This window comes from Eschrichtius robustus, chromosome 7 (genome assembly GCF_028021215.1).
Source record: "Eschrichtius robustus isolate mEscRob2 chromosome 7, mEscRob2.pri, whole genome shotgun sequence".
NCBI lineage: Eukaryota > Metazoa > Chordata > Mammalia > Artiodactyla > Eschrichtiidae > Eschrichtius > Eschrichtius robustus.
In genome coordinates this window covers 114,166,242-114,277,260 of record NC_090830.1, presented here as the reverse complement: position 1 = coordinate 114,277,260, position 111,019 = coordinate 114,166,242, and the positions used below count along the sequence as shown (strand labels likewise).

Genomic DNA, 111,019 nt, shown 5'->3' with positions numbered 1-111,019 from the left:
CAGGACTATAGTTTTTAAACACAAAGTAAGCAAGTACGCCAGAAGGTGACACACACAACTCTTTGGATATAAAGAATCCCATTTCTTTAGCTAGACCTTTGGGTTTCTTAGAGCCATACACATAAATCTAGGGAATGGAGAAAGAACTGAACCTGCAGGTCCCAAAAAATGGGGACTGCAGAATGATTCCAAATAAATGGGGAACTAGAGCTGCCACCAACAGTTCCCAACATGGAATCTGGGGATCTGGGGACAAACCCCACAGGGGTTTCTTTTGGTTTTCCAGGTACCCACTTAGCAATAGCCTTTAGCTGCACAAAACAAGACAAACGCGTTAATGTATTAGCAGTAAGTAAGAGATGTTACTGTGTTCTGGCCAGAAGATGGCCCTGTGCACACCCCACCAGTTCCCATGGAACCTTGGATTGGGGAAAGGATTGGACCAGCAAACCCCAAAGAGTGGGGACTGTAGTCTAATTCCACACCTATGGAGAGCTCCAGCTGCCCGCAACAGCTCCCAACATGAAACCTGGGGAAGGATTCCAAACGAACAGAGAACTGCAGACCAAACTATCAGCAGTGTCCAGTGTGGAATCCAGGGACAGAGCTAAGGGCTGGGTTTTCCCAATTCTGGGAATTGTGGTCTGAAAAGTTAGGGGCTGGGCTGTACGCAGAAGCATCCGCCAGCTCAGTTGGGCTCTGGGTAGAATCATCTACAAGCTCAAGCTGACCTGTCCTGTAGAGGAAAGTCAATTAGATTGGGAGCTTGAATGCAAAAAAAGCAGAGCTAACCACAGAGGAACTCGCCAACCTCCCTCAGAAACAGTGAGAAAGGCAGTGAACTCAAAATTGTTCACGGGGTACCATGCCTGAATGTTCTGAAAGCCATCGGAAGTTCACTTTGGATCCCACTACTGCCACCAATCTGTTAAAAAACAAAATTTGACCAAGTAAATTTGAAGGTCTAATTGGCTTTGTTCAGGGATTCATGAATCAGTCAGTATCCTGTCCAGTAAATAGAAGGGCTCTCCAAGGGGTTGTACAAAATGGCAGGTTTTTAGGCAGAAGGAGGGTTGGGCAAGGATGTTATTAGCAAAAGACAAGAAAGAATTGTTTCAGGCCAGGTCATCATTTTGTGGGGGAAGGGAACAGCAGGGGTCTTATTATGCAGATTACCTCACTAAGTGCTGACCAGGAAATTTCGGATTGTCTACTTAAAGGTTCCATTCCTGGGAGAGGTTGGAATTGCAATTAAGTCTTGCTTTGCTCTTGTGGGGGCAAATGACTCCATTTGGACTTGTTATTTCTGGCTTTTAACAAAACCAGTAGTATTTTGTTACAGCAGCCCTAGCAGACTAATACATTTAAGGCCTATCTTCCTCCACTAGACTCTGAACTCCATAAGGACTGAGAATATGTCTATATTTCACCACCAAATTCTCAGTTCAATGTCTGGCTCCAAGCAGGAGGCAATAAGCCAATATATCTTTGTTTAATTCATGAGTTAATGAATAATTGAATAAATGAGGCAGGGTTATGTTCATTTCATGCTGAAAGCTCTCCCTCTTCCAGATTCTTCAATGCTCTTCTGTGAGATTAACAGCAGACATGTTGAGTAAATATTTATTTAGGGAAGGCAGGAACATCCCAGAAAACAAGAACCCAATAAGTGTCACATTCTAGACCATTGAAAGAGTCTGAAATGAGTGACTTCAATGCAGAAATATTGGGAGCTGAGGAGTGAGAATCCCACAAGGGGTGCTTAGTGGTCTGCTACCCTCCCATGCAGTGTGAGTACCCACAATAGCACAGTGTAGACATGCATGGGCACTATGCTACAGGAATCCCTCAGCTCCCCTCCAGGATCTTGGACTAAGGCCTCAGAACAGGAAATCCAAACCTGGCATTGGGTCCCAAGAAGATGCTATGGTTCCAAAGAACCACCTGCGTGAGTTCTAGGGTCAGACTTCCCATATTCCCAACACCAGGAGTCTCAGATTAGTCTTTTTTGGGGGGAGCTGTGGAGGGATGTGGACCATATTTAAAGTCTTTATTGAATTTGTTACAATATTGCTTCTGTTTTATGTTTTGTTCTTTTGGCCCAGAGGCATGTGGAATCTTAGCTCCCCAACCAGGGATCGAACCTGCACCCCCTGCATTGGAAGGTGAAGTCTTAACCACTGCACTGCCAGGGAAGTCCCTCAAGTTAGTGTTCAGGGGTCCCAGAAAGCCAGATGCTATCCAGGTGCTCATGAGAACTTTCTAGATTGGTGCAAATTGGCCCTCTTAGAAAAGTCTAATGGCCCCATGCAACGTACCTGGAGTTACAGGGCCTCTGGGAGTCCACACATGTCTTTGCCTGCGTAGAGACTATGTGGGTGCTGAATTGAGGGGCGAGAACTTCCTTAACCCTCCCCAACAGTATCTCTCTCCATTACTAGGTGGCTAAATGCCTAAAATCCTGTCACTCACCTCACTCCTTAGACGCAGCATTACTATACCTGGTTACTTTAAAAATATGAACCCTATGCCACCAATTGCTCTATATTTTCAGTCATTAACGTCTTACTCTGAATTAGTTCACCCACTGCTTCCTCCAGGTGAGATTGACCTGCGTTGGGTCAGAATGGGGGAAAGAGGGAAAAGGTATATATAGGGGAAACAGGTCTTGAATATAAATCCTGTCAACTTCACGGTTTTTCTAGGGCTCAGGCTCAGACCTTGACCACAGGCCCCTACATGCCTGGCTACTGCATGAGTCATGCACATGGTGATTTTGACTATTCCCATGGCAGCGAGCGAGGGGAATACCGGGTTGTGGCAGCTCTCTGGCTGTAGAAGGTAAGGAGGAGCAATAAAATGTCGATGTCGTTTCCTTTATTCTGAACAGTTGCTCCCTTTTCCCCATGGCCCATAAATGATTGATCCACCTAAACTGGAGAAGGTTTCTGCCTCCTGTAAAGTTTGATCCTGGAGGCGGATATTTTTTAATCTGGTAAGTGTCAGATAATTGGAAGGGTGGAGTCACACTGTAAACCCTTACACACCTTTGTCAGGACTTGTTTGGAAGCAAAGAACTGAAAGAAACAAGGGCAAGAGAAGAAGTGAACATTTTTGAAAGATCACTCAGCTCTAACACACCTTGGCTGGGTCTGGATAAAAAAAAGTGGGAACAGCAAACGTCTAGAAGAAAACGTCAGGGGAAGAAGGAGAGAGGGGGCATTTACTCAAAGTTGTTTCTGATTCCTTCAACACCTCAAGCTAGGTAAGTAATAGGAATTTGACTGTTTTCTCTTCCTGTGAGATTTTAATTTGAGGTTTGCCACTGAGAACTTCAATGTTTGTCAGAGAATCTGAGATGACATTATTTAGTTTCCAGTGTTATGGTTGAAGTGATTAATTGATCATAAATGATTACTTTGGCTTATGTGTTCTATTTTTAGGGTAGGTCTTTTAAAGGAACAACAAGAAAGTTTTGTCAGTGAAGAAAAAGGCCAGTTAAGATAAAGTGAGCTCCAGTGGCCAGATTTCTTTGGTATTGTTTTCAGTATTGTAAAAAGACTTGTGTTAAATTGTTTTATTTAGAATATGATGAGTTTATAACTCCTTCTCTCTCAATCAGTTTCTCTCTCCCCACCCTCCTCTACTTCCCCTCTCTCCCCTTGACAGCAGAGAGCAGCTCAGAGGTGAAGTTAAAGTGTAGTTGAGTTGGGGCTTCTAGAAGCAGCCCCTGAGAACTAAGAACCAAAGTGCTGCCCGGGTGTCTGTGCTGGCAGGTTCTGATAAAGCTCAAGGGGCTGGGTGGACACTGCTGTATATCACGCTTGACAATTACTGCCCCAATCTAAAGTAAAGTGGATTATCTGAAATGATATAATTAATCCAGGAACTTCCTGGAGGCAAACTTGGAACAAGAAAAAAAAAAATCTGTCTTACTTTTACTGGCCAATTTGGGCCAAAAGAAATTCTTTTTGGGGTGAGAATTACCAGTTTAGGTATCTCACTGGACCACATTAACTGGTAACTGACAAATTACCACTTTACTTTTTGAAGTGTAGGCAAAGCCTCTGGCACCTCACTTCTTTTGAGAAGCAGTCAATTAGTAGCCTTAAGAGTTGGATTTGTTCTGTTCATAAAATGTAGTGAGTGAGATTTTTTAAAGAAATTTATTTGGAAAGGAGAATTGTTTCTTCTTACACCCACATGCTTTCTCTTAGAGCTAAGGCACAGATCAAAGTCGGAACTAAACTAAAGCACATGTCCAGCCCCCCATGGAGCCCTTCCGAGAATCAGAGGGGGCTTGCTTTACTCTCAGCCCCTTCAAAACACTCACACAAATCTGATCAGAGTTTACATGGGGGCAGTTAAAGCAAGGAGTCCTGCTTCAGGCTTGGATAGAAACCCAGATTGGTGAAACCCATTTGACCTAAGGACTAACCACATTCTTAAATTATGCCTGACCAAAAGAAGTTTGCATCTGTCTGGTTTGGCTTATTTGCCATTGTTAGCGGAGGCAGGATTTAACCAAACATGGCTCGAAACAAGCGGCATGATCACAAAGCCAGGGCCCAAGCCCGCTCACCCCTGGGTTATGAAAACGGAGGATGCCAAATGCAGCAAGCTGGAGACCCGTTGCTGGGGAGGCATGGGGGTGGGGTGGCGTGGAGACAGAAGCCTCTGAAACAGTTAACTCTAGGGCATGGGTATTCATACCCCCTGCAAACTGCTTGCCCCTCCTCTGTTAACAGAGCAATAGCTAGTGGGTGGTTTTCCCACACTTTGGTTATTTCGTTGTTGTTTTGCTTTACAATGTAAAGTATGCAGAGATTGGAAAGTAGAAAAACACTTAGCTTCTCTATTCCCTTCTTTGTGTCAAAGACCAAGTGTTTCATGAGTTGTTACAATAAGAAGGTCAGTGAGATGGTTTTCTGTTGGTATCAGCGGTTTGTGCCTAGGTTACACCCCATCCTCAATGGAATAGTTTTAGGTGGATGTGACACCATTTAAATGAAGGGGAAAGGAAAAAACCTCATAAAAGTAGAAAAATGATTTTGAATTGTGTTTTCTTACATAAGAAAATGACACAGGATCACTTTTACATCTTCAAAAGAACATTAAGTATGAAATAGCCACAAAGCAGCCCCTTAGAACTATGGTTGGAAATTAACATAATTTTGGAATTAAGAACTTGAATGACCTGCTTATCCTCGGTTCTAGTTAAGTGGCTCAAACATCCAAGAAGTTTAAAATTATGCTACTTGACTGTGCTTCCATTAAGTAGTGCTTTTGGAGGAAGGTGTACGGATGAGCACCGCTGGAAGAGGCAGGCTCAGACACGTGCCTGGGCATGTAACTTTCCTTTCCCTTAAATTACACTTTTTAAAACTATTGGCACTTAAAATATTTGAAAAGGAAGTCCTGTGGGAAAACTAGAGGCCCCATGGGATGATCCCTGTCCAGATTTGTGCCTCAACCCATCGTTTTCCTTTGATAACTCACAGAAAGCTTCCTCCTACCTTTGGTTTAAAGGAATCCACCTCCCAAAACATCTCTGCCATTTCAGACTATCAATCTGGGAAAGAGCTTTGGCCAAGTCAGCAGAGCTCCGTCCTGTGTATTTCAGGCCCAAGAAATCATTGTGTTAAGGCCATGGGATGCAGCCATTTAGGGGCTGCAGGCTGAGAGAGAGGCAAGAACCAATCTACCTGCACCCACCTAGGGGGCCTTCTATCCCAGAGCACCAGTCAATGAAGAGCCCCCAGGCCCTGGAGGGGGGCATCTGATTTCTTAGCAGGCTGTCTCCTCACACCCTCTGGAAGTTAGGTAACTCTTGGCTTCTTGCTGCAAATCCTAAGGCTTCATCATTGGGACCTAAGAAAAAGATGGGGGATACCTAGAAATGTCTGTTATATCTCTGGGTACAGAAAGAGCAAGAAAACACTTGCCACTTTTGCTGCCTAGACGCTGAGACTCTTAAATGGAGTGGAGCTGTCTGCCTTGATGGCTACAAGTGGAAACAACCCAGCCAAACCCAAATTTATAGCTGCCGGCAGCAACTTTCATTAAAGGATCATAGTAAGCAATAACTTGTGGGAAGTTAAAGTTTCCACGGATTGTTATAAACAGTTCCTTTCAGGATAAGATTGCATATCAATTCAGGTGCCATCCTAGGTGGCTCCCCACCAGCAGCCAGGGGCGTTTGAACGTTTGATCTCCAAAATACCTCCTGCTTCACAGCTAATGACCAATTGGGGGGGGGGGGGAAAGGAGAGGGATTTCAGAGGTACCAAAGGCAATTAATGCTTAAACAAAGGATTTCAGAGAGCATGTCAGGTTGTAGGTAGGTTGGTGTGACATAAGTCATACAGGTAATAGCTGGAATGCAGACAGTCACAGGCTAAGTTTGGCCCTCTAATGAGGCTGGACTCCATTGTTAAATTGCTTATGGAGCCCCTGCTCTTTGGCTCTGGGAAACATACCTGCAAAGAACTGTGTCTTCTCAGATGCAGCCAGGAGTTTTTCCACGATGCCTCATTCCTTGCTGCATTTAAAAAACTCTGATGAGCAAAAAGTTGGCACATTCAATCAGGCCCTGATGCTAAGTGTGTGGATCTTGGTGAATTTCCCTGGGTAGTTGACCAGTTGGTCTTGTGCGGTCTTGATTTTCAGTGGGAAAGTCACCCAGGGCTGCACTTGGACTTCTGTCGGCCCTAGATAATTTTGCCTTTGTGGATGTCCTGCCTCCAGGAAAAAAACAAGCAATGACAACAACAACAACAAAAAAACAAAAAAACCTGCATTGAAAGAATATAATCCAGGTTGGATTGTGTTCATTTTTCCTTTCAATTATAAAAAGAAGTTCAAACATTTTTGTGGGTCCCTGAAAGTGTGACGGGGCTAGGCATTGTGCCCATTGCACCTAATTGATAAGTAGACCCTAAGGTCACCAGGCAGGAGAAAAAGACTAAAAGCGTTCAAGAAAGGGTTGTCCTGGGCAGAAGTAGCTTGCTCCAGAATTCTAGAATCCAATTTGAACTGCATCCAAAAAATAAACTAGGAGGAAGGGAAGGTTGGGGGGCTGGGAGGAAACCACAGGGAAAGCCAGATTTCAAGTCCCTGCAGAGCCTGAGACTGGGAACTACAGCCAAACGCACCCAGTTGGTCAGGGATCCTTGCCATGGTCTCCTGTGTGTTCAAGCCTGAATCACGCTCCTCCCCCACCCCCCAGCCCGGCCCCACCCCTTAAGTCAGCCTTGCCTCATCTCATCCAGGCTTCAGGACACAGCAGACAAGATCTCAATGATTCTTCTACCCAGAACACAGAGTAAGAGTGAAGGGAGAACATAGATGACATGTACAAATATTTTCCTATGTATTTCAATAGATTTTACACTGATTTTCTTCATGTTTTCACTACTTGTGTCTGTAAATAAGCATAGTAGGGCTGGTGTGTTACAAAGAGAAAGTTTCATGTTGTAAGAAGTGTAAAGTTCCACACAAGTATGACCATTATGATTTTTATCCTGATTTGAATCCATCAAACATCATTCTCACATCCGAACTCTAAATAATGAAGCATGAATGTCTTGTATTCGTAAAGCTCCATATAGAGCACTGAACATTATGGGATACATCAAAATGAATTAGTTGAAAGTACCATGTGCTTTGACAGATTTCCTTCAGCTATGTGTTACTTGGGCAAAAAGCGGAAGTTTTATAGTCAGGGCACCAGATCTTCTATGTAAGACCTTTAACATTCAGCAGGGGGCAGCCTGCTCAATTAGACCTTTAAAAAAAAACAGATCCCAATACAAAGGAATAGAATCCAAGGTGGAACTATTAAATTACTCTCTCACTGATACAAGAAGTGGGAATTACTCGTTAAAAAATATACACATGAAAGAATTATGCTTCGAATTCTAGGAATCAAGTTTTGAATTCAAGTTTGAATTCTAGGAATCAAATCACTATTATTCAACATAGTTTTGGAAGTCCTAGCCATGGCAATCAGAGAAGAAAAAGAAATAAAAGGAATCCAAATCGGAAAAGAAGAAGTAAAGCTGTCACTGTTTGCAGATGACATGATACTATACATAGAGAATCCTAAAGATGCCACCAGAAAACTCCTAGAGCTAATCAATGAATTTGGTGAAGTAGCAGGATACAAAATTAATGCACAGAAATCTCTTGCATTCCTATGCACTAATGATGAAAAATCTGAAAGAAATTAAGGAAACACTGCCATTTACCACTGCAACAAAAAAAATAAAATACCTAGGAATAAACCTACCTAAGGAGACAAAAGACCTGTATGCAGAAAACTATAAGACACTGATGAAAGAAATTAAAGATGATACAAACAGATGGAGAGATATACCATGTTCTTGGATTGGAAGAATCAATATTGTGAAAATGACTCTACTACCCAAAGCAATCTACAGATTCAATGCAATCCTTATCAAATTACCAATGGCATTTTCTACGGAACTAGAACAAAAAAATCTTAAAATTTGTATGGAGACACAGAAGACCCCGAATAGCCAAAGCAGTCTTGAGGGAAAAAAACGGAGTTGGAGGAATCAGACTCCCTGACTTCAGACTATACTACAAAGCTACAATAATCAAGACAATATGGTACTGGCACAAAAACAGAACTATAGATCAATGGAACAGGATAGAAAGCCCAGAGGAAAACCCACGCACCTATGGTCAACTAACCTATGACAAAGGAGGCAAGGATATACAATGGAGAAAAGACAGTCTCTTCAATAAGTGGTGCTGGGAAAACTGGACAGCTACATGTAAAAGAATGAAATTAGAACACTCCCTAACACCATACACAAAAATAAACTCAAAATGGATTAGAGACCTAAATGTAAGACTGGGCACTATAGAACTCTTAGAGGAAAACATAGGAAGAACACTCTTTGACATAAATCACAGCGAGATATTTTTTGATCCATCTCCTACAGTAATGGAAATAAAAACAAAAATAAATGGGACCTAATGAAACTTAAAAGCTTTTGCACAGCAAAGGAAACTACAAAGAAGACGAAAAGACAGCCCTCAGAATGGGAGAAAATATTTGCAAACGAATCAACGGGCAAAGGATTAATCTCCAAAATATATAAACAGCTCATGCAGCTCAATATTAAAAAAACAAATAACCCAATCCAAAAATGGGCAGAAGACCTAAATAGACATTTCTCCAAAGAAGATATACAGATGGCCGAGAAGCACATGAAAAGCTGCTCAACATCACTAATTATTAGAGAAATGCAAATCAAAACTACAATGAGGTATCACCTCACACCAGTTAGAATGGGCATCATCAGAAAATCTACAAACAACAAATGCTGGAGAGGGTGTGGAGAAAAGGGAACCCTCTTGCACTGTTGGTGGGAATGTAAATTGAGACAGCCACTATGGAGAACAGTATGGAGGTTCCTTAAAAAACTAAAAATAGAAGTACCATATGACCCAGCAATCCCACTACTGGGCATATACCCAGAGAAAACCATAATTCAAAAAGACACATGCACCCCAATGTTCATTGCAGCACTATTTACAATAGCCAGGTCATGGAAGCAACCTAAATGCCCATCGACAGACGAATGGATAAAGAAGGTGTGGTACATATATACAATGGAATATTACTCAGCCATAAAAAGGAATGAAATTGGGTCATTTGTAGAGAGGTGGATGGATCTAGAGACTGTCATAAAGAGTGAAGTAAGACAGAAAGAGAAAAACAAATATCGTATATTAATGCGTATATGTGGAACCTAGAAAGTGGTACAGATGAACCAGTTTGCAGAGCAGAAATTGAGACACAGAAGTAGAGAAAAAACGTACGGACACCAAGGGGGGAAAGCGGCAGGGGTGGGGGGTGGTGGTGGGATGAATTGGGCGATTGGGATTGACATGTATACACTGATGTGTATAAAATGGATGACTAATAAGAACCTGCTGTATAAATAAATTATTTAAATTTTAAAAAACAGAGGTTATGAATTTTTTATTGTTGTGGCTGGATTATGGGAACAGGGATATTCATTGTCCTATTCTCCCTGTTTGTATATATTTTCCATTATAAAAAGTTAAATAAAGTTGAAAGCAACTTAAATCTTTATCAGTGGGGAATGAGATAAATTATGGTGTCTCCATTCAATTAAAAAAAAAAAAAATCCCAATACAAAGGAGTAGAATCCAAGGTGGAACTATTAAATTACTCTCTCACTGATACAGGAAGTGGGAATGACTCTTGTTAAAAAAATATACACACGAAGGAATTATGCTTTGAATTCTAGGAATCAAGTTTTGGTTCTCAGCTTGAATAGTAGGGACCTACACTTATGAAAAGTGATGGTCATAGACATGGTTATTCATGGTTTCTGGCTTTTTCCGTAGGTGGCGATGGTATGGATGTAACCAAGAAGAACAAACGAGATGGCACTGAAGTCACTGAAAGAAGTAAGAGCATGATATGTGTCATTATAAAAGTAAAAAAATTTTTGGAAAGAGTAAATAATTTATTCCTAATTCTACCACAACTACTGTATCTTTTTTTCTATTTCTTATGTTTTTGTTTTTAGTTTTTTTCTTAGCTTTTTCTTTTTGCTTTTTTTTCCCACTGTATCATTTTAAATGTTTTCCTAAATAGACTATTTCTTCCTATAAGAAGTCTTTTGTTGATTTTTTTAACACACTTGTAATCAAAATGTGTTCTGCTTTTTCTTCAAAGATGAAAACCACCATTTCTATGTTACCGTTTTTATGACCAGCATTTTTAATGGTTTCATAATATCCTGTTGAATGAATTTGCAACAGCTTATTTAACCGTGTTCTTTTTTAGGGATACAGGGCAACAGAAATCCAAAAGAATAATATCCCCATTATTGCAGGGACAAAGTTGGAATCACACTGGTGTCACAGTTGCAGTCTACACTGAAAACTGAAAACAGACACATTTCTTTTGTGAAACTGCCCAACTAATAAACTCAGAGACATTTAAAATATCCCCTGAGCAGCTCTAACTCTTTCATTTATCCTGTGACTTTCATATATTGCCAATAAAAAATTCTGGCTCCACAGACTTGGAACTTTAGCTTAAGAAAGAATTTATTTTTATGTGTGATAGAATCCCAAAGGTCCACACAATGAGAGGTTTAGTGAAAGCTCAAGGACTATTATTCAAATCAAGCTGCCATTTTAGTCTGAAAACCATTTCCTTTTATGCATGGAATGCTGCTTCCGCTCCATTCATAACCCCATGTTGCTGCTAAGACAACCAAACTAATAGGAACACGCAGGGTGAAGAAGGAAAGGGTGAGGGGTGGGTGCAGTAAGACCGGTGTGGGATGCAGCAGTTGCCAGCAGCACAAAGTCATGCCCCACCATCTTCCTCATCCTTTTCTCCTTTCACCAACCATTCGTGCATACACAACACGCGTATGAATATGCTTGGGCGTGTGCATGAGAAGGGTGCTTTTAGAAACCAGCGACCTTAGCTAGATAGGTGCTCCTTGATGTCCAACCCAGAGGGAGGTAGTGGTTGGTGATGGTCACAGTTAGAGCACAGAATTGGCCCAGTTATGGTTTCGGGAATCTACTCACCTCCCCATGCTGCTGTAGAGGAGAGAGTGATTCAGGAAGGCAAGAGGTCTTTCTTCTAATTGGTGTTTTTAAAAAACACCAGAAGCTTTTGTGACCTCTGTAGACTCACCATCACTTGGAGTCTTCTCAATTTCGGGAGGCAAAGGGACTGGTTCTTCAGGTCTGTCTTGGATGTTCATTTGTCCAAGCACCAAATGTGACTTACCGACCCCCTTCCTTCCTATACCTCCTCACACTCAGGGGTGGCCCTGAAGATTTTAGAATGAATTATGATGTCCTAGAGACACCCCCAAATTCATAAAGAGGTTCAAGGTAATTATTCGCATCACAGTGTTATCAGCCAGGATGACATGCTGGCCTCAGCTGGACTGGGTGACCATTTAGAAGGGACAGTGCAGAGAAAGAGAGTGACTTGAGGGCCTGACCCTCCTTCAAAGGCAAATCCAGGCCTGGACTAGATATAATTGTTATATGAGAGACATTAATGCAAGACAACTCATTGTTCAAATCAGTGGGTAACTACTTTTGGTACCAAAGGGATATAAACCTATTTTCCAGGTACATTAAGCCCTATTGTTATTGCACCTATTTGCTTTTACAGTGGGTCAGATCAAATACCTTACAGCACAAGTGTGTAAAAGTCTATATTGAACCTAATTTAATGTGCCGAACCTATGAATGATGTGAGACCTTGCCAAAGTACAGAGATTTCAGTACATTACTTAAGATCTCATCTTTTCTTTGTCTTTTTCTAGTTATCACGGAAATGATAACTACAAGACTTACGTCCTTACCACCAAGTAAGTGACCATCTTGAGAGCTTTCTTCTCAGTAAGGCCTGTGTGAAGGGCTCCACATGTAACCTTTTCCACGGGTACTCACTCTCCCGTTGAGCAAGTCCAAAATATCTGAAATCTTTGTTTTTAAACAGCTGTATTGAAATTACCTTATATCCCACAAAATCCACCAGTTCAAAGTGTATAATTCAATGGTTGTTAGTGTATGTACAGAGTCATGCAGCCCCTTTGCAACAATCTAATTTTAGAACATTTCCATCACTCAGAAAAAACCTCCACGGCCATTAGCAGTCACTCCCATTCCCATTCCCTTCTCCCCAGCCCCTGAAAACCACAAATCTACTTTCTGTCTCTATACGTTTGCCTGATCTAGACACTAAAATTTCAGAAATCTTATCCAGCCTGGACCTGGGGTGGGAGGAGGGAACCACAGCCAGGCTTCTGTGTGAATCCACTTTTTTCTCGGAAGGTTGTTAGGGTTAGTGGATTCTATAATGGAGATCTGAGCCCTCAAACTAGCCCTGTACCTCTCGGGAAGCCTGGCTCAGTGTGGGGAGTGGGGAGATCCTTCCATCCACACACGAGGTTGGAGCATGATGGGATGCCAGGAGAAACACCAGCAACCCAGAGCTCTCACTCATCCCTCCAACACTTCCAGTGGCTGCCATGTCCAGGGTACCGACCAGGCATTCCAAAAAAGCAAGCCCAACCCAGGCCTTGGCCTCAAGGCGTCTTCATCACTTGCTGACTTTTCAAATATTTAAATTTTCCTAATCAGCAACCTGCTATGCTCCACCCAGGGAACTTTCTTTGTAAATTGGGTAGAATATTTGCTCTTGACATTTTTATCAAAAACAAACAAACCGAGAGCATGGCAGCATGTATCGTGCAGTGCAGGTGGGAAAGGGGCCCCAAACCAAGAGCCTCGTGGGTGAGAAGCCAGGGAAGGCTTCCGAGGGGCAGGGAACGAGGAAACCCTCTGTCCTGACTCCACTTGTAAATTGTCACCTGCTCCTCCTTTCCGCAGAAGGGGGCACCAGCAACGGCTATGCTAAAACAGGCTCTCTTGGTGGAGGGAGCCGGCAGGAGAAACAGAGCCTGATGCATGGCAGCAGCGGCTACATAAACTCAAGTAAGTGCCTGCTGGTGTGAGGGCTGGGGGAAGGGCAGATGGACAGGGAGAGAGAGAGTCCTGCATGGAGGGAGACCATTACCACTGTTTGTCACCCGTTCCAAATACCCCAAAGAGCTGTGTAAAGGACACACATCCCCCCAAAGGTGAGACTTTTGAATTATCCACATTTGAAGCCTGCTTAAAATGAAATCAGTTATCATTCTGTCCCCCAGTATAAATAACAATAATTAATTAAGAAGGCTTCCTGGGGAGTTGACTCCTTTCCCACTGAATTACTCTCTTTAAGCCATCTCTTTTAGAAAAGGGTGTGCATGTCTGAGGGTTTACAATTTGAATTAACAACAACAAAAGAAACTTAATGATTGAGTTACTGTGCTAAGGAAATCTGCTGACGTATGAACCCATACTTTGTGCGTTTCCACTGGGCAAGCATCCAACACAGGCCCAGTTGTTCCCAAAGAAACATTCTTTCATGGTAGCTTTCAAACTGAAACAAAACAAAGCAGGGAAACACACACACACACACACACACACACACACACACACACACACACACACACACACACACACACACACACACACACACACACACACACACACACACACACACACACACACACACACACACACACACACACACACACACACACACACACACACACACACACACACACTACCTCTGAAGCCATTTTTAAAATCTTGGAATGACACTAAAGAAAAGACCCAAGACAGGCAAACAGCTGGGCTGACCAAGTGCAGCGCCTGCCCTTACCTCTCGAGGAATACTTCCACGTGGGGTTGTATTCTGGTCTACCCAGCAGTGCGCTACGATTGCAGGCCAGGTCCCCAAGAAACATCCCGCTTCTCCATTTCCGTGCACTTTGGCCACAGACATAAAGGACCTCCCTACCTTCCAGTAGCAATAATTCCATCTCCCATTTCTGAGCAGCCGCGGGAATGCTGAGGTGGATCCTTTCGACGTGCTCTCCTGAAGTCCTCTAGCCCCTCCATAGGGCCCTCCTTTATTAGGAGCAGTCTGCGTGCACTTAGTGTAACCGTATGTCAATCTGTGTAGTGCTCTGAGGGTCTGTGCTTTTTCCCCTCTTGTAGGTGGGAGCACACGAGGCAATGCCTCTACCTCCAGTTACAGGAGGGCCCCTGGTGAGTTGGCCTCCACTCTGCCCAACTCACCAGGCTCGACCTTTGAGAGAAAAACTCACGTCACCCGCCATGGAACATACGAAGGTACCGGTCCCACAGACTTTGAGAGAGAACTACTCTCTTCCCTCAGTAACTTCTCTCATCCTTTGAAGACTGAAGCCTCGGCCACCTGTCTTCACCTGGGCCTTCCCACCTTTCTTTCCACTCTTGTTTCAGTTCTTTTATGGACTCGGGTTAGCTGGGGATTTTGTTGATTTATCCACCCCTCATTTATTCATTTATCCATTTAGTCACTTTTTCAACTGGTATTTTATCAGTTATCTACCAGGCGTTTAATGCCGTGCAGAATGCCTTGATGGATGCTTAAATGAATCAGACCTGGATCTTGTCTTCAAAGGGCCTAGAATCTAATAGACAAGTTAAGATGACAGATAAAGAAAACTATAATGTAAAGTAGAAGGGGATTATCATTTCCAGATGGGTCTTCAGGGGAGATGCTATGTGGGAGGTGGCATGTGAGCTGGGCCTTCATGATGTGTAAGACTTTTACCCGATGGAGAGCTTTTACCCGAGCAGCAGCACAGCGAAGACAGGAGCCCAGGGCTCAGGTAGCAAGCAGCAGTGGTACTTGTGTGAAGAGAGAGGGAAAGACTCGGATTCGGTGCTAGGCCAAGATGTTTGGGCTTTATTCTGCACACAATGAGGAGCCACAGAGATTTCTGAGCAAAAGCGTCCATCATATCTGTGGTCCCGGACTGGAACTCTGGTTGCCATGCTCAGGACGAATAGGGCGGGAAGAGGCTGAACACGGTGACAAGTTAGGAGGCGATCAGTAATCCGGGGAGGGGAACTTTGCCCGGGACTGCGGTGGTAGCAATGGGAGCGGACAGGAGGACCTGGAGTGAAAGGTGTTGCAGAGCTGGAATTGACAGGTTTGTCAATTATTCAATTTTGGAGGGAAGGGAGAAAAAGGAGTCAGTGATTCTACTGAGATTTCAGACACAGGTGGTTGGGTTCATTGTGGTGCCAACGACTGAAGCAGGGAAGCCAGGTGGAGGCCTCCCAGTGGATGAGTTCAGTTATTTTGTCCTAAAGTAGAGCTGCTGGCACAGCTTTCTGGTGGGGGTACCAAGCAGGCAGTGGGACACATAGGACTTGAACTAAGGGAAGAAGTCAAGGCAAGACACCCGGTTTGGGGTTATTCACAAAGAGTTGTTAGTAGAGGTTGGAAAACTGAAGGAGTTGGCCAAGGAAAGAGTTTAAAAGCAGAAGGGAGCATAGAAAGATAAAGTTGGGGGAAGATGGAGAAAGAAGAGCCCGATCACAGAAAGGAGGAGGAGTCAATGGCGATGCCATTGAAGTCACAGAGAGAGAGAGAGAGAGAGAGAGAGGAAGCTCATGATCAAGAAGGAGAAGGCGAGAGGAAGACATCTGGGTCCTGCTCCTAAGGTTACTGGAGTTCCTGGTGATCTGCAGAAGCAGTTTTAGTGGGAAATAGACAAGCCAGGCGGCAAATGGGTCTAAGAGTGAATGGATATGGGTACCAATGATGGAGAAGCAAGATTAAGGATGGGTAACCCAGTAAATGATTTTGACCCACGGCTGCCAGGGGTAGGGAGAGCCCCAAATCTAGGCCAGGTGGATGGGGTCACCACAGTGCTTCCTGCTGCTCTGCCGGCACGTGGGCTTGTCTCTTCATTTAACAAAGCCCACATCTGGAACGAGCTGCATGGAGTCAGAGAACCCCTGGTGCTGACAGCACGTTCATTTGATCAGAGCCGGGTCGCTGGCGTCAGCACCGCATAGGGCAAATGCAGTCGAGGACGTGAAAACAAAAAGGAAACGAAAACTTCCTGCTCTCCTTTGCTCAAACCTTGCCCCACCAAAGTAGATCAGTGACCAGAAGGAAGTGCCACAAGCACATCCACGGGGCGAATCATGTTTAAATCTGGCGCTGAACATCCAGGCTGCAGAGGTTCAGAAAGGACCCACTCTCTCGGAAGCTGTTTGGGCTTAAGGGGCCATTTGTACTAAGTGTTTCATCCTCTCTCCAGGGAGCTCCAGCGGCAACTCTTCCCCTGAGTACCCGCGGAAGGAATTCGGTATGTCCTGTCCTTCTTTTCTGAAGAAATGGTCAAACATGCCTGGCGGGGATGGAGGGGGAACATCATGAGTTAACATGATGAGTTAAGTGGATTCTTCTAGAGGAGTTTGACCTCTGCTGACCTCTTTTCCCTGCTCTTTATCCTGAAGCATCTCAAGGGGACTGTCAGCCACACTAGTTTGCTGTCATAAGTCTTTGCTCGTGAAATGGCAAGTTATTCATACAAGGCTCAGGCTTGGACAGATAAGCCCTCAGGCCAGGCAACAGTCATAGGATTTTTCCTTCCACAGGACCCACAGAGACCTCCCTGCACAGGGGAAGCAGGGCTTAGAATGCGCAAATGTCAAAATCCCAGCACCTCCTCCAAAGCAGTCTCAAAGGGACGCATTTTTAACCAAGTGAAACCCTAGGCTGTATCTTCACATGACCTTAAATCTTTAGTCCACATTCTTGGGTTCTCACTGTGCATATGAATTTATGATATGATCGTTGATTTTACAGTGATTATAATTTCATTTATTCATTTGCATACAGTGGGAAAACGAAGGCAGCCTCTAACAAAAGACCTGGAAAGGGAAAGACCTGGCAGTCTTTTGATACGTTTGATCAGTGTGGTCAGCCAGTCCCAATGGATCATGCGCCAAACAATTTCCTTAGTTAACACTAAGTGTGAGCCAACTTCACATTCATTTGCCAACTTAACACCCTAAATGCACTGAGGCTTACAAAACTTTCTCTGCCCTTTGGCCATGTGGGCGTCGTTTATTAAGCACCCACCATACATTAAGGCTTCTATCTGGATATAAATGCACTATGAAAACAACCTCCTCCTCCCACCCAGATAGGTCTTCCTCCACGTCACAGATATTCAGCATGCCACCTCTTATATATGCCTAACATTACTTTCTTTTGTTTCTCAGCCTCTTCTTCAACCAGAGGACGGAGCCAAACGCGAGGTGAGCTCTGTTGCTGGATTCAGTTCAGTTCATTCAACCAGTATTTTCTGAGCTGCTAACGTGTGTCCAGCTGTGAGCCAGGAAATGTGAGGTGTAAAGAATGAATAAGCCATGGCTTCTGCCCTCAAGGAGCCTGCAGCATCTGGGCACCTTCCGCTGGCTCCAAGAGGGTGGGAAGGGTAGATTTTGACAGCGACCTAGCAAGTACATGGAGTGGTTTGCGTTGCTGTGGATTGTCTGAAGGTGCTGGCGTCACATCTGGTTTCGCACCTAGTCTCCTGGGTGACTTTAACAAGATGTGCTGTAATTGCCTTCATGCAGCAAAAAAATGAGCACAAGCCCTTCTTTTTCATTGTTCCAGGGGACAAAGGGCTCCATGAGAGTTTTGCACTCTCCACAACTGCCTGTAGATAAGGCCCTAGGAGGGAATGTGTCCTGGAGAAAGCTGCCCTTGATATATCCGGTGAGGGTGGCAAGGAACGTGTGAGGGCTGTATTGAAGGCAGAATTCTTCACAGGCCCTGGGAGTTCTCAATGACCAGTCTAAACTTCCCAGGGGCCTGGTTGTATCGGTAACTGGAAAGTTAGGCACATACCGACCACCTACAACTTTAGGCTGATAGTCCGATAGATGCCCATACTCCACCTGAAGCTAATAATGTTAAATCGCCCACTTTCTGCCCTAAAGAGTCCAGAATGGCTAAGGAAACACTACAGGCTTTAGAATTGTCTTGCTATTGCTTGAGAAACCCTGGAGGCAGGAGAGCGGCTTGGTTCTGGCAATGCGGAGTGGGCCCTGTGAAAGGGGCTGGTTATTGCCGATTGTGATGGAGTCTCGGGGCTCAGCCTGGCGTTTCTGCTCCAGGCGCCTGGGTGGGCAGGCTGGGGGGTGGGGAGAAGACACCTCTTTCTAAGCACTCTTTCTGGACACACCTAGCTTTTCTGTTCCCAGGACACAGATTGCAGAGCAGCCCAAAGATAATCTGCCGCTCAGAGCTCAGTGTCAGGCACTGTGAGCCAAGCTCCTTCATTCACAGCTTCTCCATCTCTCCCCTGTACAGAGAGCGAGATCCGAGTTCGACTGCAGAGTGCATCCCCGTCTACCCGATGTAAGTGCTCAGGTCTTGGGAAGGATCCAGGAATCCAGGGCTACTGCTGTGTGTGTGCGCACGTGCACGTGTGTGTGTGCAGTCACTCCATCATAAGTGACAGGTCTAAGGCCTTCTGTGACGGGGACTCCAGGCTGGGTGCAGGGGGTGAGGAGCTGAGTCAGTCATGGTCCCTGATGCTTCACAGTTCACAGCCTAACGGGAGACAGTAAACCTACCAACCGTGACAGCTCAGGGAGCTGAGGGAGTGGGGGCCAGAGGAGTCTTCCCGGGTTAGTCAGTCACTTGAAGGGAGACTGAAGGGTGGGTCAGGTAGACTCAGCAAGATGGAAGGGCAGAGACATGGAGGAAGGTTCGGTGCGACTGAAGGAAAAGGAGCAGGAGGGGATGCAGTGGGGCTGGTGAAGCTTAGAGAAGGCTCAGAAGTAGAGTGTGAGAGTTTGAACTTGATCTCGAATGTCAAGGATTTCCCAGTCTCTGTCTGTTGACTGTGTTGGACTCCTGTTGTTTGCCATTTTGAAATGAGCCCAAGTGGGCAAGAGCCAAGTACGAAGACTAGGAGGAGAAAGATCTGGGTCGAGTGGCTCAGCAATCAGAGACTGGGACTTGCCCAAAGAGCTCAGGGCCTGGGCTTGACTCCAGGCCTGACGCTGTCTCACCTGAGTCCTTCCAGGCTCGGGGTGCTGAGCACAAAGGATGGAGCTCTCGGGAGAGGGGCTGCCTGGGCAGTCCTCCAGCCATGTTGTCTGAAGATGTCCTGTGCGTTGCCCTGGCACAACGCCTCCCTCCTCTCTGTTTGCCACCTCAGGAGGCACGGGGTACTCACTCCACTGAATCACCTCGCTACAGATTATATCAGCCGGAGGGTCTTGAAATTAACCCACAGGAAAGCAGTGTAATATCTAAGAGTTATGGGCCACAAATTCCTTTTGACACGACAGAGCATACAAGGTCAGGGGCCCAACGCCTGAGGCATCCTGTACCTGGGATGAGACCGCTGTTGAAGCATTTATTTCAAGGGGTCTGGTGCTCCAGCTGTCCTGGGCGTAAATGTTCCAGGATGACAGTGTCTTCCAGCCACGGAATCTTCCCTGTGGTGTCTGATGAGGTCTAATTAGGAAATATGTACTGAGAACTTTGACCTCCTTGTAGAGGCACTGTATTTATGTGGCCACTAATATTACAAAATGCCAGGTTAATCAGTGCTATGAATTGACAAAAGGCAAAAATTATAAGGCTAACCAAAAATGTCCCGGCGGGTGAAGTGGATGCTTCGTCCTCCCTAGTATTCAGAGTGCCGCGAATGTTCCTCCCACTGCAGTTGGACTCAGGAAGGAATCCTGGGCCTGATGAAAAAGTGGAGGATTCCTTTACAGGGACGGAATTGGATGACGTCAAGCGTTTGCTCAAGGGAAGCCGATCAGCAAGCGTGAGCCCCACCCGGAATTCCTCTAACACACTCCCCATCCCCAAGAAAGGCACCGTGGAGACCAAAGTGGTGACAGCGAGCTCCCAGTCAGGTAAGCCCCACAGCCCCGAGCTGCTGTGGAAGGAAGGGAACAAGGTGGCAGATGTGTCCAGGCAGGCCTTTCAGGCTGTAGCAGAGACTTCACAAAACCCTGAGCATTGCTCTTCCTGCAGCGTGAAAATGTGGGCTGCACCCTTCTCACCCCGGTCTGGTCAACCATTCTATGTGCTGGCTGTAGTCTGGCTCTAGATCCTAGAGACTCTCTCCCAAGAGATTCTTGACATGTCCTGGGAATGTGGTGGCCAGATTCCCTGAATGAAGACTATCGGGGAAAGTTGTAGTGTTTTCTATCATTCACTCATTCATCCAATGAACATTTATTATGTGCCAAGCACCGGGCACTGAGGAAAGGAAATGAGCAAGATAGACACGGCCACTGCCCTCATGGATGTGAGGGCCTCTGGGGGAAGTCAAGCAGGATGAGTGTAGTTCAGCATTCATATATCACGTGCCTACCAAGGGCAAGGTCTCTGGGGGGAGATGAGGAAAGAAGCCAGTTCTGCTATGAGGTGAAGCTTTCCTCTCATTCACTACTGAAGAAAAACCGTCTTGAGATAGTGATCTTGTGTTTTGCAACGTAGAACCAAAACCTCAGGGTACTTTGTGACCTGAGTGGCTGACTCCCTCTCAGATAAGAAATAGGCAGAATTGACTTCAGACTTGAAGAAGCACCCATAGCCCCTCTTGGGGGCACAGTGCCCCTTGGGTCTGGTTGGCACAAGGGAATGTTTAAGGAGGGTTCAACCAGAGAAGGCTGCCACCCGTGCAGCGTGGCCTTGGGACCGAGGGCTTCCCTACCTGTGCTGCTGTCTGCCTGGAATTCTACTGTAAGGGAGTCACGGGTCCACGGCATCTTTGAAGGTGGAGTCAGCAACAGAGGGAGGGAGAGACTGTTGGTGGGAACAGTACAGCAGGAGGTGGTGAAGGGGGCTTAGCAGGAGAAATGGGTGGACCGCAGAGCAAAATTTACCTACCTCAGATTTCACCAAGAGCCAACAAGAATTTCTAACCCAAGAGATCAGGTTTTCACCAGCTCTGAGATTTCAAACAGAAGTGAGATGACCAACTGCCCCAGTTCACCCCAGACTGAGGGGGTTGCCAGGGCATGGGATCTTCAGGGCTAAAACCAGGAAAGTCCTGGCAAACCAAGCCCACTGGTTCCCCCCAGTACACAGGGGGTTTGTCTCTCATTGGGGTGTGATCGGGCATGTCTGTTTCCAGTGTCCGGCACCTATGACACAACCAACCTGGACGCCAACCTTCCCTCCCACATGTGGTCCTCCACACTGCCGGCAGGGTCCTCTATGGGCACCTATCACAACAACGTCACAGCCCAGAGCTCATCCCTCCTCAACACCAACGCCTATTCTGCAGGATCAGGTACGTGGCTCGCAGTGCACATGCCCTCCCAGTCCTAAACCCTCCACACCTTACGATGGAGCTGATTGACCCCTCCAGCATTTGCTATCCCCAAGGCTTCTTAGAGGGGCTTTCTGTGGCCAAGCATCCCAAGATTTTTCCACTGGAACTTCAATTCAATTCAACTTCTGTGGCATTTCCTCCAGTGGGTCCCCTATGGAAAGGACTACATGGTACAGTGTATCCAAAAAAAAAACTGTAATGGGAAAGAACATGAAAACAAATGTAAGGAACCTAGTTTCACTCCATGTGGATTAACTGTGTGACCTTAAGAGGTCATTTAACTTCTCTGGGCTTAAAGTGCCTTCTCTGTAAAATGGTCACTAACAAGAGGGGCTTGGCTGGAATTGATGTCCACTCAAACCCCACCAACCTGTGACCGCCCATTGGCTGTTATGACCCAAGGCACACCACAGACTACTGGTTGGTTCCGTGCTGCAAAGCAAGAGCCCAGGTTTTTCCTAAAAACAGAAATGTAACACAATGCAATGTTGGCATTTCTTCCGGTGCTTCTTTGCCCCTGTTCTGTGTGGACATCCTCTCACCAGCCTTCCTCTTCCCCCGCAGTCTTTGGAGTTCCAAATAACATGGCCTCCTGCTCCCCAACTCTGCAGACTGGAACCAGCACCAGCTCCTCAGGTCAGTGCTTGCCAGCTTGAAAAAAATAGGGATGCTCTTGCCTAGTGAGGAAAATGGAGTGGTCTGTAGGGAGGATGTTCTTCCTGACCAAGAGCTCGAGGAATTCCTCCACGCCCATGGCAACATGGAATCAGCAGCCAAGGAGCTGCGTCAGAAGGCACAGAGCCTGCCCTCCATAGGAGACACGGCTCAGTCCCCAAGAGGGAAAAGGCTAAGGGGGAGGGTGCCGGAGACCACACTTACGTGCTTATTCTGCTCTGGTCCCCTTACTTAATGGGAGAGGTGGAGAGATGGAAATAAAGGGGCCAAGTGAGGCAGAGCTCAGGACATTTTCAGGTGGAAAGCATTGTTAATTCAGAAAGAGCTTAACTTCACATCTTTTTATAAATATCGCAGTTCCTTGGGGGCTCAATAATGTTACTGCTTAACGTCCAAGGCAAACATATGATCATTTTAAGGAAGTATGTATTCACTCTACTTCCACATACATCGTAATAGCCTATATGTAAATAAGTTATCCGCCCACATCTTTTGTTAAAGCAATCTGCCTCCTCTCTGTGATATCATGACTAATGAATACGGTGATGTGGGCCTTCCTTATTTCCTTGGCTGGTATTCTTGGCTTCTGATTTTAACACCTCCAATTGACTAGAGTCCCACAAGCCCAGAAGACACCAGGTTCATGCTTTGTTCCTCCTGCCTTTGCTATTCAATCAATACTTTGCAAAGTCCTGACTGAGGAGGGCAGGCTGATGTTGGATCCATGATCTTGTGCCCCAAACTCTAGACAGGATGGAATAAGAGAAGCTGTTACCTGGGGAGGAATGAGCTTCTGCACGTTGTTAAAAACAAATAACCAGCCTTTGAAATCATAATGGGGACGAGGGGAGTTTTGTGTGTTTGAGCCAAGAAAAGAAAGGAGGAAAACTAGGGTCCTGCTTAGTCAGTGCTTCTTAGCCTCCATCGTTTCTGTATCCACAGTTCCCACACTGTGCACCAAGGCACCCAAGGGTCCTGCAGGGAAGGGAACCCCTGGGATATTTTAAAATTTTGAGGCATACAACAACAGACCCTATGCAAACTACCGCTATTAAGTTTTGTGGCCCTAACTACTCAATAAATGGAGCTTAGTAACTTTTGCCTGGGGTAGGGAGGTGGGGTATTAAAAAATTGCCGTGTCAGTGAGAGTGTGGGAACTGAGAATGTCTGGGATCTCTGTCATATGCAAAGGCATTACTTGTGAAAGTGGTTTGGGGGGCTCCTGGGGCTGGCTGCCTTAACCTGGGGGGCCTCATCTATGTACCTGCACTCACCTGTCCTCAATTCCTCTCACAGTGTTTGGCATGCAGAACAATCTGGCCCCCAGTTCACCCGCCCTGTCCCATGGCATGGCCACCACCTCCACAGGTCCGTAACTGGGGTTTGGAGCCTAGGGACTGGGAAATAACGCCTCTTTGCAGCTATAACTCACAATAGCCCTTTTCAACAACGGAATTAGAGGGGCCAAAATGTCCCTAAAAATCAATTGACCTTTCCCACCAAAGAAACAACCCTCCACACCTCGACCCAGAGATGCCAACCTCAATCATGTGCTGGCTCAGACATGAGTGGGAGCCTGTGCTGGGGGTGTCTCCTATATATCCCCATGTCTCACTGCTGTCCTTGACAGCCCACTGTCACTGCAAATCAATCATCTGGCTGACTTTATAGTGCACCTGGGTGGGGGGGTGGTGGACAGAAAAGGTGCGAGCCTCAGCCTTTGCACTCAACTTGCTTACTGTTAAGTTGGAGTAGAAAGTCTAATACACATGAAACATCTGGGGGATCCTGTTAGCATGAATCAAGCTGCGCAGAGCAGGTGTTAGCTGAAGGAATTCAGAAGGGAAGGAGATGTGGGAGGGTCTGGGAGGACTTCACGGGGGAGGTGGACTTTGGAATGGTCCTCCAAGGATGGGGATTATATCACAGAAGTTTTCACCTAAACTCACTGCTGCTCCCAAGGCGAGAGAGAGTTGATTCCGTTATTCATTATTATTCTGTTCATTATTATCAGGTTGGCCAAAAGTTCGTCTGGGATGCTACCGAATACCCGAACGAACTTTTTGGCCAACCCAATATCTTCCTCTCACCTGGGGAGGATGCCTGTCTGCCAGGGTGGGTCAGGCTGCTTCCACCCAGCGTGGAGCTGCCCTTCTATGCTGGCTCTGCTCATTCATAGGTTCCTCTCTTGCAGCGTATGGTGTGAAGAAAAACATGCCCCAGAGCCCTGCCGTTGTGAGCACTGGGGTGTCCACCTCCACGGGTGAGTGCTGTCCCCAGCTGCTGGGGGCAGGCTGGCACACAGGAAGAGTTGTTCCTGAGTGACACATGGCAGGAGGGGACATAACCCATTGGTGGTCTGAGGTCTGCAAATGGGACTCACCCCAAGGGCCTCTTGGTTGTTTCCAGGAGTGGGCAGGTGGGTATGCCCCTTACCTTACCTTGGCCTTCCTGTCCCAGGGGGCCAGGAAGCTCCACACCTGCCCAGGGTCAGGCACTCACACCCCAGCCCCCACCCTTGTTGGAAGCCCCTGGCCTGGTTACTGGTTACCCATCACAAGGGCCAGGGCGCCCCCCAGAAGCTGCTGCACCCTCCCTAGTTCCCGTGGAATCTATCAACTTAGGCTGCCACGAGTCATGTGTCCATCTCTTCCGTTGCTCTGATCCTGGTGCGTTTCCCTCCATTCAACAATTCATTCATTCAAAAACTGTTTACTGAGCACCTGCTTTGTGTGAGACTGTGTTCTGAGTTCCCGGATTACACACATAGAAAAGGAGGCTAGATTCCTGCCCTCACCAGGCTGACAGTTCCAGTGGAGGACGCAGATAACAAGCAAGTGGAAAAAGTATACAAGATAATTACAGGAAATGACACATAACTGAAGGGCCGACATAATGAGGTGGTAGAGACAGGCGTGTATGTACGCTGGACGGAGTGGTCAGGAAAAGTGCCCCCAGGCTGCAAACACTTGAGACCTGCAGTTAGAAATGAACTCACCCAGTTAATTAAAGAAAGGCCTGCCTGACACAGCAACTTTTTGACCATTCACTGAAGACCCTGTAATGTTCAGGTGGGGGGCAGCCCCTCAGGCCAGCCCCCAGCACTTCTGACATTGACCCGACCTCCTGATGGCCAGGCCCAGCTAGGCAGGGGAGGGTGTCTCTGGTCCCCAAGACGCTTCTTAGTAACCACGGCGAGCAAGAGCAGGAGACCCTCCGACACACCCACTAACCCTTTCTTTTCCTCCACCCTCCTTCTCTTCCTCTTCTCCTTCTTCTGGTCATTTCTTCCCTCTTCCTCTCCCTCCACATTTACCGTCCCCCTCACCCACTTCTTTCCTCTCCAGCCAGCACCACAAGTGTCCAGAACGATGACCTCTTGCACAAGGACTGTAAATTCCTGATCCTGGAGAAAGACAACACACCTGCCAAGAAGGAGATGGAGCTGCTGATCATGACCAAGGACAGCGGGAAGGTCTTCACCGCCTCCCCCGCCAGTGTCACTGCAAGTACGTGGGAGCCCACGAGACTTGGGTTTTGGAAGAAAGACAAACAGCGTAGACAAATGTCCTAGCAAGATGGTTTGAGACATTTGGATGATGAAACCACAGTCATCCCATTCAAATGGAAAATGTCTGCCAAATAGGGTGTCCCAGGGTCTGCCTTGAATGCAGACAAGTCAGGGAAGTTCCAGCAAAGAGCTCCCAGAGGGTCTTTGGGCAATAATAAGTCTCCTAACCACAGGCCCAGACTGGGGGGATTAACCCCGGGAAAGCAGGCCCTCTTCCTACCAGGCTAACTTCTACCTCCACAAGCGGGAAAGGATGTGGGGTGGCGGGAGCAGGGAGAGAATATCCGGGATCATCATGGGTTGTGTGCACAGCTTCTTTTTCAGAGGACACCCTAAAAAAGGAAAAGCAAGCTGCATACACCACTGACACCTACCTAATGTCAGAAGCTAATGGTAAGAGCAAATCTGATTGCTGTCCATGTTGACTTCGGCCAGTCCATCTGCCATTGATTTGTCTCCCAAGACCTCAGTACTCTGAGTGTGGTCCTGGACCAGCAGCATCTGTGAGACCTGGGAGCGCGTTAGAAATGCAGAGTCCTGGGCCCTAGCCCAGACCTGCTGTGTTGGAGGCTGCATTTTAACAAGCTCCCCTGTTGATTCACGTGTGCTGATTATAGAAGCAAAGTCTTCTCATGGTACATCTAAAGTCCACAGTGGTATTGTTTTGTCACCTTACTTGTCCTCCATAATTTTCAGAACTAATAGAAAAAGGCTTTTCAAAGCACTTGCTGGCTTTATTTTTTTTCTTCCCAAATACCTGGATTCTGTCTTGGATAACCACATTTCTTCACTGCTCTGGTTCCTATGAATCTCTCCAAATCACTGATTTTAAGGAGGTCAGTAAAGGAAGAGAAAAGTTAAGTCACAGAACATCTTTTTAAAAATGCAAATGACATCAGTTACAATCCTCTCAAGGTCAGAAGCCAGGTCTTCTAAGTTAGCAGTTCCTTACATTTTAGGGGTGGAGGTGGGGTTTGGAGCCAAAAGATCCTTTTCAGAATCTGGTGAAAGCTATAAACAGTTTTCCCAGAAAATTCCACACATGCCCACAAACTCAATGGTCAAATAGCCTCCAGGACTCATGATCAGCCCTCCTCCAAGCCCATCTTTGCCTTTCTGTTCCCTCCACCCCAGGTTAGGAACCTGTGTGCAGTCTTGTAACCAGGAAATCAAGAGTCATTTCTCACAGGCACATTTATTATTTGAATGCCATGGTCATTCCTAACACGGTCCTCCAAAAAATGTCTCGGGCTTTAGAGGTTGAAGGTCACAAGAAGGTTATGACGCTGTGCTTTTTCCCACTGTGACTTGTTTGCCAAGCCATGTCTTCAACAAGGTGATTATTGCAAATATGAGATCTGTGAGGACTTAGGTAATGGATGTTCCTGCACCTGCCTGTGGCTGTTCCACAAGGTCCCTGGGGGCACATCTACGTCAAGCCCTGTCCCAAGTCCACGCACAGGCTGGACTGGACTGTGGGCTCCTGCAGTTGAAAGGCTCAGTCAAAACATGTGTTCTCGGTGTTTGTATTTCAGGAGACGTGAAGACCGTGTCCGCAAAGGGCAAGGCCGCCTCTGCAGGTGAGTAAGACCTGGGTCCTGCAGTGACTGGAGCGGAAAGGGCTGGTTATGGTGAATGGAATAGATAACGGCCCCCTAGCCTGGAGCCAGGGCATGCATGAGCCACCCAACTCTACAGATCTTCCCCAAAAGCCTTCAATGGGAGCGGGGTGGAGGGCGGGAGAGGGGCTGGCTGGGGGCTGGAGCAGGGCTGCAGAAGGAGCTTAGCTCAGGAGATGTGCTCATGGGCCACACTGCCCCTGCTGGGTGCCCATGGTCTGCCCTTAGCTGCAGAGTCTGCCAACATGGCAGGAGCAGCACAGCAGGGCTACTGTTGTGTCTTACAAACCACTCCCCTCCCCCCCCCCGCCCACACGGGCTGCAAGGTGACCCTAAGACCACACACTTCTGCAGTCCTTTACACTTTCCTCACTTGCTCCCATAATCTTGTGAGAGAAGCCGATCAAGGGGTATCAGCCCATTTTAGATACTAAAAACTAAAAACACTGTCACTGAAAATAAAAAATAAATTAATAAAAATAAAAAGCTTCCTGACCACCCCTTACGAGCTGAGTGTAGTTCTAGGCACTGTGGGGACTACAAAGAAAGAGCTGCATGAACTGAGACATGAAGATGGGAATTATTCAGCTTTGGGCATAATAAAATGCAGGAGGTTGTAGCAGATCCACATTCATAACCAAGAATTTTAAGCCTGGTCGTATCTGCTACATCCTCTGCTAATTACTCTACATGCCTTATCTCATTTCATTCAACATCCATCTCATGAAGAAAGGTCAGCTTTGAACTCTATTTTATAAAAAGTGAAACAGAGAGGTTAAGTGACTTTCTCTGGGTCACACAGCTCAAGGCCAGGATCGTCAGACCTCCGCTCTTCGCCAGCCACAGCCCTGTGTTTTTTCCAGGAGCCACACAGGAACCTGAAAGCCCCACTCACATTCACTCAGGCCCACAGGAAGGCACCAAAAGTTTGAGAATTTGGAGGGAAGAGGGCAAGAGCTGCCTGCATTCACCTTACCCTTGCCCTCTCTTCCACAGACTTCTACGGCTACAACCGCCACCGTGGGGGCGGCAGTAGCAGCGGCAGGGGCACTGGCAGCGGGGTCTCCCGTGGAGGCGGCAAGGGCTCGTGGGGGGTGGCGCCAGCCTGGTGCCCCTGCGGCTCCTGCTGCAGCTGGTGGAAGTGGCTGCTGGGGCTGCTCCTCACCTGGTTGCTGCTCCTCGGGCTGCTCTTTGGCCTCATCGCTCTGGGTATGTGGTGACGGCAGCCCCGCTGCCTCTTCCGAAGGGCAAGAATCGGCGAGTGTCCCGAGTGTCAGGGGCCAAGGGTCCCGAGATCATGGGTGCAGACCCCATGTTACTGCAGATGAGAAAACTGGGCCTCCAGGAGGCATCTGGCCAAGGTCCCAGGGCTGCTCCGTGGCTGAGCTGGGACTCTAAGGCAGCTCCTCGGTCCTGGCCCCAGGCCCCAACCCCGTGGCATCCTGCTCTAAGCATCTGGCTGCCCTTAATAATCAGGCCAGACCTTTCATAGCCTCTTTACTTTCCACGTTCTGTTGGCTCTCACACCAGCTCCCTGGGAGAGAGAGGGCCAGCTCTGTGACCGTCTCAGATGATGGCCAGGCGTCTTCAAGGCTCGGTTCCGAATTTGAGTAGCTCATCCTGCTGGTAGCCACGACAGACTGTCTCCCCCAAAATATTCCAGCAAAATGTCCCCATGGCATGAAGAAGCTGCCACGGACTCCAGAGCCCCCTTTTCAGGCTCCCCTGGAAGCTTGGAAGGCACTGGCTCGGGGGCCCCTGTGCTGACACTGCCTGCATGTGTCCATTTCAGCCGAGGAGGTGAGGAACCTGAAAGCACGTGTGGACGAGCTGGAGAAGGTCAGGAGCAGCGTGCTGCTTTACAACGAGAAGATGGAGAGGAGCAGCCAGGACTCTGTGCCGGGTGTTGCATCGAGGCTGGGGGAAGGTGTCGGGAAATCTGGGCTTGATGGCTACAGTCAAGAAGACCTCTGGCAATTCATGAGGGGCAAGCTGATGGCAGAACAGGAAAACGGTGAGCACATCGCAAGGCAAAGGGCCAGTGGCTCCCAGTCCCGGCTCCTGTGTGTGGAGTGGTACCCATTTAGGGCACTCTCAAGCTCCCCTCATTCAGCCCTCTTGACAGCCCTGGGAGGAGGGGAGGACCCGTATTGCTATCCTGTTTTACAGCTAGTAAAACTCAGACCTGGGGAGAATTGCCCATGATCAAGATCACACAACCTGCATACTTTAGAATCAGATTGCTAGTCCTAGCCTCTGTTTCTTCCTACTGTACCACGGTGATCCCCTTCAAATGTGTGTGCGCGTGTGTGTATGTGTGTGTGACACAGAAGATGTGCAGCTAACTCAGGCTTTGCTGTCTCTTGTAGGAAATCTCCGAGGAAGCCCTGGCCCTAAAGGTATCACAGTGGATGGAGCCCTTTCCCTGCTCTCATTTCCTGCACTTGGAGCTGGGTTTTCTGGGAGGACTGGAAAACTTCTCTTTTTTCCAAATTGAAGGATGAGCAGTGGAAAGATCTAACAGAATCTGTTGGGAGGGTTGAGAATTGGTTCTATAGTCAGAATATCTTAGAACGAGAAGGGAACTAAGGCATCATCTAAGAGAGGCCGAGTGAAGTGCCCAAGAGACGCAGACGGAGACCGCGAGGAAGCTACCCCACACGCCAGCTCACCTTGGAATGCCATTTACATGCTGTCAACGGGCCTTAAGATACTAGGAGAGAATGGCCCTTGGGTTCTCACCCCAGCTCACAGTTTTCATGTCTTTCTGATTTTAGGTGACATGGGAAGTCAAGGCCCTAAAGGTAAACAAAACCTGGAAAACTTTACCTTCAATATTAGTGAGGGTTGACAGTTTGAAGCAATCAGCAAGTGTCAGAAAATGCACCTCCCACTCCCCTGGCCATCTCCCCTTGTGGTCGGACCGTGAATTGCAGAGCAGCCTTCACACCCTCGGGCTTTTGGGACCCGGGGGCTTGATGACGGAGCAAGGCCACATCTCTGGGGCAGCACTGTCGCTGGCCCCTTCTCAGGGATTCCCACGCCAGGGACCCTGAGGAGGCCTGCGCCCAGGGCCTGCATCTCCCCCAGCTGCAAAGGGCAGCCTGAGGGCCTGCTACTGCACAACCCCCCGGGGAGATTTCGAGAAATACAGATTCCTGGGCCCTGCCAGGAATCAGATGCTCTGGGGACGGACCCCCTCCCCCCAGGTTAATTTTGATGAACCAGGTCAGGAATCACCGATCCAGGTGAGCAGCCTGCTCTCAGGGGTTTTAGCCCAGGGAGGCTGGGAATAAAAGCCACCAGTCAGGAATGGAGCTCCTGGGTGGGGGGGGAGTTCAGTAGGAGCACCACCACTTGCCTTCAGGGGAAGAGGGGCGTCTGGCAGGGAGACAGGACATAGTCAAAGGAAAAGGCGCCCCTCAGTGTTGGTTAGCTGGGGGACAGTCACCTGCTAACTTGGGTGGCACAGTGTCGCTGTAGGAAACTGATATATGTCCTCAGAAAAGTGGTCTGACAATCACTGGGACAGGCCTAGGGGTGGGAGGAAGAGCTTTCCAATCCCAGTGACCACAGAAGTGCCCCTCGATCTAGCTGAGTGGGATTCTCAAGATTCGGGGTATGTGGGAATTGCTGGAAGATTCTGGGCCCTACTGCCAGGGCCTCTGATGAGCAGGTGTGAGTGGGGCCGTGAGCCTGTGGCCTGGATCAGCCCGGGTGGTTCTGAGGCCAGGGGTGCACAGACCATTCTGAGAATCACTATTGGGGATGACAGGGTCGCCCCTCTCTCCTTCCCAGGAGATCCCGGTGCAGGAATTGGGGTTCCTCCACTTGGTGGCCCTCAACTTCAGGATTCCCTGCCCCGACACGTACACCCTGGGTCACCGCCTCAGCCCCCCTTCCTCAAGGCTCTAGCTTGCAGGTCCCACACCCCTCCTGACCGTAATATAGGATGCCCAGTCAAATGTGAATTACATATAAACACTAAATCTCTTGTCACTGTAACTAAAAGTTTATTCAATGTTTATCTGCAATTCAAACTTAACTGAGAGTACCATATTTTTACTTGCTAAATTTGGCGATCCTACCTGAATTCCACTGGTGGCTCCTTTAGGTGATGGGCCTGAGTTCTCTGGCTGACTTTTTTCTCTCTGTTCCCACAGGAGATCGAGGGTTCCCTGGGACTCCAGGTGCGTAGCCTCTGATGATTCTGCTGGGGTCGCAGGCTGCCCGGTCCTTGCTCCTGGGGTTTGGGGGGAAGGCAGGGCTGAACTATTCTTGTGTGTCCACAGGTATCCCTGGGCCCTTGGGCCACCAAGGTCCAGAGGGACCAAAGGGACAAAAAGGCAGCGTGGGTAAGAACCGCTTTTCTGTTCACTTATTCCCTCATTCATTCATTCATTCATTCATTCAGTAAATGTTCGTTAAGTGCCTGCTGTGTGCCAGACCCTGTTTTAGGTGCTGGGGAGATGTGGTGAACAAAACAAAACCCCTGCCTACTTTTGGGTGGAGATAAACAACAGACATGATAAATAAGTGAAGTACATAGAGGGAGGAAGTGGCTCGTGAAATGGGAACACAGAGCCCAGTGGAGCCTTGGGAGGGCTGAGGGGTAATTGAAAATAGGGCCGGCAGGGAAGGCCTTGCTGAGAAGGTGCCATTTGAGCAAAGATGTGAAGGCGGGAGGGAGCCAGGCCTGAGGAGATGTGGGGGAACCTTCTAGGCAGAGGGGGCAGCTACACGCCCCGGGGCAAGCGTGTGCCCACGGGTCCAGGAGCTTGCGGAGGAGCAGGAGGAATGGGGGCGGGTGCTGGAGCCCACTAAGAGGCAGAGAGTCGAGAGGGAGGGGCCCTGGAGGCCTTGTGAGGGTTCAGCTTTTACTCCCAGTGAGTAGAGAAGCCACTTGCAGGTTGGGGCAGAAATGGGACATGATGCACTTGCATTTTCAAACTCTCTGGCTTCTGCTTTGAGTCTGGGCTACAGGGGAGAGAGAGAGGTAGGCAGTTGGGTGTGGACACTCCAGGCAGGTGTCCCGCCGGCGAGGTGCTGCCTGTGGCGTCCTTCGCGGCCCTGAGATGGACATTCCTGTCTTTAGGAGAGCCTGGCATGGAGGGACCCATGGGCCAGAGAGGGCGAGAAGGCCCCATGGGACCTCGCGGTGAACCAGGGCCTCCTGGGTTTGGAGAGAAAGGAGACAGAGGTAAGAGGTGATTCCTTCACCAGGAGGGTTAGCTGCGTCCACACTTCCTTCTTACATCGTTCTCCCTCCCTCTGTCTTTTACTAGCATTAGCTGAGCACCTGCCTTGAGCCAGCGGCTGTGCTGGGCCCTGCGGAGACTGTGGTCTAATGAGGGGGCGTGGGCTGGGCTGTGCGTTCAAGCCTGGGGCTAAGACCCCTGCAGTCTGTGTCCACAGAACGTGGCCACAGGGAGAAATGATCTTCCCGAGAGGGGGTGGGGACGAGTCAGGGCTGAGGTGGAGAGCTCAGGGCAGGGCCTGACGGAAGGCAGAGTGGGGTGCCTGCCCTGAAGCCTCTCTTGGCTGGAAGGAGGCAGGGAAAGTTTCAGACACAAGCCCAGCCCTGGAGGGAGCTGGGAAGATGTTGCATTAGATACTTAACCATGAGCCTGCTTTCATCAGGGGAAATGAAGCACAGACACCAGAAATCCTCTCAGGGCCAAAAGATGGTGAGCAAGAAGCTTTATTTTTAGCTTCACTCTCTCTTAAAAATATTGCTCAACCAGGCAACAAATATTTATTGAGCACCTACTGAGTGCCAGACTTCATGGAATATAAAGACTCTGGAGGTAGAAACTGAACTGTTTTGCTGATTCTTGGCCTCATGGAGGCCCCAGTGGATCAGAGACCACCGGCAGGGTGGGAAGTGTTCCCTCCACCCTGCAAATGACACCACCGGGCTGGGTGGGCAACCAAACTGGGGGTACCCTCTCAAAGTGCTTATTTCTCCCCAGGGGATGCTGGTCAACCAGGCATTCAAGGCCCACCTGGTGTCCCAGGTTCTGTGGGTCCCAAAGGTAAGTCAGGTACCCAGACGGTACCCAAGTTTGCCACATCCAGGATGGATCTCAGAGGTCCAGACGCTGGGATCCCAGATGGTCCTAACCCACGGTCCCAGGCCTGTGCGGGGTCGACGGGCCCACAGAGGGTCCCCCCCACAAAGAAGTCCCTGGGTATCAGGATTGGGGCTGTATTTTTGGCTCTGTGGTGGATTTGGGAGTCACGTTTCCATCTCTCTTTGATGGCCCTGTTATGTGGCCCCTAAGTGGGGGGATGGATCTGGAAATCAGAAGTCAGACAATTTCTTTGCTGGCTAGGGCCCAGATGCAAACATTTGAGAGCAATATGTCTGGACAAGCCAGGCGAATGGGGCCTTCTCACAGTGCGATGCCCATCTGGTCCACTCTCCTCCCTGCCCCTGCCCCTACCCCAGCTCCAATGTTTGACTGGGAAGGAGCAAAGGGTCACTTGATCCCAGCAGCTACAGCTTCCTCCCTAAGGAGGACTTTGCACTGGGATCACTCCTGAACCCACTGGCTCTGGGGTCCTGGTGCGCACACGCAGCCCTCACCTGGGGGTGCGTGCCCCACCCCTTCCACCTGCCACTCACCATGGGGTCAGTGTCCCTGGCCTGTACCCGACCCATCTGATCATCGTTGTCGTGTTGTCCTCCTCAGGTTCTAGCGGTTTTCCTGGCCCACAGGGTCCCCCAGGTCAGTAGCCTTCTTCTCATAAATAGACGCTATTTCTGGGGCAAAGAGAGGGATGTTAAATGGAGAAACAAACATTTTTAAAGCAAAAGAAGCAATTATAAAGAGAGCCTCTAAGAGACACAAAACTCACATCTGCACGTGTGTCCCCTGCGGCTGAGGCTGGTACCGATGGGTCCCATGAGATCTGTTCTGACCTGACTTGGGGCACGAGGCCCTCCAGCAGCTTCAGCAGCAGGCAGCTCCCAGCCTGCCTTGATCTGAGCAAAGCGCCCGCCTCACCTGATCCCCTGTGGGCCAGAGCTTGTCCTGCTGTCCTGGGAGTCTTGAGCTGCAGCCCACTCTGTGATGCAGGCCAGCGTCTCTGCCAGGGTCCCGTGAGGGGTCCTCATCCCCGGGCCTGGTAATCGCAGGGACAAGGAACCTGGACCAGGACGATGTAGCAGGGACATGGGGAGGAGTCTGTGAACAGCGGCCCTTGACTTTTACTCCAGGGAGTGTGTGTGCCTATGTGTGTGTGTACATTTGTGTGCCAAGTAGGTGTGTGTACGTGTTGTGTGTGTGTGTGCCGTGTGCATGTCCCTCCCTTTCAAAGTTGGGGACCCTCATCCACCCATGTGGTTTCCTCTGTGTGCAGGCTCTGTAGGTCGCCAAGGGCTCCGAGGTGAAGTGGGACTCCCTGGCATCAAAGGTAAGCTGGGGGAAGGGGTTAGAGGGAGGGGGCATCACCTTGTAGATGCCACTCACTTAAGAAGGAGGTCTGGGGGACTTCCCTGGTGGTCCAGTGGTTAAGACTCCATGCTTCCAACGCAGGGGGCACGGGTCAAACCCTGGTCAGGGAACTAAGGTCCCACATGCTGCATGGTATGGCCAAAAAAAAGGAGGAGGTCTGGGGGGACAGGGTCTGGTGGACATGCCAACAGCCTGTGCAGGCCGACAGGGGCATGAGGGGAAGGGGCAGTCAGGACCGCGGGGGAGCCTGTCTTCAGACACAGACTCTGCCCCTTGTTGGTCGTCCCTACCAAGGCTCTTTATGCTAAGGTGTCCATTTCCTTTTCAGGTGACAAAGGACCTATGGGACCACCAGGACCCAAAGGTATGCTTCTCCTGCTGCTGCTCGGACAACACCACAGCCTGCCGACTCCTGGGAACCCAGATGTGACCCCTGCCCCAGTGTCCAAAAACCCATATGACTTGGCTCCTGGACCCTGGGGCTGGGAGGGATCTGAGATTCCTCGAACCTCTCAGGGAAACTGAGGCACAAAGAGGAGAAACAGCACCAGTGTCACAATGCTGTGGTTGGGTGGTCCTCGGGGTGGCATGGATGCAGCACTGAGGCTTCTTCTCTATAGTCTGGTGCCCCTCTTGCCCACAGCACCCACTGGTGTGACAGCAGGGCCTGGGTCAGTTTGTGGGTGGGCCCTGACCCGGAAAAGATCTATCTAGTGTGCCTTTTGGGCTTTGTTAATGCTGAGTTCTTGCCAACATTCAGCTGACAGAAGCTTACAGGTACAGTGGGAACCGTTCTGCAGCCCAGGGTCCCTCTTACTGGGTGAGATTCTTTTCCTTGCTCCTGACTGATGCTTGCTTCCTCCACCCCCAACCCCTGCCCCATTTTTATTTTAGGTGACCAGGGTGAGAAAGGACCCCGAGGCCTCACAGGTCAGTCCCACACAGGAATCTACTGTGATCCACTAAAGACTTTTTGTAAATCCATTGGGTACTGGAGATGGGGGGAAAAATACAGAAGTAGGAGACAGAATCTCTGTCTAAAACCTTCAGGGGACTTGCAATCTAGAAAAAAGCAGGACAACATAAAATAAAGCACTGAATGGAGTATAAGCCAGCATCAACATGTATGGTCCAGACAGTAAGTGTTTGGGGCAGAAAAGGGAGTTTATGATTATCTCTGATTCTTTTGAAGAATTGAGTTGGGAAAATTAAGCTCTTCCCTAAGTGGCAGAAAGTTTGCACTACTTGTATCCACTTACCTCCTGCCAACTTGCATGATTAAAAAGGAAATTAACAGTACAAGTGCTTTGGCTACAAGGGGCAGCTTTTTGTTGCCAAGGAAATAAGACTCATACACAGGCCCCTTCAGACCAGGCATGGCCTCTGGGCCAGTCCGTGCCTGCTGCCGGGGGTGGGAGGCCTGACTTTAGAATCAAAGCTGACGCTGTGTCCCCAACCTCTGGTTGGCACACCAAGCTCCTCTGGTTGGGGAGGGTGGCAGCCTTGGAGGTGGCCGGGAGGGTAGAGTGTTCTACCACTGTCAAGCTCCTCCAAACACCTACTCCATTTCCTTTGCAGGCGAGCCTGGCTTGAAAGGTTTACCTGGTGCTGTGGGTGAGCCCGGGCCTAAAGGAGCAATGGGTGAGTGTCTCACAGCAGCAAACACCACGGGTCTGCCCTGCCGCAGTCATCATCATGGCCCTAGAGTTGAGATCCTCCTAGAGCTGCATCTCCCATTCTCTAATCTACCCACCCCTCGTAGAGGCTCCATTTACAGGCTGTTCCTGGATCTGGGCATCCCTCTTGGGGCTCAGAGAGCTGCCGCTGTCTCTAACAGTTTCTTACTGCTCTGGAGGGGCTTGGCAGGACGCGGTCCATCTGCCCCGGTTCCTGCCTCTAAGATCCTCAGGCCCCTGGGGAGGACAAACAAGGGCTGAGGTTCTTTGGAACCCGCAGAATTCCAGGCATAACCCTGATACTCCAGGGTTCAGCCCTTTGGCTGACCCTTACTGAGGGACCGGTCAGCCAGGACAAGGAAGCTGGCTAAAGACCCCCCACGGGGCCAGGCATTTGACACCACATCCCAGAAGGGTCTAAGCCCCACCAATGGAGATGTGGTGCATTCATGATCTCATTCATTAACAAAGTGTTAGGAAGCGCTGATGGTGTGCAGGATGCTGTGCTGGGCGAGTAAGATGCTTTGCCTCCCTCGAGGGGAGATAAAGCTTGTGTGAGAGGACAAGGGCCACGAAGGGTACAGGGTGCTATGCGGAAACAGTAGAGAGAGAAGTTTCTCCCAACCAGAAGGATGAAGGAGGTGGCTTTTCAGATGGTTCTAAAAAGTAAAGATTTTAATCACATCAATTTAGAAAATGCCACGCAGAGACATGAGTGAGGAAAGACAAAGAGGTGGGAAAAAGCAGGTGGGAAGAGCTGGTCCCAGAAGGACATCACTTTGGACGGAGGTTAGGATAATGCCTACAGCAGAGGAGACAAGATCTTGGAGAATCTTGACCTCCAGGACCTGGACCCAAATGAGGCCGACGTGTATTGAGCATCTGGTGTGTGCGAGTCCTGTGCCCTCAATGCGGGAGATGCAGTGGGGGCCATGGAACAGTTCTCAGCAGGAGAAGAGGCATTACTGGCTTAGGAGGAGAGGGCAGGGGCAAAGCTGCACCCTGCAGGTGTGACAACGACAGGGCTTCTTCCACGTCTGATGGCTGCAGGAGGGGATGCACGGGTGCCCCACCTAGGAGACAGCTTGTGAGGCTGTAAGGCAGTGGAGGGAGAGAGTCCCAGAGTAGCTCCCAGAGTCACTGATGAGCTTGCATCTGCTTTCCTAGGACAAGCTGGCCCCGACGGACACCAAGGCCCAAGAGGTTGGTCACTGAGCTGCTCTCCTCACTCCCCTGGCCCGCCACTCCCCCCCACCCCGCCTACGTCCCAGCGCGCAGCCCCCAGCCCCCCGATCACAAGGCCAGAGGGCGTACATCACAGGGAGATGTGCAAGGTCCCAGTCTCATCCCCCTCTTCCCTTCCACCTGCCAGCAAGTTACTCAGTAAAACCCCAAGGGACCATTGGCTCCGATACGTTGGCTGGTCAGCTTGCCTAAAAGGAAAACGTTCCCACGTTGGTCACGCTTTCTCTAGGGGAACAAGGTCTTCCAGGGATGCCCGGAACCCGGGGCTTACCAGGACCTTCTGGAGACCCAGGAGAGCCAGGTAACAGAGTAGGAAGCGGGAGCTGGCCATGCTGTGTGTGTGTATGTATGTACCTTCCTTAATCCATTTTCCTCTAGCAGCTCATTAGGAAAATGCCACAACTGCTGGCTTGAGCCGGGCACAGCGGCTGTGAGTCCTGACACCTGAGTCACCAAGTCTGGCAACTTGCAAAAGAGAGATCAACACTGAAAGCAAGGGGTTCTAGAAAGGGGCAAGGAGTCTCTTAAAAATGGCAGTTTATCACCACCTCAGTGTCTGGGTCCTCTGAGCCCTTCCCCTGTGGACCCCCTTGGGCCGTACCTGGACCCTCGCCAATAGCCACCAGTCTGGGGAGATAAGCCATTGTTAGGGTCTCCACCAAAGGCCCAGCAGGAGCGAGATCCTCAGGGCTGCAGGAGAAACAAATCAAAACAAGCCAAGAAAGCCGGGAGGACAAGGTGGCAATCCTCAGGCGCCGATGAGGAACAGGGGGCCTCCGGGCTCCTTTGGTGGGTGCACAGATGGGGAGAGCACCCAGGAGGGAGCCTGGGGGCAGCCTTAGGGGTCAGTGAGTGTATGAACTTTCTGGGTTTGTAGCTCTCAGACCCCAAAGTGTCTGTGACCCCAAATGGGCTAAGAACCATCCCCTGATGGAGCAGTGAGTCAGAAAACTGCTCTCATCCAGGGCTGCGAGGACCCTGGAGTCCGGCTGCCCCAGACATGGGGTTCGTCCTCCTGCGCCCACCAACCCCTTCCGCCCTCTCCTGCTGCTGAGGGGTCGGCTCCTCCGCCCTTCAACTCTCCTCTCATGTCTTCTACTCTCCATAGGTCTCACAGGACCCCAAGGACCTCAGGGTGAGTCATTGGGTCACCCACTTCAAATGCCACGGCCAAGCCTCCCACTCCCAGCATTCGGCAGATGCTTCTCCAGTCACCTTAGTGTCTCTTCTCCTTCCCTCACTCCCCCAGCAAAAATGGGTTCAGGTCATTTTAATGTGGGTCTTGAGAAACACCTTAGGAAGGAAAAATATGCACAGAACCATCTAGAAAGCCATTCTAGGAGAGATGAGGTTAGATCACGTGTGAATTCTGTCTGCCTGAGCCTGGTCCCCTTTGGTGCAGGGACCCTCAAGAGGAGGCTCCAGGCCCAGGAGTCCCATTAGCCCCACAGAGGCCCACATCCCCTGTGGTACGGTAGGGAGTGGGCGCTCATCTCATGCAGAAGGGCCCAGCCTCCCTGGGACAGTCCCAGTGTCAAAGCCTGTCCGATAGTTGGACAGTGTGCACCCACTTGGATTTGAGAAGCTGTCACCACACCAGCCCCAAGTCCTAAAGGAAATTAGGCAAAGATGTAAAATAAAATCAAACAGCATCTCCCCCCAGCAGTTGAGCGCCCAGGGATATCTTTCAAATGCTCCCTGGTGGAGTTGTGGACAAAAGCAAGCGGGGGTGTTGCATCAGATCCAGGAAGCCCAGCCCCCCCTACTCCCCCAGGCTGCAGGGCCGGTGGGTTACAATGGCCGCTTTGCGGGCTGCAGGGGGCTCATCACCCAGAGGGGCTGGGATCCCCCAAAGCTGGGCCTGTGAGCCTCTGCCTCCAGCCCAGCTGTTGCTCCATTTCCTAGAGAGGGAGAGGGCTCAGAGCAAGAGGCTCCCTCGAGGGGGCTGGGCTAAGGCAGAAGGCTGAGCCAGGTGGGTCTGCAGGTTTCAGTCAGCAATTGTGGCCTTGCCAGTGACAGAGCGCTAGGTACTACCACAGGGGGTCTGGAATTGCTGGCCCTTAATCATCCTGACTGACTTGTTTTCAATCACACCAGGACTTCCTGGTACCCCCGGCCGACCAGGGGCTAAAGGTAAGTGATTTTCCAAATTAGACAGTCACTGGTCATTTTTGCAGGAGGGGAGGCATTGGCAGGAGGGAGGTCCCTCTGTGGCCAGAGCCTGGATCATTAGTGGCATCTAGTGGCTTCAGTGGAAGGCTGTGAGGCTGGGGAGCCAGGGATTCTTCTGATCAATTAAGCCCTGAATCCTCAAGCCCCACCCTTCCCCCCACAATCCAGAGCCTCGCTTTGGTGCCTGGATGTCTCCAAGCCCTCGATGGAGGAGGATCTGCAAGGGTGCTGTCCCCACCGCTGACTCTGTAATGCCCCCCACGAGTGCTCCGTCCCCTCACCTAGGCGTGGTCCCCCCATGATGTGCCTCTTCCCTGGGACAGGTTTTATGGTCCACACAGGCCTCAGTGTAACGGGGACACTGCCACCCCCTTTCTGAGAGGGGGCTTTGACGCCGGCAGTGAGGAGCCTCTCAGATGTTACTAAGAGGGCAGTGTCAGAGTTCTCAGAGGGGCATCCTCAGGACTTTGACCCTTACATGTAGGGCGACACTCGCATCCGGTCTGGGCCATCAGACCCCAACCCTGAGCCAGTCCAGGAAAGGGGCTGCTCAGGGACGGTCCTTCTCCTTCTGCCCCTGTGACCCCACGTTCCTGAACCCTGACGTTCGGTGGAGCTGCCCTCTGTCACTGTCACCTTGGGAGGGACCTGCTTTCCAGAAACTATGGCTAACCACGGGTTGGGCCAAGGAGTTCTTTCAAGTACAGCCCAAGCAGACACGTCTCTGGGTCCACAGATCTGCTCATGGATTGATGGCATCTTTAGTAAGAGATCAGAGGCTTGGGGATTCTCGAGGAGAGACACCCTGCCCTTCTCCAGGGCCTGTGACTTTCTGTCCAGTGTGCACAAGAGGTGGACGTTTTACCTGATACTGGATTGTGTTCCAACAAAAATAAACTCAAGTGCTTTCTCTTGGCCTTGACCCTGAGGGGCTGGCAGATTGCAAGCAGAGCCCATCCCTCTACTTCCCCAAAGGGGGAAATCGATATCACCCCTCAGTGTGTGGATGACTGAATTGCCCACCGGCCTTGGGAAATGACAAAAAAGTCCCAGAAGAATCTCCAGTCAAGGGTTTTTCCATCCTCTACTTCACTCACTTGGTTCTTCAGAATGTGGATTTCCAATCAGTGGAGATTCCTCATCGCGACAGCCTTGGGAAAGTGTGAATCTGACATTCCCTTCTTGGAAGTACTCCATGCACATTTGCATTTTCAACCCTCTAAGACACAAGGCACAGAAGAGATCTGTCAACCTTTACGTAACTCGGAGTTTCCCAGACCACAGAACCCCCTGTGGACTCTGTGCAGACCCTACCACTGTCCCAGGGAATTAGCCCCTGAGGAGCCCTGGGAACCGGGCTCTGCCCCGCAGGCTCACTGCCTCTGCTCTTTGACCTCTCAGTGCTTTTCCCACCTAAAGCGATTCCTAGTAAGAGCCTGCAATGCCCAGTGTGGGAGGGGGAATGACTCCCGAGTCGGCTCATTCTGGCCTCACCAAAAGGCAAACTCTGCAACATCCGCAAATGAAGCCCCTTCGCAGAGTCCCAGCTTCTTCCAAAAGCTAATGTGGGCCAAGAAGATTGATGCTCGAGCCTCCAGGGTCTCCAGTGCAGAGATTGGTGCTTAATGCATCCTGTATGCTCCCCTTCAGTTCATTAAAATGCCTTTAGCCTGAGGGTTAGAAGCCCAGGAGTGGGTCTCAAATGCAATCAGAAGCCTTGAAAATGATTTATTGAGCCACTAATTGATCCTGGGAATAACCACTCTCCTTTTCCTCCCCTCCCAGGTGAACCGGGAGCTCCAGGCAGGATCGTGACTTCAGGTAGGCAGGACCTGCACTGTGTACTGGGCATCTGCCCTGGCTCTGCCTCCACACCCTCCAGGTCCGTGGGCGCGGTGCTTTGGGCAAGGTGCAGTGCTGAGCTCTCCCAGTCAGAAATGAGGAGGGTGGGGGGATTTCAGACGTAATACTGGCCCGACCTGGCCCACAGCCTGGCCTGGGTCCCCTCTGAGCGAGGAGAGTGGGGCTCAGCGTTCAACGTGCCTTCCGTTTTCAGAGGGATCATCGACTCTCACTGTCCCAGGTCCCCCGGGACCTCCTGGAGCCATGGGACCTCCAGGACCTCCAGGTGCCTCAGGTCAGTCTGTTTTCTTGCTTTGCCCCAGATCAGCATCAGGCCTTGGTTGCATTTGACTGTAGCAGTATTCGCTCAAATCCTGAAACCCGGGCCAGAAGCCGGGGGAGAGTAGGAAGGGGCTGAGAGAGCCCCTCCCGGACAGCCTGGTGAGCCCTGATCACTCCCCAGCAAGTATCCCAAGCCCTGCACGGCATTGCTTCACTAGGTCCCCGCAGCACCATTGGAGGCTCGGGCAGGTAAATGACACGCCTAAGGTCACACAGATAAGAAATAGCAGAGTCAGGGTTTGGCCCAGGTCCTTCTGCCTCCAGAACCAGTATTTGACTTGTCAGAGTCAGTCCTCAAATTGTTTCCTCTTGGAGAACAACTTGATAATATGCATCAAGAGCAACAAAAGTGCTAGGAATCTATTTGAAGCAAATATCCCCAAATTGTCCAACAATAGCGAGATGGCTACAAAAATATGAAGACTTAAAGTTGTTAGCAGATAACTGTGTTATTTAAAAGGGCAGATAACACAACGTTGTAAATCAGCTATACTCCAATAAAAATATTTTTTAAAAATAAAAGAGCAGAATACTAGATAATGTGTGCTCTGTAGTTGCAACTATATTTTTATAAGATAAAAAAATGCTGAAAGGAAATACAACAAAATGCCTGTAAGTTAAAGAATTGTGGGTGATACTTTTTTCTATTTATCCAAAATGCCTGTTTTTTTATATCTATTTTTTAATTATTTAAAATGTTTGTGTGTAAATGAAATACATTATTTAACATGACCAATGCAAGTATGGATCGGCCTTCCCTCCTGATAAACTCCAGTGAGAGTGGGGACACTGGGGGTGTTTAGAAGTCCCTAACCATCGGAGGACAGTGTCAGAGAGGGCAGTCCTGTCCATCCCAGGGGCCCCAGTGCCTGGCAGAGGAATTCTCACTGGAATGGACCACAGGGCTGGTCTCAAACTGCTTATTGCTTTCAAATAAGCAAGGTGACCTCTTTGGGCCACTGTTCCATGCCTTGTGAGGAAGCTACTTATGTACGCAGGCACCTGTCTTTTCTTCAGTTCTTTCTAGAACTTTGCCCCTAGAGGTGTGATAAAACCTTTTCTTCCCCAACCCCATTTCCAGGCCCTGTTGGCCCAGCTGGTCTCCCAGGACAGCAAGGTATGTCGCACCCTGAAAGAACGCATGACTGTAGGCTGTGGAGAGCTTCCTTCCTGGGGTGGCCCTGCGCCCCACCTTTAAGTGAGAGATGTGCGTGTTGGGAAGGGAGGTGAGGGGCCACCGGGCTCTTCTCCAAGGCCCCGGCAAGGCCTCAGCAGCCAGAGGAGACACCTCCTCCCACCTTCTTTCATGTTTCTGAGAAGGTAGGGGTCCTCCCGAAAGGGAGATTGAGGCTCTTGGGTCAGGATCAAGCTCAGCTATTTTCACAGGCCTCAGGCCTCTGGTGACCAGATCCTGAGAATCGTGTCACTGTCCAGCAACTTATCCAAATACCAAAAAACGGCTCCAGTTCCTCCTGGGGTGTGTCTCGCTCCCAGCCAACACTCTGGCCCCGCCCACAGTCAGCTCAGCTCAGCCCCGCCCACAGTCAGCTCAGCCTGCCCACAGTCAGCTCAGCCCCCCAACGGTCAGCTCAGCCCCCCATCAGTCAGCTCAGCCCCACCCACAGTCAGCTCAGCCCCGCCCACAGTCAGCTTCGCTTGGCCCTGCCCCACCCCGAGCACTTGGGCAGCTCCAGAGGGAAAGCACTGACAGCTGCGGGCGGTGTCCCCAACTCTGTGTCCTCCCCACAGGCCCGCGAGGGGAGCCAGGACTTCCTGGTGAATCGTTCATGGGCAGCAGCAGCAGCTCCATCTCTGAGGTCCTCTCTGCCCGTGAGTGCCACCATGTTCTCCGGGACAGGTGACACAGGGGTGGGAGTGGGAGAGGTGGCCATGCACTGGGGCCTGCGGCAGCTGCACCAGCGAGTCATCGTGAGCCCCAGTGTAAGGATGGCCAGTTCCTCTGAAACGCAGTGCGCACTGAGAACAGCAGGGGTTTTATCGGCTGTGGAGGATGAGTCACAGGGGATGGCACAGCTGTCGGAGAGGCTCTCCGGATTCCAGGAGGACCAGGGTCACATGGGGCCTCTGAACCCAGCCCTGTGAGTGTGACTGGAGGAGTCCTGAATCCCCCACACCATGAATAACGACAAGGGTCCCTGGGTTCTCAGCCACAGGCCCGGCCTAGGAGCGCTGACTCCTGGGTCCTCCGGTTCCCAGAGTCCTTTAAAGAGCCCAGGCAGAGAAGCCGCTGGGCCTCCCACCTGGGCACCTGGACACCTGAACACCTGAACAGCAAAGACAACGCCAGCCCTGGTCTAACAGTCATCATGTGCCAGGCGCTGTGCCTTGATGTCCCACTGAGTCTGCACAAGGCCCTTGTGATGTAGATCTTGGGCCTCTGGTTTACAGCGGAGGAAGCTGAGGCTGAAAGGTCAAGAACTTGCCCACAAGTTGGCAGTGATGAGGCAGGGTTTGAACTCAGGCCGTCTGACACCAAAGCCATGCTCTTAATCATCACTGCACACCCCCATCAGCCACCAGGGAGCTCGACTCAGCCCCGCCCTGCCTCTGAGCAAAAGGCACCTCTAGCAGAGGGGGTCTTGGAGGGTCCTGTGCCACGACCCATGACACATGGCCTGGTGTGTGGGTGTGAGCACAGGCACCGAGGATCCTGGTGAGGGGTGAGGCTGGCGGAGAGCAGCCTCATGACAGCTTTTGCTCATTTCTGGTTTCTTCTTTCCACAGAGGGTCTTGATTTACGAGGTCCCCCAGGCCCACCTGGACCACCCGGGCCACCAGGTGAGCACCTCAGGGATCTTTGGAAGGTGGGGAATCTTGGGGGCAGGGAGCTCAAGGCACTTAGTGAGGAAGCCAAGATCCTGGGTTCAGCATTGCCTCTTCCTCACCCTCTTCTACAGGACCATCCATTCCAGGACCCCCAGGACCCCGAGGCCCAGCAGGTGAGAGCTGAGCAGTGGGAGGTGAGAGACAATGGGACCCAGAGCCCAGGCTTCTTCCGGGCCGGCTCTTAGGAAAGAGCTTCTCTGTCACTTCTGCTCCTGGGCAGAGTGTTCCTGGCCCACCTTTTGGCATTAATAGGTCTTGGGTGCTCTCTTATCTAGGGGAAGGCTTGCCAGGCCCACCAGGCCCACCAGGATCTCTCCTGACCAGCTCAGGTAATGCTGGGGAGTCAAGTCGCTCCTGTTCTCTACCCCAGCCCCAGCACATGCCATGGTCATGGGCATGCAGCCCTTCTGACCTACTCACCATGCTTCCTTCTTCTGACTTTCCACCGTGAGTGTGTTTGCATAAACTCCATGCTACCTGCTGCGTGGAGAGAAGGTACTGACGCCAACCCAGCCACCCTGAGAATCCCTGGTTGCCTAGCCTGGGGGAGATCTGCCTTTGGGGAGCTTCTGGGCCAACTGGGGAGACCTAGTTCCTGTCCTCAGGGAGCCCAGGTCTGATGAAGTAGGTAGGACACATGCTCATGAAATGAGATAAATGCTGACAGTATAACATAGAAACATATGGAAATAACTTTAGAACGTACTTTAGCCCAGAACTTGTCCCTAGTGGAAAATTCATCCATCCATCCATCGTTCACACTCAGAACTATTTCTTTCCTCTACAGAGACCTTCTTCTCCGGCCCTCCAGGCCCACCTGGCCCCCCAGGCCCCAAGGGAGAGCAAGGTGAGTACGGTGTCTTAGGGAGCGCAGGAGCCTGTATGTACCCCTGCTTACCCAGCTGGTGGCCGGGAGAGTTCGGATGAGGCTGGATGAGCGGGTCTTCATCCTCCTGCCCTATCCCATTAGGAGCTCAGCAGCCTGCAGCAGGGGGTGGGGGGTGGTCAGAAGCTCTGCAAAGAATATCCACCTCTGCCTTGTCCTGATGGGAGGAGAGGCACGAGGAGCCCTAAGCCCCGAGTCTGCCCTGGCCCTGGAGCCCCGACCCCTTCCCCATGGGCCCCTTGAAGTCACAGCATCTGGGTGGGACATGTCTCATGACTGACTGTCTTCTCCAGGTGCCCCAGGCCCCCGAGGACACCAAGGTACAGTAGAACTGGCATCAAACAAACCTGGGGTAGGGGTGGGAGTGGCAAAGGCTGACCTTCCAAGATCCCTGAGCTTCTTGAGTTTGGTCCAGATGAGTGAGGGTAGATCAGAGTGTGTCTCTGATGGTTGAGAACTTACGTGCGTGCGTGAGTGCGTGCGTGCGTGTGTGTGTGTGCATGTGTCTGTGCGGCAGCTCTAGATACTACCCGAGGGCCGGTGCTGCCCCAGCCATCATGAATCTTGGGGATGCCTCGGGAGGGAGGTGGTGTCTTGGGCTGGGGCACGGGGAGAGGGAGGCCGGCACAGCTGACTGTCCCCTCTCTACTGTGTCCCTCAGGAGAGCGAGGCCTCCCAGGGTTCTCAGCCTCAGGTAAGTGCTGAGCCCCCTGCTGCCGGCTCTGCCAGAGCCTCCCCACCTGGCTGACTGCACTGTGTTGTTGGCCTCCAGGCTCCAGTTCTCTTGGACTCAACCTACAAGGACCGCCAGGCCCACCCGGCCCTCAGGGACCCAAGGGTGACAGAGGTCAGTGAAGGCGGGGAGGAGTGGGAGCAAGGCTGGCTCCCAGAGCCCGAATAGAGGGCTGCGAGTACTTGCTGATGCTACAGCCTTGGGAGGAAGAAGAGGCTGAAGAGAGGAGAGCCTGGAGGGAGAAAGGGACCGGGGTGTGGGGAGGCAGTCTCTGCCCAAGGAAGCTGAGACACCATTGCAGAAATGAGGCTGAGAAACATGGGACAGTTTTTGAGCCACAGCTGACAGTGTGGTTGAACTTGAGGAACCAGGGGAGGCTTCCTGGAGGAGGTGATGCAAACAGAGCTGCTTGTTTTGGATTCCAGGTGATCCCGGAGTCCCAGGGGCTCCCGGCATTCCCAGTGGGCCCTCTCGAGGTAAGAACCAAAGGTGCCCAAAGTTCTTCCCTCCTTCTTCAAGCAAGGCTGATCATGCCAATGAGGATGTTAATTAACTAATTCATTCACTTATCCATGATTCAGTGTTGATGAGATACTTTCTCCACGTGCTGGGATCTCTGAACTGCCTTTAAGGAGGTTACAAGTCAGCGGGGGTGGGAGGGAAGGTTGCCTGCACGATAAAGATGACTAGCAACACCGATGATGAATGATGGCGAGAACAGAGCCTGGGAGCTAGGGGTTCAGGGGCGAGGGAGGCCATGTGGGCGGTGAGCAGGTTGCCGAAGGAAAGGGAGGGCTCGGCCTGGGAGAGCTCCTAGGAGCTCTTTGCCACTGTCTTAGTTCTCCTACTGAGAAAGACTCTCCCTCCTCAGACTGTAAAAGCATTGCCTGGGCTCCCTTGTTGGACCCCAGGGTGGAGAGACCAACTCAGAGGCTTTCTCTCCTGCAGGGGGATCATCATCGAGCACCATGTTCATGCAGGGCCCGCCAGGCCCACCAGGGCCCCCCGGGCCTCCAGGCTCCATCAGCAGCTCCGGCCTAGAGATTCAGCAGTACGTCTCTGACTACATGCAGAGTGAGTGCCCGGCGTCTGAGTGGGGCAGCGTGTGTGCGTGCGTGTGTGTGTGTGCGTGAGCGCACACCAGCACTGCAGGTCTGTGAGCTCCCGGACACCCGCCTTCTCACAGCTGCCCACATATTGATACATAGACTAGTCCTCACCCCAGCAGAGGCTCGTACACCCACATGCTCATCCACATGCACGTGCACACACACACACACACACTTTCACACTGGAGTGCACTCCCCCGACCTCATCCGTGTGCTCTCTGTGGAGGTGAGGGCGTGATTTCCGCACATGTGGGCACCAGAGCTTCGTCAAGTGGGTGGCTGACTGGAGTCTTGTTGGTCCACAGCCATGGAGAGCCACCTGGCCCGGCACAGAGTCTGCCTCAGTTTCTCCATCTATAGCAAGGGGAGTCTAGGCTCCCTGCTGGCCCTGCCTTGGCCCCTGTGCGGGATGGGATGGGTGGGTGCATTTCATCAAGTACTTCAGGTCACCTCTGTGGGGAGGACACGCCCTCTTGGGGACAAGCCTGACTTTGCTTTCTTTCTTTGTTGGCAGGTGACAGTATCAGGTCTTATCTATCTGGAGTTCAGGGTCCCCCAGGCCCACCTGGTCCCCCCGGGCCTGTCACCACCATCACGGGTGAGACTTTCAACTACTCAGAGCTGGCCAGCCTCGTCGTGAGCTACTTACAGAGTAAGCCTCTCCCCACCCCTGTAATGACACCTTCCTCCCAGGGTCCACGGTTATTCCTGGAGCCTCGTCTCTTAATTTGCTGTTTGCTTTGCCCTTTTTCTGAATGTGATGTTCAGTGCTGAATTCACGGTAATCAGGCTGCTGAATCTAGCTTCAAAAAAGGTTTGTTCAGATTAAGAAATATAGAAATTATAGCCTGCTAACACCCCCATGCATTCATTTCCCCCAAACGGAAACAGCTGGTTGACCGGGTCTTTGTGATTCTGGAGTAATGAGTGCGTTGCTTCAGTACCAGCTAAGCGGGTAACCGGTTTCTTCCCCACAGCTTCGGGGTACAGCATCAGCACGTCCTCCACCTCCATCTCTTCTGAAGACATCCTGGCTGTGCTCCAGCGTGAGTCGCCTGTGGTGGGCTAGGGGGTGGGGTGCCTTCCCTCTCTCCTGCCCGCACTTGTCAGGCACACTTGGTGGTCCCTTGGGACAAGGAGCCACTCCCTCCTCGCTCCCAGCAGCCAGCTGGAAAGGGGGCATCAGCTCTCCCCTCTAAGGCCAGGCAACCGGGCAGGAGCCCCTTCAGCTACCGGAAGCTTGTTGATGTCCCGCTGGGGGTCTGAGAACCCCCAGCTCACACATCACTCGGGCCAGTCTGTGGGGAGGTTAGGCTGGACGTGTGGTCCATACTGGCGCCGCCTCTCCTTTCAGGGGATGACGTGCGTCAGTATCTCCGGCAGTACCTGATGGGCCCTCGGGGTCCCCCAGGGCCACCAGGAGCCAGTGGAGGTTGGTCCCTCCAGTCTTTGGACTACGCAGAGCTGAGCAGCCGCATCCTCAGCTACATGTCCAGTGAGTGTCCGCCTCTGTGGCAGGGCGGGCAGGAGGGCGGGTGCTGGACATCCTGGAAGTGGCCCCCTGGCCCTGTCCCGCCAGGCTGCACCCAACCCAGAGGGAGGGGGGGCACTTCAGAGCTGTTGAAACCTGTGGCTCCAGAGCAGGTCACGGAGCTTGGCGGGGGAAGCCAGAATGAGTGTCCCGGGCACCGTCCTACACACGACTCACACGCACACTTCTCTATACACACATGCACACACGCACACTCCCACACACCCAGCAGGAGGACGGCTGTGGGCACTTCTGACCTGCACTCTTCCCCGGCCCTGGGGCCTCTCCTCCGTGGTGCCGTTACCCAGGGTCTCGTGTCTGCGTTACTCTCTGCCGGTCTCTTCCCGCTGCCCCTCTCGCCCCTATCCCAGCCTCCACTTCTGTTCAGGTTGCTTCTGTCTGGCTTCCTCTCTGACACGGTGTCTCCATCTGCCCTTCCCTGTCTGATCTGCATCCATCGCAACTTGGGATTTGTTCCTCAGGCTCCGGAGTCCGCATTGGGCTTCCTGGCCCCCCAGGGCCCCCAGGCTTGCCGGGACCATCCTATGAGGAGCTCCTCTCCTTGCTCCAAGGTAGGGCCGAGCAGGGCCATCTGATCGAGTGCTTCGGGGTGGAGGGCAGAGCTCCTTAGCCCAGGCTGTGACCGATCCTTGCTCTTCCTTGGTGTCTCAGGGTCTGAATTCAGAGGCATTGTTGGGCCCCCAGGTCCCCCTGGGCCACCAGGGCTCCCAGGCAGCGCGTGGTCCAGCATCAGCATGGAGGACCTCTCGTCCTACCTGCAGAGTAAGGAGTGAGGCCGGCGAGGGCTGCAGCCTGACCTCCAGGGCTCCCGCGGGTCTGAGCCAGGGCAGCCATGGAGGGCTCAGCCCAGGCACCAGTCCTCCTAGAGCGGGTACAGGGCCGGGCTCTGGGATCCTGGAGGGGGACACACTTGACGTTGAGGTGCTTTCAGCCCTGGCAGGGGGAGAAGTGGGGGGGACACCATGCGTCCAAGTCACGAGAGAACTCAGGGGCCAGCGGGTGACCAGGTGCCCAGCCGGGAGCTCCAACTCCCAGCGGCAGAAGGGCTGAGGGGAAGGGATATGATTTGGGTTGAATGAGGCCTGGGACTGGGGGTGGAGGGCAGTGGGGAGCAGTCACTCCAGGGGAGGACGGGACACGCGTGTGGAGGCCTCCCTCACCGCCTCCTTCCAGACGGGCCCAGGCTGGGAATTCCGCGGTCCTGGCAGGGGATCCCTGATCTTTCTCTTTCTCTTGCCCCCTGCTCAGCTGCTGGCTTGTCATCCATCCCAGGCCCTCCTGGTCCCCCTGGCCCCCCAGGCCCTCGAGGGCCCCCGGGTGTCTCAGGAGCTCTGGCGACATACGCAGCTGAAAACAGCGACAACTTCCGGAGTGAGCTGATCAGCTACCTCACAAGTGGGTGTCCCTGACGTCACTCTCCCTCCTCCATCCCCTCCCAGACCACGCTTCTCCCTGTGAGAGGGGCAGCCAGCCGGGGCTTGAAGGGAACTGGAGGCGGAACACATAAGCCGCCCCGGTCGGTCGAGGAAGCCCGGCTTCCTCCCAGCCCACATGCTCCCGCTCGGTGCGAGTTCACATCCTGCTCAGGGGTGTTGAGGCCCTGGGAGAGACACCCCCAAGTCCCACTTCTCTCTCTCCCCCAGACCTGGCTCCCACTAATGCCGCTTCTTCCCCACAGGTCCTGACGTGCGCAGCTTCATCGTCGGCCCACCGGGTCCTCCCGGGCCCCAGGGTCCCCCCGGGGACAGCCGCCTGGTGTCCACGGACAGCTCCTACAGCCGGGGCGGCAGCTCCTCTTCTCTCAGTCGGGCCTCTTCCTACAGCTCCTCCACCGGCGAAGGGGGAGCCTTTGGCCTGGACATGGGCCTGGGCCAAGGCTACGGGGCAGCGGCAGAAGGCGGCATGTATGGCGGTGACGGTGGATTCGGGGCCAGCTTTGCTGGAGGTCCGGATTACAACGAGCTGGCCGTTCGGGTGTCTGAGAGCTTGCAGCGTAAGTGGGGACACGTAGGCTTCAGCGCTGTGGGGTTACGGGAGCATGTGAGCATCTCCACACCCAGGAGGACAGCAGTTCTGGAATCAGACGGGCAGGGACTGAAGACAAGCTTAGTTCAAGGGGCCCAGTCAGGACTGGAACCTATGCTGCAGGGAACAGAGATGCTGGGGTCTTTGTCCTTTGTTTTCCCAGAAGAGTCTATGACTATGAAGGTTTTCTGGTGGGGCTGAGGAAAGGTTGCTAAGAAGCCCTTTCCCGGGCGGCTCACCAGCACAGCTATGCAGTAAAAGGCCTGTGAAACAAGCCCACGGAGGCGGAGACGTTGTCTGTCAACAGGGGAGACTGAGGAGGCTCTTCCCTTGCTGCCGCATAGAAGAGTTTGGCTGGGATGGGAGTCAGACAGTCAGAGGGCGCCGTGCTCCCGCCGTGAAGAGGGTGCCGGGTGACCCCTGCTCCCTGTGCCCACCACACTCTGGTATTTACAGGTCAGGGCCTGCTCCAAGGGATGGCCTACACTGTGCAGGGCCCACCAGGCCGGCCTGGGCCCCAGGGGCCCCCTGGCATCAGCAAGGTCTTCTCTGCCTACAGCAACGTGACCGAGGACCTCATGGACTTTTTCAGAAGTAAGGGCATCCCCCGATTACTTTCCCAACACTTCACTTGCCGTGTAGTCTGCTCCACAGAAACTAGTCTCCCCAAAAACCTTGTTAACACTTGAGATACTGCAAATCAGATAAATTCTAAACTGTTCTCTTCTTGCAAGTCCAAACTCTACCACTACCTGCCTGTGTTAGTCTGAACAAATCACTTTACTTCCCAAGCTCCAGGATGAGCTCTAGTCTAAGGCCAGTTTTTCCCCCTTGCAGCTTATGGAGCCATCCCAGGACCCCCTGGGCAGAAGGGAGAGATGGGCATCCCTGGACCCAAAGGTAAGTGGTGGCAGGAAACAGCCACCAGGATCCCGTGTTAACGACTGCCTCTTGTGGGAAGCAGCTCCCTTGCCAGCGCTGTGCTGGGAACGTGTGCGGCTCCTTCAGGCCCTGCACTGTGCCTCGCTTAGCCGTGCCCCCTTCTGTCCTCCTAGGTGAGAGGGGCCCTGCTGGGCCACCAGGTCAGCCTGGGCCACCCAGCCCTCGAGGACACAAGGGAGAAAAAGGAGACAAAGGTAAGCCTCACTTGCCACAGTTTCTGGAGTGCTGGGAAGCAGGCCACATGTTCCACAGCAAGCCTGAAAATTTTAGGCAGATGCCAGTTACGAAAGGCAGGTACTGGCAACAGCATACTTTGTGTAACGATCAAATGAACAGCCAGGGAGAAAGGAAGAAAAGTGTCAATGCAGGGAGGAAAAGGAGAGCCAAGCTGGTAATGAAATAGGGTAATCAATTTAAATCAATTGACAGTCTTACAAAAGAGTTCATCTTTCAAGCCGGTTTTGTAGTAGTCACAGTTACTGTAATTACCCAAGCGAAAGTCCCCACAGACCACAGGATATTTTCTAACTTACCATTCATCTTCCAACTTCTAGGTGACCAAGTCTATGCTGGCCGGAGAAGGAGAAGCATCGCCGTCAAGCCATGAGCGACCCTTGTCGAAACAGCCGCCTGGACCAGTTCTTGCAGTGGTTTATGGCGCTTATGTCAAGACCTCTCCAGAGGGTAAAAGCTGGAATCTCACTGTCCTACTGAGGCAGCACAGCAAATAGTCAACTAGAACCCTTATCTTAGTCTGGAGCAAAATATATGTACGTAGAATTCAGTCCAAGGTACACAGTCTGAAACAGCTTCACGGGGTAGACTCAACAGTGGCCGCATGCAGTGTGGTAGGATGAAGCTGGCCTCCCTGCTGTCCAGGGCTGAGCTCCTTGGCTTCTTTAGCACTGAGTTCAAGCCCCAGCCTAGGAAAGTCAGGTACATAAAAGTTGTTTCAGGAGCCCTTGAGCTTCATCTTAAAAATGAGCCCAGAAAATGGAAGATGGGATGGGGGTGCCTTCCTGGGAGCCACTCGATGGGACTGTTCTGGTCAACGCTGCAAGGCTGTGCCCTCAGCTCCTTTCTCCCCTCTTCACTCTGCATTCTTCTTTCTAGTCACAGAAAAAAACTCTCGCAACTGAAAAAATTAAGAAATCCACTTCCCCTGAAGGTGGAGACAGGGTTTCTACTAGTTATTTCTCACTATGTATCACATTCCCACTTAGGAAGGTTGCTTGATTGCAGCTATGATCTGTCTCCATAGGTCCAAGCTAGAGTTGATAGTATGTTACACTGAACTAGGTTGCAGCCGATAGGAAGAGAAAGGCAGGGGGCAAGGAGGAAAGAAGGGGAGGGGAGGGAGAGCAGACTGCCTGACACCGGAAGCCGGCACCCCTGCTCTGCACTTAGGAAACGCATGGGGGAGTGGGCGCAGTTGGTTTTATTGCACTTTTCAATGTCTACAAACATTCATGTGGTCTATCAGATGAGTCATTTCAATTGCAAAATTTCCAATTAAAGGGTTTTTTCTTTTTTAATATGTTTAATGTGATCCATCTAACCAAAAAAAAAAAACAAGAAGAAGGGAGGGAAGGAGGGAAGAAGGAAGGAAGAAAGGAGAGGAGGAAAAGAAAGAGGGAAAGAAAGAAAATATTTTCGGTTAATTAAGTTTGACATTTTACTGTCTAATGAAAACTTACTATGTATAATGAATGACTGCATCGTGCCTTTTTCATATTTTAGTTTTACCCAAAGGCTGACTCAATTTGTTTTTGTAATAGTAGCTTTAGAAGCTCAAGTATTATATCCCCTTTAATGATTCTTATCTTGATTAACCAGACTTTTGAGTTTTGTCCTAGTTATGAGATTTGCCTATCCAAGCTATCCAAGTCTTCATAGAATCCTATGCCCAAGAGAAATAGGGTAAAAGCCCAAACTTGCTAGCTTCTCTGGACAGAACCCAGATGTATGTCCTCAGCTGGATGGCAGTGGATCTTAGCCTCTTTTGTTTCATTAAAAAAAAAAGTCAAGCATGAGCTCCACAGTATGCAATGCTCCTGGATTAGAAAATGACATGCTGTGCCTCCCTCCGGCCAAGCTGACCACTTGCCAAATGGTCAGCCTAGTATGTCTACTGAATCCTGCATGAACGTATGAATGATGAAAAGAGGTTATTTTTAGCAGAAGTGACGTCACAGTTTGTGAAATGTTTGGTGAGAAAAATAATCCATTCCAAGGGGAAAAAAGGACATTAAAAAAAGGTATATATACATATGTCGATGGAAATATTTTAAGCACCACCCAAAGGCGGGGTTTGGGCGATGAAAGACACTCCCAAGTTACCAGTAAAAAGGACCCTCTTGTGTGTGATAACTACAGATGGTCTTGGAATACTAGTAAATAAGTCTGAAGGGTCAGAAGATCTGGAGGACTGCGAGTTTTAAAATATAATTAGGATTTTTTTTAAATGCTACAAAATGTTCTCATGCAGGACAATCTAGTTTCAAATATTCTCAATAAAAGACTGCTTCCCAAAGTAGATTAAGAAATAACTTTATTTTTCATTTGCCAACCCCATGATTGAAAAGACATGTTGCTCCCAAATAGACGAGAGGCATTTTCTGAAACAAAATTCTTTCTGAAAATTTAGCTTGTGAAGTTTATTACACTGCAAATCAGAGAAGGATTACAAAAAGCTACAGCCAACATTGAAAACTGGTATCACATCCTACCCCAAGCTTAGTAACAGAAGTTTTAAAGCTGTATCAAAACCATGTCAGCCACAGGATAGCAACAATAGTGGCATTAATTGTTGTGCCTTCAACTTAAGAAAAGCATTTAAAATATCCCATTTCCTATAAAAGATCATTTCCCAGAAAGGAACTGATTTATTCAATCAGAAGCCTATTAGAACTGGAACTAAAGAGCTCGCCTCCTCCACCTCACAGTTCTACATTTTCCTGTAATCAACAATATCTCTAGCTAATCATTTGACAGAATTTGGCTTCTCAGAAGAGTCTTTGTCATTTAAGCACAGTGTGGAATGGGGAAAAAAGTGTGTAGTTACAAGGGAACTAGGAGACTACAAAAGACAATCGCTTCTGAAACTCACAGATGCTCAAGAAATCAGAGACCCTCCATTACAGTGGGTCTCATATGCCTGAGAGCTTTGTGCTTGAGGAAACACTACTTAGAGGTAGCTCTGGTTCTGGTTTATATTTAATTACAATTTGCTGTATCCTGTCACAGGAAAGTTTCAACATTTTCAGCAAGGTACAAGCACTCCAAATTTCCTCCTTACCCACCCTATAGCTTCCCCATAGAAAACGGTAAGAAAAAGCTTAACTGTGAGTCCATATAGTATAGCGGCTAATTCAGCAATTCACACCCAACCATGGATTGACAGGACTAGGAAAGGCAACCTGGTGCAACGAGCTCCATGAGCTAGACCTGCAGAAGCGTGGTGGCCTGGTGTGTCCACAGCACGCAGGGAGAGGAGGGGAGGCTGAGTAATTAGGGGGCACACATGGAGAATTTCTTCTATGCATTTTGTAGCACATTCTGCCACAGCAACAAAACCACCAACTCAGGAATGCATTTGACTGTACTCTTTGATTTCAAAGATGTCTGTGTCCCTCCCCAACCCCCCACCTACACATCATGCAAGAGAGAAGGATCGCTCTTCTGTACGTGAATACAGGGCCTAGCAAGAAGTGGGCAGGTGTGGGTACAAACAGCATGGTCTATACAACAAAATACCTTTTGAAAAGATTTATGTAACTTTAAGTATTAAAATGAAGGCTTTACCTCTACATACATATTCTGTAGTCCTGCTCCTACATGCATATGGTCTGGTCATTTTTGAAAGAGAACTCGAGCGTGAACAAGGAATCCAAAGGGCAGTTTTACGGGAGATGCAAGAGGTGCTAACAAACTTACCAGCGTTGTCAATCGTTCTACTCTGAGCCTCTTTATTCAATACTCTGAATGTCAACTTGAAAGGAAGAAAAAGAACCAAATATTCAGACCAAATTAATTATGTGCCATAAACTATTCAGCACACAGGATACCCTTTAAACAATACTGAAAAAATGTCCACTGCCTGAAGTATTAATTTTTTAAAAGCCAATAAACTGAAAATTTCAAAGGAGAAAGTGGTATGAGAACCTTCTTCCTCTCTCCCTCTTCAAATAAATCATTAAATACACTGGGTAACATTATACTGTCATTTCTATCATAACAATATAAACAATTTCCATCATCATCCTGAACATTACTTTATAAAGATATATATTTTAAAAGGCTCTCAAAACATTTTTCAACCCAGCATTTGAGAATAAAGCATTAAAAGAGTTTTGTATACAGTAACACATTCATGTGATAAGTGTATGAATTTACAACCATACATAATATATATATATGTATATATATTTATATAAAAAACAAACTTGGCCAGAAGTTAAGGCTACCTACAAAGTTGTCCCAGTAAATTATGCTTGTCAAAACAATTACAAAATTAAAATCACATGCATTTTTAAATCATCTAAACCACTGACAAAATAAGGTTCAGCATTCAGTTTTCAAATTAACTGCAAGAAAGTGCTACAGATATTTACATTTTCTTAACGTGAATCAGTGTTCCCACAAAGTTTCATTTGCATTTTTCACGAGCCTCAAATGTAACATAACTAAAAACTGAAATTTCTACAATTGGTACCTGGCACTCATGACAGAACAGGCGCACATGGCAGGCAGCAAGCTTCGTCTACAAATGTACTGTCTCACACCCCGAAATATGGTTTATAATACTGTTTCGACCTGACACGTGCTTGAAATTCTAACCCTCAAAAGGGACTAGAGTGAACATTTCATTAATAATTACACGTATCAGCAACCTCATGATAAAGGTTTCAGGCTTTTCCCACTCAAATCAAAGTAAATAATTTAAACATGGAACAAAACAAGACCAAAATATAAATGACTCGATCTCAAAACAATGAAAAGTCATTTCTGATATTTGCCTAAATATTTTAAATTCTTTCTTAAAAACTATTCTGAACAAATGCCTCTTTTAAGATTAATTTCATAAAAAATATATTCATAAATATAACTCAGAGCCTGCCAGCCTCCAACAGTTTTAAACAGAATTTGCTAAGATGGGAGAAGTCATTTAACCAGCTCATGTATTATTTTAGGACGTAAGCTGAGATAGCTAAATCTGTATTTTTTTTAATTTGGTGAGTTTTACATTTCCAATTTGGACATCTAAAAGCTACCGTTTATTTTTTTCATCTTTCCAACTTTGTACAACATATACTTTAGGATGAAAATTTCTATCAACTGGTAATAGGAGCAAGATTTAAAAAACAATAATGCTTAATGCTAAGGGTGTTTTGTCCCTGTTGAATCAAAAAAGGAAATGTTATTTTAGACTCAATTGAAATTTAGTGTTTTAGGCACTATTTTAATAAAACTAGCACCCTCAATTATTAGCTCATGTCTAAACAGGTAATTATTTTAGACAAATTATTGAAATAATTTTTCTCTTTTAAAAGAGTTTGATGCTAACACTTAAAGATAATAGATTTATTTACTGAATCAATATCATATTTTGAGCAACTCATAATTTTTTCATGAGAGCTGATTCACCAAAAAATTATTCCAACTCTCTACAGCAGTTTCAACTATAGATTTTAGGCATCATTGAGAAGTTAAGTCAGGAAAAAAGATATTTAGTAATACTTAAGTGACATAACAGGGTTTTTTAAAATAACTTTAAACATTATATGTCTACCAGTTTTTCAGGTAACAGTATCTAAACAACACAATTTTTAAGATTATATACAAAAATCACCTTAGGGAATTACTGCAAGATGCTACTTTGCCAGCATGGCCCAGCATCTGTCTTAGTGCCTTTCCCTTTATCTTTGCTAAACAAATAAAACAAACAAATAAACACCCAGAAGGTGAGGCAGGTGATTGTCTTCGTGAGCTCTCTGATACAGACTATGGCAGAAGATGAAGAGAACAGAATGACATACTTAAAAAGACAAACCCAACCACAGACTGCTTCCCATTGTTACGATCCAGTGGAATGCAAGCTAGGAATAGGATAGAATTTGGAAATCCGGCTCTGTGTTGATGGGTTAAGGCATTCAGACTCCCCGGTCATTTTAAAGAACACTTCCTGTTCCTGTAGTTTCCTAGCAAACTCCTCTTCCAGTGTCTTAAAAAGAAAGGGAAAAAGAAATTATGCACTGCTATTAAAAACAGAATTTACTCTGACAGCCCAGATAAAATTATTTGCCCCGAAGACTTTGTCTGTTATCCTAAGGAAGAAGAGACTGCTCAACAGCTAGGACCATAGGCTGTGCAGCCCTGGGTTCAAGTCCTGGCTCAGCCACATGAATGGATAACTTGGGGGCAATTACTTAACTTCTCTATATTACAGAATCATTTCCTTCTTCTGCTATGAAACAGCGATAATACCATCTACTTCACTGGGTTGCTATGAGAGGATTAAATGTGATAATAATGTACTTAACACACACTAGGTACTCAACAGATGGCACCTATTATTAACTACTGATATTAACTGTCTCTTCCACATGCAACTAACCATTTCCTATTTTTTTATTTTGATTACTGATGTGCATGTCTTTTCTTTCACATAGAACTATAAACTGTTTGAAGGTAAGACCTAAACCAGATTCATCTTTACAACCCCACAATATGGAGCAAATATAATAAGTGCTTGATAAATATCTGACGTATCAATTACTTTGTGGACAAGTGACTCAGGAGAAGTACTGCTGTAAAAATACAAAGTACAGGAAAAGATGGAAGGATAGGAAGGTTTCTCAGAAGAGGAAAACCATGAGCTTAGTTTCAAAGGAAAGATAAGAATTTGACAGACAGGATGGGGAAGACACGCCAGACAAAGTGAGCTGAAACAATACACAGAGGCAGGAAACTGTGGAGTTGCTGTGAGTAACGGTGATTATACCCAGTACTGGAACATGAGCTGGGAACAAAGTGGCTAGTGGGAGACGAAGCTAAAAGGGCTGATATGGGCAAAGTATGGCACTATGAAGGCTTCAAAGTCAAAGTGAGGCATTTATATTCAACTCTGTTGGAACTGAAGATTTATCAACACCACTATGACAGTAACAGAGATGCTCTTGAGGATAAACACTCTGGTGACGGCAGGCAAGCAGGAGGAAAGGAAAGTGAACAAGAGACCAGAAGGACCATTAGGACATTACTGAACAATTTTAAGCAAATAGTAGGAAGACAGTAAAGGGAAAGAGAAATATTATGAAATAAGAGTCAAAATTATTTGTCATCTGATTGAATGTGGGGTGTGATGGAAATGAAAGGTAATTCAGGTTTCTAGCCTAGATGTCAGTTAAGAGAACAGGAATGTTAGGAAGAACACCTGATGGTGGGTAGGACTGGAGAGAGGGGGGAAGATGAGATGGAGATGAAGGAAAAAAGATGTTGAGTTTAGTTTTATCTCCACTGAGTTTACAATCTTTAGTCAACGTTCAACAACATTCAAGAGGTATGTACTGATCATTTACAATGTGCAGGAATTGTTCCAGAAGCTGGGTATCTATCAGTGAATAATGAGATAATGTCCCCGCTTTCAAGGAGCTTCTTACATTCTGGTGGGAGAAGACACACAACAAAGAAATGTGTCTGGTGGTGATGAATATTATGAAGAAAAACAAAGAAAGGTTGAGGGGATAGAGAGGGTTCGAGGTAGGCATTGAAGCTATATTTTATATACAGTCATCAAAAAAAGAAACCTTTGATGAGATGATAATGGGACAGAATGAATGAAATGAGGAGGAATGGAACATCCATATGGAAAATGAGAGCTGAGATCATGAACCAATAATAAAAACAATAAAATAATAACAATGACAACCATTCATTGGATCCTGACCACATCTCAAGTACTGTACACACATCACTTCCGTTAACTGTCTTAACAACCCCAATTAGGGAGGTAGTAACATCCTCATTTTACAAATGAGGAAAACTGGGCTCAGAAGTGTTAAGAGACAAAATTAATCAGTGTCAGCACTGAGATTTGAACCCAGACCTGTATGACTTTGTAATTCATGTTCTATACAAGTTTTGGAATTGTCCTTAAATATGCAACAGCTGAAGCCATGACAATCTACAAGATCATCAAGATAAAGAGCAGGGGTAAGAGTGTAAAACTGGAAAATGTCTACATTTCCGGTGACTAGATAACAAAGAAAGGTGATAAAGAGCACAGAGAAAGAAGAGAGTATGTCACAAAAGTCAGGTGAGAAGAAAATTTTAAGAAGATTTTTAAGAAGAACAGGTAGATAATGCCACTGGTGACCACTGTCAACCAATTCAACTGGGGAGGAATTTGAGGCGAAAGCTAGACTACAAAGGGTGAAAGGAGGAACTAGAGAAGGGACTTCTCACTTTCACCCCTCTGTGTATGTACCCTTTGAATTCAGAAACACATGAATGAACTACCTATTCAAAAATGTAACAAAAAACAAAATTCAAGTTAAAAAGCCACACTATTAGCACACGGTAGGTGCTAAATACATATTTCCTTGATTAACTCATTGGATGAATGGAAGAAAGGAATGGTTGAAATGTATAGCAGGCAGGAAGCCCAAGAGAAAATAAAGGTTTAAGTTTGACAGTTGGCAAAGAGAGAGAATCATATAGTAATAGCAAAGACAGAGTTGAAACGGTTGACCAGTTGGACCAGGCTAGCAGGGAGTCAAGCGCAAACAAAGAAGATAGCTGGCTGGCTGGCGCGGGGTAGGAAGCCATCCCTATTTTACTAAACTGTCAATTAACACAGCACATAAGGGCCATGTAATCTGGCTCCAGTTGACCCATCCAGACAAAGCTGTCATCCCTTCCCTCTCTCCCTCCCTAATGCCTACACACAGGCACACACTCCCTCTAATGCTACAATGATAGGGAGCTACTTATGATTCCTGTACACATTATTTTCACTCATTCTCTTTTCTGTACTTAAATTGCCCCATTCCACTCCAATCTGTCTGTCCTCCTAGCAAGCTCTTACTCATCTATCAAGCCGCACTTGGCTTACAAGGCATCTCCTCTCTAACCCTTCCTGACTTCCCTGAGCAGACTTAAGCACTCCTCCTCCTTTGCTGGTACACTGTGCTCCTCTGCTCTGTATCTTGTGCTTACCTCCTTCAGACAAATGCTGCTACTGATCTGCAACGGCTTGTCAACTAGATTCTGAACCTTTCGGGGACAGGGACTTTGACTCTTCATCTCTGTGTCTCCCGTCCCTGACACTGCTCCTGACACATATTAGGTAAAGAGCCAAGAGCTGGGAGGATGGAGGGATGGATGAATGCAAGCATATTTTAATTAAAGCTTTTAAAATTACCTTTTTCCTAGGTCTCAATTTCTCTCTCCATTCCTTTAATTCTTGGCTGTGTTCCTCATCTAACTCCTTTAGTTTCTGAGTCTCATGCTCAACCAAGAGGTGGCATTTTTCATTCTGAAAATAAAGTTTGGATTTAAAAAATTTCAGATCAAGTTAGCAATTTTTCACAAATACAATTATCTTCCAAAATAATAAAGTATTCATTAAACATAAAGCCATTACTGAGGTTGAAATTCTCCTCTAACAACCAAAGGCCAAGAATTATGAAAAGAGTCATAACTTCATTTTTGCAAGTGTAGAGGCTAGATCTGTTAACCATATGAAAAGAACTTGAATAGAAAGAACTAGTTTGATCCTGATTTTCCTTCTAAGAAGGTTTACTTACAAAACTGACACTTCAGAGGGCAACTTGCAAGCATTTTATCCAATGGTACCAGAACATGGGGTTAGAAACTATTCCACTCTAGTAAATTAAGCAAATATGTAGCATATCCACAACGTATACACTACTCTGAAATTGTAAACATTTTAGAAATTATATTACATTACATTACATTATATTATATTATATATATTAGAGAGCTGCATACCCCAGGTAAGGTTCAAAGACAGTCCTCTCTAAAGTAATGTTTAAATTCCTTAGGAAAAGAATTCTCATATTTATCACCTTTTTCAAAAACCTTGAAGAAAATGAACTATTTCTCCCTAAATAAAAAGAAATTTTAAATTCAGAATGATAACAAAAATGCCTACATCATTTTTAAAACTTTGTTCATCTTCTTTGCAAAATACACTAAAAATTCTCAATAGTACTTTTGAAAGATGCAACTTCTTATATCATAAATTAGCTTCATGTTTATACTAATCACAGCTGTGTAAGTTCTAAACAAGTGCCTGCGATACTAAACTGATCTTCCTTTGGGTCTACAGAGGAAAGAAAACCTTTAAATCCCAGCATCTTCACAAGCAATGTGCAGCTTACTCTGAGTAGCTATTATTTCCTCAAAACCAGCCACCCGTACTGTGCATCTACTACCAGCTTTGCGTTCATGCTTCTGGAGCTAACCTGCAGTTGATGCAGTTCTCGGACATTGGCTTCACACTGCAACTGAAGATCCCGCATTTGATTTTCATGTTTTTGATGCTGAGCCATTCTCTCATTTTTCTGCCTCTTTTCTTCTTGAGAAGCAAACTATAAATAAGAAAAACAAAAGATAAATATGGTTAACAAGTAATGTAATTTCTGCATCTTCCAAAGGTGTAATTAAGGAATGTAACAAAGCTTAAAGTACAATAAACTAAAGCTGCAAGTAATAATACGCTGGGACTCAAAGCTGGAGTCTACATCATGGCTTTGGTGGGGTGTAGGGAGGTGGAGAGAGACTTCTGATTAAAACCTTGTTCCTCCTATCTGCTTAGTGACCTCAGTTAATTTGTGTGTGGGATCTGTGACTGTAGAAGTATAGTGAGGCCACACGTTTGACTGAAAAGCTGGCCAAGTCATCTTATTCCCAGGGCTGGTCTTAGGACCAGCCTAGCCCTGGATCTGGTGTGGGGCATAGAAGAGAGCAGAGCTCTCCATGGCCAGCACCTGAGGGAGACTGAGTTGGTACATGCCATATGTGTACAGAGCCATGGTGAACATCAGTGAGCCCAAGGTGGCTCCAAATGTTTACAACACAATTATGTGGTACTTCTAAAGGCCATTCAAAAATTTTAAACTTAAAGAGAGTAATTTGCTTATTTACTTGTTTAATTTTGTCACGATCCTGATCTGGTGTTGCTGTTGGGTTAATTCTCAAACTCTTCTTAAACATGGCCATGCGAGTCTTGGCTTCGCTGCGCTGAATCTTAGGCAGTCTTGCTCTTTCTTGAGTCTGTCTGTTTTTCAACTCCTCAATAAGTCGTTGATTGTAACGCTGCATTTGTTCTGTTTCCTAAGAAAGTTTCAGAGTCCAGTGATGTAGATATAATTTAATACTCAGTACCCACATGTATGCTCAAACATGTCATTTTGCTGTTGCTTCCCCAAATTACTCTCTCCCTTGTTGCATACCAACCAGCAAAATATTAGGCAAAAAAATAATTTATAAGAAAAATAAGCTATTAGTAATAAGAGATTTATATTGACTCTCGTATACTAAGTATAGGGAGTCCACATTTTTAAGATACCTGAACCATAAATGGAGCCAAAATAGCTACCTCTGAGAGACAAGATGAAGATTATAATGTATAAGAGGTCTTTAAGCATTGTAATTAGTTACCTTCCTTGGAATTTGTAGAAAAGAGTTTGCAATCATGACCAACATACAATTAATTACTCCAAATTTCAAAGAAATTTTAGGATAAAAGAAAGGAAACCTAAACTTTATTCTGTAAAAAATATAAGTTTCAAAAATAAATAGCTCTGGGCTTCCCTGGTGGTGCAGTGGTTAAGAATCTGCCTGCTAATGCAGGGGACGTGGGTTCAACCCCTGGTCCGGGGAGATCCCACATGCCATGGAGCAACTAAGCCTGTGTGCCACAACTACTGAGCCTGCGCTCTAGAGCCCACAAGCCACAACTACTGAGCCCACGTGCTGCATCTACTGAAGGCTGTGTGCTCTAGAGCCCGTGCTCCACAACAAGAGAAGCCATCGCAATGAGAAGCCTGCGCACCGCAACGCAGAGTAGCCCCCACCACCGCCACAACTAGAGAAAGCCCGCGCGCAGCAACAAAGACCCAACGCAGCCAAAAATAATAAGTTTAAATAAATAAATTTAAAATAAATAAATAAATAGCTCTGCAAACTTTAAAATGAACAAAAAAGTGAACAAATTTTCCTTTCATTAACCTTCTCATGGCGCTTAAGCAGCTGATGTCTTTGCATAAAATACTGATCTTTAAGTTGCTGTTTGAGCAGCTGGTGTTTTTCTTGTAAATGTCGTTCTTCAAGCTCCCAAATCGCAGCTTCTCTAGCTAGAAGAAGAAAGCAATTTCAAAATGTAACTTTGCTCTTTTTACTAATGTACTTTGGTCTTTATTTTAATATTTACATACAAGTGTTCTAATACACTAATTAATACACACGGACATTCTGAGCTATAAATGAAATATTACCAACATAAAGATAATATCCATTTACCACTTTCCGTTCTGTTTTGATGTCCTGTAAACAGAGAACGCCCTACCCACAACACCAAAATTCCATTTAACCATCTTAATGAGAAAGAAAAAAAATATAAGGTATTTGTTAGGGGAAATAAGTGCTTAAAATTCCATTCTATCACGTAGCCAATTTAAGTATACCAACATTGTAAGGCATAATGAGTACATAAAATTATTCAGGTATATTTCTACCATCATCTGGACAAAAAAGATGTTTTAAGGATTATATGTATATGTTCACTTCTATTGCCTTAAAGGAGTTCTGTATCTTGCAGTACTTCTTAATTTTATGAAGCATTTTCCTCTTATTTACTTTAAGTTGCTTCATCTTTCCCTCTACCACTCTAGCAAAAGAAAACATTCAAATAATTTCCAAGGTATATCTCTGCAATGTTTTGAGATATATATATACACATATGCTGCATAATTTCATATACCTCTCATGAGCTGTTGTTTGTTATTCAGGCACTCTCTTTCAATATTGGCTAACTCTGCCTTCTGCTGTTGGATGATCTTTTTCAGAGAGCCATCTAATTCTTGTTGTTGCTTCTGAACAAACTCTTGTTCCTATTAGACATAGTTAACCATCAGTTAATAAGTATCTACTGAGCAAAACATCCATTTATCTCTACCTCTGTATATATTAGCGATTAACAAGATTTCTGAACCAAGTTTCTAAAGTTAACTAGATTTAAAAATCACCAAAATTATATAGTATAGATACAACATAAATGTATTAGTCACCCAATTCAAGCCCAGAAAGAAAGTACTAGAATACATAATATTCTAAACTCACTATTAAGAATAACACATACAAGAGAAGTCCATAACCCACTCATAATTAAAATGCCCTACATCTATGGGAAAAAAATAAATTTACAGTTTCTAAAACTCACTGTTCATTTCACTAGAGTGTGGACAAAACAAGAATAAACAAGAAATGTCTTTCAGGAAGAGAGGCAATAAAGAGCAAACAAGTAAAACAGATACCGGGATTTTAAACTCTCTATTTTTCTATTAATAAAGAGTTAGGAAGCCATACCATGGCTACACTAACAGAGAAAGACAGTTTCTGGATCTTTAGTCTGTGCCTAAAAAGAACAATACTTTAAGGATTTAATGAGAAATAATGCATTGCTAGAGAAATGTGAACTAGAAATAGGAAAATGAGTTACATTTTATGACTCTACAAACAAAATTCCTTATAATCAGAGAATTCTACCAACATGTATGGGATTCACTCATTCATTCAACAGTATTTACTGAGTACATACTATTTTTGCCCAAATGCCAAATTTATACTTTCAAAAAAAATCCTTCAATTACTGTGTAAGGAAAGGAAAGGTTAAAGTGACTTATGGTCATTATGCTAGATTATACATTTGCAGAAGGAAAGGAACAATACTCAAACTGAAGAAATGCAAATTTTGCCAGTAAACGTTTGGCTCTCCATCCCTCTCTTGGCTGTTATAGCAGTTTGTGGTTAGCTCAAGGGTATTCTGATCAATTTGAGTATAGATTTAGAAATTTAGGGTTGAGCAGCACTTCACCTATAATCCCTCCTCTTGCACATCTAAGAGATGTAAAACCTCAAGATCCATTTTGGAACTATTTTTTAGGCCTTGGACAGAGTCTGACAGGATCTGGATCACTACCAGCCTGGTCTTCAGTGCACAAAGAGTGAGTCAGCAGTGTTCCTCAAGATGCTTGTCCTGCTACTGTTTCTCTGGAGGTGAGAATCAGGTCTTACCATCCATGACATCCTGTTAATTTGTTGTCACAAATGCTGCTGCCTCATCTACATCATGATTTGTATTTTAGCATAAATACAAATATACAGTAGCAGAAAAACTAATAAACTGTCTCTATAAAATACAATTGCCAGTTGCAAGTGGAATAACATGTACTTTTGTATTTATTGAGCTATGGTCTTATGTACTGGGGACAGGAAATGTACTTACGTGTTGTTAAAAAAAAATATCATGCACATTGTCAGTTCCGTAGATATAATAAATGCTGAGCAAATTTATACAAAAAAAAATTACAATTGCCAACTTGACTACAGTCACCTACATCACTTTATCACAGCAAAGAAAAATATAAAAGAAAAAGTCAATGAATATTGAAATTCAACTGTCTAGAATAAGGCTTTTGAGTTTTATTTAAAGAGATGCAAAAATCTCCATCCTACCTTATAAGCAGTTATAACAAAATAAGTTGTCAAGCTTCTCTTTTCCTACAGTAAATATCATTTGTAATAAAAATTAAATTGATTCTCTAATTTCATTGTAAAATGTCTATCTGCAAACTTGTTTAATAAACAATATAACCTGCAGATATATCAAAAGTTTTCTTTTGTTCAACATTTTTACCACTAGTTTGCATAAAGAACTTTAAAAAAATATCTGTGTGGACAGAAATAATGGGTCCAAATTATCATAAATATAAATATTACATTTACATTTATCAAAAAAATCAAGTGTTAAAGATGGGGCAAATAAATATTTATATGAAACTAAAAAAGGTAAATACAGTGGACCCTTGAACAACACAGGTTTGAACTGTGTGGGTCCACTTAAACGTGGAGTTTTCACTAAGTATGTACTGCAGTACTACACATTCTATGGTTGGCTGAATGTCCAGATGTGGAACCACAGATGCGGAGGGCCAACTGTAAAGTTATATGTGAATTTTCAATTGCGCGGAAGGTCAGCACCCCAATACCTGAGTTGTTCAAGGGTCAACTGTATAAGCCAGTGCCACTAAAAAAGTGAACGTGATTTCTCGTCAATGCAGTTTTTGGTCGTATTATTATATTTATGTCTAAATTAAGCAAGATAAGAGTTCAGGTCAAAGAAAACCTTTTTTAAGCACTTAGTAAATGCTGGGGACTGTACTACTTACAGGGTTACTAAAATTAACAAAAGACAGTACTGCCTTCAAGGAGTTTCCACTCTATTGGTCCCATATTGGTTTTATCTGTCAGCCCATATAAAGAGTAGTGGGTCCCTTCCCTTAGTAACATACTTTGAAAAGTTCAAAAGTAAACCACAGAGAACTCAAAGCAAGGAATAAGGGTCCAGAAATCAAGACTCAAAATGAATGACACGGAACTACAAAAGCATGCCCTGAAGTGGCCAGTATATGAGAGGAAAAAGGAGCTAAGACTGTTATATAGAAGCGGGCAGAACTAGCACTGTGCTGCTCCAGAAGATAAAGAAAGATCAACAGGTCAAGGCAGGCAACGTATGGAAGTGTTTCCTAACCATCAGAGTTTGCAAAGACACCAGCTGCCTTATGCACTTGAATAATCAAGCAGAGTGTGGATGATTACATAGTCAAGAATACTGCACATTTGATTTGTTTTTATATTAAAGCCAAAAACTACCGAAAAGGTCCCTTACATATTAATTAATATATTTTATTACCACAAAAGAAATGAAAATTTAATATCACTGAGCTTTCATTAAATTTCCTAACTTCAAAAGCCAAGTATAATACATTCACAGTGGAATCTGTAATTAGAAATTACTCTTAGGATCTAAAAGAAAAGTGATTTTACATTCCAAAAAGACTGCACAAATTACACTCATTTAAAAAAATAATAACAGATCAATTTGATCACTAGGAGTAACAATTTCAAAATGGACACAGAAATTGTAAAATGAGTGCCCTTTAAATGTACAAGTTTTAATTCTGATAAGGAATTTTATCCTATTAGTCAGATAACTGTGAACGTTAAAAATACAGCTTTGGGTTCTAGAAAACTATAAGAAAGGGTTATGATATGTGGCGCTATTTGTACAGCATTTGGTCATTTTAACTTAAAAGCTAAAAATGGTAATGATCAGAAAAGTGTTCATAATTCATAATTTCTCCCTCTTGTCAAAAAATAATTAACATTTTGACTACTCTTTTAGAAAACTATATAGCCCAATGGCTGACAATAATATAAATAAATAAATAAATAATTTCAGGAGGGGGGGAAGGAGGGGTTGAAATCAAGCTGTATTCTATCTACTCCAGTTGTGTATATCAAACATCACAAACAAAAATTACAGTGTTAAATAAGCTAGTCATTTCCCTATAGAAACTGTGAGAAAGAATACAGCCTGGAATTCCAGACTTAATTTAAAACTGCAACATGAAGAATAGCAACCCACCATTCATTATGGACAATTTGAACAGTGAAAACTAAATGGAACTAAAATCACCACTTTTAACATGGCTTTTCTGACCATATCCATAATTAAAACATCTACATAAACATATATGCAATCAAAATGTCACTTCACACGAAGATAAAAATCTAACCACAGCATTCAATTTCTCACATGTGCAAAGTTCGTAAAATACTCTTGAGAAGATATTTCTTGAAAAAGATGAAAATCTCAGATTAAAATTTGTGGTGGTGTAGACAGAAAAAAGAACACTGTAGTAGAAGCGTTCTAGTTCCAGCTCTACCACTAATCTCTTTTGTGACTTTAGGCAAATCACTTAGTCTTCTGTGCCTCGATTTCCTCATCTGTAAAACAGACACACTCCATCCATATATTAGGGGTTGGCAACGAGAATCAAATGTGAAAACTCTTCAAAGAATACTGTACTATAAAGTTCATGTCAGGTTACTACTACCGTCATCACTGACATTATCATCTATCAATCTTCTAGATTTACAACAAATGAAGCTAACAATGAAAAGGCACATGTGAGCCAAAGAAAAAGCAGGTAAAACAGAAGAAGGCACCCTCCTACAAGGCACGCGGGACTTACGTCCTGCATTTGGGCGTTGAAGACTGCACAAGATGACAACTGAAAAGACTGAATCATGACCTGAGCAACGCCCTGTGGATCAGAATACAACGCACTTCCCAGGTAAGAATAGAGCTGAATGACTTTTTGTAAATGGAAAGAATAATTATACAAACGCAGAGTTTCCTGAGGCCTGGAACAAGTCACTTAACAAAGGGGTCTCTTTCTCATCTGTAAAATGAAGGATTTGAACTAGATCAGTGGTTTCCAAACTCTAGTTTGCTGCCATTGTTTTTTAAACCAGTTGAACTCTCTTTTTAAAAAACTCACCAAAACAGTCTCAGTTTATACAACAGATGAAAAGTGGTCCTGCTCTGGAAGCAGGGGCCCAGAGCCCTACTGTCCTCACTTTTTGAAGGATTCTTGAGATGCTTCTTCCAAACTCAAGAGCTCCTGAGAGTACAGTTTGAAAACCACTGGACTAGATGATCAAATACATTCTAGTTCCATGACCATATGGCTATTATTCATAAAGTCTTTAAAAAGTTTAAAATATTAGACTCAAGTTATCATGTGTTAACACCTTCATCAAAAGTGGTAGCTAAATAGAAATACTTTTGAAATTTGTTAGATTACTAAATTCTTCATTAAATTTACAGATAGTAATTTACTATTTCTTTCAGCTTTAGTTGGAAAATACAGGCTAGCCCCTCAAATTATATGAAAAATCACCAACAAAGTTTTATTAAAGCATTGGATCACTTACCATTCAACACTAAATTCTCAATTTCAACTCTAGAGTCTGACATTTTACCTTTTGGAATTAAAAATTTTACATTCCTTTACAAGGCAAAAATCAAATTGTTATCTTCTGGTTTGAAATCCAAATTACCCAAAAATCGATGTGTGGCAAGGACTTCCTCTTCACCTATTAATAAGACATGGCCAACAACCACTGGGCCAAGCCAATAAGAGTTTAGATTAGGCACAGAAAGGGTAGCTTGAATACAAGAAGCAGCATGATGCAGTGGTTCAGTGTATGAAACATGGAGCCAAACTTGCCTAGATGAGAATTCTGGCTCTACCACTAACCAAATGTGTGAACGTGGGAGAGTCATTCAACCTCCTGTGCTTTAGTTCCCTCACCTGTAGAATGGGGGTAATATGAGTAACTACCTCCTGTGTTGTGAGGTTAAATGAGTTCATATAGGTAAAGCATTTAGAACAGTATGTGCCATATAGTAAATGCTGTGTTTGCTATTATCACCTTAACTACAGGTATACCTTGGAGATACTGTAGGTTCGGCTCTAGACCACCGCAATAAAGCAAGTCACACGAATTTTTTGGTTTCCCAAATATATAAGCTATGTTTATGCTATAGTCTGTTAAAGTGTGCAATAGCATTATGTCTAAAAAAACAACATACATACCTTAATTAAAAAGTAGTTTATTGCTAAAAAATGCTAACCATCACCTGAGCCTTCAGCAAGTCGTAGTAGTAACATCAAAGATCACAGATCATCATAACAAATATAATAATGAAAAAGTTTGAAATATTGTGAGTATTACCAAAATGTGACACAGAGGCACGAAGTGAGCACAGCTGCTGGAAAAATGGTGCTGACAGATTTGCCCAATGCAGGGCTGCATGAACCTTCAATTTGTAAAAAACACAGTACTGCAAAAGCGCAATAAAGTGAAGAGCAATAAAACGAGGTGTGCTTGTAGTAATTCCCATACCAGGCCAAGACAAAATTTTTCATTGGCTCACAGGAAGAAAAAAAAACAACTAAATTTATTCAAATAGGCTAGTTTTATTAAAATTTTAAATTCTGAGATAGTTTCCTTATTTTTCATGGTGTTAAAATAATCTCTCTTTTGAAATGATGGTGACAAATAAATGGCAGTTTCAAATAACCTTCCTTGACAAAAACAAAAAAATTTTTAATGGCAACCCATTTGTCATGCCCCCCAAAGGTTTTTGTTGCTTCTATGTTTCTTTTCATGAATCTATAAAATTCAAAAGTCTGGGAACCACTTTTTAAATTACATAAAACCCACATTAAAAAGATAATTTAAAGCAACAAATAAATAATCCATGTCTCTTCTTCCTTTCATTAACATCTGTAACTACAAACTGAGCTCACTTCTCTCTTTGCCTCCCAACTGAGTGCAAGCTTAATTAAAAGAAAGGTGATCCCAAGTATAAAAGACCTCATACTCATGTGATACTTCTAGAAAAATCTGTTGAAAATACCAATTTATCCATTTTGTAGAGAATTCACCCATCAATTGGCTCAGCCTTATCATAACCTAGAATCAGGTTTATATAGGTAAAAATTGTCTATTTTTGTAACTGCTGGATTCTGAATCAAAAAGAAAAACAACATACTTAATATTTAAAATCTGGTTTTAAGTTGCTTATATTGTTGAGTTTAACAGTAATAAGTGTTTGATCTACCATTTAACATTACCATTTACCAGGCTTGCAGGATCTCAGTTCTCCTGACCAGGGAAGGAACCCAAGCCACAGCAGTGAAAGCCCGGAATCCTAACCACCAGGCCATAAGGGGACTCCCGAATTAATGGCCTTTTAAATATGCATTCCTTTTGTATGCACAAAGCTTATATACTCACCCTCTATATTTTTCTGCCCTAAAAATCTTCTATCAACCATTGACATTACCACTTAAATATAAGTTTCCATCATGATTAAAATAAGAATAGACTGGATTATACATTAACATACATGTTTATTTCATCTGGAGTCAGCTTTCCAAACATTTCACTTAATGTCATGTTAGCAACTTAAATGTCACCATTAGTGTGAATTTAGTACTACATAAAGAATGCCCTGGGAACCTTTGTATGAGGAGACGTCAACATCATATAATAAGTACAGAATTTACCCTTTCAACCATGGTTTACTGAGCTGTGAGAATATTGCCACTTTCTGTTTTTAGTAGCATTAAGCTGCTGCTGTTACCTGAGCATGCTGGCTTTGTGCAAGCTCCTCTTTCCTGCGTTTCATGAGCTCTTTTCTCAGCTCTTTGGGTGCTTTCTCCACTTCATTTATAACCTACAGTGTATAAGCATGCAGGAGGTGGGGAAAAACACTTTCTCCACAGCAAGCATTTACGTGAGCAGACAAGCTACAAGTCAAATAAAGCTGTTAAAGAGCTCCTTTCAACATGCATTAGCATAGTTGTTAGTTTGGTGAAAAAGAATGAAAGGATAGAACATGCTTAATCTCAGTGCAGAAAGAGACATTACACCATATAAGGAAAATTAGTTGCTTAATTATCCCTACATGTCATTCTCTCTTTAGATCCAAAGACAATCAGAAAGAATTACTTGCAACGCTAACGCTGAACTAAAGGTGATAAACTCAACTGACCTTGAAAGATCATAAAATTATAAACATATCTACTGACATTGTTTGAAATATTGGATATAAGGAAAACAAATGCCTCTCATTTATAAAACTGCAAAATTTCATAATTGGCTTGATAAAACCAATGAAATAATTCTAAATGAAATCCACTTAATGAGATCAAAAGAAAAACAAAAGGGAAAGTAAGCATTAGAATACACAAAGGAGAGACAAATGGACACTAAATTTTCTCTTTTCATAATAAACTATTTTATATATGGTGCGATAAAAATGAACACATCTGATGATTTTGGGATTCGATTAGAAAAACATTCTCCTTTGCTGATAATTTAAGCCAAAATCAATTGTCAGCTTTAAAATCAGTAATATAACCCCTCATAAAATAAGTTTATATGCTATGATTTATTATACCAAATAAAGTATATTATAAAATGAAGTGTATTTTAGAGCTCCTTCTTTCAATCATTTCAAAACCCTAGATAGGTATTCCACCTAACAATAGATCTGTAATCCAACTATGAAAAACGATCACGTGTTTATAAGTAGAAGCACCAAAAGCAACCAGATTCCAAATCACCACACGCCATTGATGGTCTGTGAAAGAGACTGATTTTGATTTAACATAGTGTATTTAAAATTTCCCATCAGTAATCTCTCATGAAACCAAATCACCATGAAAAAGAAGAGACTCCCCAAATGCAAGAAGTTTAGCGATAAGGAAAAAAATATAGAATAGAATTATTTAAAATATGCATATCACTATCTCAAACATGTTCTCTGGCTAAACCTCTCCTAGCCCAAAACAGTAACAATAACTAGAAACTTTTAGATATCTATAATTAAATCATATACTTACCTACAAAATTTTAAAAATTTAACCTGATATTAAAAAATAACCTCTTAAAACTACTCACGGTTTCAAGAAAATTAACATTTAGTTAATACAGTAAAGTCATACATCATGGTATATAGAGCAATTCTATATAAAATATAATAAACAGTAATAAAACAGTAATTTTTAGAAATGGTAGCCACATCAAAAGGCTATATACCATTTCATTCATCTTTACCTAAAGAAATCATAGAATGCACTGTATTTATTAACATTTGATTCTATCCTTTTTAAAGCAGATCCTCAAGTTCAGCAAAATGATGTTCCATTATCTGCATAATTTCATTGTTAAAATCAATGAATCTGAGTACCTGGGACATGCAACAAAAGTGAAAATGTATTCACTAGTTTGGTTGATATTAGTGTGTTCCAAAACTAATAAAACTGATCATAATATTGTCCCGGGGTCTTTCATATCATGAAAAGATAAATTCTCCTCTTATACTAAAGGAACAGAATAAATTATAAAATTATCTCTCAAAACTGATAATATGTAAAAGCTCTCTTAGTGTTATTTTAATTGGGGAAGAAAAACACACACTAATACAATATGTTAATCCTCTTTCTGAAACAATGACAATTTTTCATAGTAGATAATACCACAAATAGATTCTATGACAGTATGGAACAATTTCAGGAAAAATGAAAAAATTCATTATAATCAAATGACTTTACAGATATTTTCCACCTGTGATTGTTCAAAGTATCTCACAATTTGATAAACTTAAAGATATTATTTCAAATTTCAGGTTACTCAGCTTTTGTTTTGACACAAAGTCCAAGAAAGGTAATCAAGCTAATCAAGAGAAAAAAAAATTTCTAAGCATGAATTAAATATTGCAAATAAATATTAAGATGAATTATTATTGCCACCTGCAAACAGAACATAGTATGTTTTCTTGAAAAAGAACATTACTATGTCAGGCCTTAAATGTTGCATTAAAAAAGGAGGAGTGATAGGTTGAAAGGAAAATGGATTAGACTCAATTTGAAGACTTGGTTCAAGGGTTACCTGGACATTTAATAATAGTTTGTGAACTTGAACAGGCCATTAAAACCTCTTCTACTCCAGTTTCTTGGCAGTAAAATGAGATAACATCTGACCTTACTACTACCCTACCTAACTGCTGGGAAGACCGAAAAAAAAAATGAATGAGTGCCATTTAACTACAAAGTATTATATTAATTCCTTAGACAGTCTTAAGTGTACATTAAAAACAGTAGTTACACTTACCTCCTTCTTTCGGTTCTTTAGCATATTCTGAAATTTGGACAACTCTTTCTCTTGTTCACCTTTAATGCGTTTGGCTTCATCTCGTAAGCGATTTGTGTGTTCTTGTTCTAGACGTTCAATAGTCTGTTTCTGCTGTTTTTCTAGATTCTCAATCTCTTGGTCATATTGTCGTTTCTTGCTCTGTAAAATGATGTAGCTCAAGATCATTTAACTTTAACATTAACGCTCATATTAATTCATTATACTGAAGATGTTTACTAAGAGCACATAACTGGCATTTAAATTGAGTGACATAATACGTACCCTTCGCAATACTGAACAAGATCAAATGCACTAAAATATGTTTTAAAAATTTTTCAAAAAGATGTGCATTTCGTTTTTTTCTAATATGGAAAACACTTTTTTCTATTGTACAAGTGTAGAATGTTCAAAAATTTTAGACAATCTAGAAGAATATCCAGTTGCTACAAAATACTAAAGTAAGAAAATTTTCAGTATTTATCCTATAAAATTTTTGATAAATCAAAGGTCTCATTTGAAGTCTATTTTAAAAACGTACCATTACTTGTCATTTACAAATTTACTCTTCCTCATTAAGATTCTTAAACATCATATTTCACTGAAACAAACCTTTTAGAATTATAAATCTACTCTCTCAACAAAAGATTTCTGCTTATATAATACTTGAGTAACATTGCAATTTTAGACACAGGTAGAGTTAAGTATTTGTAAAGGGTGTTTTCTTTTAAAAAAAATTAAAAAGCAAAATATTTTGGAAAATATGGGGGGGAGAAACAGTTTTTATAAGGTCCTGAAAAAACAGAATATAAGTACTGTAAAAATACTCAAAGAGAACAAAAGTTCATTATTTTCTTCGGAATTCTCAGTTATGATACAACATATGTAATCAGCGATGCCAAGCACAAAACAATCCTTACTACTTAAAATTATAAAAACGTAAGTACTATAATCAACCATGAATCCTATAACATTTCAAACGATCTTTTTTCTAACCTACATTAAGCTATATGTTCAACATAAGTTACTGAAATTTTATATCACATTAATAATTCCTTTTCCAACTATGGACACAAAGTAAAAATTTAAAGACTCGGTGACAATTACCCTTTACAAGTCAGCACTAACTTCTCTAGCAGCTGTGAAAAGGGATGTGGAAGCTTAACTGTAGTAGCCAGAGAAGTAAGTGTATTTTGAAAAATTCCCCAGGAAGTTCTAATACTCAGCCAAGTTTGAAGACAACTGCTCTAGACTGGTTTAAATCTTGGATTCTAATTCTGAGGGGTCAAATTGTAACAATAAAAAGTTATACAGCAATAGGCACACCTAAGAACTTTGCAAACCATCTACTAGCTTCATGATTCCAGGTTTTCATGACAGATTTAATCAGAGAAAAATGAAAACACCCACCACACTGTAAGTCAGGCAAAAGGAGAAGAGAAGAGAAGAGAAGAGAAGAGAAGAGAAGAGAAGAGAAGAGAAGAGAAAAGAGAAGAGGAGAAGAAAAAAGAAAGCATCTAAAACACCAAAGAGATAAAGGTGAGAAATACATCACAAAGCCAGAGAAATCTAGTAATCAGAGAACAAGTTCTAAAACCTGCCAGTGGTGGGGTTTTTTCTAAGCCTTAAATTTCTTTATTAACAAAAAGGTATAAAATTCCAAGACTTTACCATCATCTCCTGCTCAAAACGCCGGAAAATTTGCTCTCGCTGTTGTTGCAGTTTGCCATTGAGCTGTTGTTGGGCTCTTTGCTCTTCTTTTTGAAGAAATCTTAATTCCCGAAGTTCCTGACGTCTGATAAAATTTAATGGCAATGATAGAGGAAGACAGCAAAAGTTACACCTTTGAAGTAATGCTTTAAAAGAAAAAAACTTTAAAAGTAACATTTATTTTCAAATGGAAAAGTAATACAAGAATCCAAAATTAGCCAAGACTTTACTCTTGTTTCTCTATTCTTCAGACTCTGCAGAGACTTGAGAAGTCACAAAACCAGTTTAAATCATGTTGTTATCTCTACTCACCTAAGAAACCTCAATTCTTCAGTTTTGGAATCACTATCTGTAACTATCTTTGATGTTGTTACACTCACTTCCACACCATCAACAACAAATTTGCGTGTTTTCTTCAATGTTTTCTTTTGTCTTCTTGTTTCCTGAGTGAGATTTTATTTTAGTTAGGCTTTATATGGGGAATACTAGAGAGAGAAAACATTTTCTTCTTAAAAAAACAAAAACAAGAAACTGAACAGCTATGAAGACTATGAAGACTACACACATAAAGTATGAATAGAAAGCAGTAAGACTCAACTTTGAAACCAATTATATCATCTCACACCTCATCTGACTTTCACATGATTTTACAGATAAAATCAAATTTTTTTCAAGTGAAATTATGCATTTTGATGATGTGCATGTAGAATTTTTATGATACCACATCATAATTAGGCACCAGTGGTAACAAGCAATTCACAAAAAAGAGTAATTAGTACAACTTTCACATGTTAACCATTCTTTCCTCTTTTTATCTTGTAGGTTCTCAGATACCTCTGCTTTTCTGTTTTAGAAGCACTTACAAAGCAATTAAAAATGAATTCCTGGGGCTCATCCCTTAGAGAATCTAAATCAACAGGTCTGAGGGTGGCTGAGAATTTCATTTTGAAAGGCTCCCAGATAACTTTTAAACACTGCCAGGACTGGGATTCAAAATCCATTTCATCAACAACAATAGTATCACCAGCCCTCTTCCATCTCAGGGCCAGAGATGGATGAGTGATTTTAGAGTTACTAGAAAGACAGCACCTCTACTGCACTCCCAAAATACCAGATCTCCCTGTTAGCTATTCCCCAAAATTCTTTATCAAGACCAAACTCTTCATTCCTCAGTTGGTTATCCAAATGCTTTTTAAAAGCAAAGAGAAATAACAGAAGTATAACACTGCTACAAATACATCTTGGTAAACATGTAAGTATTCAGAACAGATAATTACTTAGTTTTGATAGGTGGAAAAGGTTAGAAAGCAGAGGGAGCAAAAGGGGAATGTGAAAATACTACATTCAAAATGCATTAGAATTTTTAAGTTGATCTTTGGCACTTTCCAATCACCTTTCTTCAGCCTCTTACTGTTGTACTCTCTAGGCTTCCAGTATTCTCACACTGCTCTCCCTAAGCCCTGGACTACGGCCACCCTAACCAGACTTCCTCTAAAACCTAAAGTGGGCATGCTCCAAAAATAAATCTACCCCCCTGTAACCTCCAAATTTTCCATTTCTTCAGTTCCTACTAAAGTATCCACAACTAATATCACCTTAATTCTCACAGAAGTATCTGCATTTTTTGGAAAGGCTAACTATTAAGTCAGTGAATGGACTTCAGATTAATGGAATTTCAGCAGGGAAACAACCTGAAAACTGAAGACCATCTAGGCAATACATGTAATAGTTTGGGGCAGATACGCAGGCTGATCAGTCATGCCCTGGCGTCCTATCCCTAAGGTCAATTTTCTTCAGTTCTTTCTGCTTTTCTGCATCCTGTCAATCCAGAGTCTCACCTGTATCAGAAATCCATGGGATCTTTTGCTATAAATACTGATTCTCTGGCCCCACTCCATACTTCTACACAGCTCCCCCTAGTAACTCAGATTGGAGAATTATGCTTAACAGCTCCAAGTGTTCAAGGTTTAGTGTTTGGCTTTGTTCCCACAATGATTCTCACGGCAGTAGTGACTGCTATGACTGAGGAGGTAAGAGTGGTCACCTCACGCGCCAGTGGTAACAAGGGCTGTTTATACCCTAAACATTCTTAAAAAGAGATCATTCTTTCAAGTCCTCAATTCTTTCATATACTGCTGATTCTTGCTACAATTATACCTAGGTATGTACAAAAGGAAAACCCAAATTCCAGTAAGCAACTGTATTATACTATTGATATCAAGTTGGCAAAAATAGGTAGGTACTACCAAAAAATTTAAAGATTACATCCAGAATCTCTTTAGTGTTTTTTTTTAATTGATTGCCCTCATAGGCCTTAAGAATTTTATAGGGTTAATACTACACTGATTTAGTGTTGTTCTGTTTTCAAGACATCAGTTTCACACAAACTCTCAACTGCCAAAATAACAAAGAAAAACCCAAACAAGGACCCGTGTACACTTACTTGTAAAGATATTGATCCATTGTCTTTAGTTTTGCTTAGGAAGCTAGAGATGGATAAATTCAAGTCAATGCTGCTATTATCAGCAGTGGAACCAGTGCCTGAATCAGTATCATTTTCCTTTTGATTCTCAGATTCTGGTAACATGGTTTCAGTTTTTGATAAAGCACCTATTTCTCCTTTATTTTCTGCATCTTCGGGGTTGATATTAATACTGGGTATTAGAACAGGCTGAGGTTCACCAGGCTGTGAAGTGGCAGGAACTTGAGGTTCTGTTTTAATTGGCACTTCGCATGGAATATCTTTCTGTTCTGTGTCCATCTGAGCAGTGGCTTCATGAGCATCCCGAGTTTCACTTTCTAAAGCCTTTTGGTCACTATCAGTCACCGCACTTCTGACCTCCATTCCTTCAGTGCTGCTTGATTCAGTAATCTCAACTTCATTTGTCCCGAGCGCCTCATTGGCCTCCACTATGTTCTCTGAACTGCTGATTAATTGTTCCTCACCTTCACCTTCTACAGATTTTTGATCTATCTCATTAGTTTCAACTATTTCTTTAATAGAAGCTTCCTCAGCACCACCAGCCTCAGGACCCTCTGTGGACTTGATCACTAATTTCTGGCCTACTTCACCCACTTCTTTCCCATCATTACTCTGAGCATCCTCAGCACTGTTTTCAGTTGCCTTCTGAGCAACGTCTTCTGCCTCATTTGTTCCTATCACTTTGCTTGTATCACTGATCATATCTTTTTCAGTTTTGTCATCTCTTCCCAATTTCTCGAGGGCGTCTTCCTTTGTAAACTCAACTTCACTTTCAATTGCCTGAATATCTGACTCTTTTTCTCCAGTCTCTTGAGAAACTAAATCCATTGTCTGAATAGTAGTGTCTTCAATTTCTTCAGATTTTATAAACTTATTTTCAAATATCTGTTGCTTTTCTCGATCCCCTTCTTCCTCAGGTTTCAGATTCTGTTCAATATTTGTTTCTGAAGTTATCATTATGTCATTTTCTTTTCCTTCATTGACTGAATTAATGTCCACTGTTTCATGGTCTTCTGTGTCAGGTAGATTTTCAAGCTTGGGTCTCTTCTCCTCTCTCCCATTTTCCTCGATTATTGTTGCTCTATTATGAAGTTCAGCCATAGCTTCTAAATGAGTATCATTAACATGTTCATTAATGCCTACCACAGTATTTTCAGGTTCATCAGTGGCGGGTTTTTCAGTAAGAATTTTACCATTAAATTTATCTTCAGAAGTATTACGTTCTGTTTTTTCTGAGACAGATTCCAAAATACAAGCATTTTGTGAAAGCTTATCTTCTTCAGAGCTGGCAATACTAAGGTCAGAGGAGGCACGCTTACTTGCAGGTATTGGCTAAAAAAGATTTTATACAGTTTTAGTGTTAAAACATAATTTCAAGATGGTAACCGAAACAACGTTTCATATATAAAAATGATTTAATTCATATATATAATGATTTAATATCTTTATTCAGTAAAATTTGATGAAATTATAAAAATAACGTAAAGAATTGACAAATCTTCACATAATAAATATGACAAAAATGGGTAGCAAGGAGCAAACTTGAAAACAAGGAGCAAACTTAATAAATCTTCACCTCTAAAATTAAAGGTTTTTGTAATGCTACCCGTCAATTAATTCTTAGACACAGCTGCAATCATACCTCAAAACTCAACTCTAAAAATTACCTAAATGAAATTTTCTTTCTAAATACTGACCAGAGAATTTTCTGTTTCTTCATCATCATCCTCCTCTTTGCCATCTTCAACTTCTTCTGTTACTTCAGCCTTTGCCTCTGCAATCAATTCTCGAATTGGTTTGTTGGAATCAACAGTCACAAAGGGATGCTGTTTGATCATTAAAAAGAGCATACTCAGTAACAACTGAAATGCTTGTGAAGTAAATTTCAAATATATAAAACACATTGTTATGTGGCAAAAATATAAACATATAAGTAGGAAAAATACAAACAACTTCAGATGATATTACATCTGGGAAAAGAAGGAGGGGGAGGGAATTGAGCAGGAGTAGGGGCTGCCTGCAACTGTATCTGTACCTTTTTTTAAGAATCTGAAAGAAATACGTCAAAAATGATAACATATTACATCTGGGTAGTAGGTATATGTACTTTTCTGCATGTCTGAAAATTTCATAACCTAAAATCTAAATTAAAATTTAAAGCAAGTTTCAAGTACATTACTAGTTTTAGAAAGTAACAATATGTTTACAATATGTTTAATTGTTAGAAAGTAACAATATGTATAAAGCCTCAGTAAAAGAATTACAAAAAGCTTTAAAGTTCTGTTAAAAGTATCTACCTCCTACACTGTTGGTGGGACTGTAAATTGGTACAGCCACTAGGGAGAACAGTATGCAGGTTCCTTAAAAAACAAAAATAGAGCTACCATATGACCCAGCAATCCCACTCCTAGGCACGTATCTGGAGAAAACCGTAATTTGAAAGGATGCATTCTCCCCGATGTTCACTGCAGCACTATTTACAATAGCCAGCACATGGAAGCAACCTAAGTGTCCATTGACAGAGGAATGGATAAAGAAGATGTGGTACATATATACAATGGAATATTACTCAGCCATAAAAAGGAATGAAATAGTGCCATTTGCAGAGACACGGATGGACCTAGAGATTGTCATACAGAGTGAAGTAAGTCAGAAAAACAAATATCGTATAATATCACTTATATGTGGAATCTAGAAAAATGGTACAGATGAACAAAGTCACAGATGTGGAGAACAAACTTATGGTTACCGACGGGGGGGGAAGGCGGGGTAGGACGAACTGGGAGACTGGGATTGACATATATACACTACTATGCATAAAATAGATAACTAATGAGAACCTACTGTTTAGCACGGAAACTCTACTCAATGATCTGTGGTGACCTAAATGGGAAGGAAATCTAAAAAAGAGGGGATATGTGTATACGTATACCTGATTCACTTGTACAGCAGAAACTAATACAACATTGTAAAGACTATACTCCAATAAAAATTAATAAAAAGTGTCTATAAACATCTGTTTTTTGACATAGTTCTAACATTCTTAAGAGTAGGAAGATATTTTATTCACCTCTGTACACTCAGCACTTGGTGTTTGTCACAGATTAAGGCCTTCAAATGGGGGGGTAGTGAAATAATAAGAGAAAGTGTGTTCCAAGGATATACTTGTTGTACAGAGAAAGGCAATTTTTCCCGCTTCTCCCCCCAGATAAATAGATCAATCTAAAAAACTATAATGGAGGAGTTGTACTCAACCTAACAGTAACTGCCTCAAGACTTGTCATTCTATTTCTCTACCTATACTATTATTTGACAAAATTTTATTTCAAATATTACAAACAAGTCCTGCTATAAAACAAAATTATCCAATCACTTTAACACCATTTTTTAAAAGTTAGCAATATTTACTGAACATTTACCCTCACTGTAAGGGACATTAAAAAAAAATTAATTAGCTCATGGCCCCTGCCACCAAGGTGCTTGTTTTCTACTAACTGGAGAGACAAAAATGTAAGTAACTGACAAAGTGGAAATAACTAAACAAAATGAAAAAAACACAATTAAACTGAATCAAAAAAGCATACGAGAAATTTAAAAGCTAAATAAATGCCCTTTAGTAAAAGCAGCAAATGTTTGTAAAGCAAATGTTAACTACTACAATGAATCTTGAGTGAGTTTGCACAGGGAAACTCAAGTGGGAAGAGGGCACACTGAAGGAATCTGAAACTGTATTCCTCTTAAAGAGATGTTACAACAATTATATGGTTTGCCATTGTCATACTACTCTTATCTTACCTGCAGTAGCTGAGATGTAGTCCACCTGGAATCCACATTCTTTTCCAAGCATTTCTTTAGAAAGTCCTTAAAATTTGAAGACCTTCAAAATAAAATTTTAATAATGACATTCTATTTTTCTTATTAAAATCAAAACTGAGAAATTATGGTTAAGTTCCATTATGTATGTAATAGTATTAATTCAACATAAGAAAACTAGTTATGAGAATATTAGTATTTCATAAGTCATTTATCTACAAATACAAGTTACATATATGTAAATAGGTTCATAGTTTAAGTCATTGAGATACAGCCATATATCCATAAGTATGCTAAAAATCACAAAAATTCTTCCATTATATTAAACTCCACAAATACAGATCAATCACATATATGCCTCACTTTCTCAAAGTACAGAAAATATCTCTTTCATGTAGAACTCAAATCACTGGTATTTTTTAATTTATGGGGAAAGTTAGTTACAGGAGTTTATATGGTCCTTAAGTCTTGAAAATACACCAAAAATCAGTTTTCTACTTCATACAATCTTTGCACCATGTACCTAAATTTAAATACCTTTGGAAAGTTGGAAGAATAAAGCATCAAGTTTTGCTTCTTAAAAAATATTGTTTAGGAATACTTTACCATTTTGATGGCTGTGCTAATGTAGGGGGCTCAGATTTTGCTATTTTTAGCAGCACTCGCATTGGATTTAATTCATGATGAGGTGGTTCTATCTCAGCCATTTCTATTAAAGTGATACCCAGGGACCAAACATCAGCTTTGTAGTCATAGGGTCTGTCCTTAGATGTTTCACACATGACTACCTCAGGAGCCATCCTATGAAGACAGAGAACTGAAAATTAAGATGTTTAACTTAAGAGCAGTGATCACAAACCACATGAAAGATAGACAGTATAATTGATTATGTGGACAAAATTAATGAGTAATAATAACTGTTGACATAACTAACGCTGCAAATCCATAAAACTGAATACATACCAATAGGGTGTGCCGATAAAGGAATCTCTCCTTTGAATTGTCCTTGTATTTTTAGCTGATACTCCAAAATCCGCTTGAAATAATCATACAAAAGTATTAATGATAGTTTTTAAACAAAGAACGCTATATTATTCAACATAAGGGAAAAGCATATCAAGTCTTTAATAAGGCCACTGTTATTAAAGGGTAAGCAAAATAGAAAGAGAAATAACTCTCTATCATCCTAATTTTGACCACCCTCTTTCTACCATACCCCCACCCCCCAAAAAGAAACTGCCAAAGAAAAGATTCCATCATTAATACACTTGATACCACCATCCTTACACATCTTCAGATCACAAATTCTCCAGAATTGAAAAAAAAAAAAATAGTAACTTTAAAATAGATTAGTCTATCCACTTCACCAAAATAAATGCCAACTAGTGCTATATGTTACAATTAAATTAAGGGACATTTTTTCTATAGTGTGAAAAACAGAAATTATACCAAAGCAGCCTTTATGACAGCATATGTCTTGCTAACTTCCGCATAAAATTATATCACAAAGAAACAAATTAGGAACGATGCTTTCTAATTTAAATTATAGGGCACAGCAACATTATAGCTTTATCAGTTGTTAACTCCTTTTCAGCTTAGAGCTCAATCATTAATAGCAACATAAAATTGCTATTGCTGCATAAATTACCTCATGCCATATACATTTAACTTTTAAAGTTTCATTTGACATGCCACGATTCTCAAAACTGAATAAATACCAAAAATCCCGTATTTAGTATTCATGCCCCAAGGCCTGGCACAGAATATACACACAATAAATGTTAGCTACTGTTATTAATCATATGTGTAATTTTAACCGTCGTGATACTCTGGCAGTAGAACTCTTAAAACTCATGAAATCCTGCCCTATATTCTAATTTATGTCTATTATATAGTTCTTTCTTTTCTTTTTTTGACCATGTAGTTCTCCTGCTTAAAACATCTTGGCAGCTACCTATTGCCTGTAGAATGATGTTTAAGCTTCTTAATATGGTGTATGAAGTCTTTTGTTATACTAGATATGTCATTAATGTTTTATAATTAAATTAATAAATGAATTTGCCAATAGAACATACTATACTTGGAAGATATATCTGCAGAAAATACAACATAAATAGATGTATTCAGGACTCTCCATCCCTATTACCCCCCTACTTCCTCAACTTATAACTTGCCATGTTTCCGCAGGACGGGATTGAGATCACAATATGAAATTCCTGCCAGAAGAGGTTTTCTACTCAGGTAGAGTCAGCTCAGTATGTATTCCAGTGTGTTCCCAGAACCTACTAATGGTCTATTCTTTTTAACTTTTTTCCCCTCAGAACATGACTGGGAAAGGAGGTCGAGAAACAGGCCTAAACCACAAAGGTCCACTGTCAACATTCGTACCTCTAGAAGCACTCTTATGAGCAGGAGGTAAACTAAGGAGGGACAAGAAGCCATCTTCATTTTTGTGCAAAGGGGAAAACTAAGGTCATTATGTGTTTTACAGTTCTACTTATAATGATATGGCATATATATGTTGGTCTGTTAAAATAGCATTTTACATACTTATTTCCATTTGTAACAATGTGATCTGACAAGATCATAAAAATTTGATTATTGTAATGTATATATGGTTCTTGAGGATAGTATGGTTCTATATGCATCTGTGTACACTTAATACGATGTCACAGAATTGGAAGGTTCTCTGTATTTATGAATTAATGAAACAAAGTGCAACTAATTTAAATGTCAACCAACTCAAAACTATTTTGGCATTCCTAAATCTTTAAAAATATACTTATTTTCAATGGCATGCATTATTTTACACAAAAGTATATTCCTGTATTCAAATAAGATTTTAGTACACTTACAGAAAAACATGCACTAAAAAAGATCAAAATTATATTTCAAAACGAGCTACAAGACTAAAAAATGATGACATAAAAGAGTAACAGAAGTCAGACTTTTAAAACTCATAAATGAGGTGACAGAACTCAAGGGAAAATTAGAAATAAAAAACAATTTGAGAAACAAAGGCTAAAGTAGGAGGAATGCAAGAGCAAATAAACACAACAAATTCACACCCATTACCACTTCACACCCATTAGGATAGTTATCATCAAAAATACAGAAAATAACAAATGCTGGCAAGGAGGTGGAGAAATTGGAACTCTTGTACATTGCTGTGGAAACGTAAATTGGTGCAACCACTGTGGAAAATGGTATGGTGGTTCCTCAAAAAATTAAACAGAGAATTACCATATGATCCAGCAATTCCACTTCTGGGTATATACCCAAAAGAACTGAAAGCAGGGACTCAAGTAGATATTGTACACCCATGTTCATAGCAGCATTATTCACAGGAGCCAAAAGGTGGAAGCAACCAAAGCGTCCATCAATGGATGAATGGATAAATAAAATGTGGTGTATACATATAACAGAATATTATTCAGCCTTAAAAAGGAAGAAAATTAACACATGCTACACCATGGATGAACCTTAAAGACATTATGCTAAGTAAAATAAGCCAGTCACAAAAGGACAAGTATTGCAGGATTCCACTTATATGGGGTACGCAGAGTAGTCAAATTCACAGAGACAGAAAGTAGAATGGTTACCAGGGGCTGGGGGAAGGAGGAAATGGGGACTTAAGCGTTTTAATGTGTACAGAGTTTCAGTTGAGGAAGATGAAAAGGTTCTGGAGAGGGGTGGTGGTGTTGGTTGCACGACAGTGTGAATGCACTGTATGCTATGGAACTGTACACTTAAAAATGGTTAGGACAGTAAATTTTAAGTATATTTCACCACAATGAAAAAAAATGAAGAAAGATAAAAAGAACCTGAGAGAAAGTTATAAATACTGATGATTGTCAAGCCCAACAAAAAGATAATAAAAGTCTCTAAAGGAGAAAGTCAGTGCAAGGGAACAGAATAAATACTCATATCTATAATTACAGAAAACCTTCCTGGGGGGGGGGGGGGTGAGCGGGAAACAAAAAAAACAACACTTAGAAAAGTTTAGTCAAAGTTTAGTCCTTAAAAAAACAGTCTTTGGCATCTAGGCAAAAAGAGCACATGACTTATACGAGAAAGAAAATGAGATTTTCATCAGACTTTTCAATAACACTTTATGACAGAAGAAAACAGAGGAACATATTTTAGATATTCAAGGAAAGAAATGTGAACCAAGGATTTTCTATCCAGCAAAGCTGACCTTCAAAGTATAAAGGGTAGAAGTGTTACCATTATATAAGAGCTCAGAGAGCCCTTTCAGAGAAATCTACCAGAGAATGAACTTCAGACAACCAACATAACCAAAGAGACATGAACAAGAGCGGTGGTGAGCGCTGAATATAGAAATGAAGGTTAAAATGAGTAATTACAGAATACTCCAAATCTATCATCAATGTTCTTGAGAAGCAAGATTCTCAGGACAGAAGAAAAGCGATACAGATGTAATACAGAAGGGGCTAAGGGAAGAAAAAAAAAAAAAGGCTTTATCCTGAATTTGAATAGGACGTACGTAGGAACTCACGAGAGCCTAGCTCTGTCCTTTGGAAAGGCCTAGAATGAAGGCGAATCCAGAAACTATAAGCATGTCTAACACTCAGATTGTGGTCTTGAAATACCATGTCCTACTAAAACTTCTTCAGGGCTTCCTGAAGAAATGGCTAATTACAGGTCTGAGGCAGGAAATATAACAGATGAGCCTGAAACATCTCAACCTAACAGACAGCAAGAAATCTACCAAAGATTAGTAGAGTCATGTCAAAAAGATTAACAAGCCAGCTTGAAGAAGCTCCCACTGACCAAGATGGTACAACGTGAGCTATAATAAGGATAAAAATTGTAATAGATTTGAAACCTATAAAATAAAATTCATGAATTAATAATGCCATTTAAAAAAATACTGGCCACCAACTAAGGATGAGAGAGAACCAATTCATTGTCTTTAAAGCTAAATAAATAAAAGGAAAGAATCAAGCATTTTTCCTGTCCTGTCTATATGAACTATACTCCTGAATAACCAAACAGTTGAAGGTAAGTGTCTTTTTATATAAGTATTCCTAATTTTATAATGATGATAAATGAAAATAATCAAATAACTGATGAATAATTACACCAAAATTGTTATCAAAAATAATAAGCGAAAACAAAATGATGGAATTCATTTTGCCACTCCAAAGAACGGATCCAGGCATTAAACATCAACAGCTGCTAACATCAAAAAAAAGATCAAAAAGCCGGTATTACATGCCTCCCAATGAAAGAACACAAAACCACCTATAGTCTTGCCAAAAAAGTCAAACTTGAGACTGATGAGGCTTTTGGATTCATCTGCAAATTGAGGGAAATACAGAGAGGAACTTACTACAGTCATCAGGAGCACACAGTCAGCAAAATGCAAGATGAGAGAAACTCTACAGGTCCAACAGCCTAGGTCCTATACATCAGTGTTTCTCAACCTTTTTTTCATCTCTCTCCTAAGGAGCCTTTTTAGACATTTTTTCTGAATCCTCCCTCCCCGCCATGAAATTTTAATGCCACAGATATACTGTATCTCTGTTTGTGTATATCTATGGGCCTTTGGAGGGTCACAACCATGGTAACACTAAAAGTTTTTTGTCCCCAAAGAACCAACTTTCTTTGAGAAAGCATGCCATGAGAATGCATGCCATAGATAAAATGTAAAGAGACAAAAGGAATGGCAGGGCGGTGGGGGACAACCTATAAATTAAAAGAGACTTAAAAGAAAAAGCAGGTTTCAAATATGGGTAAGTCTAAACTCTAAAGTCTAGACATGAACACTGGGTGATAGAGCCATAAAGAAACACAAGGCAGTGATTACTACAAAAGTCAGGATATAGATTACCTGTGGAGAAGGGAGGGACAGTGTGATTGAGAGAGGGCACATGAAACAGCTGCTAGGGTGCCTGACATAGTTCTAGTTCTTTTTTTTTTCCTTGAGGCATGCAGGATCTTTCGCTGCAGCACGCGGCCTCTTTGTTGAGGCTCGCAGGCTTCTCTCTAGTTGTGGCGTGCGGGTTTTTCTCTCTAGTTGTGGCTCTCAGGCTCCAGAGAGTGTGGACTCCGTAGTTTGCGGCACTTGGGCTTAGCTGCCCCGCGGCATGTGGGATCTTAGTTCCCCGACCAGGGGGGACTGAACCCTCGTACCCTGCATTGGAAGGCGGATTCTTTACCACTGGACCACCAGGGAAGTCCCATTCTATTTCTTTATCTAGGTGGTGGTTACAAAGCTATTGTGTACAAAGCTACAAGTCAATAAGCTACACAACTGTTAGTGTGGTTTTCTGTATCTGTATCCATTTCTTAATAAAAAGGTTAAAATTTAGTAGTATGTCAAATTATACCTGTTTAGATGTCATGACAAAGTGAAGTGAAATGACTATGATCACTGGTATCAGCACGGCCTTTGAATATATTTTGTTTTTAATATCCTTCCAAAATACCCAAATTTAGACTTCATCACCAGATTTTTTTTAATACGTATCTTGGGGATACTTACTTCTATTTGTATGCATATATATGAAATTCATTAATTTCCCATCTAAAATCTACATCTATTTCTCCTTATGAAATTATCATTTATTCCCTCAGTGTAAAAAACAAAATTAAAAATTCTAGTCCTTACACTTATTTTAGGCATCTTTTTCAGACTTAAGGTTAGTTACTTTGTTAGTTTAGCCAAGATACCATATCTACAAAATAGAATATAAAACTAAACATGGAAAAGGAAAACCACTAGATATGAGTTTTGGAAATGAAGATAAAACTAAGTTAGTGGTTTTACATACTATAGCATTTTCTAAATGTATTATATTTACAAGTATTAAGTCTACATACAAAAACTTAAGGGAAAAATAATTAGCCAGTCTTTTAAAAGTGTGCCATTTTAAAAATAAAAATCCATCCTTTCTTACTTTTTAAAGAGTCTTTATATGAGGTGCCTGTACTTAGGAATTCTGGGAGTTAATGAATAATTATGTATCCAAGGAAGTTTTGTTTTGTTTTTTTGTCCGCACTGCATGGTGTATGGGATCTTAGTTCCCTGACCAGGGATTGAACCCGGGCCCTCAGCATTGAAAGCGCCTAGTCCTCACCACTGGACCGCCAGGGAATTCCCTCCAAGGAAGTATCTTAAAAATTAACACCAAGGAGATACGGGGATATATGTCTATGTATAGCTGATTCACTTCGTTATAAAGCAGAAACTAACACACCATTGTAAAGCAATTATACTCCAATAAAGATGTTAAAAATAAATAAATAAATAAAAGCATACAGGAATTGAAAGACCTGTACTCTGAAAACTATACAACACTGTTGAAAGATATTAAAGAAGACCTAAATAAATGGGGGAAAAAAAAAAATTAACACCGAGTAATTCTCCATGTTTCACATATTTGAATATAATTCTCCATGTTTCACATATTTGACATGTAACAAAACAATATTAAGTTACAGACATACGGGGGAAATCTCAAAGCACAAATTCAAATGTTTTATATAAAGGAATAAACTTACCCAACTTAATATCTCCATCTAAGGTAAAAAGAATGTTTCCAGCCTTTAGATCTCTGTGGATGATTTTATTATCATGTAAGTAGTTCAATGCCTCTAAAGTCTGCTTACAAACTACTTGTATTTGGGACTCAGTTAATGGTCTCTCAAGCTCTACAAGGAAAACAGTAAACAAATCTGCATTTTTGTACAGTGAAAGCATATCAGCAGGCTATATAACTTTACCATCACTGTCAAAGATCATACACAATGAATTGATTTTTAAAAAACTATACACAAAACTTTCTTCACATATTATACTCAATGTTTAATTTTAGAATTTTATTACAATTATCCAAGAATATAAAAATAATTAGGCTGATTTCTTAACTTACTGAATGTCTCTAAACAATATGATAAATATATATGTATAAATGTTTGAAATCACTTGACTTTTTTAAAGTATAATTTAAGATATAAACATGAAGAACAAAAAACCATTTACCAAGCATCACAGCATCCACTGCTCCACCTGCACAAAATTCAATGAGGATCTGCAGGCAAATAAAAAAGCATGTGTCTAACACGACATTGAGTTTGAGTATTTTTTCTTCAATTTAGCATAAAAGATAAAGAAATAGCTATAAAATAACCTAGGTTACAGAAACAATAGTATGCTAACAACCATAAAGATTTTCTTTGTAAAAAGAGTTACAAGTCTTAATGACATACAACTAAGAAAGCACAAAGAGAACACATTGTGGAAATATGTGCATTTTTGTTAATCATCATTTTTAGTGTCCCTGCTTCTGTAAAATTACCAGGTATAGAATTTTTATTCAGGACAGTATTATATATCCATTTCATCACCACTGAAAGATTTTATACTCTCCTTTTTAAGGTAACTATTGTGAAATAAGTGATCAAGTATATTTTTTAACTTTATTTCTAGGAATAAACCCTGAAAAGAGAAACTTTTAGTTTTTCTAAAAAATAGGAAAAAAAACATATACAAAAGCTTCAGATCCTAGCTCAATTATCACTTCTTGATGGATGCCTTCCCAGACCTCCCTGGTACATACCATCATGCACCTTTCTTTCTTAACCCTTATCACAGTTTTAATTTTATATTTATTATGATTCTTTGATTAATTAATGTCTATCTCTCCCACTAAACTGTCCCTCACAGTTGTCCAGCTTTTTATTTTGTAATAGTCTCAAGTAAAGATCTTATCTATTTATTAAGTTGTCTAGGAATTCATTTTCATTACTATCTCTGGAAACATTCTGCTAGAACTCTGAACAGCTATATTAGAAGGCACCACACTAATAATAACTATAGATTTTTTTTAAATTACATACCTTAACAAATTGTGTAGCTTCACACTTTTTTCTCCTCTGTATAACAACACTTTATTTTTTACAGGAGCTTGCCAATAAATTGTTTTGAAATTCATTATATCATATGAAAAATAATTTGAGACACAGATCATTACTCATCCTAGAGATGAGTAAACAAGTCATAAAGGTTAATTGACTTATTCAAGCTCCTGCCTAGCATCACCAAAATCAAAAAATAAAGGCCTTTTGATTCCCAATCAGGTACAGCTTGCACAATCTACTCTTCTTTCATAACACGTTGCTTCTTCCTTCAAGGAGAAAAAACTGAAACTCCATTTCAAAAAGTCCTCTTGATTAAATTAGTATCGGTGCAGAGCAAGTGACTGACTGGTTATTATACTAAATATTAACATTTTACTTATATATTTATTTATGCCTAATATTTCCTAAAAATGAATACAATTTTTACATACAGACTTGGCCACTACATCATGCACTAAAGTTGGGCTTGATAATATATAAGATAAATGTTGGGTTGGCCAAAACGTTTCCGTAAGGGAAAACCTGAATGAACTTTTTGGCAAACCCAATATTTAACATTTCTAGTAAGCATTTTATAATTTATTACATGATTTATCAAAAGTTTAGTATAAGAAATTATAAACAATTGCAAAGAAAACAAAAGAAACTTCAAAACATTTTAAGTAAATGCTTAAATTTAAATCAAGACACTTAAATTTAAACAAGACACTTCAAACTAACACAACATTGTAAATCAACTATACTTCAATTAAAAAAGAAAAAATAAAATTTTAAAAGTGCTGAAAAAAAAAAAGACTTTAAAGAAAGAAAGAAGTTCCAACTGGGAAAAAAAATTAATTAAAAACAAGAAAGGCATCTAATTTCATTATTTAGGAAATTTAGTATTCTTAACCAAGTTTCTACATTTGAGTCCAATGTCAAACAATCATGAAATACAGTACAATCTGAAATACACATCAAAACATCTGTTGAAGCTATGGATAATTATGTTGTTAATGACCCTCTCATCAGCAGGTCAATTCTCATTCAAGTAGCATAAGTGACTAAAAAGAAGAGGTAGTACATAAAATAGGCCTACACAACTTATAAACCTCTTTAGGACAATTAACTCATTTTGGTTATTCCTATAGATTAACAGAAAATACTTACCCAAAGGTTGTTCTCATAATAGAAGGCATCTAGAAGCTTGACTATATTAGGGTGATCACAAGATGCTAATATATCAATTTCAACCATGTAATCTTCAAGTTCTTCTTCAGATTTGGTGTCAATCACCTTTGCAGCAGCTAAAACATTGGTCTCTTTATTCTGGGCCTAAAAACAAAAGTATCAGAAGTTCACACTTATAACACATACTTGCTTTTTAAATATTATTTTTTTTAATAAACTTTATTTTTTAGAGTAGTTTTAGGCTCACAGCAAATCTGAGCAGAAAGTACACAGAGGTCCCATGTACTCTCCTCCCTACAAGTGCACAGCCGCCCCTCCCCCACTATCAACATTCTGCACCACAGTGGTACATTTGTTAGAACTGATGAACCTGTATTGACACATCATTATTACCAAAAGTCCACGGTTTACGTTAGGATTAACTCCTGGTATGTGCTCTACGGGTCTGGACAAATGTATGATATGTATCCACCATTATAATATCATACAGAATAGTTTCACTGCCCTAAAAATCTCTATGCGCTGCCTATTCATCCTGCCCTTCTTCCTAACCCCTCCACTGATCTTTTTACTGTCTCCATAGTTTTGTTTTTCATACAGTATGTAGCCTTTTCAGATTGGCTTCTTTCACTTAGTAACAAGCATTTAAGATTCCTCCATGTCTTCTCATGGTTTGATACCTAATTTTGTTTTAGCGCTGAATAATAGTCAATTATATAGATGTGCCAGTTTGTTTATCCATTCACCTACTGAAGACATCTTGGTTGTTTCCAAGTTTTATCAATCATGAATAAGGCTGCTATAAACATCGGTGTGCAGGTTTTTGTGTGGACATTAAGTTTTCAACCCCTCTGAGTAAGTACCAAGGAGCAGAATTACTGGATCATATGGTAAGAGCATGTGTAGTTTTGCAAGATACTGCCAAACTGTCTTCTAAAGTGGCTATACTATTTTGCATTCCCAACAGCAATGAATCAGAGTTCCTGTTGCTCCACACCCCTGCCAACATTTGGTGTTGTTGGTATAGATTTTTGTCATTCTAACAAGTGTGTAGTGGTATCTCCTTGTTTTAATTTGCAACTCCCTAATGACATATGATATTGAGCTTCTTTTCATATGCTTATTGGCCATCTGAATATCTTCTTCAGTGAGGTGTCCAAATCTTTTGGCCATTTTTTAGTCAGACTGTAGGTTTTCTAATTGTTGAGTTTTAAGAATTCTTAATATATTTTGAATAACGGTCTTTTATCGGATATATCTTTTTTAACAACATTTTCTCCAAGTGGCTTGTCTTCTCATTCTCTTGACATACTTATTTTGTAAAGACAGCCTAAACATACATATTAACTGATGCATGCTATTCACTGTGCTAAGTGCTTTATATACACATACGATAGAATTTCAAATTGCAGGCTCTACTGGGTCAGACTGGTAGGGTTCAAATTCTGATCCTGCCACTTGTTAACTATGTTGCTTGGGCAACTTACAAACTCCCTTTTTTAGTTTTAGCTTCCTCATCAATAAAACATACTTGTATCTCACGAGTTTGTGAGAATTAAGATAATAAATATTTGCCAAGTGAAAAAAATACATATAAACATTTAATACAATGCCTGCCATACATAGTAAAAAGATTCAAACATGTTATCTGGAATTATTACTATTATTATTTAATCCTCAAAATGACCCCATGATATATTAGCATCCCTACTTTTAAGGAGGATGAATAAATTTGGAGACGTTAAAAGGCTTCCCCGAGGTCATGTAGAGCTAGTAAGAGGCTGAATCAGGATTCAAATCCAGGTTGTTTCCAAAGCCCTTTCTTTATTTTAATCATTACCCTTTCCAGTTTCCCTATACTTCCATCAGTTTAATTATTTTTCATTGTTTTAGTACTTTAACTTTTCCATTTTCTATCTTTAATTGAATAACTTCTCACCTCCATTTATTAGAAATGAAAGGTTTCCAAATATGCAGTAGAAGTCAAGATCATTTTTTTAAAGTTAGGAATCAAATCTTAAAATACTAATGAGGCTTTTAAAAGACATTTCAATATTATATATGTTACCACCACTTCAGTAAATCTATCACCTTAAAAGAAAATATAGCAAACTTTCAAAAGCTAGTAATAAGTGTTTTAATAAACAAATGTCCAAATCCCATTTTTAATAATTTATAAGGAGATAATTTTACAAAAAAAAAAAAAATGCATGCACAAAATATTCATCAAAGCACTATTTACAATAAAGAAAACTTAATCAGCCTAAATGTCCATTAACAGGAACCTACTTAAATCATTCAGTACGCTTCTACAATGGAAAATTATGCAACCATTAAACTTATTTGACTAATCAATTAATATTTCTTAAGATGGGACAAAAGCCACAACATATCACTGAATGGAAATAAAGTAACTTACTAAACACAAAAGGTATGCAGTTTTACAAAAACTACACATCCATTTTCACACAGGGATAGCTACATAAGAAATATCTGGAAAGACATCATCAGTGGGGATGGCAGAGTTTCATGTGCTTTTGACTTTTTCTATATTTTTCATATTGTTTACGTTTTTAAATGGACATGTACTATTTTTACAGAGGCAATAAGATACAAAAAAATCAGTCTATGGGATATTTCTTAGGGATCTATTATCTAACCTTTGGGATGATGATGAAAGAATAAACAAACCAGGTATCAGCCTATATATGGGAATTCTCCTAAGTAGATTTTGCTACATTTTATTTCCTTAGGTAGAAAGAATAAACAAACCAGGTATCAGCCTATATATGGGAATTCTCCTAAGTAGATTTTGCTACATTTTACTTCCTTAGGTAGAGGTAAAAATTAATACTAATTACTAACAAAGTAACCTTAATGTTTAGGGTTCAGAGAATATGTATGGATAAAAAGATAACTTTATCAGTCATAACTACCACTCTAGAATAATATGCTAATCTACCATATTTTATCAAATCTACGAAGCCTTTTAAGATGTGCCATTATCTTATGTTCCACTAAGGAAGAAAAACTGCCAGGCACTTTATCATTTAGAATTTTCACATTATTCTTTTTTAAGAGCTCTTCTGGATAAATATAGACAAAAACTGTTAGCGTATATTATCCTTGTGCATACATGAAAAATTAAACACTTCTTCACATTTAACTCCTGAGTCACTTTTTCACTCAGAATTATCTAATGTCTGTGTTTTTCCACACAATATCATTCTCTAGCCATGAAAAGCTTTGGTGATGCAGCATTTCTTTAAAAAGTGCTCCTCTACTACTGTCTCCAAAATTTTCTTTGAAGCCACTGTCTCCCATTTTGCAATTACAATGCTGATACTTTCTTGATCTTACCACAGGTGCTAAATGAAGCTTTTAGATGACAACCAGGACTCACATTCTTTCTTCAAAACGTTCTTAAATGGTTTATTGATCGAAACATCAAGTGGTTGCAACTGTATGACACCAGAGATACAACTACATTCACAAAGCATAGGCAACGACAAATACATCACAACTGCCATCTGGCGAACAATACTAAGGCGTCAATCAATAAATTGGAACATATCCCAATTTGAGAGATGTTTAAAAGCTAAAAGTCTATCATAACTGGTGAAATATGGCATTAAGTTTATCTCTCTAAGAAAGACACTACAGTTGAAAAAATAATAAATAGAACTTGCCCTCCCCCAAGTCAGGAAATAAGCCAGTGAGAAATAAGCCCTTCTCTCACCATTTTAACGTAACACTTTGGGAAGAAAGAGCATAGAGGAACTGTCCTTAAAGAGGAACACTATAAAATACGAGCCCTGGTAAGAGACCAAGGATATTGTGAGTAGAGTTAAAAGTCATCCTGCTTCTGCATGCCTCTACCAATGTCCTGGAAGATTTTAAAGATGTGTATTTTACTTGCGAATAGAATGGCATGAAAGGGGAAAAATAATTAATACTAGATAATCTCTAAAGTTCTTGTAGTAACAAATTTCATTATTCCATTGCCCTGGGTATACTGATTAAACCAACAATAGTACCATTTGGTTTAATATAAATAATAAATAAAATTTACATTAGAAAATATAGTGCTTCTTACATTATTGTTTGAAAATAACTTGATTACTCATCAGGATCTGATTCCAGAGAACTCTATAAATCAAAACTGAAATAAACATTGTTAAGTGTGTAAAACTATCAACAAACATAATAAAAATAAAGTGTTAAAAAGAAACAGTCTCGGGACTTCCCTGGTGGTGCAGTGGTTAAGAATCCGCCTGCCAGTGCAGGGGACACGGGTTCGGGCCCTGGTCCGGGAAGATCCCACATGCCACGGAGCAACTAAGCCCGTGCACCACAACTACCGAGCCTGCGCTCTAGAGCCCGCGAGCCACAACTACTGAGCCCATGAGCCACAACTACTGAAGACCAGCGCCTAGAGCCCATGTTCCGCAACAAGAGAAGCCACAGCAATGAGAAGCCCACGCACCACAACGAAGAGTAGCCCCCACTCGCTGCAACTAGAGAGAGCCTGCACGCAAGAAAGACCCAACGCAGCCAAAAATAAAATAATAAAATAAATAAAATTTTTAAAAAGATCTATGCATTTAAAAATAAAGAAATAAAATAGATAACCAACAAGGACCTACTGTATAGCACAGAGAACTCTGCTCAATGTTATGTGGCAGCCTGGATGGGAGGGGAGTTTGGGGGAGAATAGATGCATGTATATGTATAGCTGAGTCCCTTTGCTGTGCACCTGAAACTATCACCACATTGTTAATCAGCTATACTCCAACATAAAATAAAAAGTTAAAAAAATTAAAAATAAATATTTGGTTAATAAACATTCAAAGTTCCAAAGAGCAGTTAAGTGAGGAAAAAAAAAAAAGAACAGCACTAAAGAAAGCAGATAGTTTTAGATTGTTTAGCTATTGTTGTTACCTGTTTTACATTATATGTTAATTCTGGTGATCTTCTCAGAGCTCTGATAAGATTTTGCTAGGAATGAGTGTGAATATCAAATAAGAATAAAATTACTCAACATCACTTGGCAAAGATATACAGTTGCTTTCCGTTATTTGTGCTAGTTATGTTCTATATAGGTCACTACAAACCCTGAATTAGTGAATACTGAACCACTGCTCCTAAAATAAATACACACACACACCCCTCCTCACATAGATTATAATCTTCAATCTCAAAAACAACTCATCCTGGTAGATTCTATTTTCTTTGTTTTACAAAAGAGAAAATGAGGTTCAGAAATGTTAAGTGGCTTATTTAAGGCTGCCCCAATAACAGGTGCCAGAGCTGGGATTCAAACCCCATCCAACTGGTCCCAAAGCAGGAGCTTCTTGCACTTCACTACATTGCTCTCTACTGTCTCCATCCTTTGGAAACCTCTGTATGAGAGCAGAGACAAGAAGACATAGCATCACCTAGTTCGATCTCAGCATGTAATGTGTGGGTCTAGGGACTCACATTTTACATAGCTTTGCACACGTACACAAATGACTGTAAAAGCAATGCATGTATAGATTTGGGGACTACAAATAGATTTTAGCAAGTAGACAAATTCACAAATACAGAATCCGCAAATAATGAGGATCAACTATACATACTCTTCCCATAACCTCTGGAAATTACAGAAATCCTTTTTAAAAAAGCATTTTTTGGGTAATTTCCTGGCAGTCCAGTGGTTAGGACTCTGCGCTTCCACTGCAGGGGCCATGGGTTAATCCCTGGCCGGGGAGCTAAGATCCCACATGCCGCTTGGCATGGCCAAATAAATAAATAAATAAATAAATAAATTTTTTTTAAAATAAAGAATTTTCATGTCATTTCCTGAATTCTGCAAAAGAGAAAGGAATATACTTTATATTCTCTTTATATTCCCAAACACTATTTTATTTATATTGTTCTGGTTATTTATTGAAAACTGAGTTACTGTCGGTCAAGATACCAACAGCAAAATGTCAGCAATAAGTTAATGTTGGCTAAATCTGCAGTTTCCAAAATGTTTTACCAATTCTCAGATCACACAGTTTTCCTACTTATTTCAAGGACCTGCTGACTCGGAGCAGCCTGAATAAACTGAAACATTATTGACAATTGCGTGATGGATAAGCTGTGGAAATTTGCATAGGCTGCATAGTTGAAAAGATGAAAAAGTGAGAACACGAAAAGACAATTTCAAAAAAATATTTAAAAATATGACAAAGATGTACTACTTCTGGACATTAATTCAAGAAAAATAAAGTCTTTTAAATGGTAAGGAAGGTCATTGCCACACAAACATTCTCAACGTTAAATTATAAAAGGGCCAAAACATGTTGCTGTCAAGGTAAGGAATTCAACACAAATACTAAGATTTTTACAAAGCAGGAAAAAAGAAAAGCCAGCACGTTAAAGCTATTTTTGCAATCCAAAGTTTCAGTTACCTCTTTTAAAACATAAATGTATACATGCTAGGAATTTGGACTTCATGTGGTATTGAGCACAAAACATAATGCGGTATTTAATAAACGCCAAATAACTTTAGTAATAGTATAGAAGTAGTTGCCTATCTGAAAGGAGACTTTCTTTCTCCTTTCATAGAAAAAGAGAAAGAGAAAAATGATGACTATATAGAGGGAGGAAAAAAATGTGAAAAGGAGAACTGTTAAGTGAAATAAAGCAATGTGCAGAAGAGTATTTTAAAATATGACCCCTTACTTTTTTATTTTGAAAAACTCAAACCTACAGAGAAGTTGAGTGAACAGTGAACACCCATACACCCCTCACCCAGAGTCACCAATTAACCTTTTGTTATATTTGCTTTTCTCACTCTCACATACACACAAGATCCACACACATATATTTTACATATATATGTAAAAGATATGTATGTATGTGTAGAGATATGTATATACCAACACACACATATACGCATTTCTTTTTTACTATGCCACTTGCAAAGTAAGCTGCACTTCACACATAACCACAATATAATTAACATACCCAAAGAATTTAACATTGATACAATATCTAATATATACTCCATATTCAAATTTCTCAAATATCTAAAAAAAAAAAAAAAAAAAAACTCCTTTATTGCTTACATTTTTAAAAGTTCAAACTGTGGATTTTTCTGATTGTTTCCTCATTATCAGATTCAGGTTAAATATCTTTAACAAAAATACTACATTAGGTGATTATACAGTTCCCACTGAATTACATCAGAAAATACAGTTCCTCCTGTTACTGTTGATTAACCCCAGGTTTGATCACTTGATTAAGATGGTATCCATCAGCTCTCTCTACCATAAAGGTACATTTACGGGGTGATACTTACGGGGTGAAACCATGTTCCTCCACAGACTTCCACACAATGATTTTTTTAGCATCCATCAATAATTTTTGCCTGAATTATTATAGTACCGTTGCAAAATAGTGGTTTTTCTAATTTTATCAATCTTTATATATTAACTAACTAGCATTCCTCTATTAGGCTACTATTTTGTTGATATTTTTGTTGCTCAAAACTAACCGGTATTCTTTGGGCATGTCCCCATTAATTTTTGAGCATATCTTTGCTTTCTGGTCCAAGATATCCAGGCTCCTTTGGGAAAACATGAGTAATGGGGAGACTTTTACTTTTCAATTTCATCACTTCTGTACTTCTCTAGCCCAGACCTGGATCAGACTTTTCAACGAGCCCTGGTTCCTTTTAGTGGGGAGTGGTATTTAGAAACCAAGAGCTAGGAGTACTAGTTACCATTATTTCTAGGCCTTCTCAGTGGAAAACAGGAATATGTATATATGTATTGTGTGTGTGTGTGTGTGTGTGTGTGTGTGTGTGTGTTGGAGGCATGAGTGCATGTGTTATCACGAGTTCAAACTAAAACCTCCAGTTCAAAAATCAACGTCACAGGGTTCTTCCTTACATTTCAAGCTTATAACCCCTTTCTCCGAGTTACAACCCTAGTTCCTAAAACAGCACTATATTAACTAATTTGCTCTATCCTATAGTACACATAAAGTATTTTCAGAATTATAACATTAGTATCACTACTAGTAACAAACCTATTTAATAAAGTTCAAGCATTCTTTGCTGTTCTTTTTATCCTTTAAATATATCCCACTAGTCACAGCACTCTATTCAAAAATCATTTGGGACTTCCCTGGTGGCACAGTGGTTAAGAATCGGCCTGCCAATGCAGGGGACACAGGTTCGAGCCCTGGTCCGGGAAGATCCCACATGCCACAGAGAAACTAAGCCCATGCGCCACAACTACTGAGCCTGCGCTCTAGAGCCCATGAGCCACAACTATTGAGCCTGCGTGCCACAACTACTGAAGCCCGTGCTCCGCAACAAGATAAGCCACCCCCAGTGAGAAGCCCACGTACTGCAACGAAGACCCAACGCAGCCAAAAATTAATGAATTAAAAACATCATTTGAAGCACTTTTCCAGTATGATTATGCTATCAATTTGATAGGCAGTTAAGTTCACCTGTATATACTAATGTGCACGTATCAACATATTTTCAGTTTTACAAACAAGCATTTGTATATATGCTCATACAGGCATAAAACTTTACCTGAAAAGATACACAGATATTATTATAGTGGTTAAATTCAGGAAAAAAGACTGGCGGGGAAAGCTTTCGTTTTTCAATTTTATCATTTTTTGTACTGTTCAAGTTTCTAACCACATGAGTATACCCTTGAGTTTTTTTAAATTAACAGGTTATCTAAAAAGTAGAATTATTTTTTTATATTCTTCTTTATACTTTGCTATATTTTCAAAATAATAGTATTTAAATTTCTAGAAATAGATAAAATATATTTTTGGGTTTTTTTAGGGTGGAATAGAGCGTCATGTCAATCCACAGAAAAAAAATTATATTCCAGATGAATTAAAATTAAAATTCTTCATAACTGAACTATTAAAAAGTTTAGAAGAAAATATAGATAAATATTTATCTAATTTCTGGGTAGGGAAGGCTTTTCTAAGCATGAAAGTGAAGGAATAAAAAGAAAAGTAACACATTGACAGATTTTGTAGAATAAAGAATATTATATGTCTTTATATCAAAAAAGCAGCATAAACTAAAGTAACTAAAATAACTGCACCATTATTATAAAGTGCTCATTTTCATAGCACATAAAAAGTACTTTCAAATCAACAAGAAAACAACTCTATTAGAATATGAATAATTCAATTAATTTTTAAATGGCAATCTCTTTAAAAATGAGAGGAATGGAAAATGAAATAAACAGATATTCTTTTTGTCTACTGAAAAAGCAAATACTTTTTTAAAAGGATAAAAACTAACATTGAAAAAGGTCAAGGAACAAAGGCACAGAAATAGACCATTGTTGGGTTGTTTAAATAGGTATAACCCATGTACATATACGTAAGTACACAGAAAAATATCTAGAAACATATACATGAAACTGATGATGGGGAGTTCCGTGGTGGTCTAGTGGACAGGATTCAGCGTTTTCACTGCCGTGGCCTGGGTTCAATTCCTGGTCAGAGAACTGAGATCCCGCAAGCCGTGCAGCGTGGCCAAAAAAAACCCCCAAAAAACAAAACAAACAGAAAAAGAAACCGATGATAATAGTTACATTTATGGAGAGAAGAGAAGGAACGATAATTAGAGTAATGGTCAAAGAAACTAACTTTAATCTCTAATAAGTTAATTTTCCCAATAAATAGAACTTTAATTATTTGTATTGGATTGGCCAAAAAGTTCGTTCAGGTTTTTCCATAACATCTTACAATATAATTAAAAATTAATTTTAAAATAAATTTATAAACCTTTCTAGAGTAATTTCACAGTAAACATTAATAAATGATCATGTATTTTGCCCTAACAATTCTACTATTAGGAATTTATCCTAAAGAAATAGGAAATTCATAGAAATACACCATGTGTATATGGACATTTGACATATGATGGAGGCATTGCAAAGCAATACGGAAAGGGTGGTCTTTTCAGTAAATGGTGTTGAGACAACTGGGTATCTACATAGAAAAAATGAAACTGGACCCCTACTTCACACTATAGACAAAAACCAACATCAGTTTAATTATAGACCTAATGTATAGGCAGAAGGCAACACCATAAAACTTTAAGAACATAACATAGGAGGACATCTTCATCACCCTGGGTAAGGAAATTTTAAGACAAAAAGCACTAAGTATAAAAAGTTAATAAATTGAACTACATTAAAATTTGAAATGTCTATACAAAAGAAGGATATCATAAAGAGAAAGAAAAGACAAACTACAAAGCAAGAGAAAATAATGTGCATCATATATAACTTGAGAGGATTAGTTTCCGGAATATATAGACTCCCATAAATCAATGAGAAAAAGAAAAAGAAGCCAAAAGACTTTAACAAGCACTTCAGAGAAGAAGAAATCCAAATGGCCAGTAAGTATATAAAAAGGAACTCAACCTCATTAGTAATCAGACAAAGAAAACCCCAGCAGGAACAGGAATTGACTGTAAATGGGCACAAGGGAACTTCAGGTGGTCAAAAGAGGATTCTAAAGCTAGACTGTAGTGATGGTTGCACAACTGTACAAAGTTATTAAAACTCATCAAGTTGTAAACACAAAATAGGTGAATTCTGAGTTATATAAATTATACCTCAATACAGCTATTTTTTTAAATGGGCAAACAAACACGAAATTTCACAAAAAAGAAAACACCCAAATATTCGATAGGCACATGATAGGCACATGACTCAATTTTTTTAGTCATCAGGAAAATGTAGATAAAACCACTTCACACTCACCAGAATGGCTAACATAAAATATTAATAACAGTATTAATAACAATAGCAAGTGTTGGTGAGGACAAAGGGCAACTGAGAAAATCCCCATCCCTCACTTATGGGGGTATAAATTCATACAACCACTTTGGAAGACTGGCCGTAAGCAAGGGATGGGGATTTTCTCAATTGTTCTTTGTCCTCACCAACGCTAGTTCAAAAATGTATTTTTGAACTAGAATTCTATGACCAAACTATACATCAAGTATGACATTATAATATAGACATATTCAGACAGGCCTGGTCTTAAAAACCGAACCTTCCATTCATCCTTTCTCAGAAGACTACTGAAGGCTGTACATAACCAAAACAAGGAAGAAATTCCAATAGGAAAAACAAAGCATTTAAGACACTCTTGAAGTAGTTTGAGCTCCTAAGACTTCTGGGGAGGAAAATTATAACCCATTATTGAGAGATATTTTAAAAAAAGACCTAGAGATAAAACATATGCATAGGTAGGAAGACTCAGTATCATGGAGACGTTAATTTTTCCAAAGTTGATGTAAATATAAATCAATAAAACCCCTTCAAAAAGGCACAACAGGTTTTTTTGTGGAACTCAATTAAGCTAATTCTAAAATGTACATGAAAGCACTAAAGGCCAAGAATATACTAGACATTGCTGAAGAAGAACAAGGGGAAGTCTTTCTCTAGCAGAGATTTGTTTTAATGCTTTCCTAATTAAGACAGGGGGATACTGACAAAGGAATAGACTAATAGATCAATAAAGAGACTAGAGATGCAGAAACAGACACATGTTGCAGACAGCACTGCAGAGCAGTGGAAGAATAGTTTCCCCCAGTGATGAGTCTTGGGACAATTGTGTATCCATTGGAGAAAAAAATGAAATTGGACCCCTATATCATACCATTTGCAAAAATCTCTTCTAACATTTAGGGTTGTAGACCTAAATGTTAAAGGCAAAATCATAAAGCTCTTAGAAGATAAAATAGGGGATTATCTCCATGATCTCAGGTTAGGAAAGCCTTTCTTCTCTTTTTTTTTTTTTTTTCAAAGATCTAATTAGCTTTACTAGGTGATTCATCAATCGGGCAGCATCCCATCCAACAACTGGAAGGACACTCCAAGAAAGAATTTCTCAAATACAATACAGAAAGCATTAACTGAAAAAGAAAAAACAAAGTTGGCGTATATTCAAGTCAAGAACTTCCTGTTCATAAAAAGACACCATAAAGAAAATGAAAAGACAGGCACAGAATGAAAATGTATTTGCAATAACCATAACCAGCAAATGGTTAAAATCCAGAATACACTACAAATAAACAAGAAGAAGACATCCAAGAGGAACATGAACAAGAAACTTGAACACAAAAGAAGAAATTCAAATTACTAATAAACCTATGAAAAGAATCACTTATCAGCAGTCAGGGAAAGATGTATTAAAACCACAAGGAAAACTATAACATCAGATTGTCAAAACTTAAAAATTCTGACAATATCAAATGCTGGAGAGAAAGCAGAGCAAGGAAATTATCATACGCTGCTGGTGGGAGTGTAAACTGGTATAGTATGGCATCATCTAGTAAAATTAAAGATACACTACCCTATAACCCAGCAATTCTACTCCTGAGTTAAGTCTTAGTGAAACTCATACATATATGCACCAGTACTGTGTATAAAAGCCAAAAACTGGAAACACCTGATATATCCATTAACAGTACAATGGTAAATAATTGGTGATGTAACCATATATTGTAATTCTATGCAACAATTAACTACATACCGCTCTAGTGATAACAAAGACAAACCTCACAAACAATGCTGATTTCAAAAGAGGCAAGACACAAAATACACTCAATACATACAAAACTAAAGTTATCATGTTTAGTTACACACTCCTAGACAGTAAACTATGAAGAAAGGAAAGAAATGAATAACTTAGATAGAATAGTGGTTTCCTTTAGGGGGAGAGAGGAAGCAATTCAGAAAGGAGGTGGGAAGGATTCTGGGGTACAGGCAGAATTCTTTTACTCTGATGGTTGTTAATATGAGTTCACTTTACTATTGTTTGCTAAACGTACATATATGTTTTGTACTTCTCAATACAAAGATTATATATTTCACTACTTTCTTTAAAAAAGGTGCATGCCCATCAGGGACATAAAAAGAATCACTTTCATCCAGCACACAGTCAATAGTTCAGCTTCAATTCAATAGATCATTTCATGTCATTCTTTTTTTTTTTTCTGTTAAAAGCAACAGAAATACAAACATAAAAAATTGTGAGAGATACTACATATCTTCATTTATGTGTCAAATAATACTATTAAAAAGAGAAAATAAATGTAAAATTGGGAAGATCTTTCAGGCAAGAAAGTAACTGTTACAGAGTTGTATAGTGCAGGACTGAGTGGAAAGCATACAACAATATGATGGAAAAATGATTGCCTATTTCGAATTTAACCTTTGTAACAGTTACTAATTTCCATAAGCAAATGACAGTTGGAATCAACTTTAGAAATAGTTTTCTATTGCATACTAATACATACAATTGTAAGGTTTGATAGCTTTTTTCTCTTACACAGAAGTTTATAAATTTAAAATTTCTAGACAATCTTGTACAGTAAAAAAGGTTACAAAAAAGGCAGAACAGGTCAGATAAGTTTAAATTTTAAATTTTCTTTTTAAAAAAACTCAGAGCTTACTCCTTGAAAGCATAAAATAGAAAGATGAAAAGAAAAGATGCAAAGAACTCACACTCTTCAAATATCACACTAAAATAGATATCAAGCCCACAAAAAATTATCCTTGACACAATCTTATAGTGTTCAACTACATGGAGTAAGTCTCTTGTTTTTCAAAAAATTTTCAATTGGTGTCCCACTATAGGAAGATACATTCACTTTGCAGAGTCATTAAAGAATTAAATCACACAGCATTAGCATGTCCACACAATCTGCCTGTGCCAGAAAATGGTTTACTATCTTTGTAGGTCACTTTTCCTGTCCCATCCCATGTTTTGTTTCCGAGCTGTAAATGTAACAACAGTAATTTTCTGCCATTTTCTGAGCCCTTTTTTGTGTCTTACATTTTTTATCTCCTTTAATTCTCACACACTGAGGAGTAGGTCTTACTGATGAGAAAAATGAGACACGGAACGATTAAGTAACTTGTCCAAGGTCACAGGCTGCTATTGAGGGAGCCAAGATATAGTCCAACTCTGGAGCCAGTGTCTTAATCTTACACTGTTTCTGTTCAATAAAACATTTAAACCATGAAAACTGCCCATAATCACCTACTGCCTTCTAACTACCAGATCCCAGGTGCCTTGAGGATTTATTTTTGCCTTTCCTAGATAACTCACAGAACATTAATGGGTAAAAGAATCTAAACATTTAGGGAAATCTATGATTTTCCACCTCAGAAAAAAGGAGGTCCAAAGACATTAAACGTTCTGTCCAAGATCTCGAAGCTGGTTTGTGACAACCAGCAATAAAACACAATTCTTAACTCCCAGGAGTGATCTTCCCACTGCACTAAAAGCCCTGTCTTTCATACATTCTATACTGTAAGCTCTTGTTGAAATCCATAGTCTACCCTCCACATTAGGCACTGAAGTTTACTTTGTCAACTTTCACAGCACACAGTAGCTTCAATAGCACTCACAAGCAGGTAACACACATTCTTTCATTTCCACAAATATAAAGAGAAATGCACTATGTGCTAAGGCAATAGAATTAACCCAAATGTATATCATAATTTTGGCCCCTAGTCTTATCATAAAAACATAAATACATTAACATATGACAAGTGCCATAGTAAGCAAGGTGAACAATGTGTTTTGAAAGCACACAGAAAAGAGTAGATATTTCAGACTAAGAATGAGGGGCTTTGAGATGCATTAGAGGCAGGGCAAAGGCAGACAGTGTGATGATGCTTAGAAAGAAGGAAAAATGCTATCACTTCTACCAATAGACATTAAAGTTAAAAAAAAAAAGTAACAGTAAACATGGTGTCAGAAGACTTGAGATCAAATCTAGGCTGTTACTAGTGTGAATGTGAACAATTTCTGAGTCTCAGTGTCCTCATCTATGAAATGTAGATACTACTGACCTGCATACCTCGCAAAACTCTCATGGGGGCCAAATTATGTGAAAGTACTTTAAAAACCGCAGAGTCCTGTATAAACTTAAGTTATTTATATTTTCACTTCTAGGCAACCCTGTGGGTCCTTCCCCTTAAACTGTCTCATAAACTCCTCACCCTTCAGGATGAAAATACTCCGATGACATCATTCATATACTCCTTACAAGACAGTAAACAGTTAAGACATGCCTTCCTATTGAAACGGCAAACCTCTTTCTACTGAAATGAATATCTGTATATAAAAATATGTGTGTGTATATATGTGGGTGCATGTTTTTTTAAATTTCTTAAGCCCTGAAATTGACTTCTAGTCAATGCTTATTATAATTATATTTAGAAACTAATACCAGATGCAGGTTTCCTTCCGAAAATTTTCTATCAGAAATTCCACTCCATTTTACAGTATGCTGTCAAGCAACCAACTCAAGAATAGTCTGCAAGTAGCGATCACTTTGCTCTCATCCCCAAGAGACCGGTTATGTATGAGCAATAGATACAACCAAATATATACTCTGGACCCCAAAAGGGAACTGCTTTAGTTTAAGTATACATACGAATGCAAACAGCTAGTACACAAATAGAAATCCATTGAAAAGTATAATGAGTTTCTGATTTGAAAATGCTTGAGGGCCACAACCAGACCCTTCCTTTAAATTAAAGAACACCCTCATTTCCTTTAACGTTTAACAGAGCAGACGGTAAACCTTGCCTCCGTTTGGCAACCACTCTTTAATCTACATCCAGGCCCCATTTTGTTCAACCTTAAACCCTACCTCTTAGCTACTCCTTGGATGATAACCTAAATAAAGTTCCAAAGTACGTTTACGAAGTCAGAAGAAGGTCCAAGAGACAGGAACAGGACGCGGGAGCGAGAAATCCTCGTGCCACTCCGGGCCACGGGCTGTTTGATCTCACAAGTGCAACTTCCCGTTTCTCCCTCTTACCTTGTACACTTTCCCAAAGGCTCCGTCGCCCAATTCGCCTATAATTTCCCAAAACTCCTCGGGATTTAGGTCCCTCTTCACATGTTCGTACTGCTTCTTCTTCTTCTCGCTCCCCAACTTGAAGATCTTACGGAAATTGAAGAAGGACATTTTTCCTCCCAACAGAGTTCCTTACACTTAAGGAGTAAAAACAACAATAAGAGGCAAAGTTTCTCCTCCCTCCTCTCCCGCGCGAGCCCGGCGGGCGACGGCGGGCGCTGGCTGTCCCGGCTCCCGCCGGAGGCTCCGGGCCGGCCGTCTCCGGGGAAGGCGGGGCGCGACTCCCGCTCCGGCCCACGGGGTGGGGACGCTGCGCGGGCGGCCCCTCCGCCGAGCCCGGCCCGCGGGCCGCGCGGCTAAGCGCCTGGCCCCCGGCCGGCCCTCGGGGGGCGGCACCTGCCCGGACGCTCGTCCCCCCACCGGCCCGGCCCGACGGGCCCGAGTGGTCCGGACGCCCGCGGCCACCGCGGTTAGGCCCGTGTCACGGCGAGTCTCCAGGGGCGTCGGCCACTCCGGGATAGGGACGCGGCCGGCGGCCTCTGAGGCGGGCAATTGTCTGGCCGAGCTCTCCCGCCCCGGGCCGGGAGCCCGGGGTCTCCTCCGCAGCCGTCTGCACCCGCGGCGCGAGGTCCGCGCGTCCCCCTGGGCTCTGGGGCGCAGCCGCCGCCGCCGCCGCCGCCGCCGCCGCCGCCGCCGCCGCCTAGCTCCCTCCCCAGCCCACGCAGCCTCGGCCTAGAGCGCGCGCCAACGCCGACGCCGCAGCGCGCCCGCGCGCTCCCCCGGCCGCGCGCCAGGCTCTCCGCGCACTCGCGCGGGGGTGGCCCCTCTGGCCCCGCGCACGCGCGTTGAGCCCCGCAAGCTGGCGGCCCTAGGAGGCTCGTTGGCGCCCGGCGTGGGGGGGTGCGCTGTGGGTGCTTGATCTGGTAGCTGGCTGACGGTTGCTCCGGGTTTGCCCTCCAAGCCCCAAATTCTTGTCAGCCAACGGCTTTGATGGAGTTGCCCCTTTGCGCACGACCCTGCTGGTTGTGCTAGCGGATGTTTCCTCCATTCTGGATCTGGGAAAATGCGTAGTGAGTGAAAGCTGAGCTGTCCCGATCTGGACCTTTTCGTTCTCAAATGGGCCCCAGAGTGAGAGGGAAATATCTGTGGTGGCTGTTTGCTTTGCATCCAGAGCTTACGAGCTCTGTGACCTTGGGCGACTAACCTCTCCGAGCCTCAGTTTCTTCATTGTGAAATGAAGATCCTTAAAGTCCCGACCTGGGGGTTGTGGCGAGGAGTAAATGAGGCAATGGATGTAAGCCCTTTGCAAGGTGCCTGCACCGGCAAACGCTCAATTTCAGTTCCTGCTGTTGTTACAAATGTGCACGTAAGACAGCCATAAACATATAAAAATTGTTGAAGCCCGCTTCTTGAGTGATGACCACGACACTCCCTTGAGGGTAATCTACCTTCTTCTGGCCACTTCCATAGCCGTAATCCTGGTGTCACCCTTCGTGACTCCATCTGAACCACTTAAACTAAGGCCTTCACTTCCTGATCTGCCTCCAGCCCCCTTGGACAGCACTAGTGGAAGACGACCTAATGTGGGTGTTGGCTGCAATCTGTCAGATGGTGCCGCGCCCTCCCCTCCACTAGGAGGGAGCACTTTCA

The 111,019-nt window shown here is 43.1% G+C and overlaps 2 protein-coding genes across 3 annotated transcripts; one reads left to right on the top strand and one right to left on the bottom strand.

The window, feature by feature from the left end:
* The first annotated feature begins 10,418 nt into the window (after positions 1-10,418).
* COL17A1 (collagen type XVII alpha 1 chain) lies at positions 10,419-54,037 on the top strand. The gene is made up of 55 exons (XM_068549039.1): positions 10,419-10,473; positions 12,372-12,416; positions 13,441-13,545; positions 14,659-14,793; positions 16,764-16,811; positions 17,734-17,769; positions 18,830-18,877; positions 20,254-20,397; positions 21,627-21,785; positions 22,392-22,463; positions 23,799-23,870; positions 24,697-24,765; positions 25,850-26,011; positions 26,386-26,466; positions 27,609-27,653; positions 28,689-28,901; positions 29,485-29,706; positions 30,062-30,091; positions 30,470-30,496; positions 31,856-31,882; positions 31,985-32,047; positions 32,788-32,892; positions 33,665-33,727; positions 34,388-34,423; positions 35,058-35,111; positions 35,481-35,516; positions 36,047-36,082; positions 36,731-36,793; positions 37,996-38,031; positions 38,303-38,374; positions 39,182-39,208; positions 40,171-40,206; positions 42,031-42,066; positions 42,302-42,382; positions 43,511-43,546; positions 45,175-45,228; positions 45,348-45,389; positions 45,552-45,605; positions 46,064-46,123; positions 46,456-46,482; positions 46,824-46,856; positions 46,935-47,009; positions 47,321-47,371; positions 47,844-47,969; positions 48,519-48,656; positions 48,982-49,050; positions 49,359-49,499; positions 50,018-50,107; positions 50,208-50,318; positions 50,805-50,951; positions 51,235-51,549; positions 52,038-52,175; positions 52,419-52,481; positions 52,637-52,717; positions 53,078-54,037. Exons 1-55 carry the CDS (start codon positions 10,422-10,424, stop codon positions 53,128-53,130), a joined length of 4,440 nt encoding a protein of 1,479 aa, XP_068405140.1. The 5' UTR covers positions 10,419-10,421; the 3' UTR covers positions 53,131-54,037.
* A 1,020-nt stretch (positions 54,038-55,057) lies between these two features.
* On the bottom strand, positions 55,058-109,520 carry SLK (STE20 like kinase). Of its 2 annotated transcripts, XM_068548508.1 has the most exons (19): positions 109,331-109,520; positions 93,430-93,594; positions 91,403-91,451; positions 90,922-91,071; positions 84,355-84,427; positions 83,998-84,192; positions 83,374-83,455; positions 81,276-81,404; positions 79,540-80,910; positions 77,409-77,539; positions 77,058-77,181; positions 75,369-75,548; positions 72,835-72,927; positions 65,533-65,662; positions 64,782-64,906; positions 63,696-63,884; positions 63,014-63,139; positions 61,948-62,061; positions 55,058-58,746 (listed from the first exon to the last, which is right to left on the bottom strand). In XM_068548508.1, the coding sequence occupies exons 1-19, from the start codon at positions 109,478-109,480 to the stop codon at positions 58,600-58,602; spliced, it is 3,723 nt and encodes a 1,240-aa protein (XP_068404609.1). In that variant the 5' UTR covers positions 109,481-109,520; the 3' UTR covers positions 55,058-58,599. The 2 variants fall into 2 exon arrangements, with proteins under 2 accessions (XP_068404609.1, XP_068404610.1); XM_068548509.1 differs by lacking the exon at positions 72,835-72,927.
* Between the last annotated feature and the right edge of the window lie 1,499 nt (positions 109,521-111,019).

Excerpts from the sequence above, each read along its gene's own strand:
- COL17A1 (XM_068549039.1), top strand. The coding sequence starts at position 10,422 with ATGGATGTAACCAAGAAGAACAAACGAGATGGCACTGAAGTCACTGAA. Across the intron at positions 29,707-30,061 it reads GATGGCAGAACAGGAAAACG|GAAATCTCCGAGGAAGCCCT; the intron begins GTGAGCACATCG and ends TGTCTCTTGTAG. Across the intron at positions 52,482-52,636 it reads GGGCATCCCTGGACCCAAAG|GTGAGAGGGGCCCTGCTGGG; the intron begins GTAAGTGGTGGC and ends CTGTCCTCCTAG.
- SLK (XM_068548508.1), bottom strand. The coding sequence starts at position 109,480 with ATGTCCTTCTTCAATTTCCGTAAGATCTTCAAGTTGGGGAGCGAGAAG. Across the intron at positions 63,140-63,695 it reads ATCGTGACAAAATTAAACAA|TTTGCTTCTCAAGAAGAAAA; the intron begins GTAAATAAGCAA and ends TCTTATTTATAG. Across the intron at positions 62,062-63,013 it reads GAGAACTGCATCAACTGCAG|AATGAAAAATGCCACCTCTT; the intron begins GTTAGCTCCAGA and ends CTTTATTTTCAG.